The sequence below is a fragment of the Harmonia axyridis genome, chromosome 2 (assembly GCF_914767665.1).
Source record: "Harmonia axyridis chromosome 2, icHarAxyr1.1, whole genome shotgun sequence".
NCBI classification, from domain to species: domain Eukaryota; kingdom Metazoa; phylum Arthropoda; class Insecta; order Coleoptera; family Coccinellidae; genus Harmonia; species Harmonia axyridis.
The window spans coordinates 19,991,226-20,113,383 of NC_059502.1; the positions used below are offsets into that span (position 1 = coordinate 19,991,226).

A 122,158-nucleotide genomic window follows, 5' to 3' on the forward strand; every position below is an offset into this window, starting at 1 on the left:
GTGTTTTTTTAGAGCTATAGAACTTTAAATTGCAATAAAACAACGATGGATTATTCGATCGACATGAATTTTATTTATCCGCAAGATAATCTTGTGGCATTACATTTTAAATATGATTTCTGGCATATGACCGCCACGGTTGGCTCGGATGTGGTCCAACCTGGACGTCCAATTTTCGATGACTTTTTCCAACATTTGTGGCCGTATATAGGCAATAACACGGCGAATGTTGTCTTCCAAATGGTCAGGGGTTTGTGGCTTATCTGAATAGACCAATGACTTTACATAGCCCCACAGAAAGTAGTCTAGCGGTGTTAAATCACAAGATCTTGGATGCCAATTCACAGGTCCCAAACGTGAAATTAGGCGGTCATCAAACGAGTCTTTCAATAAATCGATTGTGGCACGAGCTGTGTGACATGTTGCGCCGTCTTGTTGGAACCACAGCTCCTGGACATCATGGTTGTTCAATTCAGGAATGAAAAAGTTAGTTATCATGGCTCTATATTGCCACCATTGACTGTAACGTTCTGGTCATCATCGTTTTTGAAGAAGTACGGACCAATGATTCCACCAGCTTATAAACAGTCAGTTTTTCTGACTGTAACGGTGTTTCGACATACACTTGAGGATTAGCTTCACTCCAAATGCGGCAGTTTGTTTGTTGACGTAGCCATTCAACCAGAAGTGCGCTTCATCGCTAAACAAAATAAAATGGACCTAGCTTCATCGCTAATGGACCTAGTGCGCGATACGTATTCCGCACAGAACCATTATTTTCGAAATAAAATTGCACTATTTGCAAGAGTTGTTCAGGCGTGAGTGTCTATCCATGATAAATTGCCAAACCAAGCTGAGAATAAATCACTTGACAGCTATTAAATCGGTTGCCATCTTGAACAGTAATGCAAGCTTGAAGTTATATACCTCGAAAAAAACACCCGTAATAAATGGCAAATTCCAAAACATTCTAACATCCATAGCTATAGTCCAAGAGCCCGTGAGTGCCAGACCTTCGGATTTTCATAAAAGCTGAAAATTTTTCTATGTGTGTCCCTAGTACAGGTAAGAATGATCCCCACCCATGAAGCTGAGGCAGCGGTGGCTTTGGCAGGTAACAGGTAACAAAGGTGTATAAAATTCCATCTCAAATTTATCATAAAATAAAACTTAATTTTTTTATATTTGATTCATAATAATATCAAAACTCGCGTTGCTCATTGCCAGACAGTTAGTATGGTTGCAACCCTCTGCCGGACACCCTTAAACTATTATAATTTATAATTATACTTACGTTATATTATAAAATCTCAATTTTATATATAATTTTTTGGGGGCCTATTAATCTATGTTTACATGATAGCCGGACAGTTTCGACGGTTCTATCATCTTGCTAGACGCATTCAAAGTGAGCAGTAGTTCGGGGAGCAAGGAACGTATACAGTAACTAGTGCGAGTGAGACAGAGTGCTTGGTCTATTGCGGTCCTTCACTGCGCATCCACTGTTATCAAGTTCAAATTGTGCAGCTTATTTTTTTCTTAGTCAAGAAATTTCATTAAATAAATTTTTACAGTTTGAATAACAAATATTTAAAACAGTACTCAGTAAAATTGTTCTAATACAACTCCAATCATATCGAAACTCTAATAATTTTATTTATATTATTTTTCATTTTTACGAAGTTTATTATTTTCAATTCTATCAAAATTGTAAAGCCAATGAATTAAATGAATGAAATTAAATAAAGTAAATCAAATTTTATTGTTTATTATATCAAAGGGCAAATTTTTTTTAAAATAAAAAAGTTACAGAAAAATATATTTATTTTAATAAAATCTTTAAACATTTTCATCATTTTCATCGTCGTCGTCAATACATCCATATTCCTCGTCACTATTATTCCATTCTGTGGATTGATCGTCTTCAATATCGCCTTCTTCATTGTTTTCTGCAATAGTAAAAAAACCAAGTTAATTTAATTACAAATAGTCCAAAATTAATGTATAATAATTTAACATAATTATCAAATACCTGGAACTGTTTTTAGAGATTCGCTGACATAAGTCGGTAATTGATCTCCTTCAAACCATTTAAAATAGTAGTGGTCATTTTCCAGTATCCAACCATTATTTACTGGTTTATATGCTGTTGGCTTTTGTAAGTGAGCGTTGTTCCATATGCTACATATGTAATTCGCTCGCAAAAATTGCTGCCATAGCTCACTTTTGCAAGGTGGTAAACAGCTAGCATCGAAATTTTGCAACTTTTTTCGATTAAAAGCTTCGTTCACATCAGATACTGTATACGAATTAATAAACATTTGTAGCCTAGCAGCATCAACATCATTGATATCATTCATATTGTATAGATAGCATACAAAACTTTGAATTATATCGAAGATTAATACTTGTTCATTGTTATTTTCGATGATTTTGCTGATGATTTTGATTACGCTACAAGAACCAGAGATGATTATGTCCCTCTGAGGCACCACCTAGAAATACCAAAAATATATATCCTTCACTGGATACAAAAATGTATAATTAGTAATCATTTACCAGCTGAGGTTGAATTACTACCACTAAACAGGTTCTAGAAGAAAATAAAAACCTAGCCGAATCACAATGTGTTTTACAGTTTGGAAGAATTTTGGCTTACAATTATACTCAGTTGTTATATATTATATTTTGTTTGTAAATAGTATTGTAGAAGACTATGCATAGTATTATACAAACTACATAATATATTGGAAAACTAAGTATAATTGTAAGCCAAAATTAGTTTCTTCTTCCATGGGCGCCCGCAGGGGGGGGGCCAGGGGGGGCCATGGCCCCCCCTGAGATTTTGATTGCCTCATTTTTCAGCACAACACCCTCAATATTCTTTCTCAATCCAAAGGGCAAGGAAAAAAGGAAAGTAATAGATTAACAACTATTTTCCGGTTTTCAATGGAATTACATACTATACATATAATCCATAATCGGCAGAGGTATTTTTCAAATTGAAAACTTTTTTAGGTGCGTTGAGCACATCTTGGGTGAAGAAAAATCATGGAACCGAAAGCACTCCATGCGTGTCAATTTGTTTATAAATTCATCTTATACACTGTGTCCGTATCCGTAAAGTATGGAACAAATTCATTTTCAGCTAAACAGACTATTTTAAGAAATTATCTTGAAACACGTCGATTTTTTATTTTAATTTACCTTATTTTAAAATAATAATCTAATATAAAGGGTGAATTACTTCCGAGTATCATTACTCGGAAGTAAAAATTGAAATTGAATTGAATTGAAAAAAATGACGCTGACGTCATCGTCAGCGTCATTTTTTTCAATGGAACACCCCCATTTTGTCTCAATTTTTCGATTACTCTGGCTGAGCAGATTCCAAAAATGTATCACATGTTGATTCCAGGGGGGGCGAAATGAAAATTATTGTAAAACGATAAGGCGTCCATGATTGTCGTAGGCGACATCAGTATTCCGCTTCTTTCTATTTCTGTATTTATATTTATCACCAGCGTCTACTCTGAATTTCAAAATATCACTAAAAGTGGTACAGGGTGGACAAAAATAAAATAGTTTTGTGTGTCTCATAAAGTAACACGTAACATTCTTTATTAGTTAAGTTAACAATATTATCAAAAATATGGCAATTGGTTTGAATATAACACCCTGTAGTTCATTACATTTTTAGATTAACAAAAATGTATAAAAATAAGATATAATTTCTTTCATATTCTGTCTGCTAGACCACAAGTACCAAACATGTTTGGAAACAGCTCATTTTTATTAATCTAAAAATGTAACAAATTACAGGGTGTTACATTCAAACCAATTAGCGCTAGACAATAAGTATTTTTGATAATATTGTTAATTTAACTGATGAAGAATGTTATGCGTTATTTTATGAGCACACACGAAACTATTGTATTTTTGTCCACCTTGTACCCCTTTTAGTGATCTTTTGAAATTCAGAGTAGACGCTGGTGATAAATATAAATGAATACAAATAAATATAAATGATAAATACAGAAATAGAAAGAAACGGAATACTGATGTCGCCTACGACAATCATGGACGCCTTATCGTTTTTCAATAATTTTCATTTTGCCCCCCCTGAGAAAAATTTCTGCGGGCGCCCATGTCTTCTTCCCTTCACTTTAGTACTAAGATCCTGTGTTTGCATCAATGGTTTTCCAGGCGCAGTTTGGATGATGAAGACCATCTTTCATACCATCTTATAGGTATGATAGGTCCAGGTGATTTAGGAGTATTGGGCCTTTTTCTGTTGCTATCTTAGCCAACCTGTCATCTGGCATTCTTTCTACATGGTCTCTCCATTCTCTTCTTCGGTTTCTTGACTATCTTACCACGTCCTGAATTTCACACATTCCTGTATTTCCTCGCTTCTCTTCTGGTCAAATAGCGTATGTCCTGTTATTGACCTAAGTGTTCGCATTTCAGTTGACCTCAAAAGTCTCTTAGTTACTTTGTTCTCGGCTCTGGTTTCTATGGCATAGATCATAAACGCACGTCTTATACATTTATTCTTACTTTGCTCCTTATACTTATTTGTTTATTACGCGGATTACGCCAAACTCTATCTCTTAAGTTAAGTAGCCTGATATTAATGATGCCTTTGTTCTTTGGGCTTTGACTTCCACTTTCAGATTCCTGTTGCTTGTAATATTCGCCCCTAGATATTTGAATAACATCACTTGTTCTACACTTTGGTCGTAAATACCGAGTTTACATTTCCGTGGTTCTCTAGCAACAATTATTGGTTTTGTTGTTTTCAGGGATATTTTATTGTTCAGCGCTTTTACTATTTGTTGAAACTTATACAGAGGCCTTTTCAAGATATCTTCGTCTTCTTAGCATATTTTTAACTCTTTATCTCCCATTCGGTAACCTCTTCCAGCTTGCTTTACTTCGTTGATAATTTCATCCATTATGATGTTGAACAGGATTGGGCTTAGGCTGTCTCCTTGTCTGATACCGCTTATCATAGGTATGTTCTTACTTAATTTATCTGACGTTCTCACACATGAGTAGTTTTCGGTGTTCAGCTTTTCGATGGTTTTTATTATGTTGGGGTGCATGTTTCTTTTGTTAGGATAGTTATAACATCAATTAGTCTTACTTTATCGAATGTCTGAGTAACATCAATAAAGCACATGAAGGCTGTCTTGTTAAACTCAATGGCTTTTTCAGTTATTTGACGAATTATAAATATCGCATCTATAGCAGACCTATTATGTCTGAAACCTCGTTGTTCTTCACTGATTCCTGATGATATTATTATTATTATTTCTTCTGCTAGGATAAATTGATTAGTTAAGATAAGATTTGTTCAATATCAATATACCATAAACTTATTTACCTTATAAACATTATAATGTTTATAATGTTGATATATTGATGTTGATATAGTTTGTAGCCAGATTTATTGATCATTTTCTACCTTTTAATATTCAAATTCAATGAAGAATTCTGATATCTAAACTTTTTTGGATCAGCTCGACAAGTGCCAATTTTTGAGCAGATTGAAATATTAATAGTTATATAATGGAAAAGTTATTGTTATAGGAGCGAAGCATTTCTCTTACATTCCGCTTTCCGCAATGGCTATTAAAATTACTATTTTCAGTTGTGTGTATGGAAGTTGCACCATTCAAATGTCCAACTTCCTTTTTTCACCACGCTGTATAGTAACCACAAATATTTATATTCTCTCCATCACGAAAATGCATTCGATCTCAAACTGGTTTTGTGTATTCTAGCTAAATTATTCAAATACATGCACTCTCTGAAATCTCGAACACCCTCTAGAAGCCGCGTTCAATAGAACTGAATACATACAGTTCAGCTCGCTGGTCCAAGTCAAGACCAATATTTATCTAAGGGCGACACATCGCCGTAGAGTTTCGTTCATTTAACCCTCGATGCAATATTCCCGTTGCCTCTGGAGATACACGTGACATCTTGCTCTAAGCTCGGGAAATTTCATGTTATTTCCGATAGAACGAGAATGATATTTTTCGGAGTTTGCCCTGCTTGGGAAAATATTTGGGTTGGTTCCAACGAGTCCTGATTGAAAAATGGCAGTTGCAGAAGGGAACGAGGGGGGATTTCTGGTTTTTCGATTTATTATTGCCAATAATGGAGAAATAGATATTTTGAACACTCTCTGACATTTTCATGGTGGACAGTCTGAACTGCGTGTAATCTGGAAACCGACTGACATGTACGTCTATTCTTGGAAAGTTAATCAACGCAAAAATTAAATCATCACTTTGAACCTTCTATTAATTAACAATTGAATTCTACGGAGCTGAGAAATTCAACTAGAAAATTGTATGTTAACGCTATTTTGGGATTCTGGAATTCCAGCTAGGTCTTCATCTCAGATGCCTAGAAATTTAAATATCTTTATCATAGAGAAAAAAAATGTCAAAACCTCCGTTACCAAATCGATTTTGTGAATGAAAATGCTATGAAATATCGCTTTTACATCTTCATTTAATATCAATCAAAACAAAAGATGCTGCAGGCAGCATATATTATCTTTTGCATTTTTGCATAACATGCTATGAACAGAAAGCCATGTATTATTATACTGAACTGTTAAAAACCCTGCAGAATAATTTCTCACAGTTCGGACTGTGAAGAGTGTGAAGTATGATTCTAGACAGTATCAATAGACCAATGACATGGGGCCATTGAAAAGTCATTACTACGGAAATGCAGGAAATGAGTATATATTGTCGACGATGGCCATTTTGAAATAAATCAATTCGACTTAAAAGTTTTTCGAAATTGATTCCTCGCTTATCACTTGGTGAAACATAATTTCAATTGTGAACGATCAATTAGATTTTCGCCTGTCTCCGGTTTTAACATCTGTCACGTAGAATTTATATGTACTTGTGTGTATATTTTATATTTAGTTTTGATAATGGGATGAAACCCGAAACGTGCATGTCAACATCATTACATTATTTATTTTTATTAAAATTTGTGGAACGTATAGTCAAGTGTTTTATTTCTTTTATTAATATTAAAAGTTTTTAATATTTTTATTTATACTTTATTTGACTTTCTACAGATTAAAACTAGACCATTACTAAAAATGGAACAATACAAGCTTCAACAACGTAATGAATATGTTAAAATTCACTACAAAATTTCGCAAAAATAAAGCACTCTTGGGTCGTGAAGAACCATCTCTGGTAGTAAAAATGAAGCTGGTGGAAAAGTTTGATCTGAAAGGACCAGTTAGTAATATGAAGAATCAAAACATGTGCTTCGCTCAAGAATAAATGAGAATTTGCTGGTTGTAGCCTGTAGTGTATAAAAACCGAAGTTTGTCAATTCCTCGTCTTGGGAATTGGGCATTCCACAAATGACCTATTACACCATATTTTGCACATAGATAGAATTAATACAAAAACTCAAGCTGGTCGATCACCAGCAACGTAGTATCTCTGCTGATTGGGTTTTTGTAATGAATCATTTTCATAAAAAAATCATCTTCAGGGATGAGGCTACCCCAATAAGCAGAATTGTCGCATTTAGGGCTCAGAAAATATAAGAATGTTGTTGAAAAGCCTCTCCATCCATTTGGTGGAGTTATTTTGCTGGTGATGTGAGTGGACCTTACTTATTCGAAAATGCAACTATAACGGTGAATGGATTGCGCTACCAAGCTATGATTAATGATTTTTATGACCAAAATTGGAAAATATCGATGTGGATGACGTTTATTTTTAATAAAACGGTGCTACGTGCCACACTAGCAACGAAACAATTCGCTAATTGCAGGATAAGTTTCCTAGCCGTGTTATTTCTCGAAGAGGTGATCGTAATTGGCCACCGAGATGTTATGATTTGAAACCTTCAGACTTTTTTCATTGAGATTACTTAAATTCATCAAAACTCAAGAATTTCGAATAAGACCCTATATTTTTTATTATTTAAATCGATTCTACGTTCAAATATAGAGGGGGTTACTCAAGCAAACCCTATACCTGAAATGAATACTTCAAGAGTTATCGAGAAAGAATATTAAATGAGGAAAAACCGCAATTTATAACTGTCGTCTGACTACTGACGGAAAGCACAGAAAGAAACTAAAATTCAGTTATATAACTCAATTTAGTTTCTTTCCTCAAAAGTAAGGAATTGTGTTCTTTCCCCATTTGAAGTTCTTCCTTGATAACTCCTCAAGTATTCATGTAAGGTGTAGGGTTTGCTTAAGTAACCCCCACTATTTTTGTACGTAGAATCGACTGAAATAATAAAAATATATAGGTCCTAATTTGAAGAAAATCTTGAATTTTGATGAATTTGAGTTGTCTAAGTTAATGATCTTCTTTTAAACACCCTGTACATTTTTGGTCCAAACCACAAACAGTCTTACAATACTACGTATTCGCAGAATCGAAAAAGAAAACATTTTTTCGAAAAAAGATTTTCCTGCCGAAAAATTCTGAAAAATGTGAGTCCTCATCGCGACCATTTTTTTCAAAAGAATCCCATGAACTCATGAACCGTTGAGGTATGGCATATTGCCGAAATCGTCGTCAAAAAAGCTATCTAATGACACAATATTATACTGGGTGTGCTATTCGAAATAAGGAAGTAGTCGTCTGCTTCCGGTGTAACCGGGAGTACTAGAACTACTACTACCTGAAAATATTTCAAGGGGAAAGACCATTGTCTCAAACCCCAATAAGCAAATTTTCAGCTGAAAATTATCATAAGTTTTCCATAAACATCTAATAGGCCATCCCGGTGAATCACTCTGTATAAATCCTGATGAGTATTTCCAAAAAATCTACCTTAAGCTGATGATAATTGAATTAATATTATTATTAGAACTCTTTATTGCATAAAAGGTAGTACAACAGTTCGTTAAAAAGTGCAAAAGGCGAGCATATCGCTAAGCGATATCTTCCTGCCAACCTTTACAGAATAGTCTTCAACTTAATATTGTAACAATTTGAGTTTTTCAAGTTCTATATACATAAAAGTAATCTTGATAGAATCGAAAACAATGTAATAAACGCATACAATCAAATTGAATACATCAGCGACATATCAAAGGGTTGACAATACCAACTTTGAAAATCTCCCGATTTTGTGTGTTTTCAAGGTTGATTGGCCATCCATGACGTATTGGCATTGTCAAATAAATATGTTACAGATTAAATGGAATATGCACCACTGTTTCTCCCAAATATTTTAAAGGAACAAGCCCAAAATCATCGTCTCAAATAATCGAACAATCTTAACCAACACACCCTCTCATCGACAAAATGGACCACGCGCCCAAAATCGAAGTCGACGAAAATTGATGACTGAAATCTTCAAAACAAAGTTTCTTGTTTGCAGTCCGTACCACCTGCGAGACATATTCATCAATCTTCTGATGCTGCGGCTGCACTAAGTAGACAGACCGAACGACAAGGCTGTTAGAATACATTTAGGAGTTTTGGGGGTGTTAATCCAGCACGTAATTCCTTTGTTACCCATTTTAACTCTTTAATCACAATTTCATGCTATGTCATACTTATTAACGTTCAGCCAGCCATTGCCGGACCCCAGTCTGGAGCACGAACAATGCCAAGATGAACAAGTGTTCGACCTTCTCTGCGTCGGAGTCAGGTCTCCCCTATTAATATTTGCGCGATTTAAATTCACTGGAACACATTAATCTCGGATAGATTTGACAAGTGGAGTCGGCTACTGGGTTGACTGAAGGGATGGAGGATATAACCTGCTCCAGTTTGATGGTGAGGTAATGGCTCTGGCTTGGTGCAAGACTAAGTCCAATAGGGATGTTGGCTATATTTTAAAATTGCTTTTAATTTGTAGATAAGCCCTATATAAACATGAAAAAAATATTTTCATGAAAAAATTAAGAAAGTAACTATAAAAAATACGTAAATAGAAAAAGTTTTCAAAATTCCCGCTGAAACGCTCCATTCTGTGACGGTATTATGGTGACGTCACTGAATAAAAGAATCACCACCATAGACAGACTAACTAGTTTATCTATGATCACCATGTGCTTACGGTCAGTCAAACTGAGCTAATATCAGCTGAAATTGACAGTCAAGTCGATTTTATTATATCATCTGACGTTCTAAACCATAGGTAAACTAGTTCTGGACAAGATTAGTTTGTCTATGTTCTAAACGTTTCAGTGCTATGACGTCAAATTGCCCTGATTGGCGTTCGCAGTCACGTGTTAGTCGATAAGAATTAATACAATTTAAATCAATTTTATTGAATTGAATTCGAGAAATAAGATAATGAAAATGCTATTTTAGTATTTTAAAAATAGTCTTTAATGTGGAAAACCTAAATTCATTTGATGACGCAACATCCCTATTCTTGCTGAAATTGAGATACTCAGGGAACACAATCGTAAGACGATCTTTTCACAGTAAAATAATCCTGTCTATAATATTGTTTATCACTGGCCACTACCTTCTCCCATTTCTAGGGCAGCGTACGAACCACGCGTTGAAAAAACTGGTCATTTTTTGAAGAGATCCACGAATCGATTTTTTACTTCTTCATTAGATCGGAAGTGCTGGTCAGCCTGGCCGTGTGCCTTTGATCGAAAATAGTCCAAGGGAGCAACGTCTGGTTAATACGGCGGGTGGGATAGGACTTCCCATTCCAACCTTTCCAAGTATGTCTTGGCCACTTTCGCAACATGGAGTCGAGCATTGTCATGCTGTAAATCACTTTATCATTTCTCCCGTGGTATTGTGACCCTTTATCTTCCAATTCTCGGCTCAAACGCATTGATTGCGTTCGATAACGATCGCCTGTGTTTGACCGTTGACGTGTAAGCATGGCTGGAATATCCCAATGATTTTCAGCGCTTGGGATTATTGTAATGAATCCATTTTTCTTCCCCAATCACAATGCGATGCAGAAATCCCTTCCGTCTTCGCCATGCAAGCTGTTCACAAGCAAACAAACGCCGTTCAACATATCTCGGCTTCAACTCGTACGGCACCCAATTTCCTTGTTTCTGAATCATTTCCATGAAATGCAGGCGTTTTGAAATGGCTTGATGCGTCACTCCCAATGATTCTGTCAATTCTTGTTGCGTTTAAAATTAGTCTTGATCAAGTAATGTCTCCAATTCTGCATCTTCGAAAACCTTCCCTCTTTCACCGTCATGCTGGTCTTCGACGTAAAAATCACCGTTCTTGAAGCGTTGAAACCACTCTCGGCACATTCTTTCACTAATAGTAGCCACGCCATAGGTATTTGAGAGTATTCGAAGAGCCTCAGCCGCAGATTCCTTCATATTAAAGCAGAAAATTAAAACCTCCCGCAAATGACGAGAATTTGGCTAGTAAGTTGAATGTAATGTTTAATCGAGAATAACTTTCTGATATATATATATATATATATATATTCTTTTGAGAAAGAGCAATATAAATTATTAATTTCAAACAATCAAGCATATCTGTCGATGAATCTCAGTATTAGCAGAGGAAATGTAACGGGGCATCATACATTTCAACGTATGATACAAGAGAACAGATAAAAACCTCAGCAAAAACTCTGTCTCCCCTTATCGGTGTAGTGACTGGTTTGTGTAAACGTTTACAGAATAAGCTGACATAATTTATATTGAAGGACTTCCTCTTCAACCAAAAACAAAATTTTCGTCATCGGTTGACGACTCTATAATTTCCAATTGGATCCTAAAACAAAAAAAAGAAGCAGAAAGGAGTACTAAATATTAATTTTCATTATATCGATTTGAAGTTAACTACCCATTCTAAAAAAGAATCTGAAACTGAATGGATAGCTTGGAAACCACCATTAAATTCATAAATCGGGCAATTATTCACCAAGTGGTCAATAGTTTCTTCTACACCACACTCACATAGTGGGCTATCAATAGAATGCCATTTGAAGAGGGTACTATTACAACGACCATGACCAGTTCTAAGTCGATTTAAAATACACCAAATTTTCCTAGGAAGATTGAAACCTAGAACTTTTTCTGAAAGATCACAAATCGACTAATATTTTGATGGCGTTATATTCCCAAATACCTAAGCTTATTATATGAGATTTACGATCTATTTATTTCGACTACCACTTGCAAAATGGAGGAAGCAAAGCTGTATACCATAATAGAGCGAGTTGTTCAGGAACAAGATCTTAAAAATCGATCCCGAACCATATACTCATTCCACACCAAGACTCCTCGAGCACATTTCATTCCAACGACGACCCTGATCCTCTTTTCATGGCCACCATTACATAGCAGCATTCTTTCTTGGCCATCGCAACTGCAGCAACGAGAAACTCATAATGCGATTTCGTGGCACTCTTTCGCCTCCACTCATAATTCGGTAGAAGGAATGCAGGCTGAAGTATCACACAAACATATTCGGCATACTTCTGTATCCCCAACCCCGCTCAATGTCGAGCTGGGGGGAGTCATTTCTAATAGGCAAAGAGCCGTATAATCGGATCCTAGGGGGCTTATTGGGATTAGTTGAAGCGTGATTAATTGATTCATATAACACTGAGCTATGTTATCATGGATCGGAACTTTGAGGTGAAAAATGTGCGGATATATTATTATCTGGTTGGTTTTGTTGCCTACTCCACCTGCATAGGAGGTGAATTTCATGTCGAAATAAAGTTTAGGTGGTTTTTTTATTCAAAGCGAAAGGCCACCGGACGCTTCATCCTGTCAAATGGACTAGTTTAGTGATGTTGATAATACTATATTTGACACGATAGAACTAAAATATAGAGCAAAACTGATAAATCAGTTAAAACATTTTGAAAATCCATCAATAAATGACTGAGAAATAAATGTTTGATTTTATGTCACCATAATGGAAGAAGGCTTCGTGAAAGGACAAAGTGACAATTTGCCTAAAATAGATATATTTGCAGTGATGGAGTTTTTTCTTCAAATCCTTCTTGTGTCAGTGCAGAAATAAAAGGAGTTAAACTTTTCAAGTAAGTATCTACTTTTGAGTTGGCTTCATCATGGTTCAACTTATAACGATGATTTATTTGAAAAACGTTTCATAAACAGTTTGTAGTTGAGTACTGGTTGTTGAAGTCTATCAATGGCAAAACATATTTATGTGAGGAGTAAAAAGTAAAAAGAGAAAAAAGTAATTTATTTGTATGTATATAGTAAGTTATTTCAGCCATCGTGTAACGAACAAAACACGACACGAACGGCACAAGAGATTGTACACCAATGAATTCGTAAGCACTCTGCGAATACCAGTCGTCTAGTGTGTGACGTCACGACACTTACACGTACTATGAAATTATTCTTCGAAGCCCAACTTCAAAGTCCCATAACTTTTTTATTTCTAGAGATATTTCAATGATTCTTCCAAATTTTTGTTTCATTTTACTTAAATTTTAAGAGAATTAATCCTTAACAAAAAAATGAAAACTAGTCCATTGGCTGAATTTTTGATATGTAATAGTCCAAGTCATTCCAAACCGAAAATTTAATAGGCAAATATTTTTCTATTGGCTAGTTTTGACGCTAGAGGCCCCTGAAAACTCTCATTTGTTCTCCAATGTTCAACAATACATAACGTTATCCTGGATAATCGTCATTATTCTGAGAAAATAATATGCGAGCAGTCATTAATATGGGATACTATTAAAAGCATTTTTCTTTGGTGTTGTTACATTTGGTGAATTATATCCCAGCTGCTTAAATTTTTTTAAGTTCAATTATTCGAAAATGGATACAAATGGCCTTAGCGATCTACAATAAAACATGTTGTTTATGAATCATTTTCTACTCCTTCCCCTACATCACTTTTGAAGAGCAGTATATTTTCCAATACGGAACTTTCGTTTTTTTTGAAGGAACATTCCTTATATAGAATTAGGTATAGAATAAGGTATAGATTAGGATTCGTAAACATTTTTGATTATAGAACGCTAAGGCGATTTGTAACCATTTTCAAAAAACAAGGATAATGGGAAGTAGGACAGCCAGTGAAACCCGATTTTTTAAATGAGTACATTTCGTCTATATCTTCAGACATCCTCACAGCCTTAGTTAATTGTTGTCGGCTAACGATATGATACACAAAACATTTTGTATAAATAAAAAAATTGGCCATTTGACATGTAAATGTGATGTCTGTTCTAATTTATTATTTTTAGTGTAAAAACTTGACAAACATTTTATTTATACACTGTGTGTTCAATGTTTTGTGTATCACATCGTAAGTAGGGTTGCCAGATGTCCGGTTTTCGACCGGACAGTCCGTTTTTTTTCATGTTTGTCCGTTCGAAAAAATCTGGGTAAACCGGACAGAAGATTGTCCGACGTAAACACTGTAAAATATGAATTGTGTGTTTATGTCAATATAAATGCTAGTTGCACGGAATTTAAGGATGCCATATCAAGCAATAAATCTTTGTTGAACGCAGTCTCGTCAAATGCTAAGTATATAAAGAAGTAGACTGTAAGCTTTTCGTAATTTTTTGTTATTTGTAATATGAACTAATAAAAAATAAAAATTTGTCCGGTTTTTTCCTCATATACATCTGGTAACCCTAATCGTAAGCCGCGACAATTAACTAAGGCTGTGAAGAAGTCTGAATATACAAACGAAACTTCGCTCAGTTAAGCAGTTGTGTTTCACTGGCTGCCCTACTTCCCATTATCCTTGTTTATTAAAAATTGTAAGTAGCTGGGATACCCTGTATAATTGACCAAATGTAACAACACCAAAGACCAATGCTTTTATTAGTATGTCATATTAAGGACTTCACATCTTGATTACTCAGAATAGAGATGATTATCCAGGATAATATTTTGTATTGCTTAACAATGTAGAAACGTGAGTTTTCAGGGGCCTCTCAAGTCGAAACGATATAAACTATATATAGAAAAACTTCTGCCTATTAAACTTTTTGTTTAGAATGACATGAAATGTTTCCTTCGAACTCGGTATTAGATACGACAGAACTACAAGAAACCAAAAAGTGTAGTACTGGACCAAAGTTTGATTTTAAATTTTTCTTAACTACCATTGGCCCACAATAAAAAAGTTCTGCAGGAAAGAAGCGGGCACTGTTCCATAAAAATATGACCCTGTAGATTTGCATTCAAAATTAGCATGATGAAAATTTAAATTGGAATATACATATATGCCAAATTTGAGTTCAATATCTTGTAAAGGAAGGTGCTATGAGAAAATAAAAACTTTAAAATAAAAAAAGAAAGCGTTTGCTTTATCCAATTCAGGAACACCCTGTATACATATAAGGCGGTTTTTTTCGTGTTTAGTAAGGAGAGCTTATTTTACCAAACGAGAAGGAAAGACGATTATAAGCAACCAAAATCTAAATTATTGTCGAATACCTATCTGAAAAAATTTGAAATACCATCAATCATAACAATGTACAGGGTGTTTAGTAATTTGATGTGATCCATTGAAGGGGACATACTAGAGGTCACTTGTAACAATTGCAACAAGTCAAGTCCAATCAATTAGTGGATGATTACCGAGCTCTAGAAGTTTTTCGATTTTTCAGAAAATATCTCAGTTGTTTCGGAAAAAAGTTAATTATGTAAAAATTATTATACTTTGAACATTCAACTCATGCTTTCTTGAAATCAAAAGAATGAGGGGACACTTTAGAAAGCATATTGGTCGCCTAAAACTAATGTCGGCAATAGCTGGAGTGGTCACAATTTTTTTTTTAATTTCTTAGAATCAGCTGTGTATTACTCGAAAAAACTTCAGTGAACTTAACTTAGCGTACAAATGAGGAAGGCAGTGGCGTACCCCAGGATGATTATCCATTATAAGTCACAACGCTCAATAATTTAATTGTGTGAAAATTTAATCAACGAATTCATCAACCAGTGGTTATATCAAAAGGCTCGATCTGATCTGACTGTCGTCGGCATAATCATCATTTACTTATGGGCTAAATATTCCAAATTGATGATGATAAAAATAAACAATCGGGTTTAAATCAATGAGATTCTAAAGTGGAAGCTCCGAACTACTCTATTTGAAAATCAATCTCAAAAAGTGTCTGTAAATTCAAAGGACATCAGAAACGAATACTCCTTTTTTTATCCCCCCCAAGGGGATACGAACTTCTTCACGGGATTAGACAAAAATCAAATGAAAAAAGAAAATGAAGTTATTCCACGTTTTTGTAACCCTAACTTTAATTCATAATCATTGATACAGATGTTATTAAGTTATACAAGTGATTAGTGCCAAAAACAAACTTGTTTTTAAAAAAAAATTATTTTTCAATTTCCATGGTTTTGAAAACGAATGTGGATATTTCACTGGCATATTTGAATTCTAGGTCAGATTCGTCATCCGAATCTTTTCATTTGAGAGATTCTCGTCATAATCCTAAAATTACAGATACTGTGATGAAATGTTAGAGCGTCTCACCAGAACCATAGAAAATTCAATCAAAATAACGAAAAAAATGCCCAATGCAACTCATCTCCAATAGGTGCATGAATGACGAGAGCTCAAAAGCTCAAATTTTTGTCATTTATCTTCATATATTCATCTCAAATATTCCCCCGAGTGGTTCCTTCTCTAGCTGATCTAACATTAGAACAGAGGGATCAGAAGCTTCCTGCTAACATATTTCCGTCAACATTTCATTCTTGTACCATTTGTTTTCCTGAATGTTGTCGGGGAAATGTGTCGATATATTTCTGTCTATGGCGACTGACTCATTTACGACTGTTTAAATACAAGAAATATCTCCACCTTTATCATAATGACTTCGTTCACGAACAGGGTGATCGAAATTTTGAAAATCTATTTATTTGAATTGATTTTTCTGTTCCCTTTTCATGAGATGTAGATATATAAATTATTCGTTTCAAAGCACATTTTTAATAACATATGTATTGATTCTTTATGATTAGCGAAAACCGGGAACAAGATCATTTATGATTATATTTAATGTAGGTACCTAATCATTTGTTTTTGTTTTGTAATAAAATTGTATCACAAATTCAAATATTGTGCAATATTCGAAACGCGAAAACGCTCAAATTTTTGTTGTGTATTTATGGTATGTGTTGGAAAATCAACCTAATCTACTGGATGCTTGTTCACTTTTATTAAATCACGAGTGAAGGTTCAACAATTGAGTAATGTACAATTTCCAAACGAGTAATATCATCGTATGATATTAATTATTTATCTGGTTATCTGGTTATAATTAATATCATACGATGATATTACTCGTTTGGAAATTGTACTAAATATTGTACTCATTGTTATTTTCATCAATTATATCCAAATATCAGCCGTTTTATTTTGTTATTTTTCAATTGAGTAATGCACAATTCAAAGCAGTCATAACAAAACTCCAAGGCAACACTAGGTAGGTTTATATCATAGACATAAAATAGAATGTTATACTGAATATGTCTATGGGTCACACTTAAAAGTGGAGTCATTCGCTCTGATACTGGTATTTCAGATGACATGGCTGATTGCTTTCACATTTTTATTCTCATTAATAAGTACCAAAGTTTTAATATAAACAGAGTCATTTTTTATAACATATCAACATATATTATTTCCCTAGACCATTAATTATTGGATTCTTCAAGTCATCGAAACTCTTACATAATTGCTGTGATGCAGAATAGAATAATAAAATGGACTAACTGTGAACAAGATTGAAGGCAACAGTATGAAATATCTGAATGTGAAGGTTGCCTAATGGAAAAGCTCCCATTTTTTTTAATTCATAAGAATAACTAATTTTATAAGCGACTTCACAAGCTAGAGGAATTTAAAATTCAACACTCGTTGAGCAATAAAATTTCGAAAGAGAAATTTTCAATTTCAATGAGCTAAATAAAAATTCTGTGCTATGTGGTATTCAAGGCCTCAATCAGCGCTTGAAAGAACCAGCGCTCAAAAAGCCCCTGGCTTAGTGTCAGCTCCCCAATATTCTTGAATTGATTGAAGTGAAAGCTCTATAGGTGCATCATCGACGATGTCAACGAAAAGTTCTATTTCACCTACGACCTTCCCTGGTAATGGTTGTGCTCGACAACAAAATAAAAACACCCACGGGAGTTGAAAGGAATATATTTGACCCCATGCTTGCCCCTCATTTGCTTTCTTTGTAAAATAAATATTTATTTACCTCGAAATGATGTGATCTCACAGTCTTCGTAATTTATTGTTATGTCTCTGATTTTATATCTTTTATTTGTCGAGATTTCTTTATATTCGTCTTAATGTGAATAAATATTTACTTGGAGCATGTTGGCATTGTATTACAATTTGGTATGATTTGATCTAAGGCATGCACATTACACTTCTAATAACTAACTTTTCACCTGATAATGGGCAATATTAAACTAGTGAATCCTTATAGATGTTTATGTATTAGTTTTTTCAGCTATTTTAGTTGAAACAAATTAATTCATTTATTTTATCTTTTCAGCATTGACTGCTAAAGTCATTAAGTAGTAGCCAATAAGTATCCTCTTCAAACTTTTGCTTGAATTAATAATAAAACTAGAAAATTTATAGGGCAATAAATGGCAGGTTCATAAAGAAATAGAATTTGAAACAGGATCTCTTTCGGGTCTACTGGAGTGAAATCAGTTGTCATCAAGCATTGATCCTCCTTAATCTTGATCCTTGAATCTGAAAATCGAGAGATCAAATTAAAGAAGAAAGTGATTGCGGAAAAATTGTACATCCAAATTGTTTATTCCTTTTGACTTTTTTAGAGGAGAGTTTTAGAGGACCTTCAACTAGGTGAGGCTACCTTCTTTAAATTTTTTTAAACGCAAAAAAGTATAATTTGTAATTTGTAGTATTTTGAGTTCAAGTCAAATATAATCTGTGATCATAAGCATGTTTCTACAGTCTGGAAAACTTTGTTTTTTTTTATTAAAAGTTAAAATGGCTGGAAGAAGAAAACTTTGAAATAGTTATACCGAAGCTCGAGTTGTCAGAAAAAATTTTCTTAGTTTCTATATTGTCTGTATTTTAGTACCCTTCATTTCTGGAGAAAAAGCAAGATGCATAGTTCACTATGTTCTATACATCTTGGCAATCGTTTATAATTTCTCAGATATTTTTCAAGAGGAATCAAGTATCTTAGATACTTACCTTACTTACCTGCTATTCAATATGTCATATAGAGTCGCTTTCAATTTTCAAAGTATTTGAAAAGAAAACTTATTGAGCATCTAAAGAAGAAACTTCATTTTTCAAGTTCGATAAAAGCTTATAAAATGACGAAAATCTGACCGTCGTGGGCTCTTGGTGAGCAATAAAATTAAATTATTATTCTAACAGTAAAAAAAAAATTAAGAACTGTTCAAATGAACATTTCATACTACTTCAATCAGGCTTTTTTCCAGATCGAATTTTTCAGCAAAGTACAAACCAGAGAAAATCCAACTCATCGAATTCAGATGATGTCGAAGCGTTTTCCACAGACATCACCGTCCACAATAATATAGATCGACCAGATCGTCGGAGGAAAGTAAACAGTTCCATGCGGACCTCTAGCGGAGTTTCCACCAACTAAGCCCGTAGTAACACTACGCCAAGAGTTGGGCGTAATCCTCGGGAGGCCCCGCCCAGGGATAATAGGGGATCTGCATCTTGGAAGTTCCACAAGGGTAGGTCATCCCCATAAAACTAATTTGGAGACGGTAAAGGGAAAGAAAGGAGGGGGAGGAAGATTATTTTGAGAGCAGAGACTGATTTCAGACGGTCTTGTAGCCACCTCTGCAGACCTGTTACAGATAAATGGTTAGATTCATCAATGTTGAACTTTGGAAGAAGTTCCTTCTGACTAACTTGAGCTGTCGCCGTTTGTTTATTCAACCCTATAGCTAATTCTATTCATTATGGCAGAGGAGAGGGGGAAACAGGTAATGAAATGAAACAAATGTTTTATTGAGCAAGTACAGAGAAATGAACATTGATGTCATATGTATATATGTATTTTTCGTTACCTTTTGATTTTTAATAAATTTCCTATTTGACTTTTAGCCAATTTCTAGTCAGCACGTCTTTCAAAAAATCAAATTATCTCTGAAAGAGAAACTTGAAATTTGGTTCTGTAAAAACAAATTTCACTCAAAATAAAACCAGCAGTTCGAAATTGCCTTAGTTATTCCTAAGAAATAACAAACTTTTTTCTTTGAAATAATTGAGATGTGACCAAATTGCACGCCACTGGTGTTCCCCCAAAATCGAAAATACCTTCATAAAATGGCCCTTAGGGAGTAGGGTAGGCATGCAAAATCTCGTTTGAATCCAAGCTTTTTTATGGAAGCTATTGCATACAAATGTATTTTTCTTGTGAACATCAACACCCTGTATCTCTCTTAGGGGTCGAGAGAGCAGGACCGTCGCTAGCCAAATTGCCGCCCTAGGCAAATACCCAATTTGCCGCCCTAACAGTCAACTCTGCAGAATGCAAAAAAATTATTTTGGGTTATCGGGGTCTTCTACCGAAATATGAAAAAGTTGAAGGCGACAGTTTGTTAAATTTTAATTATAATAACATAGAAAAAATATAAACAAAACCAACAAGTTCAAACTTGTACAAAAAATGAAAATCATTTTAGGATTGGTAAGGAACAATAATAGGAATACATAATATGAATGACTAGAACAAAAAATATCTTTCCGGAAAGAATATTCAACGAATTATTCAAAAATTAACTTTTCGATCATTTGAATAAATGATCGAAAAGTTAATTAATTAAATGTCAAAATTGGCATTTAAGGATTGGTAAAAACGAATAATATACATGACGAGTATAAATAAACAAATGTAAAGATAGAAATACATAATATAAATGACTAGAATACATATAATGAGATAAGTTGATTAGTGATACAATACAAATCTAGAAATATTACTCAGAAAATTCAAAGAACTCTTTAGAAATTAACTTTTCGAGCTTTCATTTTTGCAAATTTGCTCACAAGTTCTTTGATATCTAATGATTCTGCCATTTCAGATTCAATGGATAGATAAGCTACATTATTTCAAATTCGAATGCGCCCACCCCCAAAACTAATTAATTTGATAAAAAATCATGTGTGAAATTCTTTGAAATTAAAAAAAAAGTATTCAACACTTTCTTCTTGGAATTCGGATTTCTGAAAAAAATTGAAAATGCCGCCCTCCAATATTTGCCGCCCCGGCAAAATGCCAATTAGCCAGCCTCCAGAGCAGGCCCTGATTCAGTATTTAATTAAGAAAAAGTTCTTCAAGGGGCAATTGAAAGTTCCGGGCGAGGGAAGTATGAGAACGTTTTAGAAAAATATTATCTTGAAATTTTTGTTTTCTCTTTCGGCACCTTACATTTTGAAAATGTGAATTTTTGTTCATAAAGTAGAATATCGTAACTGAATCTAAGCGCCCCAATTTTTCTCCAGGGGGCGCCTGGACAGTTTTGGGGCGCACTACTACCACCCCGGAAACGTACCTGAAAGAAACACGGATCATATTTCTTTGGGAACATTATACCTATTTTGAAATAAATGAATATGATTTTTTCTATTAAGTCTATCTCATCATCCGACGCTTCGAACGTAGGTACTTCCCAGTGCCGAAAAATGATAATAATAAGGAAATGATGAAAATAAAAAATTATAGAACTTACCTTCAGTAATCTACTTTGAAATCCTTAAATCCAAAGGCAAATCGAAAAATTCAGAATATAACACTCACTTTGCACATACAGTACGATCAAAAAAATATTGTTATATAATGGAACGTGGTATAGAATAAAATAAACTTCTCAGATATGTATTTCTTAGGAAGGATGAGATGGAAATGATGAAATGGAAACGTTTCTCGTATATTTTGCATTCATCTGGGAATAGGCATTCTGGTTGAAGAATTGTAGAGAAAATTATCCTCCACCCGCTACCCTAATAAAGCAATAAAATTGAGCATTGTAGCAAAGAGAAGCCCGACACGCCTGATTAGTACATGTGTTTTTTAGCATCAATATCTCGTAAACAGTAAACAGCTGTGAGAGGGTTTACACGACATCTGGATATTTATGAGTTGTTTTGTATAATGCGGCACCTCTGATAGTTTAAAATGTTGATTAAATTGTCTGTATATTTTCGTGTTGTTTCTAACCGATTTAAATCTCATTTCTTACTTTGAATTTCTACACATATGATTTTTGTTGATCAAGATTGAAATGCCGCCCCAGAATTTTGCCGCCCTAGGCGGTCGCCTCCCCTGCCTACCCCCTAGCGAGGGCCCTGCGAGAGAGAGGTATATAATATACATTTTTCCGAATCAGGACAATGAGGAGAATATCCCATCGAATTTTCAACGATTAAAACTGATACACCCTGTATAATAATCTCAAATTATTCATAAAGAGAACGAAACGTTTCGTGTTTTTGCTCATTTTCGGGTTGCTCTTTGTTAGAAAAGTCTCGGGAAAAGTATAAATAAATGGGAAAAGATAATGAAAAAATTGCAAAAATGGAAAAAAAAAGTTAGTATTGAATGTGTTAAAAATATCAGGCAAGTGTTTATCAAATTCATGTGAAGATTTTCATTGCCTTTTGAAAATGTCAGGAACAAGCCTTTGTAAACAAAAATATTTCACTGTATATTTTCTGTTTTTTGGAAAAAATAAATTGAATGAAAATAATGTCGGCCATATCCAAATCTATTAAAACGGGTAGATCCGTTTTCGAGATAAATGAGGCGTTCAAACTTAAAGCTAACCGTAAAGTAAAGAAATAAAAAACCATTGTTTATTTTTGTTATTTTCATCGGATTTAGAATGGATAATACCATTAAAAATTTCTTTGATTTTGATTAATTACTTTCATTAATAAACCAAAAAATCAGCGAAAACAAATTTCAATTTTTTTGAAATTTTCGCTGCTTTAAGCTAGAAAAGACGATCCCTGATAATTCGAAACAATATATCAAGGGATCGAAATTCAGAAATTTCATTTCTCGTAAACTTAATAACGCATAATCATGAAATTGAAAAAAAAGTTTTACTACGATGAAAATTATTATATTTTTTACTGCTAAATCGTAAAATTTACAATTTCAGATTTTTAAATTTTTTATCATAATTACACGTGAACTGCGTATTTCTGAAGATTTATGATTCAGTCAATAGCGCTCGACCTATTGTTAACCACAGTTCTCAATGAATTGAGATAGATATTCTACCTGAACATAATAAACCATAGTACTTTTTCAATGAGTTGTGATATTTCTTGAGAAATAGAGAACGATGAACCATAATTCAAATTTCGCAAAATTTCTTGTAACATTTCATTGGAAAAAGGAACTAATGAACCTTTGTGCTGTTTACGGTTCGAGTTTTGCGGTATTTACACATAAATGGTATTTTATGTGTATTTTTAGTTTTAAGGCGTATACAGAGTGATTCACCGCGATGGCCTATCAGACGTTTATGGAAAACTAATCATAATTTGGAGCTGAAAATTTGCATATTGGGGTTTGAGGCAATGATTTTTCTGCCTAAAATTTTCAGATCTCTACTTCTTCTGGTTGTACCGGAAACAGACTACTACTTCTTTATTTCAAATGGCACGCACAGTATATTATTGCATCATTAGATAGCTTTTTTGACGACAATTCCGGCAATGTGATGGCGATGATGACTCATATTTTTTTGAATTTTTCGATTCTGCAAATACCCAGTATTATATTTGGTCTGGACCCAAAAATGTACAGGGTGTCCATAAGAAAATCATGGACATGGACAACTCAAATTCATCAAAATTCAAGATTTTCAAATTAGAACCTATATTTTTTATTATTTCAGTGGATTCTACGTACCTACAAAAATTGTAGGGATTACTTGAGCAAACCCTATTCCTAAAATGAATACTTACCTCAAGAGTTTTCGGGGAAGAACCTTAAATGACGAAAAACCACAATTCCTCTCTGTGTGGAGTAGCCTGTGACTCCCAGAAAACACAGAAAGAAACTAAAATTCGATATTTGGATAACTGAATTTCATGAAGTATAATGCATTTTTCGTTGGGATTGTTGAGAAATCCATAAACCAATACAATTTTCAATAATGAATTACAATTCTTGAAATGTTATGGAATAGTTATTTATAATACAAGTGCAGAAGGCATTGATATTCTTCCACGAGTTCAAAATTCAAAAACGAGCCACGAAGTGGCGAGTTTTGGAATGAACGAGTGGTAGAATGAGCCTTCTGTACGAGTATTATACATTATTTTCTCTAATTCATTGCATTTTCGTTGAAATTAATGAAATATTTCCATAAATATAATTTAATGATTTTTGCATTGAAAAATGTTGGTTGGCAGAACTGATTTCTTTAAGGTAAATTGATGAATTGACAGATGAAGCCGTGGCGGAAAGTTCGGAGCACCAACATAGAATAATAAAATATAACTATGAAAACTGTGCGTTTCTGATATATTCTCGCACGATTTTGTTCTACAAGATGTGGAAGAATGAACGGAATAACCACAGAATTAGAGAAAATCATATTTTAGTTTCTTTCTGTGTTTTCCGAAAGTCACAGACTACTCCACACACTTGTAAATTGCGGTTTTTCCTCATTGAAAGTTCTTCCTCGATAACTCTTGAAGTATTCATTTTAGGTGCCTCAAACAAGGTGCCTATGCATCTTCGAGGTAAAGAATAGTTTATTGGTTTACCTTAGTATCCATATTTAGATTTAATTGTACTCAAATATGTTTGGTGTAAGAAAGTGTACTCTGAAGAATGTTTTAATTTTGGTCAATAAACTTATAATAATAATGATAATAATAAGGTATAAGGTTTGCTTAAGTAACCCCAACAATTTTTGTACGCAGAATCGACTGAAATAATCAAAAATATAGTTTCTAATTTGAAAATCTTGAGTTTTGATTGATTTGAGTTGTCCAAGTTCGTGATCTTCTTATAAACATCCAGTACATTTTTAGTTCAAACCGCAAACGGTTTTTTAATACTATGTATTTGCAGAATCTAAAAAAAAAATTTTAAAAAAGCTTTTTCAGCCGAAAAATTCAGAAAAATGTGATTCCTCATCGCCACCGTTTTTTTTTCAAAAATCCCATGAATCCCATGGACCGTTGAGTTTTCACCCAAGATATGGCATATTGCCAAAATTGTCTTCGAAAAGCTATCTAATGATGCAATAATATTCTGGGTGTGCCATTTAAAATAAGGAAGTGGTAGTCAGTTTCCGGTATAACCGGAAGTTGTAAAGATCTGAAAATTTTTTTGAGAGAAAGATCATTGTCTCAAACGCCAATATGGAAATTTTAGCTCAAAATTATGATTAGTTTTCCATCGTCGAATAGGCCATCGCGGTGAATCACCATGTATAGTAGGAACTCATTTCTATCGCGAATATAACGAGTAAACTCAATTTCTACCTGATTTTTTGAATGATCTATTAGTACGCGCCTTAACCGTCAATTATAAAATTATCTCGACTGAAAGAGATATCTAGACCACCACTTTCTCCCATTTCATACGCTATAGGAAAATCCGCGATGTTCAGTTGAAATCCTGATCAAGATGCGAAGAGTATGTAACTACTTCAGTTTTCTGCTACTCAATTATTGTGCATTCCCAGACAACGATCGTGTCATCGTCGGCAGAACGCACGCGAAGAACGAGTTCGAAGTGATCCACCAGTGGCATTTCCTGAATTACACATGGCCGACCTCCTTGACCTACAACTATGCTTTCAACAACATCCACTACATACCGGAAAATAACGCACCGACTGGCATCAAAATCTATGGAGGAAAAATATTCCTTTCCATACCGAGATTTCGACCTGGTATACCTGCCACACTAGCTTACGTTTCTATGATTGATGGAGGCACAAGAACCAACGAACTGCTCCAACCTTACCCCAACTGGGAGCTGAACATCAACAGGAACTGTGAGGCACTGCAAAGCGTGCAGAGTATGGAAATTGACAGACAAGGATACATGTGGGTTATAGATGGTGTGAGGATTAATGAAGAAACCCAATGTCCTGCTAAACTTCTCATCCTGGATTTGAAGAACCATGGAAGGATGGTACACAGACATATATTCCCCAATGAGATCGCTCTTGCCAAAGGAGGATTCTTGAACGATTTAGTTTTGGACGATGTTGGAGGTGGATACGCTTATATAACTGACAACAGTGCTATAGATCCAGGATTGATAGTGTATTCCCTCAAAAAGGATAGATCTTGGAAGCTGAGAGATCCAAGAATGTTCGCAGAACCACAAGCAGCAGATTTTATAGTAAACGGTATACCAACCACAAATTTATCCCCAATTGATGGTATTGCCTTATCACCTTCTCGCCACAACAAAGAAAAAGAACTATTTTTCTGTGCTCTCACTGGGCTGAATCTTTATTCTATAGATACAAGCGTCTTGAGGAATGAATCCATGTCAAGAAGTGACCAGTGGCGTAAGAGAATTAATTTAATTGGACAAAAAGAATCTCAAAGTGATGGTTTGATTATTGATAGCAGTGGGAATCTTTACTACACCCTTCTGCCTTTGAACGGTATAGGACGTTGGAACATCAAAACGCCTATAGCTACATCTGAAATAATTTTCAAGAACGATAAAACTATGATTTGGCCTGATACGTTCGCTATGGACGAAAAGGGTTATCTATATGTGATTTCAAACAATATTAATCAGTTTATTAATCCTAATTTTAAAGTGGTAATAACTGATGAAGTTAAGTTTAGGATTTTCAGATATTTCACTGGGACCAAGAGCTATATGTATTGATGAAAAATGATAATATTTTAGTTGATAGTAAAGGTGGAGAATTCTGTCATCATTTTGCACTAGTTGTGATAATGAAGATTCTTCAAGAATACTAATAAGCATCTACAAATAATTATAGTGATGCTGTTATAGCAGGTTTCACAAAACTTTTCTTGTAGGGATTGTTACGATTGAAGCAATTCTATGATTAGATCCTTCATAAACACAATCAACGAGTCGATCGGTCGATGAAATTTTGAGAAACCTGCTATCTATAGGTATATGTTTCTTTCTATGATATGAATAAATATAGTACATTGTTCCATTTGAGTGAGAACACATGAGTATTATCAAAAATACATATTTGATACTTCATTTCTCACGAAAAAAATAATTTTCGTAGTGTTAATTTTGATTATTACTTTCGATTCATTCAAGAATAAAGAACAATATTCCAAACTTTATACAATGATTCTTTCTGTCTATCTCAAGAAATATATTTAGTATTTCTTTCAAATAATGAGGTGAAATATTTACTAATCTTTTTATACTTGGGTATTTCAAAATACTTGATATTTATTCTGGTTTCGTAAATGACCTCCCAAGTAGTAGATATGAGTTATTATCATCAAGTCAGTGATAGGTTTCTCAGTATTCCACCACATACATTTTCTTTATCGAATTCAAACTGATTCTTCATTCATGGATATCACGAAAAATGAAAAATACTGCAATAACTTTACAATATCGTTCATTATTTATTTTCTTTCGAAAATTCTTGTAATTGTTAATTTATCTAACACCCAAAATCTCAAGTTTTTTCGTGGTCAGTGATATTAGTAGATACATTATTTTCGATATCCATCTTACATTATTCTCTTGAAAAATTTTTGCAAAAAGCTCGCAATCACATCTAATTGCAGCATTTGTAGTTTTGAAAGGAAAACAATTTATATTTATGGAACCCCTAGTCAGTTTTTACCTTTTTACAAACTTAATCACGGTTTGAAAATCCGAACATTCCGAACCTACCCTGAAAATAAGAAGTTTCCAGGTCTTTCCGTTCTAGGGTTATCGTGTTTAAGAACGGACAGACAAAATAGAATTTGAGGACAGATTCATCATCAGTGAGTCGAAACCTTATCGTTTAAAATCATTCCTGACTCAGAATTCGAAAATTACAGACCTTGTAACGAAATGATAAGGCAATCGAACCGATCAATCAGTTCGGGGAACAATCGCTCAAATACTTCCACTTCAATTGAAAATTTTAGTAAAATAACAAACTCGAAATTGCTGTAGAATCTTCAGATAAAAATATCATTTACATTTTCCAATAATTCACTGACGTGAATGATAATAAAAGCATTCGAAATATTTGTTACTAAATAAAACAGCACATTATGTAAATTTCATATTTTGAATATTCCAAGAACGAAAAGTTAAATGTGGACGATTCACTGCATTCATTTGTTCTGTTGTTATCAGAATGATACCTTCGGCAATTTTTCTGTTATGTCTATCGTTTTCCAATATTTTAGGTGTTAAGAATGAAACTTTCATTTTGAAATATAAATGGCAAAATATAAACTTCACCTGGCCAAGTAAAGAAGTTTACGAAGAAGCATTGAAAACTAGAAGATTCATTCCAGAAAATCCGGAAATAAAGGGACTAAGAATCTTCAAAGATGATATGTATTTTGCTATACCATTGTACAAACCTGGAATACCTATAACATTAGCAAAGGCAAATAAGGATAACTGGGAAAATGCTACTGTTCGACCCTTTCCTAATTGGCAGGAAAATGTAGATCCAAAAAATTGTTCGACCCTTCAAAGTGTACAGCAGGTTGAAATTGATAATCGAGGTATTCTTTGGGCCATTGATGGAGAAAGGCAAAGGAATTTCACAGATTGTCCATGTAAACTCGTATTGTACGATTTGAATCGAGGAGGTCAGTAAGAAGAATTTTTTTACATTCCAATTTCATAATGGCGATTTCAAACAATTTCATAATGGCGATTTCAAACAATAGTTTATTAAGTATCGAGAACGGTAAGGACATTTTACCGATCGAGGACAATATTTTTGAAGAGGAGCGCAGCGACGACAATCATTGTCTGAGATAGAAAGTCCTCAACGTTCGAGATACATAAAGCGTTTTTGCACGATAGAAACACTTTTTACTACAAAATAATTATTCGAAATTTAATGTTCATTTACTATACAAATGGGATGAAAGCATCATTACTATACGAGTGTATAAGTTGCACTCGAGTGCGTAGCAAGAGTTATGTAAGCACACGAATATAATAATGATGCATTATCACACATGTATAGTACAACGTTTTTTCTACGACTGCATATAATGAACAAAAAATGAACACAACATTGTAATTAACTTCGAGGAACCTAACTGAAAATATCATCGTTGATATCAATTGCTTTGAGACCAATGAAATTTTCCACGATCAATGGGCAAATTTGCGACTGTATGTCCTCGAAAACTTCAATCTTTAAGGTCTTGAATCGATTGTGGAGCATTGGCATAGACCTTATCTTTCACGTGGCTTCAAAAAAGTCAAAAGTCAAAAGTTGTTAAATCATAAGATCTCGGTGGCCACCTCTTCGAGAAATAATACGGTCAGGGAGCAACAGCTCAAAATTTTCAACTATTTTCACTCCGAGAAGGTGCTTCACGGCGACCCAAAAGGGCTTGTCACCATTGTTGCAGTGAATTTCAACAATTCCAATGAGTTTCGAAGCGTGTAGCATTGTATTTTTAGCAATGGCGTAGCTTTTACTTGTCAAATGTCAAAAGATGACAGTTCCAGAAGTGACAGCTGCCCAGAGAGCGGGCTATTCAAAATGAAACCTCTTATTGAAAAATCCTACATTACAAGTAACTCAAAAGTATTTCAAAATCAAGGTATTAAATTTTTTTTCGTCAGCTTTCTAAAGTAGCTTTCAGAAGCTGTAGGTAAGACCGATTTATATGCCGGACGCTGATGCTGGGCTCATATATCTTGATCACCTATCCTGCTTTTTCTTTAGATGATATCAACTCAAACTGAAGAAAACAAACTATAACAGGTTTGTATGTTTCAGGAAGAAGAGTGTACACGCATATTTTTCCAAATGAAGTTTGTCTTCCCGAAGGAGCATTCCTGAACGATATAGTCATAGATGAAACTGATGGAACCTATGCCTACATATCAGATGCTAGTGTTATTGATCCAGGATTGATAGTTTTCAGTAAAAAATTGCTTAAGTCTTGGAAAATAAGGGATAAAACAATGTATTCTGACTTGGAAGCATCAAATTGGCTACTGAATGGTGTTCTTATGACCAAACTGGAACCTATCGATGGGATATCTTTATCACCAAAAATTCATCCTCGAAGGTACTTGAAACAAATTGAAAAGGATTAGGTATAATCCAGAGCTCGAAAATTCGGTTTCATTTTTAGGTTATTATGATACGAAAGTTATAATGATATTTAAACTTGAATATGAACAATATTTGTAGATGAACAACACCATAGCCAACAACCATAAAGAGCAAAACAATACGTACAGTTTCTTGTAACAGGTTACTGTAACAATCATAGACATATAATAACATATAATATTATTATTATAGGTCTATGGTGATAATATACTTGGTGTCGCCATCTGTATTGCGTTCATGATGATAATTTTATTAAAGTAAGATTTCTTCTCAGGGTAACTACATAATATATTCAGTTCGCAACAGTTTTCGATTATGGTTGTATAACTTCATCAAATAGAGATTTAAGAGTCGTTTTTGGGAAAAAAAATTCTGTTCCTTCCCATGCTTCATACGTCACACACCTAACCGACAAAGAATCCTTCTTCAAAGTCGATTTCTCCATTCCTAAACACGATAACTCTGAATTGGAAAGACCTAGAATCTTTAAATTTTCAGGGTAGTTTCAGATCTCGAATCAAGAGCGTAGACCTTTTTTTCTTGAGTACTCATCTTGAAAGCGATAATAAACTCATAAAACGTAAAAGGTTCTGATTTCTCACTCCCATGTCGATTTCAAAGGAAAGTGAAATGATAATTGGTTCATTTAATGTGAAAATTTCTGTTTTTCGTCTTTGCGCGAATTCTGGAATTTTATTTTTTGAAAATCTTGGGGAGGGGATGGTAATTTGCCTCAATACTCCCTTGTTCTACGTCCTTGTCTCGAATGCTGCCTGTTGGGCAAAATCCGACTAGGGGTTTCTTAATCATAGTAGTTCGTATTTTGTTTTCCTGTTAATTTCAAAACAACAAATTTGTATTTAGATGTAGAATAACAATTTCAAGCTTCATGCAAAATTTCATGTTGATAACCTTATCAATAATTAATAATTTAGTGACGGATCCGAGAGAATCGAGATTGTGCTTGCTGGTATGAAATTACAGTTTTCAACAAAATTTCATATGAATCTGGTAAGCTGAACCATAGGAAAATTTAAGAAGAATATTGAGATTTTGAGTTTAAATTAAATAACAATTTCAAGCTCTGTGCAAAATTTAAAGAAGAATTTTCAGGGCTATCCCAAAAAATTAAGATATACTTGATTTCTGAAGAACAACGGCATTTATCATGCTGCCTTTATCAAAGGACCCCCTACGTTTTATATGGGAAATGGCTTTCCGTGAATTTGGCTGAATTTTTGATATGTTGTAGTTCTTGATAAACTGATCAGAAGTGTCTATAGCCACAAAGCTCAAAAATGGACAGTTTTCGAGATATGGAGCTTTGAAAATAGATTTTTTGCTATTTTCGGGGTTTTTGCTCATCAATCGGGGAGCTCTCATTTCTGGTTGGGATGGAATTTGGATGTTCGGCGGCCAGAACCCAACTGAGAAATGATCTTCCTTGGTTATATTAGGCACCGCCATCGATAATTTTTTATACACTGCTCCACATTGGCTATGAAATGAGATACAAAATCCAAGATCTTCCATACATCTTTTCATGCCACACAGAATAATTCACATGACCGAGAAACGACATATTGTGAGATTTTTTTAAGAGAGACCATAATGACTGAATCCTCATACATCTGATGACCAATAATATCAAATATGTTAGCCAAAATGTTCATATATAACCAGGCATCGCGAGCTGTAATGGGGGAAAAATGGGAAAATCATAATCATATATCCTCAGGGATAACAATTGTGATCACTATTGATGTCATTTACATATGATATGTGATTTGTTTCTCACAAATCTCGATAATCTGACAATGGGGTGCCAAGAGATTTTCCTCAGAATGTCTCGAAATTGATGATAGCATCTCACAGACAAACGAATCCGTGAAAATGTCTGCAGTTTAGATACAATATAGTACTATCCGGGGAGAATATAGAAGTCCAAGTGTTGAAAGCTAACTATGAATGGAACTTCCGAAATTAACCCACGAATTCTTGAAAATTCATTTTTTTTATGAACTTTTTGAACTTCACACATACGAATGAATACTATCTAATAATATGATCGTTGGCAAAATGAATGAGTAGATCAATCAAAAACAATATAATAATGAGAGTAAGATCCATAATAATAATAACAATAATGATAATAAACAAAAAACAATTTGAAATTATATTAGCAATCGCAAGAAATCATTTAGAATATTATGATCGAGTAGTTAGATAGGAGTTTACATGGCGTGAAAGGCTTGATTTTTCTTCTTATTTTTGAGATGATTTGTGATTGTGTTACGTTCGTTGATATAGTTTTACGTTACCAAATCATTAATTTTGCCCTCGATTCGATTCATAATATTCTAAATGATTTCTTGCGATAGCTAATATAATTTTAAATTGTTTTTTGTTTATTATAATTATTGTTATTATTATTATGGATCTTACTCTCATTATTATATTGTTTTTGATTGATCTACGCAGTCCATCAAGAACTACAACATATCAAAAATTCAGCCAAATTCACGGAAAGCCATTTCCCATATAAAACGTGTAGAATAACAATTTCAAGCTTCATGCAAAATTTCATGTTGATAACGTTATCAATGATTAATAATTTAGTGACGGATCCGACAGAATCGAGATTGTGCTTGCTGGTATGAAATAACAGTTTTTAACAAAATTTAATATGAATCTGGTAACCTGAACCATAGGAAAATTTAAGAAGAATATTGAGATTTTGAGTTTAAATTAAATAACAATTTCAAGCTCTGTGCAAAATTTAAAAAAGAATTTTCAGGGCTATCCCAAAAAATTAGGATATACTTGATTTCTGAAGAACAACGGCATTTATCATGCTGTCTTTATCAAAGGACCCCGCACGTTTTATATGGGAAATGGCTTTCCGTGAATTTGGCTGAATTTTTTATATGTTGTAGTTCTTGATAAACTGATCAGAAGTGTCTATAGCCACAAAGCTCAAAAATGGACAGTTTTCGAGATATGGAGCTTTGAAAATAGATTTTTTTCAATTTTCGGGGTTTTTGCTCATCAATCGGGGAGCTCTCATTTCTGGTTGGGATGGAATTTGGATGTTCGGCGGCCAGAACCCAACTGAGAAATGATCTTCCTTGGTTATATTAGGTTATTAGGCACCGCCATCGATAATTTTTTATACACTGCTCCATATTGGCTATGAAATGAGATACAAAATCCAAGATCTTCCATACATCTTTTCATGCCACACAGAATAATTCCCATTACCGAGAAACGACATATTGTGAGATTTTTTTAAGAGAGACCATAATAACTGAATTCTCATACATCTGATGTCCAATAATATCAAATATGTTAGCCAAAATGTTCATATATAACCAGGCATCGCGAGCTGTAATGGGGGAAAATGGGAAAATCATAATCATATATCCTCAGGGATAAGAATTGTGATCACTATTGATGTCATTTACATATGATATGTGATTTGTTTCTCACAAATCTCGATAATCTGACAATGGGGTGCCAAGAGATTTTCATATGAATGTCTCGAAATTGATGATAGCATCTCACAGACAAACGAATCCGTGAAAATGTCTGCAGTTTTGATACAATATAGTACTATCCGGGTAGAATATAGAAGTCCAAGTGTTGAAAGCTAACTATGAATGGAACTTCCGAAGTTAACCCACGAATTCTTGAAAATTCAATTTTTTTTATGAACTTTTTGAACTTCACACATACGAATGAATACTATCTAATAATATGATCGTTGGCAAAATGAATGAGTATATCAATCAAAAACAATATAATAATGAGAGTAACTTTCATAAAAACGTGCGGGGTCCTTTGGATATACCTAGTGAATTTCATGTTGGAATTTCATTACAGCAACGAAAAAATGGTTTTCTACTCTGCAGTAGCTTCCTTCAAGTTGTACGGGATCAGTACGAATATCCTAAAAAACGAGGAGACGTGCAGAGGGGACCAATGGCGTAAAAATGTTACCCTGCTAGGGAGGAGACAATCGCAGAGTGATGGAATGATTTTCAATAAAAACGGCGAACTGTATTATTCACTGGTTCCCCTCAACGCAGTCGGTATATGGAATTTCAGGAAACCGTTGAATTCTTCGAGAATCCTCGACAAGAACAAGACATCGATATACGAACCCAATGGATTTGCATTCGACGGTACCGAGTTATATCTACTGGGTAATAGAGTTATCTCTACACTGAATACGACTTCTGGAAGTTATTTGAGTTGATATTTATTGAACGATTATGTAATACCTAATTGTGCAATAATGATGATTGACTGAGAAGCTTTGATATCATTAAAAATAAATAATTGAAATAATTCATATTACTTATAGATGAGCACATATCTACGTACCTACACTAAAAAGAAAACTATTCAAAACGTCTTTCATTGAATTTGAATAGTTTGGCCCGACTCATAATTTTCAATACCTACTCCTAAAATATTCAGCAAAATAATCCAACCTTATAACATATGTTTTTTTGCAGCAACCTCAGAGTAATGAACATGATAGAGGGAGCATATGTCATTTTCAGTGAGCAAATTTTGATCCCATGATCCCAATATGAACTATCAAATTTGACATGAAGCACGCGGAAATGAGAACATATCAGTGATACGATATTTCACTCAATTCGCGAGTTTCTTCACAAAGAACGCACTTCTTGTATACCATAGTGAATCAATGTTCCATATCAACTCAAACTATATTGAGATGAATACCTAAATACACTGTGCAAAAGAATTAACGCACATTATGGAAATTTCAAATTTATTCTACAACTGAAGGTGTTCTCAATGATAATTATTTTTATCAGAATTATGCATGCATATGTTATCTACTTTCAACGTTTTTCTTTAATGCAGATGTTTTTCCCAGCAGGAATAAAAAAAGATGAGATTATCAGATTATGAGATTTTGGCTCCATTCTGAAATCAGTTCTTCTCGATCAATTCTAATGATCAATAAATTTTCTTTCGTTTGATTTTCTACACTCGATCGCTATGCAACGCGAAACACGCAATTTGACCCAAGAGGAATGTGCCCAAGAGGTAGTTTTGCGAGAAGATGGGTGGACATACACAAGAATTGCAGAAAGGTTTGGAGTTTCCCATACAAGTGTGTATAGAATGTTGCAGCGATTCAGGGAGACAGGTATGAATGTCCGAAGACCAGGACAGGGTAGACCACGGGTAACAACTGCCATTCAAGAACGTTACTTGAAAGTTTCTTCGTTGAGACAACGGTTTGCAACCGCTCGCCTCCTTCAAAATCAGCTTGAGCAAAATCATGGGGTGCAAATTAGCCCTCAGACAATAAGAAATCGCCTCAGAGAATATGATTTAAGGCCTCGTGTCGCGGCAAGAGGCCCAGCTCTTACCCCAGCCCATCGAAGGGCGCGTTTGGATTTTGCGAGAGAGCATATCCATTGGGAAGAGGCTGATTGGAAAAGAGTTCTCTTAACAGATGAGTCTAGATTCTGCCTCTACCATTGTGATCGACGTTTCCTTGTATACAGACGTCCACATGAAAGATATGCTCAGTGCACTCTTTCCCAATCAGCCTCTTCCCAACGGATATGCTCTCTCGCAAAATCCAAACGCGCCCTTCGATGGGCTGGAGTAAGAGCTGGGCCTCTTGCCGCGACACGAGGCCTTAAATCATATTCTCTGAGGCGATTTCTTATTGTCTGAGTGCTAATTTTCACCCTATGAGTTTGCTCAAGCTGATTTTGAAGGAGGTGAGCGGTTGCAAACCGTTGTCTCAACGAATAAACTCTCAAGTAACGTTCTTGAATGGCAGTTGTTACCCGTGGTCTACCCTGTCCTGGTCTTCGGACATTCATACCTGTCTCCCTGAATCGCTGCAACATTCTGGACACACTTGTATGGGAAACTCCAAACCTTTCTGCAATTCTTGTGTATGTCCACCCATCTTCTCGCAAAACTACCGCTTGGGCACACTCCTGTTGGGTCAAATTGAGTGTTTCGCGTTGCATAGCGATCGAGTGTAGAAAATCAAACGAAAGAAAAAGTATTGATCACTAGAATTGATCGAAAACAACTGATTTCAGAATGGAGCCAATACATTCAAAATCTGATAATCTCATCTTTTTTTATTCCTGCAGGGAAAAAACATCTGTATTGAAGAAAAACGTTGAAAGTGGATAACATATGCATGCCTAATTCTGATAAAAATAATTATCATGGAGAACACCTTCAGTTGTAGAATAAATTTGAGATTTCCATAATGTGCGTTAATTCTTTTGCGCAGTGTATATCAGAAATTCAGAAAACAAACTTCAAGCGCGCCAAACGACTCAAAACAACAAATGATACTCAAAGGGGCGCATGTCTATATCTCCACAGACAGCCAGACCACGTTGAGATCCCTGGAATCGTAATGCCAGGGGTCTATGTTGAACTGGAAGTGCCGTATAAAGCAACTGGCCAGAGGCAATAAAGTGACTCTACAATGAGTACCAGGGCACTGTGGTGTTAAAGGAAACGAAAAAGCCGATGAACTACCAAAAAGTGCATCCAGGTTAACACCTGCTGGGCTTGAGCCTTTCTGCGGGCTAGAAAAAGACCAATATAAGACAGCGGTCCAACAATGGGAGTTGAATAACAGGATAACCCACTGGACAAACACTTCGGGACTTACTCAGGCCAAGAAATTCGTGATGATTTCACCTATCTATGCCAGAAGCTCTTGAAGATGTCACGAGCTGAGCTTCGGGTGATGGAGGGACTGCTGATGGGGCACTGTCGGTACAAACATCATTTGTAAAGTCAGCAGATGAGATTTGCAGGCTCTGTGGATCAGAAGCAGAAACAGCTGCTTGTATGCAAGTGTCCAGAGCTGGCTGGCCTACGTATCATTCAGAGGTAATGGCCAAGGCCCTTAAGGCGGTTGTCAGTTTTATCAACGCTATTGACGACCTCCTTGGGTTTCCATGAATGAGTAGGGTAGAGAACAAAAGATCTACATGGTCACAGTTCCCGGAAGGCTTACCGAGCCATAACGACCCCAGTTCAAATAATAATAATAATAATCTGAATTTTAAATGTTAAAGGCAAAATATTGATGATCTGATCCAAATATCCCTACCAAATTTCATCAATATAGAAGCAGCAGAATGCAAAATATAACTTAGGACCAATTATTGGAATATATCTTTACATTTGTGCTTACTCAATGTGCACTCTTTATTCGAACAAGCTTTGGTTTATATGAAACCTCTACGACAAAAAAAAGGAGACGCATGTACATCCCAAATTTCATTCAAATCGTGTAGGAATTGTAGAAACTTAAACTTTAACAAGCATTAGCAGACACACTGGAAACTAACCAAAGTTGTTCAGAATGTTTGCTAATGGATTTTCAAATCGGGGATCAAAATTTCCGAAACCTTAAATAGTGTCGAAATCAACTACTGGAAATTTGAATTAAAAATAAACAATTTGAAGAAGTATTTCTTAGAATAATTTCATTCTGATAATGCTGGATTATAGAACCAATCTCTATTTGTCAATCAACTCGATCCCTTATCTAAATCTTATCATTTGTTTTGTATATCAATTCAGATCTTTTGATCGGATAAAAAGTTCAGTTCAATATGATGACAGTAGTATTTTAAGTTCACGAACAATTACCTCAATCGAAATGATTTGGTGCGTTTTACTCTTGTTTTCATCAATTGTGTACCCAGTTGAAAACGCGAATATTCTTTTCATAACCACCTTTCCTTCATATAGTCACCAAATTGTGTTCCAGCCAGTTTGGAAGGAGCTTTCTCTGAGAGGTCACAATGTGACTGCATTAGCTTTGAATCCTTTAAATGACAAATCTCTTACCAACCTAACGGAGATAGATCTGAGTTATTTATTCAAATTGCGGAAAAGAATCCCTAAAAAAATATTAAAAGTTGTATTCGAAAAACCTTCGTTTACTTCGGTGTTTATCAGAGAGATTCTACAAGTAGATTTTGTCCTGAAGTTCCACGAAAATATTCTCAATCAGCATGCTGTGTTGAAACTAATCAACGAGGATTATAAATTCGATGTTGTGGTGGCAGAGTGGATCTATCCACTGGCAGGAGCATTTGCTACTAGATATAACTGTCCGTTAGTTGGTATGACCTCTCTTGGAGCCCCCTTGACTCTGTTAGATACTGTAGGAAACCCATCTCATCCTATTTATGCACCTGATCATAACCTCCCAGTAGGAAGAGAACTCTCTCTTTATGACAGAATCCTGTCAACTTTATATGCAGTTTTCGCGAGGTCGTTATACTACTGGTATGGAGCCCCTAAGATCGATGCCAGCATGAGAAAATTTTTCGGTGATGGTATGCCTTATATTACTGATATTGCACGAAATGTTAGTATACTACTGTTAAACAGAAACCCAGTTTTCCATAAAATTATGCCTGTTGTTCCTGCTATTGTGGAACTAGGACGAGTTAGATCTTTCCAGAAAGTCAAGCCGTTGAACCCAGTAAGTAGAATTTCTATAATTAGTTCATGTTTTGACAGCTAATTATCATTCAACCTCTTTAGCTTTGGTTGTTATTAAAGAGTGCTCTCTCTAATGAGAAAGATTACAGTAATAAAGCTAAGAACATACATTCTCAATACTTAGTCACAAATAAGTTGTATTATTAGTATACGAAAGATTGAACTGGTCGCATTTTTGAAAGGCTACTTTCTAGACAATTGACCTCTACATACAATATATAGTCGTCTTCATTTTTTGCATACCCTGGACACTTTCGGATAATGAAGCCTATATGACCTTCTACATTTTAATTCATTCATTTACAATCGGGATACAAAACATTAAAACGAAAGTTATTATTAGCTGTGAATTGTTATTTCACATCTACTTAGTGGTCTAAAAGTACTGATGTACCTTACCCTTGAAAAAGTTAAAGATAAAACTGGTGACATTTGAAGGGAAGTGCCTTCTTGAATTTAATGGATATTTCTGATACTTCATTTGGTTTCAGTGACGTACCCAAGGGGGAGGATAAGGGGGATATATACCCCCCCCAGGATAAATATCCATTATATGTGACCTTATATATCACAATTTTATTATGAGTAAGCAAACTTCTTTGGAAAACTCCTTCAAAAGAAGGAAAATTTGAAATAATTTTTTCTTTATCCCCCCCTCAAGGCTTATGTCTGGCTACGCCACTGTTTGGTTTCCGCAACTTTTTCTATCTTGCTCACATCAAATTACAAAACCTAATCAGTGGACGCACCAGTATTTTCCTCGGTATTTTCAGATACCTCAACATCTACTCATAAAATTTTCATTCTGTCAGATTTATCGTTGAAATATCAGGTTTTTTATTGATATATTGTTTGAATTTTTCATGGCTTTAGTGATGTGATCCATACAAATTTGTATTTCATCCCCATACTCAAAATGTCAACTTTTTTTAACTGTTTTAAGATCTAAGAATAAAGCTGAATTTTAGAATTCATTTTCATAGTTGAATATTTTTAGGAGTTGGAAAAATTCCTGAACGAGAGCAAGAATGGTGTTGTGTACTTCAGTTTGGGAACCAACACTTACAGTTGTGAACTTCCAGAAGAAATTAGAGAAGTTTTGATCAAAACTTTTGAGCAGTTACCTTACAATGTTGTATGGAAATGGGAACTAGATGAATTACCAGGAAAGCCGAAAAATGTTTTTGCCCAAAATTGGATATCTCAAGCTGCACTATTAGGTATTACATAAAAGAAATTATATTCGAATTCTGGTTAAACAGCCAATGATTTCAGGATACCTTTTAGTAAAGCATCAATAGATGATTAAAACAATAAGAAATATAGGTTGTAATTTGAAAATCTTGACTTTATGGATGTTGCTGATATTGTCATAAAATATACTACCTAATGATTTCATAATGTAGGTACTGGTTGTGCCATTTAAAATAAGACAATAGTAATCTGTTTCCGGTATAACCAGAAATTGTAGGATCTGCAAATATTTTAGGGAAAAAAATCATCGTCCCAAACACCAAATTTTCAGCACAAAATTATTAGTTCTCCATAAATTTCTAATAGGCCATCCTGTATTAAAGCAATCTGGAATTCAATGAGTTCTCTGATTGTGAATAAAACAACTGAATAAATTTTTTTGATAAATTAAAGTTGCGTAAAAGTGATAGAATTGAAGAGAGATGTAGAATAAAACATAAAATCGATATTTGTTTAATTTCAGCTCATCCAAACGTTAAACTCTTCATCACTCAAGGCGGCCTACAATCTATGGAGGAGACTATAAACCACCACGTACCCATTATTGGAATACCATTCCATTCTGATCAAACTATGAATGTGGACACTGCAGTTAAATACGGTATTGGTCTCGGAATCGAAATGGCTGATATGACCGTTGAGAACCTGAAGTCAGCCATATTTGAGATAATGAAAAATCAAAGGTAATCAAACAAGAACATTGCTGTTCAGCTCAAATACTTAATAATAATAACAACAATAGTGTCTTAATTGTTAAAAAAAATAATACATTATACATATAGGGCGAAGTCTAGCGTAGGCTAAAATAAAAAAACAAGGAAAATAAAAAAAATACATAGACAAGAAACAAGAACCTTGAAGCAGGAATGATAACAGCAGTGAACTCAACTTAAACTAGTCATCTGTTCCCTTAACAACTTTTCTTTCAAAATTATTGTCAAACGCTCTACTTATTTGATGATAAACCTACCTAAAAATTTATTTATTTCCAGTTACGCTCAGAACACTGCTAAAATTGAGGATCTGATGAATGATTCCCCTATGGAGGGACTCGACAAAGCAATTTGGTGGATTGAATACGTAATAAGGCATAAAGGTGCAAGACATCTCCGAAGTCCTTCGTTAGATATACCATGGTATCAATATCTTCTCCTAGATGTTATCGCTTTTGTTGGATTTGTGTTTATTGTTTCTGTATATATCTTAATTAAATCCATCAAAATTGGGATTTACTGTATTAAAAAACTTTATGTTCGTCTAAAAATAAAGAAAGAATGATATTCCTAGTGAAAATAATATTTTTCTGAGTGATTCACAAGTGGAAATATAGACCGAAATAAGAGGTCAGGTTAGAAACATATAATACTTTATCCATAAAATGCAATTGCTATTTGTCCAAACAAGTGTGCAAAGTGGTACTTTTCCATACGCAAATATATTGGGATTCGGAGAAAAAGTGTGTGATCTTATCAAAAGTTCCTTGATTTCCATAAATCAAGATAGTACCTAATATTTGAACTGAACTAACCAAGAAGAAAAGATCGAACCATTCCTACTAATGGTAACAAATATAGGTTAACTGCAGGATCAAGATGTGGAATGCACTCCAAAATAAGTTCTGTCAGATAGAAGTTTATAATTACATGTCAACTCCTATTTCAATCTTTGTATATTCCATAATTTTTTTTCTCTATCTCATGACCATTTCAGAGATCATTCATATTTCTGTAACATTTTCAAACTGTTATTATTAGTAATGTGCTGGTGTTCGTCAAAATTTTGTACTTACATCTATGTAATGATTTTGAATCATTTGAATTTACCTTCTTAACTTGGAACAAGTAGAACACAAGATATGAAAATGTCTGGAATTTCAGGTTTGCGCTTGATCAAGCTGAAAAAGCCGAATTTTGTGTGATAAAACCCATCCCAAATTTCATTAGAATTTTAGAAGTTAAGGTTGGATGAGGATGAGCTGACAGACAGACACGTCAGGATGGCCTGGACTGTCGAAATCAGAGACCAAAGATGTTTAGTTTTCAGTGTTTCAACTACCTTCAGTAGAGTCGGAAGCAATAATCATATTATACAGGGTGTTCCACTATTAACGCCACACTCTATTATGGTAAAACGTTGAAATTTTGGAATTTTTTTCTACACACTATTATTAGGCTCCATTAGAGCTACATTCTCGAATTATTTGGAAATAAACAGGGTGTACCAAAAGAGTGTTAATGACTAAAAATATGTTTTTTCTTGTGGAAAACCCTTTTTCTATTGAATTTTCAGATTTGATGTAATAAATGAATCCGAAGTTTCATTTGCTTATAATTTTGTTTTTGAGATATTTCTATATTTCATGAATTGGAGGGCCTTTGGAAAAACCTTCAATATCTTTGAAATGAATTAATTTGTATGAATGAGATAAATACAAGAAAAACAGAGGTAAATACTGTCTTTTTGATTATCAATGAGAACTCTTCTGGGTGTTTAAAGTAGGACGATTCATTATTGTCTCATTCAAACGTTTATATTGGGCTCACTCCAAATGGAACCCTATAATTTATTTTTCCATTTGGTTGAAAATTTTCCGAAAATAATAAAATTTGCTACCTAATGAAAAATTAAATGCAGGGTGTGCGATCTGGAATAAGCCCGATATTAACGTTCGAATGAGTCAATAATGCCAATAATTAAACAGCTCCTTCTGGGTGTTGCAGTTTCTTTGTCAGTTAGTATACTTACCAATACATTCCAAGTGACAATATGTTTCATTATCACTGAAAAAAAAATCTGGAATCATGAAATTTTTCATGAAAACATCGACCTTTTATAAACGGCAACAGCAGTGAATTATCAATTGATAACTTCTTTTCTTCTAATTCCTTCAAAACAATAAATGAATCAACACATCACATTGAACAATAAGTCTACCTTTTACGATGTTTGCCTAACCAAATAACTTGATCCTTGTTTTCCAGTAATGTCATCATTCGAATAAAGGTAGGTAGCCTTTAGTCCGTTCGGTATGAAGTATGAATTATATATTTTGAATAATTAATTACAATTTGCAAGAATTAAGTTTCCAACGGTACCGTTAGTCAACCTAAAATTTTCAGTGTCCTTACGCGTAGTGTTACCATGATGTTTTTCGCAATCCTGTTGATGTTCGGTGCAATGAAACCATCGGATACTGCAAATATACTTTTCTTTGCACCCATCCCTTCATATAGTCATCAAGTGATCTATCAACCAATTTGGAAGGAACTTTCACTTAGAGGCCACAATGTTACAGCAGTGGCAGTGAATACACTCAACGACAAAACTCTAACCAACTTAACAGAAATCGATTTAGGAATATTATATGAGTACAAGAAGAGGTTTTCAAAAGAATCTATAAATTTCATATTTCACAAGCCCAACTTTTTAGGGGTGTTCCTAAAGGATATGTATATATACCAAATCGTATCAGTGGTTCATGAATTTGCCCTTAGAAACCCTGAAGTGCAGAAATTGATAAGAAGTAACGCAAAATTCGATGTTGTTATTGTTGAGTGGTTATTTCCAACAGCGGCAGCTTTCTCGACTAAGTTCAATTGTCCTCTCATAGGAATATCATCTTTTGGTGTTCCAACTCCTGCTCTTGACGCTATTGGTAATCCAGCCCATCCACTTCTTGCTCCTGATCATACTTTACCAATAAGGAAAGAAGAAATGTCACTCAAAGAGAGATTGCTTTCTACAATTTTCTCTGTCTACTCGAGATTATACTACAATTTCGTTGTTCTTCCGAAAGAAGACCGTATAGTGAAAGATATTTTTGGTCCAGATATGCCTTTTATTGGAGACATTGAACGAAATATAAGCTTATTGTTATTGAACAGGAATCCAGTGTTTCATAAGATCATGCCTGTTTTACCAAATGTACAGGAGCTTGGTGGACTTATAGAAAGGGGAAAATATATTGAATTGAATTCTGTAAGTATGAGTAGCTTAGTATGAAATAATTCTCTGTTATTGATTCTATAAATTTTTAAAATAATAATAAAAATAAAGCTAGCCCCTTTTCGTATAATACCTATACAGGGTTATTCTAGGTTAGGCTAGGTTAGGTTCAAAGAAAGAATCGAGATAAACACCAGAGATGAATTCTGTGAAAAAACTCTTGATTCGTTCGACTTCCGGTTTCACAGGATACCAACTTTCGTATTTCAAATGGAACGCCCTGTCGTTTCTTTTTTATTCATAATCAGATTACTCATTGAATTAAACATTGTTTTAATGTACCTTTCATTTGCATATTTTCCAGAAAATTTGTCTGATATCCGAAAAAATCTTCAGATTTTCTCGAATTTTATTTATTTATTTTATTTATTTTGAAAGTATGGGTAGCTGGTCATAAAGCCCAATTACAGGTGTATAGAGGGTGATCCACCGAGATGGCTTATTAAGAGTTTATGGAAAACTGATCACAATATTGTGCTGAAAATTTGCATGTTGGAGTTTGAGACAATAATCTCTCTCCCCGAAATATTTTGAGACATTTACAACTTCCGGTTATACCGGAAACAGATATTTTCGAATGAAAACCTATATTTTTATTATTTCAGTCGATTCTTCGTAAAAAAATGGTGAGGGTTAAATAAGCAAACCCTATAGTTAAAATGAATACTTTAAGAGTTATCGAGGAACATGTGACACGAGGAACATACAAATATATCGACGAAAGAAGAATTGTCGAATCGATCCGTCTCTCAAAAAAGCTTTACTAAAAATTCAAGTGTTTATCTCGAGTCTTTCTTTGAAATATTCTAGCCTCAATAATTTCAGAATTAATGATTAAGGTATTAATATCCCTAAATGTAAGCAATGTCTCAGCTTCTGAAGCCCAGGTTATGAGGCATGGCATCCTGCTTAGTCTGATTCCGTGCATAGAATCCAAGAACTATCAGGTTCGAACTTGATTTTTTAAGCACCCTATTCTAAAACGTTAAGTATGAAATTTTCGTTGCAAATGAATCTAAGGGATGTATCATCGACAAAAATTAATCGAAAGAATCGGAAAGTTGGATTAAGTTAATTTTATCCCACGAAATTTTCACTAGAAAACTTTGAATCCATCACGATGTAGAATATTTCAAGACGACCTCGATCATTTCATTCAAACCTGAAAGAGAATCGACTTGCATAAAAATGCATTTTTATCTTATCTAGACCAAATAATTATATTAATTCATTATAAATGTGCATCAGAACGTTTCTTTGCTGTTAGTGCATTCAACAATTCAAGATGTTGTGGTTAATGTTTTTATATTTCCAAGTGAGACCAGTGCAAAACGCGAACATCTTATTCGTGTCAACAATTCCTTCTGTCAGTCATCAAGTGATATTCCAGCCGATATGGAAAGAACTGTCAATGAGAGGTCATAAAGTCACCGCTGTATCTCCAAATCCATTGAAAGATAAAACTCTCACCAATCTCACTGAAATTGACCTTGGGTATTTGTACGAGATGGCCAAAAAAATTCCCAAAGAATCCACCAAATTCATGCTCCATAAACCGAATTTTTTGAACGTATTTCGAAAGGATATCTACATCTATAAAATGTTCTCAAAATTACATGCGTATTTCTTCGAGATTCCTCAAATTCGGAATTTGCTGAAGGGAAATGAAAAGTTTGACCTGGTGATTTCGGAATGGTTGTTTCCGACATCTGGAGCTTTTGCTGCAAAGTTCAATTGTCCTCTTATTGGCGTTTCGTCACTTGGAGCTCCCATCCCAGCTTTAGATACTGTTGGAAATCCTTCCCATCCAATATACTCACCAGACCATAACCTTCCTATAGGGAGGGATCTATCATTTCGGGATAGGATATTATCCACATTATTTTTGCTGTATGTAAGGTTTTTCTACCACTGGATTGTCCTTCCTAGGGAGGATAAAACTGTAAAGAAATATTTCGGTAGGAATATGCCTTACATCGGGGACATTGAAAGAAATATCAGCATGTTGTTATTGAACAGAAATCCAGTATTTCACAGAATAATGCCTGTTGTGCCGACAATCATAGAAATCGGAGTAGTCAGGTCCATAAATGCGGACAATCCTTTGAATGATGTAAGTTAAAAATCAATAATTGATAAAATTTTCAAATTCGGTCAAACATCCAAATAACTGATAGATAACCAGTCAATGCAGGTCATCCAAGTCTTTCATAAAAGCAGCTTGTTATGTAGCCTAGGGCTGTTATTTCCGAGATACAGGGTGATGACTGGATGATGGCCTTAATTTCCGATATACGAACTTGAGAATCATTGATCTGATTTTGATTGAATCATGTGGTCTTGTTCAATCTCAACATCCTTCGAAAAGTTTAATGTAATTTCAATATTAGGTATACAACTTTGCTTCCGCCTTTTTGTAATAGATGGCTGTAGCGGTAAGTGGTAGTCGAAATAAATAGATCGTAGATCTCATAAAATATGCTTAGGTATTTGTTAACATAACGCCATCGAAATATTAGCTAATTTTTGCCTTCATCGTAAAGTTATTCTCGATTAAACATATCGGCTTACGAGCCAAATTCTCGTCATTGGCGCGAGGTTTTAATTTTCTGCTTCAATATGAAGAAATCGAATGCTCTCAAATACTTACATATGATGAGGCCGCTATTAGTGAAAGAACGTGCCGAGAGCGGTTTCAACACTTCAAGAATAGCGATTTTGACGTCGAAGACCAGAATGGCGGTGGAAGAGAGAAGGTTCTCGAAGATGCAGAAACGGAAGCATTACTTGATCAAGACTTGTATCAAACGCAACAAGAATTGGCAGGATCATTGGAGTGACGCAACAAGCCATTTCAAACGCCTGAAAGTCATGGGAATGATTCAGAAAGAAGGAAATTGGGTGCCGTACGAATTGAAGCCGAGAAATGTTGAACGGCGTTTGTTTGCTTGTGAACAGCTGCTTGCAAGGCAAAGACCGGAGGGATTTCTGCATCGCACTGTAACTGGAGACGAAAAATTGGTCCATTACGATAATACCAAGCGCAGAAAATCATGGGGATATTCCGGCCATGCATCCACATCGACGACCGAACCGAATATTAAAGGTTCCAAGGTCATGCTCAGTGACCAGCTCGGCGTAGTGAATTATGAATTACAGCATGGCAATGCTCGACCTCATGTTGCGAAAGTGGTCAAGGCATACTTGGAAAGGTTGAAATAGGAAGTCCTTCCCAACCCGCTGTATTCTCCAGGCGTTGCTTTCTGGGACTATCACTTGTTTCGATCAATGGCACACTGCCTGGCTGACCAGTCTTAAGAAGAAGTGAAAAATTGGATCGATTCGTGAAATGCTTCAAAAGATGGACAATATTTTCAACGCGTTTTTAGATTTTTCGTGATGATAAAATGTCTATAATGTCTTCTGCAGATATTTTGGATTTTAAAGCTTTTCTGACCAACTTTTCATTTTAGACTCTCAGCATCCACGTAATGTTGTAACATGCTACGTAATATAGCAATAGAGACATTCCTTCAAATGATATGAAAATATAAAGATTTAGAAGTTTGAAAGAAGAATCTCAATATTCTGAGTACTGTCCTTAAAGCACTTGAATTCCATGACTTTTTTGAAAGGGTTTCTAAATTTCAATTCGACCGTATAGGTATTTTTCCAATTTTGACCTCGATTTCTTCTTCGTTGATTAGTGCCAAATAAGCATTTAAGACCATTCAAAATAATTAAAATCTTATTCAGAAATCCGTCTTTATAATATGGAGAATCTAAATATTTTGTGAAAACCAGATAGAGAAAATGAACTTTGTTTGAAACTCGCATTATTCTTTTTATTGATTAAAAAAAAAAACAAGATACTTAGTACATTTTATTCAACATATTAAAAAAAAATGAGTCATTATTAGTCTCATTGTCTGTATCAAGTAGTCTATGAGATATGTTTATGTTAGAGTGTATATTAGCTATACACATGAAGGATATAAATATTTTCCCACTCCTTGAAACATTTCCGAGGTCAATGAACATTAAAACGATCTCTATCCAGTTATTCAACATGAGAAGAAGCAATTTATTACAGATCATATTCTATTATTTCTATTCCTTATCGCGGTAGTCAATATTTAAGTCTATTGCGCAATAATATTTTTCTTTTGAATACCGAGAATATTAATTTCAAGTATCTTAATATCTAATAGTGATTCGTCAAAATTGTCAGATAAACTATCTTCATAGAATTGTGTTTATCGTTTTATCATCTTATCGTAAAAATCATTATTACAGGTGCACTGAGTTCAATTTTCTATATAAATTCTTCAATTTATACGAAGTTATTCCGCTGTGATTCGATTATTGTGTAGTTATATGTGTAGTAAAAACGATGTTCAAAATGATTTTCTTCGGTTTGTTTATTTTACTGGCTATGAGACCAGTAGAAAACGCGAACATCCTCTTTGTGACGACATTTCCATCGGTGAGCCACCAATCAGCCTTTCAGCCCATCTGGAAAGAGCTATCCTTACGAGGACACAAAGTAACTGTTATTTGCTCCCATCCACTAAAGGATAAATCGTTAACAAATCTGACCGAAATAGACGTGAGTGGAATTCGTAAGGATTTAATGAAAGAACTTCCAAAAGATGTGATGAGATATATGGTTCAGAAGCCCAGCTTCCTCATGACATTCCTTAAGGATTCAGTAGCTACCCAACTCTTCTCGAGGACGCATAAAGCTGTTATGATGCATGAGGAAGTCCAGAAGATCATAAAGGGAAATCAGAAATTCGATGTGGTGATAGCTGAATGGCTGTTTCCGACTTCCGCTGCTTTTTCCGTCAGATTCAATTGTCCGTTGATTGGTGCCACTTCTTTGGGTGCACCAATAGTTGCCCTGGATACTGTTGGAAATCCATCGCATCCAATTTTATCACCAGATCATAACTTGCCTATCGGAAGGGAACTTTCCTTCAAAGACAGGATATTATCCACATTATATTCCGTATACGTACGAGTGTATTATCATTGGGTGGTTCTTCCTAGAGAAGACAGAACAGTCAAGGAAGCCTTCGGAGAGAACATGCCCTATCTTGGAGATATCGAACGCAATGTCAGCTTGATATTACTCAACAGAAATACAGTATTTCATAAGGTTATGCCCTTACTTCCGAGTGTCATAGAGCTTGGTAGTGTTAGGAAAGTCACTGTTAAAAAGCCAATTGAGGATGTAAGTACAAAACAAACATAATAATTATTAAATAAGAGCAAAGATCTCCAAATGAAAAAATAACATAAAAGGACATGATATTTCAAAACAATATCATGATCCAGGTACTTATTTTTTGAAACAATTTTGTTGAGGAAAAAATTGAAGACCAAATGATAAGTTATTTTCAACCTTGTAACACAATTATCTTTCGAGAAGTACCATAATCAAGCTCTCTCATGCTCAACGCACACCATATATGATTGGACTGGTATAAGGCAAAATATTTAAAATTAAAAAAAATATCTAGGTACAAATCTACCTACAAATTTTCATTACCATCGTAGAAGTAGAACACGTGTTATGGAAATCCCACAACAAGTACCCTTCATTTAGAACAATTGAACTTTGTATCTACCCGCATCATAATAGAGCAGTGACGTCACAGAATATCTACTAGGTACTGATTAATTCTATATAGTTCTAATCAGTGGAAGGGTTATAACTTATAAAGGCTATAAGGCACTCAGTCCTACCAGAACTACTGATCACGGGCGCAGCCAGAGGGACGGTTTAGGGGGTTCAAACCACCCCCCACCCGAAAATGTGACACAGCCATCGTCGATAATCTGAATCTTGAAATCCCCCCGAAAATCAAACCTGGCTACGCTCGTGCTATTGACAAATCAGTAGATCTACTGATTTGACCCTTGGTCTACCGATATACTGATTCGCACACTTAATCCTAAATCGCTAAATCTACTGATTTTTGACAGATTAGCAAATTGATATAATTTTAATAGTATTGAATAACAATAACGTTACTAATATGTGATGAAGTCTTTTATTTTAGAACTTGTTTAAAAGCGCCCATTTTTGAGAAGCACATATTTAATTCAAACTCACTTTTCGTTAATCTCAATAAGGAAACGCAGTCTGAGCGGCCAAAAATACAAGAACTTTTTGTTCCATTTCAGCAACATACCGATGAACACTTTTAGAGTTTGAAAACCAAAATATTAATTTCAAAAATCCACAAAACTTTTAGCCCTTGGAAGAATTATATTTGTAGTTGCCAAAATTTCATACTAGAACCTAATTAACGATATGGATAATATGGAGGTACATTGAGTTTAAGAAGTAGCTGGGAGGTACATTGAGTTTAAGAAGTAGCTGGTTTAGAGCAAAGTCAATTGCAGCAAAAATATAATGAATATAATTGTTTTTTTACGGAACACAATAAAAAACTATTTTAAAATTGATGTAGACAAGGAAGAATTTTTTAATAAAATGAGCAAAATGCGCTTCAGCCAGGGCCGTCGCTAGGGGGTAGGCGGTCGCCTAGGGCGGCAAAATTCAAGAGCGGTGTTTCAAGCTTGATTAACAAAAATTAGATATATAGAAATTCAAACTACCAAATCAGATTGAATTCAGTCAGCAACAACAGGAAGGATTTGTATTTTTGCCGGGGCGGTAGAAACGCTTGAGCAGGCGGTGGACCCCGATTATCTAATATTAATTTTTAGCATTCTGCAGAGTGTGCTTCTGTTAGGGCGGCAAAATGGGTATCTAGGCCTAGAGCGGCAGTTTGGCTAGCGATGGCCCTGACTACAGCGACTATCACCAAATGTTCTCCCTACTTCCTAATTTTGCCTTTATTATGATGTGTTCCCACATTAATCTACAAATGAAAAAGATTTCTTTCTCTATTTTTCTGATCGAACATTAAGAATCATAAACAGGATTTCCTCAAACTACTTGTCAACATTAAATTAAGGTTTCTGGAATAATTATTTGAAAAAATATGTAAATTTCATTCAATATTATATTAGAAGTATTAATATGATGCATTTACATATACATATGTAGTGTCTCTTTGCTATCCTGAGAGATGGCGTCGAAGTCTATACAATTCTCAGAAGAACGGCACCGCTTGGGACAGAGTTGCCAATCAGTGTATAGTTATATTATATTCGTATATTTTTGTCTTCGGCGAGAATAATTTTCAAACCCTCAAGATCATATAATTCCGTGTAGAATTAAGCACGACTAATGATCGATTTCCACTCTAGACAGCTGTGGCACAAAACCGTACAATCTGATTAAAGCTAGCGTGTAATTCGACAATTTGCTGTTGGCAACACTGCTTGGCATAAACTCAACCGTTCTACGGCAAAGCTACTACTCTCCACTATGGATATGAAGTGTATAAGGCAGGAACCACTGAGTTACTATACCGATGATCCCATCAGTGGTCTCGGGATGAAACACCGCAATCTTCTGAAACAGGGCGCCCTTGAAATTGGCTGTGAACGCCTCGCCAAACCTACAAATGTTTTCTTTCTATAATATGATTTTCACATTTGATTGTCTCCGAGTAATGAATAACCTAGGTATTTTGTTGATCCAAAATTTTTGACAGGTTGTCACTCCGTATACTCTATAACAACAACTTCGGTCATTTCCAATAAAATCTATTACATAACTGATAAATTTAGATAACGAATAAAAAACTTATATCATAACTTCAAATAACAATTATGTAGTAGAGGCTATCAAATCTCATTGATGATGAAAATTTGATTGTAAAATTTCGTGTCTGAAGTTTGTTAATAATTGCAGTATTATTTTTAAAACAATCTTGGAAATGAAAATAACAGAAGGTTGAAGATTTTCACAAGATTTTGAAGAAACCTGTTAATTGTTATATGAATTTTTCAGCCCAGAAAAACTGTCTTACTGTCTTTTTTGTTATCAACACTATATAACATTACAAAAACAAATATATTGTATAAAAAGTCATTTTGAATTTGTGTACGTTTGTTTTCAGGAACTGAAGAAATTTTTGGACGATTCCAAAAATGGTGTAATATACTTTAGTTTAGGGTCTAATGTTCTAAGTTCCAATTTGCCAGAAGATTTGATAGAAAAATACATCAAAGTATTTGAGCAAATACCTTATAACGTTTTATGGAAATGGGAAACAGACAAGCTTCCTAGACAGCCAAAGAATGTTTACATACACAAATGGGTACCCCAAACAACAGTTTTAGGTATGACAGTTTTCATACATAATATTATTTTTACCATAAGGAATTCGCTGCTAATCCACAGGCTGTTCCAAACCATTTCGAGAATAACTTTGCCTAAAATTTCATGACTTGATAACTGTTTACACATTTGATGCTTGTGGCAGTCTTCACAAAATATCAACCAACAATGAAAATTTTACTTGGATCAGCTTATTCCTACAAAAGAAGTATTTGAATATATTCAAAGATATTACTACTAACTTTACAGCTCACCCAAATGTGAAGTTGTTTATGACACAAGGTGGACTCCAATCAATGGAGGAGACGATATCTCATCATGTACCTATTATTGGAATGCCTTCACATTCAGATCAGACAATGAATGTTGACACTGCTGTTAAATATGGATTTGGAATCGGTATAGATTTTGATGAAATAACAGTAGAAAAACTTAAGGCTGCAATCAATGAAATAATGACTGACAAGAGGTAATAAAAATTCTTTGTGAATTTCAATAGTATTATAGGATGAGTGAACTACCAAGATTCATAAAAAAAAACCATAAAATCTTGAAAGAATAATTCAAATCTAATAACTTTTCTTGTTTCAGCTACAAAGAGAATATCATACAAATCGAAAAACTAATGAATGATGTCCCAATGAAAGGTATAGAGAAAGCTGTTTGGTGGATAGAATATGTAATAAGACATAAAGGAGCAAAACATCTTCGAAGTTCTTCGATGGACATACCATGGTACCAATATTTACTTCTTGATGTCATGGCTGTAATATTATCGGTATTGATATTAGCAATATTTATAATCTACCTATTAGTTAAATCAATCCGCAAATTGTTTAGGCTAATTTTCTGTAAAAAAAATAAATCAAAAAAAGAATAATAATAAAATACCCAATTAAAGTTATTTTATTACTTTGTTCCATTTGACTTGTCGATACTTACATATCTGATTTCCAAAAGTTCATCGATCTGAAAATAGTACTACACACGACGGTCAGTCGATTGGCCGAAAGTGGAGTACAAGAGCGGGAATTTATAAAAATTACGAATCATAACAATGCCAACTCAATAAAACCCTACTTGAATATTGACCAAGAAAATCATAATGAAATTAATAGCATGCCTAGTGGAAATACATCTTTATCAGTTATAGAAACTAACATGTCTGGATCTTCATTTAACTTTTCTAATTGTTCTTTTGTTAGTTGCACCTTCAAATAAATTATTTTTTTCTATAATTAGCGAAAAATTTCCTATCCGAATAACACTTGAACATTGATAAATGATCAAAAAATGTTGAACAACTTACTAAAGCTTGTTGCTTCAATTTTAAATTTTCTAAAATAAAAAGGAAATTTTTTGATAGGTTTCAAATTTTCATCTTTAAAAGAAACATTAAATTTTGAAAATAATCCTTTTCAACGACACTTATGTTGATTTCAGATTTTCAGATTTATTCACTCTATCTCAGCACATAATAAATTGAACATATCTCAATTGTGTTGAAATCCATAAATAATATCCACAATATAAAATAATTCTATTTTGTTTTAAATAAAATAAAAGAAACATAACAGATAAAATAATTCAACAAATTCATGGTCACAATAGTCATATTCAAAAAGACTAATAAAATAATACATTTTCATATGTCCCAACCCAAAGATCTTTCAATGGCCATTTTCCATTTGCTATACTTAACGTCTCGTTCATTGTCTGTAAATAATGGATACCAGGTTTTAGAGGGTACATTAATAGTACCCGCTTGCACATTCCAATAACCAACAGCTGCGCCAGCAGCCATAGCAGCCCCTAGTGCAGTGCTCTGTAGAACAGCAGATTTTACCACAGATATTCCAGCAAGGTCTGCCTGAAGTTGCATCAACAGAGAATTCGCAGTCATACCGCCATCAACCTAGGATAAAACCATTGATGGATGACAACTATTCAGCTACATACTTATAAAAGCCTCTTTATAAATTATCGTAAAATTATAGTGACTTTTGAAATATTTTAAATTCAAGGCCGTAAAGTCAATTTTTGGTGATTTTTAGTTTTTTTGCTTGGTAGATTGGTTTGCTAGTTTTCTACCTTTCTTAACTACTCTAAAACTATTTGAAATATATTAATATAACGAATTAGTATTGAAAAAAATTATTTCGAGTAATTTGGTTCGAACTTCGTTATCAAACTTCTTTTTCTAACATTACAGATATAAGTAACAGTTGACGTCAAAAATTTTTTTTTTTCGATTATCCCCCCCCAAGAAAAAAAAGATCTACGCCCTTGGTTCACAAGAGTCCAGAATTGAGAGAAAAGTCAAATGTAAACGATGTATGCGCCATCTGAAACAGACCGCGATCCCTCGAAATCAAGTAGGTATAAATCTGAAAAATCTCCTGTTTTGTCTGAAAGTGTTACAGGTATAAGAAGACACACCAGGTTTTCTATGCATCTCAGGTACATTTAAGATGCATAGAATCCCTGGTGTATGTATTGATTCGATTTTGTTTCAAGTAGGTATAAATCTGAAAAATCTCCTGTTTTGTCTGAAAGTGTTAGACACACCAGATTTTCCATGCATCTTAGGTACATCACTTCAATTATTTAAATTTGTGCAGTTGTAGGAAAAGGATAGTGTGCAACATGTGGAGAAAGTCCTTTTCTCACTTGTGTGATTGTGGCCTCACCTTTCAGACTCGTGCCACAAACTTCCACACTCGTGAGAAAAGTTGGACTTTCCCCACTTGTTGCACAATATACTATTCCAGGAAAAAACTATGTACTTTTTTTAAAGATTTGAAATTCTTCCTACCTTCAACTTTTTCAAAGGTATTTCGCAATCTTTACACATTGCATCCAAAATATCCCGTACTTGAAAGCAAACAGCTTCTAATGTGGCTCTTATGATATGGTGTGAGGTGGTATCTTCAGTAATACCTGCTATAATTCTGAAAAATGAGGGATTTCATTAAATATAAAAGATTTCCACTATAGAATAACAACACACCCTCTTGCATCTGCTTGCCAATATGGTGCATATAAACCACTAAATGCTGGTACAAAATAAACTTCTCCTGACTGAACATTTTCAGCCAATTTGCCAATTCTTTCAGCATCCTTATATTCATCTAGAATATTTAGACCGTCTCTGAGCCAATTCAAGGCAGCACCAGCTATTGCAACTGAACCTTCTAAAGCATAAACTGTAGGCTTATTCGGGCCCAATTTATAACCCACAGTGGTTAGCAAACCATGTGAGCTTTCTACCTTTGTTGATCCTGTATTATATAGTAAGAAGCAGCCTGTTCCATAGGTGGCCTTTGCCTAAATAAATGCAATAGATTAATTATGACTGATTAAAAGAGCAATTATATTGCTTACTTCTCCCCTTCCTAGACACATTTGACCTACTAATGCTGCCTGTTGGTCACCTAAACATCCAGAAATAGGTATTCCTGACAAGGGACCATCTGAAAAATTTCCATAAACTTCAGAACTTGATTTAATTGCTGGCAACATAGATTCAGGCAGGTCAAAGAAGGTCAATAAAACAGGATCCCACTTTAAGGTATCTATATTCATAAGCATTGTTCGAGATGCATTTGTACAGTCTGTTACATGTTTTCCACCATTTATCCCTCCTGTTAGGTTCCATATGAGCCAAGTGTCAATTGTTCCAAACATACAATTGCCTAAAAATTATTTAGGAAATTTGAAAATTTTTACCAATACAATGCTAATGAAAAGGAATTACCTGACTGCAATGCTTTCTTTATAGAGGGGATATTGTCCTTCAACCACCTTGCTTTTACTCCACTAAAATAAGGATTCAACGGCAGCCCGCACAGTATTTTTAAATAGTTCTTATTTCTTGAGTTGTTAGGCACTTGATCTAGTAGGTGTTCAATTGTTGAAGATGTTCTTACATCTAACCATACTATAGAGTTGTGAAAAGGCTTGCCAGTTTTGCTATCCCACATAACTGTCGATTCTCTCTGATTTGTAATTCCTACACCAACAATATCTGTAACCTCTCCTCCTTTAGAGATCAGTTGCTCAACTGTTTTAACGATACATTTCTGCACTATTTCTAAAATAAGCATTGGGTCTTGCTCAACCCATCCTTCTTGAGGATATATAGATGACAATTCTTCTTGATAAGATGCTACTTCTTCTACAGTTCCCGCTTTGAACAAGATAAATCTTGCACTTGATGTACCTTCATCTATAGCCCCTACCAAGGGTCCCAATTTTGAGAAACTCTTTGCTGACATGATACTGTAATACTCGTTTAGGTGATTTGAATGAAACAATAAAAGTTGAATTCACTATGAATATGGAATTATAATAACAGTGGCATGTTTTATGACTACTATTCCGATAAGTTTTTAGATAAAAAGATCGAAGTCTAAGATTGATATTTTAGCACAATAGAGTAAAACTTCCACGTAGGTAGTAATTATAATGAGGAATTCATCATAAATAAGGAAAAAAGATTTATTTTATAGGTTATTTTGGTATTTGTTATTATTTTATTTCTGTGTTACATAATCTGTGAATCCCAGAGATAACAATTTTATAATAATTTTTATCTCTGGGTGAATCCAAAGAAATATCAAAACTTTGGGGAATTACTAGAAGCAACATTCTATAGTAAATTTCGTTTTTGTTTAATAATTTTACTTGCATATTACAAAAAAAGCAATTCCTACCTTTCATTGGATTCAATCTTCCATTTTTTGATATGAAATGAAAATTCTTTCTTTATCTAGATTTGACATCAAATTAAATTATATAATTTTAATAATTATAATCAGCTGACACTGAAAATAGATTAAATGGATCTAGGATACTTTTCAAACAGAGTTGTCTTTTTACTGTATTTTGGGTAATGTATTAATGTAATGGAAACTGAATTCGAAGTTCTTTATAATATTCTAATATTTCCATATAAATTAAATATATAACGATTTCGTTCAAAAATACAGTAGAACTTCGATAAATCGAATTTTTGTTAACTCGAATCAAATTGGTTGCCAACAGCGTCAACATTGAAAATTAGTGAAAATTTTATTCGATAAGTTGAACTTCTATAAATCGAATATCTTGATATCTCGAACGAAATATTTGGCGATACATTCGATAAGTCGAATTTTCTGGGGGAATCCCGTAGATTTTTTCTCAGAGTTCAAGGGCCATATGGCATATGCCGTAAAATCTGGCCAGTTCTTCTGTTTTGTTTTTGTATTGTGAGGTTTCATGAGAGGATAAAATTCCATTTACCTCTATGTGATAAACTTTATCATTTTTATTGCTTACAATAATATCGTCAAAACGTTCTTTGAAAACCTTATCTCTTGGTGAAAAATATAGACTTTTAAAAGAAGTGGAAGGTGGTGCACGAAAGAAAGATGTAGCTTTGAAGTATGGTGTCCCGGCAAGCACCGTGTCTACTATTCTAAAGAAAAAGGATACAATTATCAGTGCAGTTGAAAGTGGTGGTGCGTGTGGGAATTCTAAAAGGCTGAAAAAACCCATGTACGCAAGTGTGGACGAAGCAGTTTTAGCTTGGTTTAAATCAACTAGGTCCCAGAACTTGCCTATATCTGGAGGATTAATTAAAGAGAAGGCGTTAGAATTCAGTCTCCAACTAGGGGAACTAAATTTCAAGGCAAGCACGGGATGGCTGGATAACTGGAAACAGGATAAGCTAAAACGGACCAAATATTTGGACCCGAAGCTCATGAGTTACAGATACTCCCAAAGATCCTAAATGAAAAGTAACTGTCATGCGCGAGAATGACGAGAATTCCCTTCAAATACGATTTTGACGTTGATGTTATTTTGTTCCAAACGACAACAAAATTTACATTTTCTGTTGTTTCCCATTTTAATTGCAGAGTGGGATGAAACAGGTAGGTATATATGTAGAATTTTTCCAAAATTCGTCTTTAATTGAGCTTTTTTTGTAGATGAAATTTGGTATTATTATATCAACAGCTACAAAAATATACAAAATCTTCTGCAGACCAATTTTTAATATAAACACATTATACAGAACTGAACTAGTGCCAATAAGGAAAAGACTGCAAAAATTTCCAAGGAAACTTCTAAAGGCTACACAACATAGAACTAAAGTGACCATTGATGCCAATATGATAGAAGTTGTTTATTATTATTATATTTATTTGTAGGTTGATCAATTAATGTGATTTGATAATATGAAAGAGAAGTTTGTATGATGAGATTGAATTGAAAGTGCCCTTTTGTTACTATGAATAAGTATTCAAATTAAAGCTTCTTATAATTATTTTATGTGAATTGAGAAATTTATTGTTTGTAATAATGGATTGAACTTTAAGAAATTACATTAAAATATCTAGAAATCGATTTTTAAAAGTACTACTAGCTTGTTTCATATTAAGATTAGTTTGACATTTCACCTTGATAATAATTTCAAACTTTAAATCAATGTGTTATGTGAAGGATCAGGGCAAGAAAAAGATTATTTCAGATTGTAGCATCCCTTATACTATTATATATAGATCATTCAGAAACCACTCATGAATCTCAAAAAAGATTTCTCTTGGGGTTTCAATACAGAAGGGTAATATCATTTAGTGATTATGGTTAACACTCGGACAATAATAAGTATATGATTGATAAAAAAATTGGAGGACCAATTTTGTCACTTGTATCATAATAAATATTTCTTTTTTTTAATAAGAAATCCAAATTGTTAATTTTTAGGTTTTCTTGCACTCTATAATAATATACTGAATAATTTAACGATATTACTGGGCAGATGCTCCATTACTAAAAATGCTAATGAGGTAATTTTATTTTCAGATTAGGATATAATGCATATAATGGAAATATAATAAAATCTGTATCAAATTCTTTACAGCATAGAGAATTTTGGCTGTTCAACACAGTTGAGAATACACTTTCATTGAGTTATGGGAAATGAAATCGTATAATCAATACAGGAAGTAGTTTATTGTAAGAAAACTTACAGTTGTTCAAAATTATATATAATTATATTATATTATTATATAATATATTAATTTCATTAATTTATGTAAAGGATGTATGTCATATTTTATTTTGATATTGACTGGTTCTTCTATCCACATTTGAACATTGTACGTCTCTTATATGTGTAACATGCTGGTTCAGTTAGAATTTATTACCTCGATTTTTTTGTCAATCTCATTTCAATGTTCTAAATTATTTGCTATGAAGTTCTAGTAGTCTCTGCTAAAAATGAAAAAAGAATATGAATTGAGAGAAAAGTCATTTTCATGGAAGATGCATACTATTCATTTTTTTTCTTGGGAAATAGATTTGCTTCTCAATTTTCACTTCTTAGATGTTAGTTCTTCTTGCCATTGACCCTATGTTTGGAAAATTTTCCATTGATAGTTGCAAATACTCTCCTCTTTCCTTCTGCATTGAGAGTCTTCAATTGTTTTACACATTTCAGCAAATCCTAAAACAGTTGAAATAATGAATTATACAAAAACTTGAATTGAGCTTGCTTTAAGAGTCCGTTCACGCGGCGCAAATTCAGGCGTTTTCTTAACTAATTCGGTCGTGATTTTCTCAGGAACGGTAAACGCTATCGAGATGATTCAAAACAATATTGGAAGGTCTTAATCCCTTGTATGTTCGTTAGGTAATAATTTCACTTTAAGTTGCAAATTAATTGTTTTATTGAAGTAGAAAGTACGATTTTCAATACCAATTTTGAATGATTTATTGTCGCTTCAGTTGACCTAAATTCGAAAATCTAATACAAATTGGTCATAGCCTATTTCTTCTTCTTTGCAATGATACCAATTAGAAATATATTACATCATAGTTACTCAAAATTCTCTGAGACGTTGTAAATCTGTTTCGAGTGCCAGAATTGTGAACTAAAAATCGTTGCTCCTCCCTGAGGGGCGTGGCTTGTAGCTATCAGGACCGTCTCTTAGGAAATATATTCTTGAAAACCTGAATTATTTGTTACGAACAAAAAAAAATATTTTGTCGCTTAAACCTGCAAGTTCCTATTCCAGCATTGATTATCTTTAAAGCCATATGTCTGATTTTCATGTTACTTTCTCGAATGAAAAAATGTATTCCTCATGGAAGGTTTCGGATTGGATGCAATAGTCAATTAATTATTTCGGACCGAAGGTTCGTAAGTTTGAGAAAAAGTAGATATCTGTTATTGAAAAAATCGATTCGGATGTAATGATGGCTGGCAAATTACCTTGTTTTTAACATATTTCATATAATACAAAATTTGGGTAGTTCAGAACCTATCTAAGATTCGGTATTGTGCTACTGCTTGAGAATAATACTTTAAAAGTTAACAAGAAGTGATTTCGTGTAAATTTATTAGAGTTATTTCAAGATTTCATTGTCACATCAGATAAACATCAGTTGTAAATAAAGGTTATTCGGTACTCTTTTGTGTACCGTATTATTTCATTGCTGGACAATTTGACAGTTTCTAGGTAGGTTCAGCATTGCATAGGTACCTGAAAGAAGGCATTTAGGAGTAAAAATTTAAAATGGTCTATTTTTGTACCTATTCGTATATTTCTACTTACTCATTGATTTTATGTAGAAATGAAGAATATACCCGACATTGAAATAACCATTTTCAAACTGAAATTCCTAGAATGGTATTCTCAATTTCGGGTTGAGGTATTACTAGAAGTTTTCATATCTATTTGTCCTGTGCAGTTCTCCTTATAATTTTGTTTATGTGTATTGAATTGAACCTTTTATGCAGGGAAATATCTTTGGATACATTCCGAATTGTTTGTATTCAGCAATCTAAAATTCTAAAAGAACATTCTAGTCACTCCGTTATTTTTGAATAAAATTGATCTAATATGCGTTTGGTGAAGGAAATAAAAATAGGTTTTCAGTCGAAATTAGTTTTCGTACGCATTATGTGTAGAATTTCGAAATGGTATGAATGTCCCTTGTTTTTCATTTTCACTGTATAAAGAAAGAAAGACAATTTTTTACAATGATTTCAAAATAAAAGAGTACACAATGAAGTATGTAACAACAACAGTGCATACACGCTATGAAAATTGAAATTCATCTTCGACAGCCATAGAAGCTGAAGGATTTTGTTCCAGTTTACCTATGTACAAATTGATACAGCAAAATGATTGCCGATGGGGACAGTAGTTGTTACAAAAAAAAAAAATTCTTGATACTACTCTTGTTATAAGAAGCTCAATTTTTCTGTGTTCATCAACAGTTGAAACCATAGAAATATTGAGACTCTTAGATGGTACAAAACCTTATTATTTTATGGAAAAAAGTATTTGACCATTTTCCATTATTTATATTGATACGATACCATACGATGTTATATATTTTTGAAATCAGGAAAGATTGAGCTTTCAAAAAATAGCATAGAAATCTAGTGTTCCCATTTGAAAAAACATAACTTTGGGTCATAGCTTCATAATTAAAAACCCTTTTGAAAAGACGAGCAGGCCACTGGATTTTACGTAAAGAAGTGCCTCTATGTTGTTTTTATTTCAGAGCTCTATCATCAGTATTCGCGGAGATATCAATGGTTTCCGATATCGCCATTTTTCAAATTTTCGCCTATAACTCGAAAACAAAAAAAGTTAGCCAAAAATGAATACCTACTACTCTTGTTAGTTTCCCAGAAAAAGAGAACTAGAATGGGGTATCAGATTTTGTCTTTATCCTCTGGTTCAAAAGTTGAAGTGCTAGAACATCGAAATTTGCCCACCTTGTATAGTTCAGAAAATAGAATGTACCAATCATTTACTGAGGTACTACTGTAACGAATTACGAGAACTCTCGAAAGCACGTAGTGTTCTAGGGCCGGTGAAGAATGTGATAAACTACAGTTCTCTGCAGGGTCAGATAATTATTGAGAAAATTGTGAAAAACCATACATAGATGAGGGAACATTCCAATAATATAGGGCTGAATTCTTGAGGGGTTTAATCAAAGCAGAAGAAGCTTATAATGAAATTTAGCTGAAAACACAGCTTCAAACTGATTCTGCTGATTGGCATCAGTAGAGGAGCAAATTGTTGACGGCTTCAATATATGTAAAATGCCTCCTATGACAAGTTGTTACTCAACAGTTGAAAGCATTTTACAAAAACATTTTTCTGCAAAAGCTATAGATTCGGGAAAAATAATGAAGATCGTGCGAAGCGTCTATTAGAGAACGAATTGTGCTCGAAGATCACAAACAGTGGAATTTTTATTAATAAAAAATGGCCTTTTCTAGGTGCCTCTTCAGATGGCGTTGTTGAAAAAAATAATCATTCAATTGAAATCAAATGCCTGTTTTCAGCAAAAAATAATATGATGAAGGACGCTATTGAAAGGAAACAAATCACATATTTGGAAAAAATGATGATTAGAAATATCGATTAAAACAAAGTCATAATTATTATTTTCAAGTTCAGGGACAATTAAATATAGCTGAAAGAGAAAAATGCCTTTGTCGTATGGACTTTGAAGGACTTTTTATTTATCGAAGTCAACATCGATGAAGAGTTTTTAGAAAAAAAATTCTATTAGGAATCCCCAATTCAAACTAGATCTTCAGGATAAGCAAAATTGAAGAAAAAAAAGGCAATTTGAAATATCATTATGAACCAAGCTGATTTTTTTTATTATTATAACAAAGTACTATTCCTCAAAACTGTAGATATTTATGAAATGAGTTCATCAACATTCTCAATGAAATTTTGAATTAGATATTTCAAAATTCACGCCATTTAATTCATAAGGATTTTTACAATTCAAGAAATGAGGATAATGGTATATCAAAGCGTATTTGGATTCTCAATTCGATATCAAGTAATTATGGAAAGTAGAGAGTCTTTCTCGAAACCTAAAAAAGAGTTCGTATTTCTCAACTCTTAGCTCTTATTATAAAGAAACCGTCTTTACAACCATAATCATAGGTGACCTTTTGACAATCATTTCATTTCATCAAAATGTCAAAAATGCGGCCGCAAATTCCGACACGCACTAGTAGAACACGAGAAAGAAACGAGATCATCCCAATGCGTTACAAATTCATTCTCTCTGGGCTGAGGGGCTAATACGTTCACGATATATTCACCACAATAGTCAACGCCCACCCGCTCTAGCCCCTGCACGTCGCGACCCCTCTGCTACCCAAGCAGTGTGGTGTAAACAGACTCTTAACTTACATTTTCTGTGTCATTGCTTATAGATGTGAAATTTTGTGAACTAGAAATGGTTTCGTCTATAAAATGTCCCACATCTTCATTATAGTTAACTTGTTTATGGCTCATTAATTTTTAAATTGTTGTCGTCATCTTAAACAGAATTCATTCTTTGTCCGAACATAGTAACAGCATGCAAATGCTTGCACAATATAACTTTGATGCTATTAGTGGAACACTCACATTTATATTTGTGCAAGCATATTTAACAATGACTACAATATCCTTAACCACAATCTGGATCACATGATGATATAAATTGTGTATTATAATATTTATCATCATATACAGACCTCCTCTATTAAGTCTTTCATTGTTTCTGCTTTTTTATGAGATTCTACAGAAATTTTTTGTTGATAGTTGTTGGAGTTAGGTCTTTCATTTCTCATAATTTTCATCCACGTCTTCTCATCAACTATTTCTTCCAACAAATCTGATAGCTTGTCAACTCTAAAACAATGAATACTCGTAAATTGATAATTGCAAGAATAGAATTATGTATAATACCTTATTTTCTTTTGCTTCTATTTTATTAGATTTCGGATATTTATTCAAGCTCTCTATCGCCATATTTGTATGAATACCTGCTCATATTCTTTTACAATAGGCCACATCATTATTCTCTGTTGGTTTTGAAAGTAATGATTATTATATCCATGATTAGTTTCGTTAGAAACAATCTGCCAAATTCTGCTCACTTTTTCAGATGATTTAGGAATTTGGGTAAATTTGTTCTTCCTCATTAACCAATATATTTGTATGAATTAAGCAATAAAAATTGCTCTTCTACACTTTTTCACTTGAAAAATTCGAATTTACCCAAATAGAGGCAAATGTATTGTCACTGTGTCTATTCATGATAGTTGACAAGTGTCAAGTAATGATTTTAGTTGCAGATGCAGATCCTCGGGAACTCGAGGATGTACGACACAGCCGATTCACGAAGAAACCCGAATCATCGATCGGGTCGAAATATTTGGTCCGTTTTAGCTTATCCTACTGGAAACGAAGGTATGTAAAGGGTATCATGATAATAAAAATAAAGCAGTTTTATTTCTAATAAAGGAATACATGATTTTTGTCCAGCCTCAACTTTCAATTTTTGAGTGCATCATCAGCAAAAAAGCTGATCGTTTTGGACATACCTAGTTGTCACTTTTTGTAAGGAACATATTTTATTGAACTCAGAGTTAAATAACTCCCAGAAAAGTATTTCCACTGTAAATTGACCTCATCCTCATCAAATTCATAAACAGAGTTCCAACTCATCACTTTCAAATTTTGCTTCAATTCATCCAATCTATGAGTCTGCAGCATTCTTTCACAAGATAAATTTTTGCTAGACAGCTTATTTGAAATAATTATGCTCCTCTATCACAAAATGTGAAGATACATGGGTATATATGATCTTTTGTTTCATACCTAACTACAGAGAAACCAAACGTAAGGCTCATATTTTTAGAAGTCTAAGTTTGTATTTATGGATTTAAACTTCTTATTTTTGCATGTTATGGTCGGTACGGGTGAAATTTGCTACTTTATGCATTTTTCAGAGTAAAACCATACGATTAATAATTGGTGTACATGGGTTATATAATTTATCATCTCATTTTTTTTATTTGTAGTTATCACAGTTCTTAAACTTTTTTTCAATTTTCAGATCTGGAATATGTCAGGTTTGTGGAGATATCAATAAGGTGAGCGACGAGGGCTGCACTGAATGGCAAAGGGTTACTTTACCTAATTTATTGAAAAATTACCAAGCAGAGGACATTTTCAATGCAGATGAGACGGGTTTATTTTTCAATTGTCTTCCAGATAACACATTAACTTTCAAAAACCAAAAATACCATGGAGGAAAGATTAGTAAACAGAGGGTTACATTGATGATTGGTACGAACATGAATGGCTCAGAAAAACTTAAATTGCTCTTGATAGGTAGAAGTAGTGAACCTCACTGTTTTCGAGGTATTAAATGGTTGCCTCTGGACTATCGAGCAAATAAAAATGCATGAATGACGGGAAAATTATTTGAAGAATGGCTATTGAAATTAGACAGACAGTTTGCAAGCGCCAAAAGAAATATCATTCTTTTCATTGACAATTGCCCAGCCCATTCTAAAGATCTCCAATTAAAACTAGAATTCATAAAACTTGCTTTTTTCCCTCCAAATATGTCATCAAAACTACAACCACTGAATCAGGGTGTCATACAAACTATGAAGTGCCATTATCGCCGAAGAATATTAAAGAAAACTCTTAATTGCTTAACAAAAAACAAAAAAATAAACATTTCACTAATGGACTGCGTTGATGAAATATCCAATGCGTGGAATATGGATGTTAAATCTGAGACTATTGCTAATTGTTTCCGAAAAGCTGGCTTTGATCAGTATTCGGAATGTCTAGAAGAGGGTGAAATTCCTTTACATTTCCTAAGTGAAAGATTGGAAGAAACAAGTGAGGCAGAAATTCAACTGCAGCAACAATATGAAGCATGGAAAAATGTGCAAGATTCACAAGGTGTTACCCTTCATGATTATCTGCATGTGGATGACGATGTTGTTACTTCAGAGTTTTCCACAGATAAAGAAATTGTCCAATATTACAGTTCTGAGTCAGAAGTCGTACAGAACAATGAAAATGAAATGACGGATGATGACTTGGAAGATGATATGCAACAACCTCCTTCTAATGAATCAATTGCAAATTCATTGAGCATTTTGCGTTCATTTTTTAAAACAAACGAACATACCACCGACTCGCTTTATAACGGTTTGAACAACATTGAAGCTTTTTTCGAAAACCAAAATAAAAAATCCTCTTGAGAGTAACAATAACGAATGAAGAATTTTACCTGAATCAATAACCGAAATTTTCACATTGAAATAAACGCTGAAAATGGGGATAAGTACATAAAAAAGAAGGCTGCAGAAAAAGAATAATTAAATAGGAGAAGGTTCTATTGACTACAAATATTTCTAATTGCTATCTCATTAGAAGAATTCATTATATTTGTAGAAATTTTGTTGATGATGTGAGAATACGAAATATGTATCTACACCAAACTTATTTCATTCAAAGGTCAATAAACTTATTTTATATGTTTGAGATTGAATTCTGAAAAGACGTTTCTGCTTTCTTCAGCAGGTTGTAATTCCATAGAAGTGCAGAATTCAGAAGCTTGTAAAGCTTCTGAAATCAGGAAGATGCTTGATTGCAGAGGGTTGTAAATTCACAATTTGCTGAAATAAGCGAATTTGGCATGACAAATGTTCTAGAAATTGCGTAAGAAAATGCGGTCATACAGTCCTAGTTAATTTTCTTTAGTTTTCCATTCAATTTCTACCAAATATTTCAATATGTTTAATATGATTTGAACATTTGTGTATTATTTCAATAAATTTCTCTTTTAATTGAAAATCAATAATTAAAAGTCAAATATTCCTTATTTCCCTTGAAAATATAAATATAATATAAATGAAGTCATTTAATTTTCATTGAAGGCTTTGGAATCATTTTGCCAAATGATTTCAGGCAATTTCTAGTTCATAAAAATTTTTAAATCGACAACATAATGATGAAACAGCATCACACCAAAATTCATATTTCTTTTGACATTTAAGATTTTATGACCACCACTGTATAAAGACGGTCATAATGAACCATGCTCAACAGACACTATTGGGTATTATAGATTTCCAAGAAATGATTTATTGTTGGAAATTCCTAATTCCTTTGTTGAATTTTGTAGCTAAGTCCAATAAAATTTATAATAATTTCAAAGATACTAAGATTCGGTACCCCTGAACTAATATATAATGAATAAAAATAGGAGTAAATGTTTTTTTTTAGAAGTGCATATTGGTTATATTAGTAAATACGATTTGTCATATTATTATCTATTTTGTATATTCACCATTTATTAAAATTAAATTATTATTATTAGTATTAAAAGAAAATAAGGAAGAGCTATAACAGGTAAGTTTAAACAAATTTTGTTACAATTTAAAAAAGCTATTTATTCGTAATAAATAAATCATGACTATCATTTTTAGCCTCAATCAAATTATAGAAATCGAAAGAGAGTATATCAAAAAATTATAAATCATAATTTTAAGTAATTTCAAATACCAATAGGAAATATGATCACATTCCAGCTAATAAATAATAATTTGTAGATAGTTTGAATTAAATAGACAATATCTCTGAATATTGAATCACAATTCTCTAATATGTATATACTAATACCATGTTACTGGAAAGATCATAGTTTACGATCCTCAACAGTCATATATATGCCCTCTTCTTCGTAGGCACTCTCATGCTTGGCAAGAATACGAAGCAAAGGTCTCAAACTCAACCACCATTGTTCCTTCGGTAACCTCAGCCTATGACAAAAAGATTTTCAAAAGGAAAATATAACAAAGACATTATAATAATTTCAAATTGAAGAATTTGAACTGAAAAATTACCTGTTCCATAACAATTTATGAATTTCAATAGTTATTAAATCTTCAATAAGATATAAGCATAAAAATGAGAATTTTTTTAGTATTTTGTACAATATACATCAAGATAAATGACAAGTCATATTCCGAATGTGTGACAATTTCTTAATCGTGGTGGCCCCAATCTGTTAGTCGATCTTCAATTGTCAATTCTATAGCTTCATCTCCATGTACGCCGCTTGGTTTACTTAAAATTCTCAGGAGAGGTCGCAGTTTCAACCACCAATTTACAAGAGGGATTTTTTTCCTATAAAAATATTCCATTTGATTTAATCAAGTGATATTTCAGTTAACAGCCCCTCAGAGTCTATGAAAATGAGCAATATCATTAGAAATAATGATTTGTTCCAAAAATGAAAGCTAAATAATAAAAAGCAAAAAGTTCATCGATGATAATATCACTTGAAGCTGAATTCTGCAGTTTTTTTAAATTAATTCAGTATTTTTTCACCTAAAAAATCGACGGCGTGAAAATTAGAACTTGAGTAAAATCGATAAAATTTTCATATATTTTTCTGGAAATCACAGAATTCTATACAAGTTTTGAGCTATCCGTAAAGATTTTAGCAAATACTAAAACATAAGACATTACTATCTTATAAGGTGTAGTAAAAGGAAATCCATTATTTTCACATGAAAAACAAGGCTTTAATTACCATAGAGTGATTCGATGACTTTTCATCACCAGTCACCAACCGCTTAAAAAATGGGTCGATTTTGTTGCGATTCAGCAGCGTAGTGGAAATTCGGGCCATAGGGTTTTTTTGCGTTCACTCGTGTGGTACCTATACATCGAGCATCTTCTTCGAGCCAGCCTTATGGAAATGGTTCCAAATAGTTTTTTGTGCAATCTTGATCACTTGCGCTATCGAAACAGTACTTATATGACGGTCGAACGTTCATGATTTTATAGACATTTTCGACAATTGGCCTTTCAGTGCATGGTCCATCTTTGACATCATCGAAATTCCCGGAACGGAATCGACGAAACCAAAATTGCGAGTGATTGGCTGTTACAGTATCAGGAGCATATATGCTATTTACATTATCAACCGCCTGGCTTGCATTTTTGCCTTTATCGAAGAAAAACTGTAAAATATAGCAAATTTTTTCTTTGCTGGTATCCATCTTTGAAGCACTCCAAACTAAACTTAGTTAACTAATCACGAAAAAAATTTCTGTAGTACGAAATCTCATTTTTCTAAAACCATCTTGTGGAACCCGATCAGACTTATACGAGAGATACAGATAACTAGTCATCTATTGGAAAAATAATGGATTTCTTTATACTACACCTTATAGTAATATAAAAAGTAGATTCTTTTGGGATTAGAAGTAACGAATTTTATGTCAAAATTTTTCAAATTGGACTAGCAAATTGCTGAAGTATAACAAACATTTTACCAATGTTAGAAGGGCAATGAATTTAAAGCCTTTATATAATCACTTGTACTTCAATAAGAAACCCAGTAAAAGAAAGAATTGAAAAAAATACATACTCGAAGTTGCTCTGACTCTTCAGCTCAATGATTGGTGAAAATTGATATTGCCGTTTCAACATTCCCAAAAGACAGGCGGTATGTGGTTGAAAGTTAGCCTTATTACTGGCACATGTGCTAGGATTGTTGATATGCTTTAAGAGGAAATCTGATGCTTTAGCAGCCATTTTTGTTGCAAAAGTCCTGTCAAATGGTGTTGGGGTGCTGCCTTGTTGCATATGGCCTGGAAAAATAAATGGAAGATTTGTGATAAGTGGATGAAATGTATGATTTCGTAGTAAAATATAACCTAACCAAAGCTGTAACTCCTCTATTAATAAAATAACATCTAGAGTAATTTACTATAATTTCCAGAATGTTAATCTTACCCAAAACATTCATCCTAGTGCTGAATACTCCTTTGCCTTCCTCTGAGTAGAGACGATGAATGAAATCAGTAGAATAGTTTGACGATGCCTTTTCATTACGCAAAACTAAACCTCTTTGTACTCCTTCCGCCATTTTTACAGCTAACTGATAACAGTCCTGCTGTAAATCCTGAACATTAAATGTTTCCTCATGAATGTAGGTAGCATCAGCACCACCAGCAAGTCCTAAAATATACAAAATTAAAAATATTTAATGGATTTGGTCCTTACTCGCTGAAAGTTAATTATATCAGGTGTAGTAAAAAGATCATTATTAGTTTAGTTTGAGCTCGTGTCAAAGGTGGACACTAGCAAAGAGAAAATACTCTTTATTTTACAGTTTTTCTTGGATAAGGGCGAAAATGCAATCCAGGCGGCTGAAAATGTAAATTGTCAAGTCCGACTGTAATGTAAGCACGGTTTCGATTGCCCAAGAACTGAATTGCAACAAAATCGACCCATTTTTGAACCGGTTGGTGACGAGTGATAAAAAGTGGATCATTTACGACAACGTCAAGAAAACGATCGTGGTAGAAACGCGGTGATCCGGCGGAAACAGTGGCCAAGCTAAGATTGACGGCCAGGAAGGTTTTGCTGTGTGTTTGGTGGGATTGGCAGGGAATTATCTACTAGAGCTGCTCCCCTGTTAACTCGGAACTGTACTGTCAACAACTGCAACGTCTGAAGGAAGCAATCGCCCAGAAGCAGCCAGCTTTAGCCAATAGGAGAGGACAACACCAGGCAACACACATCGACAGTGACTCGCCAGCAGCTCCAGGAGCTTGGTAATAAGGTTCTTATGCATCCACCTTATAGTCCAGATCTAGCAGCAAGTGATTACAATCTGTACCATGGCGAAAAATTTTGATGGTAAAGAAATCGCTTCAATAGAGCCTTGTGAAAATTGATTGTCTCAATTTTTTGCCTTTTTTTCCATGCAAAAATAATTTACTTCGTTTTACTACACCTTATAGATAAAATAAAACAAAGTAATTTCCTGCCACAGATTGGCCAAACAATTGACGCAAATATTGAATGATCAGTGGAAATAACTTCGTTATAATTATAAAGAGAACAAATTTCTATGTATCCATAAGGTCCCACTGAACACAACTCCTCACCTGCTAGTGTTGCTAGATAACCGCAATGTCCACCCATTACTTCAACAATGAATACTCTTCTCTTAGTGCCCTGCGCTGATAATCTTATTCTGTCACAAATTTCTGTTATTTCATTCAATGCAGTGTCACAACCAATTGAGAGCTCTGTTCCAGGTACATTGTTACTTATGGTACTTGGAATAACAACCATTGGTATCATAAGTTCGGGATGCTTAGGTCTTCCTTCAAAAAGCTGCAGGCATGTTTGAAACGCCTATAAAAACAAATTGACAAAATCAATTTCATATCAATATTTTATATCCATTTCAAGTATGCTATTTGGCTTAATGAGAAAATAAATAATTCAATTTTTTAGGCCCAATGCACATGAAGTGTAAAGTAGTAATCGGAATGTTCCGATAGTTTTCCATCCAGATAGGCAGAAATACATTGGAATTAATGGAGCAATATACATGAGACGCAGATAGCTATCGTTGACTTATATGTTCTTTTACTCTAATCAGTATTCAGAACAAGGAATGAGTCGGTGGATTTTTTCAGCATATCATTTCAGTCATTGGGAGAAACTTGGCCCATTTCAATAAGAGTTTTTTGTTGGGATTTATATATTTACCTCGAAACCTCCTATAATTAAAAGTCCTTGAATATTTAACTCTTTTATTTTTGCTGAAATTTCAGGTAATTGGTCTCCAGGTAAAGTTCTTTTTGTTCCTAAGAAACAACCACCTACAGAAACCCAACCAGTCACGTCTCTCCAAGCTGAAAAAATTATTATGTATAACATATTTCTATTGATGTTTATCTATGAAGCATGAAATAACAAATATTACGTAACCATTATGAAGTAAGAAACAGCTAAGATGTTGGCATTTTTGCAGACCCAATATCGTCTACTGACTTTAGGTATGAAATGAGGTCAAACCTAGTGAGATTTTGGTACCAACCAAAAACATGTAACTGCTTGAGGCATTTAAAAATCTGCAGATATTTGCTTGCCTACTATTGCCATCAATGTGCGATGTTGCCGATGTGTCACTCTGTTTGTGATTCAAATTTGACGTTCTCATTTCATTTGTTCAAAATTGGTTTAGTAGCTAAATCATTATTGAAAAATAAAACATCAAACTAATACTTGTTAATTGTTACATGATATTTGTTATGTACTTGTTATTGAATGTTGCATAAATGCATTCTAAGAAAATCTTTCTCATAATACAACTGAATAATAATAAAGGGAACAGAGTTGGAAAGTAGTTACTCACAAAGTTTCTTATAGTTTCCCTCTATGAGACCTTCAATTCCATTTTGAATGCCTAGAACATTACCCGAATACCAAGCAACATTTCGAACAAATGATCTCACTGCAGCATTCATGCCACATGCTGGGGCTCCTACATGCATAACAGCCACAGTTACTGGTTTCTGTAAAAATTTTTAATTTATTCTTTGCAAAACATAACCAAAATTTAATAATAAACCATAAATATATCAAACAATCTCCAAACAAATAGCAAACAATAATAATTTCCCTTACCATATTAGGATCCACCACTGGCTTTAAACGAGTCAACATCTTATATGTCTCCAAATTCCTTGAAAATGATCTACCTCTAAGTTCTATTGCTTTGTCCCATTCTTTAGCTTTCATAGCCTTTTAAGAAGAAATATAGTATATAATGAAATCGAAATTCGAATAATAAAATGCAAAATTACTTGAGCAACTGCTTTTGTTTGTTTGACACATTCCATGAGTGGCAGCCTTATTGCTTGATTGCCTTCCAAAGATATCAAACAAGGAGTCGCCCCTTCTTCAGCTTCCATTAGAGCCATCACAGCCTCAGCACCCATTCGAGATCCCTGTATTTGAAAGAATTAACTATTGGATTTTAATTATTGAATAATGCCACTCACCAAAACTCTATCGAAAGCTACAGAGTTTCCACCTCTCTGTACATGACCTAAAATAGTGATTCTAGTATCTTGATGTAAGTTATCTACCACAACTTTTTTGATTTGCTCAGCAGTAATAGGTTGACCTTCTACATCAATAGCACCTTCTGCCAAAATTATGATATTCAAACGTTTGCCCATTTCTCTCTCCTAAAAGTTTATAAAAAAATTATAGCATGAAAACACATAGAATCGTGAACATTGAAAATCAAAAAATCTTAATAGGAAATAATTGATGATGTACAAGATGATATTTTTAAAGCTTCAATGGCAATCCGCATAACTTTAATTCTTTCAAAAATTATTGAATTTCTAAGTCAGAGCCGTTTATAAGCTTTCTCATAAATACAAATCATTATAATATGAAATAAATACAAATTATTGTATTATGAAATATTTATATTTTTATGAGTGGTTCTGGACTTAAAATATCAATTGGCGATTTAATTTTTTTAATTTTAGTGTCAATGCTTCAGATGCTACACACTGTTTACACAAAAATTGACTGAAATCATAATCTCAGTTAAAATTCATGCATTCATTTTTCATTGGATCAGTCCTTAGCTGATTCCTATAGAGCACATATATTCATTGCAAATGATTTTAGGAAGTAACGACTCAGAAGCTAAATAAAATCTATTGTTATAGAAACTTGATTTTGAAATTTTGATTGAGAAATAAAACCAAACACAATGTCTAGGTTATATCTCTTCAATCAATTTATTTTAATCAAATGAATCCAATTATAGAGTGCTTTCTAGTCACCGGCTGATGCTCCACATGAATATGAAGGGCTTCATGCATTGACAGCTGTGAAATGCCAGACTTATTCAGGCAGGTTTGTTCAAGTTCAATTTGATAGTTTAGTTTTGGCGTGTTGCCGTAATAAGCTTCAGTGCTGAAGATCAGCACCTGTAGTGAATAATGAAGAAGTTTATCCACAATGAAGCATCTACTTTAAGAATTAGAGTTCGCATTTACTAAAAGAATAAAACCAACATTTTTTTAAAGCTTTTTCCTATTATTTTATAATTTCAAACAATACAAATATATTTCGAATCTGCGAAAAATGGGGTGTAGAAAAACAAATAAGCTAAATGACAATATCGTTGACTAGATGGCAATAAAATGGATTGATGAATGAAAAAGCAAAAACATACATGCAACTTAGAAATCCATTAGTATATTAGCTAAACACAAATACATAAAAAACTCTTCTAACCCACTCCAATTTTTTAATTTTTGTATAATTTCTCAAATATCTTGTATTGTATCAAGAAAGAATGCTTATAGAATATCTCAAAAAGTAAAAAAAAGGCTTCAAATTAAAAAAGATGTGGATTCGAATCCCAGACTTTGGGATAACATATAAGATTGATTAAATAGCTAGACAGTAAAAAAAAATCTCTATCTGATAAGTGAATCCAAGAAATTCTCACTGAACTATCCTAGCAATTAGGCATAATGAAAGAAATTATTAGTATGACTTTCATTATTTCGGTCGATAATTCTCATTGAGAAAACTTTCATGATTTGGTATCATTAATTTCAAAGTTAGATGATTGAATATTAATGCAAAGCAATATGTTACTGGTTCATGTAGCAATAGTTAAAATCTGAATTATTTAGACATACACAGCATCCCAACTATTAATCTAATGTTATTGGAAGCAGTCCATTTCACAAAATCATGAAATACCTGTTTCAATTTCTTACACATTTTTTCGGGCCAGTTTGCGTTTGGTGGATCTTCAGGAATAAACACGTAATCTGCTTCGGATGCCATAGCAGATAATAAGGCTAAATAGCTGCAAATGCAGGATTTTCAAGATTTTTCATTGATGGACCTAACATTGATACATAATTTTTTCAAGAAAGAAAAGCATTTATTTTGGTCTTTTGAAGCATATAATGAAAACATAATCAGATCTCTGTTAGTTCTAAAGATAACAGACAGCAAGTCATTTCTTTATGAATTATTTGCCATAAAAAGACATTGAATGTTTCTTTAATAAATATTTATCTGAAAGAAAAGTTATTTTGAAAATTGACAGAGTAGTTGAGTTATTTTTTATTCTTGAAGGACATCTTAAAATTTGGAGAATGTAGAATATAATGAAATGAAGATGATTTTCAACTTCAATTTTGTATTCATTGGGCTCATTCAGGAGACCAAAACATAAGTAAATAACTATTTTTTCAACATCAACAAATCAGATTAACTATTTTTTTGATATACCTGGAGATTCTTGATCGATATATTTATGCTTCAAAATGAAAAATAGTGTTCTGGAGCTTGTCATATATATCCAAAATCAAAAATATTTCTAAGAAAAAATGTTAAACTGTTAATCATATACCTCATTGAGTTTTTTACAAAGTATTTCAGGCCAGTGTAAGGGAGGGGGATGTTCAGGAATGAATATGAAGTCAGCCTCTGAGGACAACCCAGAAACAATTGCTAAATACCTGCAAAATTTATAATATACATGAACATATGTTCTGGTAAAAATAATCATTCTCAAGTTTTCTGCAGGATTTTAAGAATCTTAAGTTCAATTAATATTTTGTTTTTTAAATAAGTACCAATAATAAAAAAAGTGTACTGAAACATAAATTTTCAAAGTTGGAGAATTATTTTGATGCTATCAATATCAGTATTCAATGAATTCTTGACTCATACTTCTGCGTAATGGAATGAAATTCAATGAGAAAAAAAATCAACACATAATGAAATTATTGATCTATCAGTCAAAATAATTCCACATTATCTAAATGTCTAGAGTAACAAAGGGCCAAACTAGACTTATTTTGCAGTTCAAAGGTAATAAATTCTAGGAAAAAATAGGAATGACCTTTATACAAAAAACCATTCATAAACAATAAGTGAGAAAAAGGTAGGAGAGGATATTTTAGTTACTACTGATGTATCAGAACAATTTTTCATTCAATTTTTCATGATTATAAAAATGGATACAGGTAACGTTTTTTTCATCAAGTAAACACATAAAACAGGTTTCTTGTTAATTCTAAATAATTGATAAAGTATAAAAATTTGATAACATCCTTACCCACAATTTCTTCCCATAACTTCCATAATAAATGTTCTTTGATGAGAGTATGCAGTGCTTGAAATTGCATCTAGGGCTTCAATAATTCTACAAAACAAATTTCCAAATGAACCAAATTGAATAAAATCAATACCATTAGGCTTAGAATGAAGAATAGATAACAACTTACCTACGAAGTGCACTAGCAGTGCCAATTGTCATATCCGTGCCACAAAAATCATTATCTATGGATCCCACTAAACCGCAAACATTGAGAAATTTATATTTTTCCCTTTCTTCTTTTGTTATTCTTCCTAAAAAAATGAAATATTGAAAAAATTACCTTTTATGCATAATGAACTTACCAGTAGATTCCAGTTCATTCAAGAGATCAGTATACTCAGCTCTAAAAGTATCAGCACCAGTTAATGTACCATCTCCACCTATAGCAACTATATTGGTAATACCTCTCTTTACCAAGTTTTCTGCTGCTTGCAAACGACCCCAACGTTCCCTATAAAGAATCAAGATTATATTTTGTTACTGGCTTTTAAAATACGGCCAATATTATTGAATTATTATATTCAGTCTTTGAAGATGAAAATAAACTTTCTCTTTTACAATTTCTTCCATAACTTTTTCAACATGAAATCTACTCAATTCTAATCAGAATTTAATACAAACTACTAAATGTTTTGCAAGCTTTACATACACAACAGGATTATTTCAACCACAAATAATGATAGCATTCTTCAAACCAATCTATGTCATCTATCTAATTGAGCCGAATTGATATGTCACCGTTCTTTCGTTTTCTGTAGTTTGAGATTAGTTCTCCCACTTCCATTTCAACAACTCATCTTTCTCATACAAACAAACCTAACTTGCGAGAAAGTTGAGTTAGATTAGTTTGTATTAGATGAGTTGAAGTAATGTCAGATTACTTTGAAGTGTTAGATTAGTTCGAAAGAGGCTACTAAATTCCTCATTGAAAAAATGTCTAATCTTATAGTAAGTGTCCACTCTTGGGCTATATGACTCCATTCTGGAGACTATTTATTGTTTGTTACTATCACTGTTGTGCTATTAAATGATTTTTTTCTATTACAAACATAGATATATACAAATAGAAGATGAACCTTCGCTCGATCATCATGGGTTTAAAGAGAAGCTTCTAAATAGTGTGGGAACCATTTTCTCGGTAGCTAATCTATGTATGAGCCAATGATTATTAATATTTTTTTAATAAATATGATAAGGAAGTATTTAAAATCACTTTCATAATTTTCAAATTCACAATTCTTCCTTATGAACACATAAAACTGAATTGTTTACCCTACCAAAAATATGGAATTAAAGGCTTCACTTTTAAAATAGAGTTCTTCATCTAGTTTGTTCATATATCTAATGCAGCAAGAAGTAGAACTTACTTGAAGTCCATGCATCTTGCAGAACCAATTACTGTACCTCCCATATGTATAATACTACTGACAGCAGACCAGTCTGCTTCAATAATGTTATCTCCTCCATCAACCATTCCTAAAAGAATGATGATATAATTATATTGAATATAAAGAATTGACCCGCAATATTGTTGTAACAAAATCAGGCCTATTTAAAGCTATCAAATATTTCTAAACAAATAGTCATATTGTGAAATATTTTGTCAAAACCTTTTACACATAAAAAAAGGAGACGTCTGTAAATAATCACAACAAAGTTAGGTTTACACAATAATTGAATAAAAATTAGCATTTTCTTTCATTGTAGAGACAAACATCTTAAAACGTAAACAATGAAGTTCCAATATGGTAAGGTGCCAAATTTAAATTGTTCCCACAGAATAACATCAAATCAGAGATCAATGACATGTAAACACACATCAACAAAAGTAAGTTTATTTTAGATGTTGTCCTAGATTAGTCCTTGAATTATATTGTATAATACATTTTTCCCTTTATTTCAGCAACAACTCATTATTAATGAAGAATAATTTATAAGTGTTCAAATCATACAAACCTTGATATCCTTCCCGTATGAAAAATACTTTACATCCTAAATAAATTCCTGTTCTGACTACTGCTCGAACAGCAGCATTCATACCCTATAATAAATATTTAAATTTAGGAAAATTTTATTAACACACAATGATGGGAAAATGATGTATGTAACAATTACTCACCTGGGAATCACCTCCACTAGTAAAAACAGCAATACCTTTTCCTTTATAGGCCCCTCTCTGAATAAATTTGTGTCCTGTCATTTTTGCACAATTCGAGAAACCCCGTTTTAAAAAGGAAATGAAGCTTCAATATGTCACATGAATTTAAATTTCCTTGAATGTAAACAAATTCATCTATTTACCGATAAGTTTCATAAGTGTTATTGAATCAAATCAAATTGTTCAAGTCAAGGTGACTTTCAAGCAGTACACTGATTTTGATACTGAGTTAATTCTCTGTGTGGTTCTTTTTCTATATGTTTGGCCCGCTCGGTGCGTGACAAAACTCACGCAACATGTATGACCTAAAGAAAGAGAAGGGTAGGGGCAAATTCAAGAAATATTAATACATCCGGAGTTTATGAATACCCGTTAAGTAAATACAAAATGAATATAGTATTTCTCTGTTTGATTTAATTCGAATATGGTGATGATACGTCAATTTAATGATTTGTATTTGATATCACATTTAGTAGGCCTACTATTATTAGGGGTATTTACTATATAGCCGTTTTATAACTATTATGTAATCCATATTGGAGATATGATTAGAAAGGATTCTCCGACATTTCAATAAATTCACCAAGGGCACTTTTTCTTCTCAATGTTCCAATTATTTTACCTGTCATTTCGTTATCCTTGGAAATTTTGAAGAGAAATTTCAGGGTCAGATAGTACTACTCGATAAGATTTTCAAAATGTAGTATCCCAACACCCCTCATCCTTATTGAAAATCAAGGGGTTGTGCTCATCCGGGTCAGGGGGTTGCAGTTACGGGGATGCGAAAAGCAGAAAAGTTGTTTCCTCTCGAGTCAGAAATCGAAGGTGTTAAGTTTTTGTTGGACACATATAAAAAAGAGGATCTATGCATATTATGTAAAGACATCACGTTCAAACAACTGCACCAAATTGAATATTTTTGTTGTTGTTGTGTTCATTACTGTCATGAGAAGGTTGATACAACAAAATATTTTCGAAAAAATCGCACGAAAAAAGGCTTTCCTTTTTCCTCCGAGCGAACAATCATAGAGTATAATTTGACATTTCGAAGGATGTATTTTGGGTTGCCTGACAGAACGTGCGAAGCCGCCGCCATATTAGTTCTGCTGTCAGTGTTTGGAATCCAAACAAACAAATTGACATTCAAATTATTACGTTTAGTCGAAGAAATTGGCTTATTTTGATAAATAAGATCATTTAAGGAATGATTTTACTATTAATTGATAGACAGAAGGCACGGGATTAATGCCAGTAAGTTGGAACTTAAAGTTCTACTAATAAACACGCCTTTTTACAAAATCTGGGGAATGATACAGGATTCAAACTAACTGGTATTAACCTCGTTCCTTCCGTCTATCAATTTATACTGAAATCGTTCCTCAAATACCCTTATTTATGAAAATAAGCCAATTCCTTCAACGACACCGTACTAATTTGAATGACAATTTATTTGTTTAGATTCTGAACACTGACAGGAGAACCAAAAATGGCGGTGTGTGACGTCACACTAATAGAGCGTATAGCTTAGAACATTAATTATATCTATATTCTAAGGGCAATAGTATAATTTGACACTTCGAAGAATGTATTTTGGGTTGCCTGACAGAATGTGCGAAGCCAGGGTGGGCAGTCAAGTCAATTATTTATTTATCTAGTACTTGAATCATATCAAGCTAATTGATTTTCAGCAGTTTTATTGTGCAGTGTGACATCAATAAAAAATGATAAAATGAGAAGAAACCTAGCAAAAACACTTTTATTTATTGAACTTATTGTATAAAAGAACCGAAAATATCAACTCTTTGAAATAGAAACATAAATTAAATCATTATAAATCATATATGTGAAACGTGTAGCCATTTTTCTAATCCATTCTTTAGGAAGGCGGGATTCCGATTTGTTGGAAAAAGTAGAAAATGCTACCTTCCAAAATTTGCCGCTCCTCTAGAGCGGGCTCTGCAGTTTCAAGTTCTTCTGATGAGTTTTGACTTGAACATTATGTTTTTTTCGTTAAAATGACTGAGTAAAACAATCGGATGAACCATTATTTCAAATTCGAATGCGCCCACTCCCAACCTAGTTAATTTTATATAAAAGATCATCTGTGAAATTAAATAAATTTATTCAATACATAGGTACTTCTAGCAATTCTGATATTTGCCGCTTCGGTGAAATTCGTTTTGTTTTTTCCTCAGAAAAATTCCATTCTTTCAATTTTTTTATATAAAAACATATATGTAAGGTGTAATAATTTTTTGAATAAACTCTATGTATTTTTCTTGTTTCTAATATTCTCGTTTTAAGAGTCTTTTTCATATTGAATAAAAACATTATTTAATTTCAATGGTTTTTCAAACCGATATTTTCAACGTGGCTTTTAGATTTCTGAAACTACCAAAATCTACCAATAAATTTCATAGAAATGTGAGAAAACTACTAATTAAGTTTCACTGGCGAATGCTTCAGTCTCTCGGCGCTCGAGGAATCCCCTCAAGTAATATATAGTAGCTTGATATCAAGGCAAGCAATAAATATCTAAAATCAAGTCAAGTCAACCTCAAGTATGTAATCATTCATGAGCTTGATTTTCAAGTCAAGTATAGAATCCCTACGTATGTCCGTCTTTGTAGGTAAATGTCTACATTTTTATCCCACAACATATATGATCTTGCTTCAACCAAATAAATTATAATAATTTTGAACTTTTAATCGAGGCGATGAAAATCAGTAGAATCGATCTGTGTTGCCACCTTAGACTACTTATATAGTCTAAGGTTGCCACCTAGACCTAGATCTGCATCTTCTGCGATGCCATTCCTGGCTGTGCTGTAGCTTGTAGCCATTATTCCTCCACTTCTTCTGCGTGAGATCAGAGAGAGTATCCATAGATTAACGAAGAATAGAGAGACTCAAACCAGCAGACACCACTATGGATTTCAAACTACAAGTAACTAAAGTATAGTAGTTATATAAAATGTAAGTCTTGGCTATATAAGTATTATAATATTTGAAAATGAACAAATAAACATTTTATTTATTTTTGAACAACCATAGATATGAATAACTTTCAAGATTATGTATTCTTCTTAGTAGAACTTTTAATGAAGGATTCCAAGCCTTCTTCAGCCGCATCCGATATTGCGTCTTCATAACAATCAATTAGATCCTGGGCCCTATTTTTGATGAAATCCTACCACAGCAATTGAAATTATATTACAATTAATATATTATAATAAATGAAAATTAATCGAGATAATCGCTCGAAACAGTTACTCACTTCTATTTTCTTTTTTCTTATTAATTTCTTCGTTGCTGCTCTTGCTGAAAGCGGAATATTTTTGAACAATTGGCAGAACGCCTCACTTTTGATGAAAGCTTCTTCTCTATTTTCAGCAATATCATCTATCAGACCAATATCTAGGGCTTCATCAGTTGAAAACATTTTTCCAGTTGTTAGTGCTATCTCGCTTTTTCTTGGCCCTATAATATCTTCCATAGATTCAATGAACCATGGTGGTGCACTATAACCCATTTGAGTTTCATTGAGACCAATGGTTCCATTTTTAACCATCACTCTGTACTCACAACCTAATGCTAAAATGCAAGCTCCAGCCGGAGTAGTTCCCTGAAAAAAATTAAATTTGGTTCTCAATTGGGCAATTTTGAAATTAGTGTTTTGTGCATTCGTCATCTTACATGCATACAAGCTACAGTTGGAGCACTGTGTCCATAAAGTTTAATCCAAATGTCTTGGAAAGTTATCCAAAATGTTTTCAGCCTGTCTTCTTTTGGTTTATACAGCTCTTTGAAGTCTAGACCTGCTGAAAAGATTTTTTCTAAAGACTGAAAAAGTGAAAGTGTTATCAAATATTTTTCCAAATTTGTTGGTTCAATTCTTTTTGCAATTGATGGTAACTTAAATGAAGGAAATATTTGCAGATGTCATTACACCCCGTCCGAACTTCAATGATGATTTCGAAGAAATTTGGTTTAAGCAGGATGAATGAATGCCCTGCTCAAAATCCACGTCTACTTCTAGAATTTTTGAACAGAACTTTTCCAGGACGGCTCATTTGCATTACCTTTCAAAGTTTGTATATCAGATTGTTCACGAACATGATTTTAACAGATTCAAGCCTAGTGACAACTTTGAGGGATGATCGTTTACCGAAGAGTTGCCACTGCTGCCTTTGTTTGTATTTATTACTTTGAACAACTATAAGCGATTTCATGTGAATAACCAGTAATAACCACGGTTAATATTTCTCGGTAGCTCGGTATTTATACACTCATCAGCGGTCACGCCACGTCCACTTCAATCGTAATAAGAAACAATGATAATAGTAATATCTTCATTTCTCAAAGTATGCGTCCAAATGATAAACTTTGAGAGACTAAGTTCATCTTCATGAAACTACCTCTATTTCTAAATTTCAATATAAGTGAGAATTCAAACGCTTGTCTCGTAATGATGCTCGAAAATCGCCTTTTAATTTTCTATATCTATTACATATTTTCATACAAAATGCCAAATTGTGACTTGTGAAAAATCGATATATGGTGTCGCAGACTTTTCTGTAGATCTACTCAAAACTATAATTTTTGTAAAACATTGTACTTATTTATAATCAACTAAAACTCTAGTCGATAGACCTTTTTCACCTACTTATTCCAGATAAACTCACGTATGTCCCGACCATGTGGGAATATCGGTATAAAACTTGGGCTATGTTACACAGCGATAGTGTACCTTTAGACAGGTGGAAGAATTTTCGGAATTGATTCAGTAGTTGTTGAGCTATCCAAAAGAAACATATAAACAAACATACAAACAAAAGTAATCTCTATAAATAGTATAGATTAATGAGCAAAAGTTTAACGCAGTTCTTGAATGTGGTTATGTTTGGTTATCTGCATTCCAAATCGGTGACGTAGAAGTAGAAGGGTTAGTTAATATAACAAAAAGCGCTTGAATGCCATTGGTTATTTTCTGTATTTACCAATGATAACCAGGTTATTTGTTTGAAATCGCTTTATGTTGTGACTCCAGATGCAAGCTATACGTCTCACTCTTATGTTAGAGCCGATTCCTCTCTCTCTTTACGTGCTATCTAGGAGCACATATATTTTAGGCTATTGACTTTAGATATGAATGAAATGATCACATAAAACTTTTTCAGCATCGTTGCTAGACTGTTGTTCTTCAAAAGTTTAACCAAACAATGAATATCAACAGTTGGTTTTCGAAATATTCTCATGCTTTGAATTTTTTAATGTTGTGTTCGATTCCGAAAAACTGTGGAATTTGCATTGTATTTCAACTGTTATATTGTTATATTATTCGAGCTACCAAATAAATTTGGAAAGAATAAAATGAAATCGTCAAAATTGATATACAAACAGAATAATTTATCGGCAATAGTAGAGCGAGCATCAAAGCAAATATCTTCAAGCAATAACAAGTAGCTTTTGGTTGGTTCTAAATCTCACTTAAGTGAATACTCTATATAGCTCATAGGTCAGAACAATCCATCACCTCTACTCACCTTCCCTTGCCCACAAATGAAAACAACAAAGATAGACTAGATCAGTGGTCGCCAAACCATTTTACCCATGGCTCAAGAGAGCTCACTGACGCTATTTTGGTAGTTTGGGAGTAATTACCCAACCCCATTGTATAAATTGAGGTTCAGTTCTTTTTGTAATGAGCAATTCTTGATTGTTCTGGAGTGGTCTATACATTTCTGAAAATTACTTACCGATCTAAGGATTACTCCTTTACATTTTTTATTCTCCAAATCACCTAGCGCAGCAGACAATTCTGTTAGAAGCTCCAAATTCATACTATTAACTGGCGGTCTTTGTAAAATAACTGATGCTATACCACTTTGGCGATCAACATCAACGTCAATCAGTCTTCCACTATCCGTTGAAAATTTTCTCCAAAGTTTTCCCAGATGGGCGCTTCTTCTTAGGAGCAACATATTTTCGAATCGATTTAAACAGTTTTCTACTATCAAACAAGGATCAGAATTTCTTTGAATATGGCTTACTAATTATGAATCATATTTAAAACAATCGAAAGGTCGAAATTATTCGAATGCACTGAATAAGATAACTGTAATCATTGATTGCACTTTACGAAATTATGTTGTAGAAAACCAGAGGCGTAGCTTGAATTCATAATCCCCGGATGTTGATGCCTTTGGAAATAAATAGTGTAATATGTACCGGGTTTTTCACCATAATTTGACCCCCCCTTTAACTTTGTTACTAAAAGAGGTACAAAAAAATGTTTTCAACAAAAGTTTCACGAAATCGACTAGTGTTTTTTAAAATGATTTCACAAAACGAAATATATACAGAGTGGGCCACATATTGATTGCAAATTCATTTTTTCAAATGGAACACCCTGTATATTTTTCTATATTTGACTAGCTCTTTTTCCCCTGATTTCGAATATATAACATATGTTTGGCCTATCTCTCTTATTCTGAGTACCACAGAGTTTCAAATTTTAAAAACCACCTGGCATGCTCAGTAATCAGTTTTCAAGTGGTAGGCTCATAGGCTGCGATAACTCAAAATGCCCTTTTTTGAGTTATCTTGTTGGCAATTTGACTATATGTCATATCGTTGCCAACGAGATAACTCAAAAAAGGGCATTTTGAGTTATCGCAGCCTACCACTTGAAAACTGTTTACTGAGCATGCCAGGTGGTTCTTGAAATGCCCTTTTTTGAGTTATCTTGTTGGCAATTTGACTATATGTCATATCGTTGCCAACAAGATAACTCAAAAAAGGGCATTTTGAGTTATCGCAGCCTACCACCTGAAAACTGATTACTGAGCATGCTAGGTGGTTCCTAAAATTTGAAACTCTGTGGTACTCAGAATAAGAGCTAGTTTGAATTCTTTCAAATCCATCAAAGATATGAGATGCTGAATAATTATAAAGGATAATAATTTCAAGCTTAACTATAACAAAGTATTTATAGCGTGGGTTTCAAACGTTTATTATAATACAGTAAGTTTTTTTCTTATATCATGCAGAAGGTCTTGTTTTCAATGTAAATGTAAGTATATAAAGGAGATATTTCACAGCAATTGAAGATTATATTATAAGGTGAATACCAAAAAAAAACACAACTGTAAAAATCAATTCTATATTTTTATACACGATATAATTTAATATATACATTATAGGATGGTCGAAGAAATGAAGTATTTCATAAGAAGCTGATGTCATGAAGATATTGACTATGATTTCACACATATTAATAACTAAAACTTTCGAATAAAAATTTCAATTTATTTTGCTTATAATTTTAAGCTTCACTCTGGATATGTAGTTTTTTTAAACAGAATAATATGTATTATTACAGATATCGCTTAATTTATTGAATGAATGTTATCAAACATAGGTACATAAAAATCAAACATATCACATAATAAAATAAATATTCTATAATATCCATGAAACTTTTTTGGTTGAACAAAATAATTCACGGTGAGAATATACCTAATTATTTCAAGGTGTACATAAAACGATCAATTCATCGGAAGATACAATTAAACAAATGAATCCTAATTGAAGAAAATACCTATAATTAAATTTTAGGATTCACCGAAGCAACATGCGTTTCATTATACTATCACAATCCAGTAAAAAGAGTTAAAAATAAAAACCATAAACATATGATTTCCGTTAATCATTCGGAACAACGATTGGCTATTTATCTCATGAAGAAATAATTATTTTTGAACACTTCTACTATTCCAGACTACGTATTTTCTTCTATTGAAATAATTGGTTTGCATTCAGCACATAAAGGATGAAAAATAAAAATTTGTTCCTTGTATTCACAGCTTGAAGTTTCCATTATTTAATCAATCAATGATATTTTTTTCAGAAAAAATTCCCAAAATTAAAATATTGATATTTTGGTAGAGATCTTAAAGTGAAAATCTACTATTTGAATCATGAAATATCGATATTTCGTAAAATTTGAAACTAATAGGTATTTTGAATGTTGTTCACGATTCAACAATTTTGCAATTTCATTATTATATTCATTCGATATTTCATATTTCCAATTATGTATGATATTTTCAAGAAGAATTATAAATATCTTAATATTACTGAAATTGTTATCACAAACCAATTCATTTTTTGTAATCACAAAATTGAAAAGCTCATTTAATCTAATTTCACTTACTTTTTTTTCTTTTATCCTAACCCCAGAACGTATTTGGGCAGTTGTATAGTATATCGTGGAATAGACCATAGGACAGACATCCTAAAATATTTTCAACCAGTTGAATATTTGATTAAGGGCAATTTTTTTCTCTTTAGCAACAAAATTCTAACAGACATGTCAGCTCAGTTTTCAAAAAATATACAAAAATCAATCAGAGGCAATTAACAAATCGCATTGAATTAATCCATACGATTATGAAATATTAATATTCGACCAATTTCAATATTTTCTTCATTTATCATTCATTGGTAGATATAATAGTATATTCATGGAATTATTTAGTATAAAATTAATTATCAGTTTTCCAAATAGATTTGTAAAATTCTAAAAACGAAAATCGTCCCAATAGAAAATAATTGAAATTAATCTTTATTAAATATCACATTAAGAATAGAAAATCCCAATTAGAATAAAATAAGCACATTATTAAAAACAGGAAGCTTATGTATATACAAAAATATGTTTTCTTATATTTACAATATGATACATATTACTCTGATTATTATTACATTCATATGGATATATGTCCAATAGTTCGTGTATTGTTATTATTAAAATTACAACCATAGTTAAATAAATGAAAAAAAATTCTTCTGACATCCACAAGATTCATTTTCCCGAAAAAACTCTCTTGAGAGAATTAGGTATGAATCGGCTGAAAAATTTTTATTGGTTAGGTATTAAATTAATATCTGTTAATTTTTATGAAATCCTTTCAATTATGATAATATCTGGACTATTTTCAATATATTCTTTTTTATGCGGATAACATTGAGTTAAATGGGTTTTTTTCGAATTTTATTAATATTTTCACGGAATATCAATACTGTATATTTTGAAACATATTCTCATAAAAGTAATCTCAGTTTTATTGAAAAATGATATAGATTTTATTCATTGTTTATCAAATAAGGTCATATTTGTGAGTTATACGCGTCCTACATTATGGAAGGTTATTAGCACTTCTGATTCATTATTTATAATGACAAATCTTTGTAATCGTTCCAGGAAAAAATTTGAAAGTCAGATATTCCTTTAGAAATCACTCTACATTTCCAACAAGAGTCCAAATATTAACGAAGCGAATCCCACAAGAAATATATTTATACTAATATTTATATAAATGTTTCTATGAATTCAGATAATATTTCGTAATATTTCAAGATGAATTTTTAGAACAATATCTTATTGATATGAAATATAGTTCCATTACCTACTTTGAATATCCTTATTCAAACTGGCCTATTTTAACACTTATTTTATACCTTCAACCAAATGAAATTATGTACACATGAGTCAGTTTTTAATTTTATCGTTTACCTATTATAATCGACAATAAAAAATATTTTCATCTTGTGAAAGTGTTTTTATTTATTTACATTATTGGTTTAGAGAAACATAGCAATAGATGTTTTGATAATATGTACCATGAAATGTGTGTATAATATGTTTGCACCAGCCCAAACATTGAAAAAAGCTTATGTTATGACAAATGAAAAAAGCTCATAGAAAAAGTTAGTTCCATTCACCTTACCTAAGAATTTGCAGATTTGCAGTACATTAAAGTCCTCACACCACGCTGGAGAAAAACAAATGTATTATTTTGATAATTGCTGAAATATTATCACTCGTAAAGAATATGTTTGAGAAAAAAGATGTTTATGGTTTCGGCTTCGAATCTTATGTCGATTCAATGTCTCTCAAAATTTCGAATTTATTGTCTGGTGAAGAAAGAAAGATTGAAAATGATATTGAACTGGCAGAATATGTTCAGTAAAGTGATGAGTGAATCATAGGAATCACCGCATTAGAAAGGTCCAAAAGAAGTTGAAAGTTTTCTTTCACATTGAAGAACACCATAAAGATCTTTTTCTCCTTTGTTATTTATGATAATCATATCCTCAACCGATGATTTCAAGATTAATTAAATTGAAACTTACGAAACGGATATCGTATTATAAATCCATTCTTTCCAGCCTACATTTGAGGTAGCATCTATTCTTGATTCTATACCTTCGCATAAATTCTTTTTATCGTGTGATCTGCCGGATTTCAAATCACACAAAATTTTCTTCTTACAAGACGTGTCACAAGTGGGTCTCACAGGACTAGCTTTGTAATAGTATCTAGATGATAATCAAGCAAAAAATAAGTATCAGTTGAAAGTATCGAATGCATAGGAGACAAACAATCGAATACAATAAAAATGATAACATTAGGGTTTCAAGATTTATAGGCCGTATATTGATTATATTATATTATCATTATATTTTGCAGGCAACGCAATAAATTTGTATGAATGCCTAATTTGAAATGATATTTTTTATTCAAGTACACAATTAATTCTTCGTGAAAATTTGAGTCATGACTTCTCTAATACTCACTTGTAGAAAAGTTCGAAAAGCTTAGGATCGTTACTCATTTTCATAACCAATTCATCCCAATCTGAGGGCCTCAAACTCTCCATTCCAAAAGCTTGTCTGGCACTATACAACTTGAACCATATGGGATAGCCATATAAGTTTGCTTCTCTCAAATTCATTGTCCATGTTTCGTGGTCAATAACTCCCTTGAAATTAAGCCAAGTTACTTAAACACATCTTAATATTGATGAAGGTGATAATAATCTAGATATTCCGACATACAGGCATCTTAGATGCCTGCTATTTCGTTTGTTTGTCATCTTGGGTAGGGTTATGCGGTACTGATGATCCCTAATAAGGGTGAAACCGGTATATCGCTATCCTCCCTTGATGACAATCATTCTCCTTGGGTTACTTTCGATTATGAATCCTACGTAATGGCGTGGAGACCTTCTGTCTGACAACGGTCGTGTGGATGGCATTTTCTTATTGCTGATACATTGACCGGATAAATAGTTAATATCGTATGATATGATTACTGCATTGGAAATTTCACCTATTTTCATTAAGTGTATACTAGTAATTCTTCTCTGACAGTATTGCGCTTGAACGTTTCAGTCGTGGGCCATCGTACATCAAGTATGAAGGTCTCAAAGGACAAAATATTATCTAACATTTTCACTATCTGAAAGTGAAAAATGTGTCGAAAGAAATAAATAAAGTTGAGGGCCAATATTATTTTGGGTTCATTATGCACAACAGTGGTTTGAGTAGTTGAGGTGAATGTTGCACCACGCTCTAGCAGGCCTGATTTCGAAAATGTCGATAAAATCACGGTAAATATCCATATTCACCATCATGTTGGTAGTAGTAGCATCGCCAAGGAGTTGAATATCGATTATAAAACCGTTTTGAACCATTGGCAGAAGGCTGAATTAAAAAAGTTCGATATTTGAGTGCTACACCTCATGCACCATCTGCGAATCGCTTACCTATTTCTCACTTACGACAATGTCAAGTGACAGAGAAAGTGACCGCAAGTCAACGAGGGGTACCAAACCGTGAGCAAGCCAGTCTTGACGGCCAAGAAGATATTGCTTGTTTGGTGGGATTGGCAGAAGCTATTCCTCTATGGCTAAACGTTCATTCTACCTTCTACTCTACCGTTTGAAGCTGGTGATAGGAACATATATGGCTAGCATTGTTGAATAGAAGAAGAATCAGGTTTCATCAGGAAAATACCAGGCTGTACAAATCTTTTATGAGGCTCCAGAAGCTCCATGAGCTCGGATGTGAAGTTCTTATGAATTTATCCAGTAGTCCAAAGCGGGCATCAAGTGACTACCACCTTTTCCTCTCTATAGCCAATGCGCTTGGGTTAATAAATTTGGCCTTATTAGAGGCATGTGAACATTGGTTGTCAGAGTTTTTTGTCAGTAAGGACAAGGGCTTCTACAACAAGTTATCGAACAGAATATTCGACTTAAACTGAATGATTCTTACACTTTCTGTAAAGCTATGAAACACAAAAAAATACGAAATTATTTTTTCTTCAACCTGATATGTTCTTATTGCTAAACTCATTTATGATTAACACTGACTTACAGATGATAAGTATCGGGTAATGAACCCGATAGATCAATGAATTGATCATGATTTATTTCATGGCTATTTTCATAGCTCTTGGAGAGTAGTGTATTGAAGACTTTAACACTGACTTAAATGATGCTTCGCGAATAAAATATTCTCAAAGAGAAGCGTCATTTTCGAATTGGTTGAAACAAGTCATGGAAAGATTTTCAAACGAGAATTCTATAGATCAAAATAAAAAATTATATTCATATTTACCCTAGTTGTATGGTCATGGTCTCCATCGACGTAATATACCCTGTATCCTGGATTCAAGTCATAATATGGCGACACCGAAGGCCCAACATAAGCAATGCTGTTGGCTCTACCTGTAATCAATATCTACATTATACAAATCAATACATAAGACTTGAAGAAAACGCTATTCAAACTGAACAAAAGTATGAACGTAAGTAGGTAATTTTTATTAACTGATTGATTTAAAGTAGCTTTCTTAAGAAAAAATGAATTTTTACCGGCGAGGCCTTGAACTTATCGAGTGACTTGTTATATGTAGGTAATACAAAGATACTCACTTAAATCTTTATGATCGTAAAACACTTCGAACTCGTCGTAGTGTGTATGACCAAAAAACTGGGCAGTAATAGTGGATTCATATCTGCTTATTATGTCATAGTAATTTCTCGACCACACCTTCAAGCAATCGGAATGACCTGGTGGAATGTGTCCAATAACATGGACTTTTTCTCCGTTGAATTCAGCAGATTGGAGCTCATAGACGAACCATTGGAGTTCATTTGCTGGGTCGGTACTATTTAGTAGAAGCCACCTTCAATGGAAATCGAAAGATTAGAGATGCGCCTTTGAATTCATATTTGACCATATACGTGAAAAGGTCATTGCAGTTAATTGAAGCCCAAAAAAAACTTTCGATTTATTTTTTCTACCAATGAAATATTGGAATTATTGGGGAAAAAAAATTTTACAATTTCCAGAAATTAAAATTTTGAGAAATAATCTTCCAAATTCATATACATATCGAATAATCAAGTTAAAAAATGAATTCGGTAAAACTGAGAAGTTTTATGTTTATTTCACGTGAATCACTCTTATTCTTTATGAGACTCTGTAGAAACCGTTCGATTTTTCGAATAAATTTTTGGATTCTAAATATTCAGAATTAAAAGTGATTAAATAAATGTATGTCTGTTCGTTTTGCATTACTACATGACTCATCTGATAACCATCAAACTTTAAGAAGTTATTAAGTATGATAGTACGAAGCACATAGTACAATAAAGACTTCTTGTAAATTTACTTGGAAAAAATTCGAAACCTGCTCTTTCACCATTTTGTTACTTTTAACGTTTGTCTTAGGACACTTTAAAGGTCGATTCATATTATCCGACACGTATCGCTTCAGACACCAAGCGAATCGTTTACGACAATTATCATTTGATGCGTTTCATATGAAGTAATTCACATTGTCCGTCATCGATCTTCGCCATCCGGTCCGTTCAATATTCCTTGAGAGAATATTTTGTCTGATGTCGTATGGGCGGAGTCTGTATGAACATGTCGGAACGTGTCTGAACGAATAATGAGAATTAGCAGACATCTGCGCTTAGTTCTGGAACCCGTAATTTTCGTTGGTAATGGATTCCGAAAAATTAATATATTTAGTGCGTGAGCAGGAAACTCTATATAGGTAATACAAATTATAAATCACAGATTGTGTCATGATACTAATGAAAAGGAAAAAATTTGGACAAATTGAAACAAGATGGTTCTGTGTTTGAATATTGGGTGTACACTAAATCTTCTTACTGACTTTTCTCTTGTTTCATCTTCATCCAGTAATAATGCAATAGCACATAGTTTTTTACGTGGAAGTTTTAACATTTTTTCGCACCTCAATTTATCCACTGCGTGAATCTAACTGAAACGCTCCTTGAATGAGTATATGAACCCCGTTCCGACATCCAATTCGCTTGGTGTCTGAAACGATATGTGTCGGATAATATGAATCGAACTGAAATTATATTCATATGAAAATAAATCAGTTTCAACAGAAATTGAAATTAAACATTACAAATTTCACACTTAAGTTGAAAGATATGCTCATTTGTTTTGGTTTATTATTCCTTCTTTTCAACACAAACCTCCTTGACAAGTGTGAAAAAATGTAATAGAAACATTAATTCACGTCAATACTTTCATCATTTTTTTCCAATATTACAATGCATACATCTAACTAGATATTTTTGAGCTCCTATATTTTCCAACCGATTTCAGAATTCAAGTTACATAAATTGCACTATTACGGAAGAGAAATACTTACCAATCTTTGTTATTGCAATAATTCATATTCAAAGAAATTAGTCTGAATCCAGGTCTTACTAACACTGAATAAAATGCTCCTCTCCTGACTGTGTTACTAACCGAACTAGGTAACCATTTACGCCACTGCACATCCAATTCATCGTATAGCCATGCTATTGAAATGTTTGGGGCATCTAGGAATGGAGGAGGAAAACTTGAAAAAAGTAAAAAATATTATGAAAAGAAATTTAAAATTCGAAAAAATAATTATTGTTATTGTATATTCTTTTGACAAATCCTTTTCAATGTACAGGTGGAAAAAACGTAGGTAGAAAAAACGCAACAAGTTGATATACATATACTTAGTATAATTTGAAGTCTCATACTTTTCATATTTTGCTCAATTTTCAAAATTTTTTCAGTAAACTCTAATTAATTTTTTTTTTCAATTTGCATATTCAATATTTTGTTGTGTGCTGGCTTATCAGTCACTATACAGTGTTAATCAGAAGTTTGTTGCTAAAGCCTATTAAAGTTTAATTTTGAAACATCGAATTGAAGAAATAATGACAAATTGAAAAAATGATAAATTGACAAAATTACCTGTTTACTGGGGCAGATTCGTGATTTCCAAGTGCCGGGAAGATAGGAATATTTGGGAACATCGCATACATTTGTTTGACTGTTTCCTTTATAATTTTCAAATTCTCTTCTTTCGTTTGATTCCATATATCGTGAGGAGGTAAATCCCCAGTCCATAGTATGTAATCGATATCCTATGATCAAAAGAAACAATAAAGAGTATATAAATTGACTGGAATAATCTCGTTTGGCATATAAGATCAATATTAATTTGAGAAAAAAGTAATAATGGCACTTACTGGATGAGTTTCTTGAATATGTTGTAACATATTATCAACCGTTATTTTTGGTGTATCACATTTTCTATAATCACCCCATCTGGAATACAAAAAGTTTCGTGAGAGTGGAATAGAGAAGTATATATCATATTATTAAATGTGTGAAAATATCACAAAATAAATTTGTCAATAATGATTTAATTTTTATTTTTTTATTCAGTTTCCATATTATTTTCAAACTGATTTTCATAATAAAATATCCCTAAATGAAGTACTAATTTAGTGATATATGATATATTATATGTAGATTCAATTCAAATTGAATGCTGATCCTACTTACTGTTTCAATCAATTTTCAGAATCGAGTTGTAAAAAAAAAATATATCGAATATCGGAAGATCATTAGGAATAATAAACAATCTCTCTGTTTTCAATTGCATGATTTTTATCGAGTACTAATGTGAAGTTCATGTACCGATTGCACCCTTGGGGACCAAATTTATACAGTTGAGGTCTAAGGGTTCAGTTTGCGAATGAAAGAGCGAGCTCTCAAGACATCCTGATTCTCTCGATATTTTGGTTCAATTTTTTATGGTTCTGATGCAATCAACGCAATCAACAATAAATTTTGTATAAATCTTAACATGGTTATTCTATATACACATACATGCAAAATCTCATGCAATTGCATTCAAGGAAATATTGGTTAGATGTTTCCTAATATTTTTCTTGAATTTGTATGACCTATTTTTTATGGTTCTGATGTTATGATCATCTTGAAATGTTGCAAGGAGTTTCAAATTGTTGTTCCATATCAAAACAGAAAAGGGGAAGTGGAAAATATTGGATGATATTTTTCAACATTCTTGTTGATTATGTTATCGTTTTTGTTACGCGATTAATGAAATCTTGTACGGGGCATTAAATTGTTATTCTACATCCAAATGCAAATTTTCATTTCCATCATTTCCCCTCTGGCACTCCTGCGATGACCAAACTTTGTACGGTGTTCGAAGTTGCACATTCATTTCATCTTCTTTCTTTTTTCGAATCAAATAAGTAGAAGGCAGGCGGCAGCACTGTACGACGACTTTCACGAAATTGTAATTTTACCTCTTTTGTAATGAATTTGGTAGGTTTTTTTTTACGAATATTTCAAGAATATACCAGTGCTTTGAACAAGTAGATATCATCAAAGTTACCATTTTTTTCAATTTTTTTTTCATTCGCAAATAAAAAATATTCACTTTCTTCCATGTAGATTATTGCTCAAGGAAATTATGTGAAAACCCCATAAAAATGGGTGTGTTTGCAAGAAGAAATATGTTTAATTTCGTTGTGAACTGAGCAACCATGTGGTGGTATGTTTTCTTAACGAACTCAAACACTACTAGATGGAAACCTGTCTTGAAAATTTCAAGTTTTTAGCTTGTTTCGTTCTGAAGTTACAAACGGACAGAATCGAATTTGAGGAAGGATTCGTCATCAAAAAGTCAAACCTCAACTCCTGTCCCAAAATTCGAAAATTACAGGCATTGTAAAGAAATCATAGAGCTATGTCTGGAGAACGGTTAGAACTGGCGCTCAAAAACCACATTTATGATAAAATGTAAAATATTTTGATATATACTCACTTTCCTGCTGCCTCTTCTTTCGAAGGCGCTAAACCATTGGTAAATCTACAACATAATGGTTCTGCGCAATTTGCATTACTACCTTCCATGTAGTAAGGATCAAAATGAGTATCGGAAAGATGTAGAACCTTGAAGGAAGGAGCGTTCGCCTTAAAATAAAAGAGAATGATTTCAAATACAATTTACTATTGGAAGCATAAAATAAAGCAAACATTGAATAAAAAATTAACATTAATCATATATCATATCATATACAGGGTGTATCTGAATAACACCGAAAAAATGTGAAAGGTCATTCTGTGATGGAAATTAAGGTGTGTATTTGGTATGAAATTTTTTGAAAAACTCTTACTAACCTCTGGTATTTTAGGTTCAACAACTTCTGGTTTAGGAACTGGAGGAAACATCACGTTCCATTCATGTAGAGGATTGTAAACATCCCCACATGCATCTCCAATTACGAAACTGCATATTTCGTCAGGTCCTAATAATGAAAATGTAGTCTAAATATAAACATAAATTTGAGGGAATTGGAGGCGTAATAAAAAAAAATTTGGAATATTTGAACAGTTACCAGGACTTCGAAGTGAAATGAATTTAGTTGAAACATTTAATAAGCCAGCAGATCTGGCTTTTTGATAGACCAACTTACTACTTTGTCACCAGATCTAACATAATATGTACAGGGTGGCAAATAAGCGAGGTAAGCGGCTATATCTCAGGATCTACTCATCGTAGAGACTTGCATTAAAAATTTTAACATCAAAGTGTACAAGAAAACACACTGGAAATTGTTTTGAAGTTTATACCTCTACCGCTAGGGGGCTTAATAGCTATCGTCGAGTAGAAAAATGAATTTCACTCGAAAATGTTTCATATAAAGTTGAAGAAAAAATATCATCACTGATGGAAAATTCTCTATCTTTTTGAATTGTTACTTTCGATTTTACGGCATCAAATAAGGGTAGGGGAAAGGAAGAATTCTGACTGATTGAAATACCTGTAACTTCAGTTTGGCTCAACATTCTTGAGCAAATTAGATCTCGTCCGAGAGATAGCATCTTGTTGATGGAGGACAAAATATATTCATGATAAATTTGTTTTTGCTGCTTTCGATAGGGGGCGCTAAGTCAGAAGTTCATTGTTTTGTTCAATTTACTCCAAAATTTCAAATGTAATGATAGGATTTTCTTTACAGAAAGTTCCATCAAATTTGCATGAAAAAACCTGAAGGTCACAAAACGATAGTTTCAGGCGTTCTGGAGTTATGGCCGAAAGAAGATATTCTTTAACTGATGCACTGCGAAAAACCAAATTGTGTCTTTAGGTTCTGACAAAAAGAGAAATCCCATCGAATTTCTATGAAAAAACCAGAAGGTCGCAAAGCGATGGCGTTCTGGAGTTATGGCCGAAAGAAGACACAATTTAGTTTTTCAGTGCATCAGTTGAAGAACATTTTTTTCGGCCATAACTTCAGAACGCCTGAAACTATCGTTTTGTGACCTTCAGGTTTTTTCTTGCAAATTTGATGGAACTTCTGTTGTTGTTAAGAAAATCCTATTATTACATTTGAAATTTCTGAATAAAATGAACAAAACAATGAACTTCCGACTTAGCGGCCCCTATCGAAAGCAGCAAAAATAAATTTATCATGAGTATATTTTCTCTTCAATAAACAAAATATTATCTCTCAGACGAGATCTAATTTGCTCAAAAATGTTGAGCCAAACTGAAGTTACAGGCATTTCAATCAGTCAAATTTCTCCCTTTCCTCTACCTTATTTGATGTCTTAGAATCGAAATTGACAGTTCAAAAAGATACAGAATTTTCCAAGGATTACAGTGATGATATTTTTTCTTTAACTTTATATGAAACATTTTCGAGTAAAATTCATTTTTTACTCGACGATAGCTATTACGCCCCCTAGCGTTAGAGGTATGAACTTCAAAACAATTTCCACTGTATTTTCTTGTACACTTCAGTGGTAAAAATTTTTACCACAAGTCTCTACGATGAGTGGATCCTGAGATATAGCCGCTTACCTCGCTTATTTGCCCACCCTGTACGTAACGTACTTCCAACATACGAATTCGAATATTGAAGATGAAGCCTTTGATGGTTAAAACTCATATTTGAGAATAGTTGTTTATATTTATAATACAAGTATAGGGGCGAATGAAGAAGAACACCACATAATGAAAATGAACAAAAACAAGTGCCTGAACCATGAAAGAAGCAGACCTATCCTTCTCATCAAAAGTTAGCTTTAAAATTGGAAACTTCAGGTCGTATACGTATGAAGCTGACATATATTATTTCATTTTTTCTGAGAGTTGAGAAATAACTACTACTTACGATGAATTTTTGTTCAATTGGACGTAAGCATGTTTTGAAAAATATATAATAAATGATCTTACCTATGGTAACTCTGCCAAGCACGTATAACACTTCTCCAGCGAAAAGTTCTGTGATGCCTTCACAAACTCTTGGAGTTTGAATTTTTAGGTTAACACAAAATTGGTAGATTGTTTTCTTGATTTCCTTTTCTGATTTACCGGTTCTTGTATAATGCTGTAACAATCCAGCACCTATAAAAAAACTTATTTTTCACAACATCCTTAAAATCAATAATTATTATATAAAATGCATATACAAATGTAAAGTACTTTTCATTAAAAGGACCAGGAATAAATGCAGTTCTAAAAATTTGGAAAATATACAAAAGAGAGATGTCCTCTGAATCGAAGTATGTATCAATATTCGCGATGAATCTTCCTTGTTTTTTTAAATTGAGTCGAATTTGATATAAATATTTATAATATGTACGTGAATGGAAGATTTAATTACGCGAGCTGAATAAATTTAGATTTTTCTTGGTTTATAATTTCAACGAAGGTTAGATAAATAAGTGTAACCTTCGACAGAAAATAATCTGTAGATGATCTGTTCGTATTCAATTCATATGAAAATGCTCTTACCTGCTTTACATGCTGAACAGGATACTCGGGATAATACAGAATTTTCTATCTCAAAAGCCACCTGCTTCAAATTGAGTAGTTTCAAGGCTTTGTCCACAAACAGCGGCAAATTAGTTTTTTTGTCATTTTCGAGTTCCCATAGAAGCCTGCTCTAAATTAATAATGGATTAATATCATTTAAAATTTTTCAATTTCGAATATAAGATGATATAAGAAAGTTCTTCAACATCAAATCAGAAATGTTCAAATATTTGAATCTTCCAAAATTTGTCCTCAATTTGTACTAAATTTAGTTGATGCAGATAGTCTTCAATCTACTTGTTGAAATATCAAACATAAAAATAGCTACCTCGATCAAAAAGTGAAATATTTACCATTTCATATCTATAATATATTTTGAAAAAATTCATTTTTGAATTGAATGAATTTATGTAGGAAATATAAGTGTAGATTTTGGATAAGAATTTTTTTTTTAATTTAATTCGTTTCATTATTTCCTCTCATTTCGAAGAATTTTCTAAATCAAATAATTTTTGAATAAATAGCGAATGATAAAATTGAAGAGGCATTCATTTATTATTAGAAAAAATAAACCAGAATAATTTTAAGAGCCATCTTATGTGAGAATACATGTGTAGGTAATTGCAGTAATTGAATAATATCGAGTGGTTATTCACTTTGCAACAACTTCGTTCACTTATATAATCTCATTAAACTGTTTCGATGTAAACCCTTACTTACAGTGTCGTATACTTTAGGTGGTATTTTATGAATTTTCCCAGTGTTATTCAAGACAGGTACATTGTTCTGCTTCACTCTGTAATCCCAATTATCTGTATACTTGTCCTTTCCATGATCTTTGTAACTGACTACTACTGGTCCACCTGAAAAAGATTTGATCCAAAATTAATCATGACGTCTCAACAATAAAGTGTTTTTCTCTACAATTTGACGACCGATCCAAAGTGAAGGTGGATAAATTAACATTTATAGGAAACAATAAAACAAAATCAAATTCGTTTAAATCTTCAGAGAGTATTAATTCCTGATCGGAAGGATGGTCTTATTAACAGAAACTTTTTTCATATTTAGACTTTTCTTGGATTCACTTTTCCTTTTCATTACGATTATCTCAACTCTAATGAAAATATATTTTGAAATTAAAGCAAAAAATTTTATAACAAATAACATTCATAAATCCGCAAATATTGGTTCTGAGACTATGAAATAAAAAAATTGAGGAAATCACTCATAATTGAAGACCACATAATTGTTGTAAAATATTTTACTTATGGGATATTATTATAATGCTTATTATTATTTCAATGTTGCCGGTTAATTCAATTTAATTAATGGTTCTGATAAAATTCGGTATGAACATTCGCGTGAGTATTTCACATAAATAAATTTCACATACTAAATTTCAACCTAGTCGTTTTTTTTGTTATGTATTATGTAGAAAACAAAAGATCTAGATGGCCGCAGTTCCCAGAAGGCTTACCGAGCCACGACGGCCCCAGTTCAAATAATAATGTGTATTATTATGTACAGAGTGTTTCACGTAAGCGGGTCACTTGATTTTATGGCTTATCACAAATGGTTTTTCCTTTATAACTTTCCATGCTTTCCATTATGATGGGCCACTTTTCAATATTGCTCAAAGGATAAGACACAAAATCTAGTGACCCGCTTACGTGAAACACCCTGTACATGAAATGTATATTGTATGTATATATTATTATACAGGGTGGCCATTTGAAAACGAAACAGACGAGATTACAGACGAAATAAAGTTTTTCGATAGAAATGCTCGGACAGGTCGATTTCTGTTTCGAGGGGGACAACTTAAGATGTAGGTTACGGACGCATAGCGCTTCAACCCTTGCTACTACAACCCTCACCCCCAAATTTTGAATAGGGAAGATGGGGTGAGTGATACCTCATTTGAAAGGTATTTTTATACTGATTTCAGCACAGTGATTGTTTTTTCATTTTATGCATTAGTTCTCGAAATATTCTTAACTAAGTATTTGAAAATGAAGTAGTGTTTTCATGGCACTTGTAGTGTTTTGTGAAAAATCGACATTTTGAGCTTCAAAACAACCTTCCTAACTAACTAACACATGAATATTTCGAGAACTAATGCATAAAATGAAAAAACAATTACTGTGCTGAAATCAGTATAAAAATACCTTTAAATTGAGGTATCATTCACCCCATCTTCCCTATTCAAAAATTAGGGGTGGGGGTTGTAGCAGCAAGGGTTGAAGCGCTATGCGTCCGTAACCTACATCTTAAGTTGTCCCCTTCGAAACAGAAATCGACCTGTCCGAGCATTTCTATCGAAAAACTTTATTTCGTCTGTAATCTCGTCTGTTTCGTTTTCAAATGGCCACCCTGTATATTGATTTTTCTTACGATATTCTTTTTGAGATTCTGGCACGCATCTAAAAATTCTTATAATATATCTACAAGCTTCATCTCCACACGGTTGAATCTGTTATTATTGAGATACTGATGATTTTTCCGGTATTATTATTCCATTTTCTTTGGTTCTGATGATGCAATCAACATCAAATTTTGCTAGGAGTTCTTAATAATTTTTTTTTTGATCAGCAAGATTTTTTTCGAAATATAGTTTTGAAAAGATGAGAAAGTCAAAGTTTGAACGGACTTATTCGCGGAACCCTTGGTAGAATTTTGCCCATTCATCAATTCAATCGAGCCATTCGATTCGAGATAGCCGAAAATTTCATGTTTCTAGGATCTTTACACAAAACCGGAACTGAATTTGAGTCAGATTTATCATCAATGAGTGGAACCTTATCATATGAGACCATCCCTGGCTCAAAATTCGAAAAATACATGGTGATTAGGTAACATTATAGTACTCTTACATTTCTGATGTTTTATCCAACAGGTATTTCAAATAAACCGCTTCGGTTTACAATAATTGTGGAAATTATTCATGGAAAAATCTTGACATTTCAAGAGCAGCCTTTGCAACCAACAGGATAAAGAAAAAATGACTTTCATTAATTTAAAGTTCAACATGAATAATCGAAAAACATATACCACGAAATGCATAAATGAGTGTTTGTATTATTACATTATTTATTCATAATACTTTGTGGTTGGAAACATTGATTCATCATTCAGTTGAATTACTATTGAATATATGTGAGATAGTTATATTTAGTGTGGGAGCTGCAAACAGGAAAACCAAAAATTAGATAATCGTATCATAAATCAAACATGAGATTAAGGGACTTCTAGGATCATTTTTAGGAATTAAAAACACCAACAGAGAAATGCATTCTGTCAAGAATGTATTTATCATTTGAAGAATAACGATTGAAGCAAACTATTAAAAAAACTATTTATGTAACTAAGTTGGAATTAACGCAGAGTTTATGTATTATATGTTATAGAGTTAGCGCTCGACCATTCATAGACGTTTTAGGAGGTGAACAAGGAAACGGTGTCTACGGAAAACCAACTCACACAAAAAGATAGCTGCACAAGAATTTTAACAACCAACCATAACAACAGCTAGGAGTGATCAAGTAGGGGAAATGCGGACAAAATGACATACTGTTTTGTTTTTCAATTATATATTTTTAGTTATTGCAATAATACTCTCATTTTAATGCTAAATACTAATTTTGGTTAATTGTTTTCAAGTATTATAAGCTGAAACTTGAATGAAACTACAAAAATAAAATATATAGGAAATTAATTTGACTTCTAACTGCTCCCCACTTTTGAAAAAATTTAAAAGTTCATTTTATCCGCATATGTCGTTTTGTCCGCATTTCCTCTATATGTAGGCAAAAAAAGTCAATTAAGACAAGCCTTCTTATCCAGAGATTATAGATCGCACGAAATTGAACGAACAGTAAGGCCATGGCGGTAATCACAGGAGAATAGAACTGCAGAAATAATTTCCAACGAAAAAGCATATTTTTTTATTTATTTCATTTACATGCATACAACTTTGCTTTGGCCGTTTGTTTTCGAAATTCGAGGCTTTATTGTAAAAAACTGGTTAAACATTTACGATTGAAAATATTGTCCATCGCGGCCACTACTTTCTCCCATCTTTCGGGCAGCGTACGAATCCCGCGTTGAAAAAATTGGTCATCTTTTGTAGCGATCCACGAATCGATCCAATTTGTTACTTTTTCATGAGACCAGAAGTGCTGGTCAGCCAGACCATGTGCTATTGATCGAAACAAGTGATAGTCCGAGGGAGCAACGTCTGGAGAACACGGCGGGTGGGGTAGGACTTCCCATTTCAACGTTTCCAAGTATGTTTTGACCACTTTCGCAACATGGGGTTGAGAATTGTCATGCTGTAGAATCACTTTATCATGTCTCTCGTTGTATTGCGGCCGTTTGTCTTTCAATGTTTGGCTCAAACACATTAATTGCGTTCGATAATGATCGCTTGTGATTGTTTCAGTCGGTTTTAACAACTCATAATACATTACGCCGAACTGGTCCCATCAAATACTGAGCATGACCTTGGAACCGTGAATATTCGGTTTGACTGTCGACGTGGTAGCATGGACGGGATATTCCCATGATTTTCTGCGCTTGGGATTATTATAATGAACCCATTTTTCGTTTCTAGTAACAATGCGATGCAGAAATCCCTTACGTCTTTGCTGTTTACGAGCAAACAAACGCCGTTCAACATCTCTCAGCTTCAACTCGTACGGCACCCAATTTACTTGTTTCTGAATCATTTCCATGACTTTCATGCGTTTTGAAATGGCTTGTTGCGTCACTCTTAATGATCCTGCCAATTCTTGTTGCGTTTGACACAAGTCTTGATCAATTAATGCCTCCAATTCTTCATCTTTGAAAACCTTCTCTCTTCCACCGCCATGCTGGTCGTCAAAATAGCCGTTCTTGAAGCGTTGAAATCACTCTCGGCACGTTCTCTCACTATAATAGCGACCTCAACATAGGTAAATGAAAGTATTCGATGAGCCTCAGTCGCAGATTTCTTCATAAACGGGGGAAGCAAAGTTGTACACCTATAATATAGTTTTATATCCGAAAGTAGGAAAACTTCTTTGAAGACATAAAATAGGAACAATTTACAAACCCACACATAGGCTAGGACAAGCCTTGGGAAGTACAAAAATTCAGCGGAGAAATCCGGCTTACAGTTACAATCTACTTAAAACCTCTGAAGATGCCTACCGCAGCAGTAAGCGACAAGTCAAGTAAAAAACCGACTAGTCCACAGAACAAAGCCTGGAATTTTCCAATTATGTTGAACAATCCGAGAGTGAAAGCCTCAATTAAGGCTTTCACTCTCATTTGGAAATTAATTTTCGAATATAGCTTAGTTTTCAAAATATTGAATTGTTTCCAACAAACTTCAATAGGTAATGAATTGCTTTTATCATAATTCGATTATATGTTTTTGTACAATCGATTTCTTCAAAAACTATGCCATCTCAAACTATGTCTTTCCTATAGTAATGCTTTGTCCGGTGAAGTTAATAAACACGAGCAGACAAAAATGTTATCCTTTAACCTTGAACTTGATTGTCTGGTGTAGGAGAAATCATTTTTTCCATGTGATATAAGACCATTCAAAACAAAGGAATAAACAAGATAACAAGAATATCTGAAAAAATTGAATCACAAATCCGGGTCCCATGTTTTCATCTGTCCTGAAGATAATTTTTTATGTACATTTTAAGTATAAAGGTTTTCCAAAGAGAAGTTTCATTTCGAATAGTCCGCTTTATGGGAAGCTGTCACACTTGAAGCTACCATCTTTTGACATTTGGCAATTACGTCATCAATGAAAATGACACGATACACGCTTCAATAGACCATTGAAATTGTTAAAATTCAATACAAAAATGGTGAAAGTTTTGCAGTGACAGTTCGCAAAAATAAAGCCCTTTTGGGTCGTCTTGAAGTACCTCCTCGGCCGGCAATAGTGAAACAACTGGAAAAATTTGAGTTATTGGGATAAATTCGTGAAGTGAAAAATCGAAACCGTATGCGTTTCTCAAGAACAACTTAGAATATTGCCACTGTAGCCCGTAGTGTTGATGATAACCTAGGTTTGTCGATTACACGTCGATCTTGGGAATAAGGCTATGATAAACGAGTTTTTATGACCGGAATTTGAATATATTGACTTTTTTCTTTGATGGCACGTGAAAGATTAGGTGAAATTTTCAGAGAGATTTAATTTTTTTTCCTTGATCGATTCCGAATGTTTATCATTTGCAGTAATTTGTAATTTGTAAATTGTATTTTAAGGTAAATTCTAATTTCAGTTATTAATTCAAATTTTTAATTTGTTCTTATTCTGACTTGTCTTATGTCATTTGATATTATGAGACCAATAAATTCTATCTATCTAATAAACCAATGTGAGAAATACCCTGAAGTGAAGCTAGGAGCTTCTGAGTGCTCGTTATTAATTTTTTTTCGATATTATGCACGAATTTTCTATTTTTATTTTCTGATGACGCGATCATAACGAAATTTCACATCAACCTAAAAATTGTTTTTTTATATTTACTTGCAAAATCTCGAATAAATCGAATCTGTTGTAACAGCATCATTGGAAAATGTTTTCGAATATTCTGCTCAATTTTCTATGTTCAGTTTGTCGTACAAGTTATATTATTAGAGTTAGGTAACTATTGAATATTTTGACTATAAAAAAAAACTTCAACTTACCGTGAATAGATGAGATAAATCCCAATGTTATGAGTAACACAGAATAAGTTGCCTTCGCCATGGTAACCTAGAAATAAAGAAACACTATAAACAACACGTATTAAAAAGTCATATATCGATATATCCGCAAAACCAAAGGTTATTGGAAAATCCAGAAAATATTATCTTGCAACTATCTTTTTCGGCATAAGTACATATAATATATTTCAAGTTTCTTAATTGACTTATGCAGTTTAAGATAATCAAATATTAGATTATGATATATGAAGAAATAAAACACTAAATATTACCTACATTGAATTATCAACATTCAGTACCATAAGTATAGATTTTATTTTATGAGGAAAGATTGAAATGAATATTCTATAAGCAAGCTTTCTCAATAGGCATAGTTGCCATTTCAGGAAAAATTTGAAAGTATCCACCGCAAATGACGATATGAAAACGGGGATAATCGTTGTACAGGAAATTAATATTTTCCAAACAGTAGTAAGGTGAAATAAAGTCCCAGAATTCACACCAAAGGGAATAATAAAATTTAATTCAAATCTTGAAAACAAGACAAAGTATGTATTGTCTATTATACAGAATTTACCTGAATAATGTTCTCCTTGACTAAATCGAATGAATTTTTAGTTCCAATAAAGCAATACCGGTTATTAATGATATTTATTTTTACTTCTTATATGCAATTTTTAAAGGGTCATTGGCTTAATCATTAGTAATGCTTCAAAAGGAGGAAGAGGAGCATCTATTCACTCAAGGTAGGTAATTCCGAACAATGGAAAAGGCTCATAAAATTTCTTCAGTTTAATTCCTGAGCCTATCAAAAATAAGGTTTGGCTTGACCTATTTTATTCAGATATATGTGAGGTATAGCTTGTCATTTAGGGACTATGGCAGTTTTGGATAATTTGTAGTTGAATACTCATACAAGGCAGGCAAATTCTTGTCTAGCGAGAATATCGCAATAACTATCGCAGCAAGAATAAAACAGAGAGCATATTTACAATCTCTTTTTCATTAATATAAATTGTTCAAACAATTATATCTGATGGGTGGTATGACTTGAATATAAGAGCAAGATATCGATTTGAATTGTTGAAATCAATATTTAAAGAACAAAACTACGGAATGAATGAGAATTTTATTTTTAAGATAATGAAACATACTTGTAAAAGTTCCAAGGCAAGAAATACATCAAACAGTAAGGTTTCATCAAGCACCTAGGTATTCTAAAAATTTTGTCAGACCATAGCATGTAATGTAATTCTACACTGTCGTCAGAAAGATGAACTGCTTATATGTTCTATAATTTTTGACACACAATTATGGAAACAACTTTTTCAAACACTCAATCAATTCTGAATTCAAATCAGTTCTACAAGCTATCGGTTGAATGCATTTAGTCTTTCCTTCACCACCAAACATAAGTTATGAAGAGTGATTCGTTCATTTAGGTTCTGAATAAATATATTTTTCAGAGTTCCTGCAAATTTAATTTTGTACAGAATATATAAATTATAACACAAAGTTTAATTCTTTCTTAGTTTCAGAGTTCCAATTTCAAAGTTAATCAACTAAAACATTCCGAAAATTTAAGCTCTATAAAAACAGGCATCTTGACGAAATTACACTAGTATCTGTGAATATCACGAAACTGTTGTTATATAAAGTTTTTTGGATTGCCCGAAACTATTCAACAGATTTTCTACGGTAATACCCCGTTGCAAAACATTCCTGGGCACTTCAACGTACACATTTTGGCCTCCACTTCTTGCTCTAGTGTTCTTCTCACTTGAAGTTTTCGATGAATATCCAGACTCGGAAGTAGATTTAGAGCTTCCAACTGCTCTGCTTGATGTTTTTGACGAAGATACCGGTCTTGAAGGTGGAGGTGGTTTATTCAGACCTTCCCTGAATTCCTTGAATCCAACCCGATGTTTTCTGTCCGATATTTTCTTCAACCAATCGCAGAACACTTGCTCGTTGACTTCTTCCCTTTTTTTCTCATATTCTTTGATCAATTCTTGTCTTTTTTCTTCCCTCGAACGAATCATTTCTTTAATCTTCTGTCTTCTGGTTATCTGCTCTATGCTAAGTCCATATTCCGATCGTAAACCTTGATATTTAGGTAAACTTGTAGGATTCCTTTTATGATTCCTTGTACAACATTTACGATCTATCAATTTTAGTGGAGGACATACCGGAGGTTTTTCGTACAATGATAATTTTCTGATTGCATCAGATAACTCTGTTTCTATTCGTTCGATGCAATGGTACTTACAGTTTATGAATTTTGGTGATTTTTTTCTACATTTATTCTTCGTTTTGAACTCTCCTGACGTATTCGAGTCTGGTGTTTCGTTCTCTCGAATTTGCTTGTCTTCGTGAGGAATTACCTTAGTTTCGGGTTCTGCAATTCCCTTATTTGAGTCTTTTTCTTTCACACCCTCCAGTTCACACTCGATATCCTCAATGATCTCGTCTTCGCAGTCTTCATCTATACTGAACATATTGGTGTTGTTGGTTTTGTATTCGAAAACAATGGTTTGATCCATTTTTTGTTGTTCCATAAAAGGAAGTTCTGCATGATCGCTTTCAATACTAACCACATCATCGTCTGTTAACTGAGCATCGAAACTGACTAAATCTTCTTTGAAGCGGACTCTAGCAGATTTTTCTGAGTTTAGAGATGCGTTGTGAAGGGCAACATTGGCTTCCTCAACCTTCTCAGCGATGTTGTAGGGACAAGATGCCGGTTGAAGGAAAAAAGTTGAATAATCTTCAGATTCATCTTGATCTTGGCTGAGAAGTTCGGTAGTTTCTGGTATTTCTTCACCTTCGCTATCCATGGAGTAAAATAACGTTCTCAATTATTTCAGTATGCAGTAAGCTGGTGGTGGCCCGAAGATTTTGAATATTGATCATTTTGTTTACAAGTTGCTATGTAAACGTTTCTTTGCGGATGTTTTGAACGGCGAAACGAGGTTACTATGCTGGTTTTGGGATCCGAAACAGATTCGAATGACACTTTAATGACCTCCGCAAATTGTTTTCGAAGTGTAATCGAAGGAATGAAAGATTGAAAAGTAACTGCAGTTTCACGATTCCTCTCGTAAAATACATTCTGTAAATTTCTTTTTCATCGAATGAATTGTACTTTAATCATTTGCAGTGGCGGATCCATGATACTGTTTAGGGAGAGGTAATGGATATGAAAATTTTCATATAAACAAAAGTAAAAGATGAATTGTAATTCCAATAAATATACGAAATAATAAAAATAAATTATATTGTTTGGTAGGTATGTCACTGAAATAATATGAAAATATATTTCCAGTCAACAAAATCAGCTGAAATTTTTTTTTCAATTGTCATATTATTAATAAATCAAAATGTCATGTCAATAAATCAAAATGTCATGACTTGTTTCATATATTCTTTGTAATGTCGAAGGGATCAATAAAGATTTTGAAACAAACATCCTTCTGCATAAACTAAAAGCATTTACTCTTGGTTGAAATCTGATTCTGCTCTAAAACTATAAATATTTCGACCATGATTCGTCAGTAAATACCCCCTTTACCCCCCCTGAATCCGCCACTGATCATAGGTTATGATAATTTCGAAGCTTCAACGGATATTATTGGCAGGCTTTGTTGTGTAATTCTGTTCTTTTTACATCATAATAAAACATTCTGGTAACCAAAGGACCCCGCACGTTTAGTATGGGAAATGGCTTTCCGTGAATTTGGCTGAATTTTTGATATGTTGTAGTTCTTGATGAACTGATCAGAAAAGTCCTTAGCAACAAAGCTCAAAAATGGACAGTTTTCGAGATATAGAGCTTTGAAAATGGATTTTTTGCAATTTTTGGGGTTTTTGCTCATCAATCGGGGAGCTCTCATTTCTGGTTTTGATGGAATTTGGATGTTCGGCGGCCAGAACTCGACTGAGAAATGATCTTCCTTGGTTATATTAGGCACCGCCATCGATAATTTTTTATACACTGCTCCACATTGGCTATGAAATGAGATACAAAATCCAAGATCTTCCATACATCTTTTCATGCCACAAGATGACGCCAGAATAATTCACATGACCGAGAAACGACATATTTTGAGATTTTTTTAAGAGAGACCATAATAACTGAATCCTCATATATCTGATGTCCAATAATATCAAATATGTTAGCCGAAATGTTCATAACAGGCATCGCGAGCTGTAATGGGGGAAATGGGAAAATCATAATCATATATCCTCAGGGATAACAATTGTGATCACTATTGATGTCATTTACATATGATATGTGATTTGTTTCTCACAAATCTCGATAATCTGACAATGGGGTGCCAAGACATATTCCTCAGAATGTCTCGAAATTGATGATAGCATCTCACAGACAAACGAATCCGTGAAAATGTCTGCAGTTTTGATGCAATATAGTACTATACGGGTAGAATATAGAAGTCCAAGTGTTGGAAGCTAACTATGAATGGAACTTCCGAAATTAACCCACGAATTCTTGAAAATTCAATTTTTTTTATGAACTTTTTGAACTTCACACATACGAATGAATACTATCTAATAATATGATCGTTGGCAAAATGAATGAGTATATCAATCAAAAGCAATATAATAATGAGAGTAACATTCATAAAAACGTGCTGGGTCCTTTGGATATAGCTAGTGAATTTCATGTTGGTATTTCATTACAGCAACGAAAAAATGGTTTTCTACTCTGCAGTAGCTTCTTTCAAGACCAGAATGCGATCAATTTCAAAGATTTCCATAATAAATATATTGAAAAGTTGTATTTGCTAAGATTTCTTCTACCGATTCCGAAAGTTATTGTAAATAATAATAAATAAAAGAGAGAAAACGCATAAAATAAATGAAATTGATGTATTTCTCCATCAGCGTGTACATATAATCTAATACAAAATGAAGAAAACACACTGGATATATGAATTATATTTATTCAGCTATCGATTTCGGCTAAAACTTAAACCATCATCAGGCTGTCCTGAAATGACACTCATGTTTAAAAGGAAAGATATATATATATACAAAACAAAATCTTACTGTCATCAAACACAGCAAGAAGCTACAAAACACAAAAAGTATAACAAACATACAAGGATTCCTATTCAATAAATCTAAGTTTTTCCTAGTCAAAGATGTGAAGTGTATTAAATCAGGTTATATATTCTTTATCTGACGTACGTATAAATAACATAGGCATGTGTCAAGTCTGAAACGTATAGAAACATACACAAACATAAAAATAACAATAACAATAACAACAACAGAAAAAGAAGAATGTTATTTTTATGTTTGTGTATGTTTCTATACGTTTCAGACTTGACACATGCCTATGTTATTTATACGTACGTCAGATAAAGAATATATAACCTGATTTAATACACTTTGACTAGGAAAAACTTAGATTTATTGAATAGGAATCCTTGTATGTTTGTTATACTTTTTGTGTTTTGTAGCTTCTTGCTGTGTTTGATGACAGTAAGATTTTGTTTTGTATATATATATCTTTCCTTTTAAACATGAGTGTCATTTCAGGACAGCCTGATGATGGTTTAAGTTTTAGCCGAAATCGATAGCTGAATAAATATAATTCATATATCCAGTGTGTTTTCTTCATTTTGTATTAGAGCATAAAATAAATGTTCAAATTATTATATCTTCAAAAACCTTAAACTTGACATGACTAACTGATGCTCTATGACCTTAATACGGGCGCCTATGAAATATACCTACATGAGTTTTTCGAACGGAAGCGACCTTCTGAAGTTTTGATTTAGTAATAACGGTTTAATGAAAGAAATTATTATGGCATATGACTGACTTGGCTCACTAATTAATTGACCTGATTCCTACGTCTGCAGAAAGATATCACATTCTCATTATCTGTTTCTCCTATCATGGCAAACCAGATATGATTAAATATCTACCACCAATTGGAGAAAATAATATATTGATTCCTGGGATTTTCGAACGCACAGTTCTAAAATTATCATTCATGATATTTATTTATCGTTTCAATATTACTCATATTTGATATGATTACAGTTAGAGTCGATTGAATGAAAATATTGTGAATTCAACAGAAAATGAATCTTATTCACACCAATTCGTCGAACTTCAAAATATTTAATACTAATTAATTTAATCAAGATGATATTTATTATTTATTTCTTTGTGTCAAGTATCATGGTTGAACAGGAGGTTGAACACGTCCTACAAAAATACCTAAAACCGACGAAGAAGCAGAGGGATGCTGGGATTGTTTTGGCATAAAAAAATATGCAATTATGCTACTCTGAAAAGGCAATAAAAAAGCAATAGAAAAATCTGGCTTCAAAATTTCTGATTGAGTAACAGATTTCTCAATCTATTTGTGTTATCATCATTGACGTGTTTGATCGGAGTGACTCTACGCAAAATATTTTAGTATAGGATCCCGATATAAAACGACCTTCACCGAGATGCTTATTTGATAAAACGTATTATATATTTAATTTAACATGTCAATAAATATATCACATATGGGTTGCCTAACAAATTTTAGTCCAGAGTAGGTTTAATTAATAATTAAAAAAAATTTTTTTTTCGAACATTTCACCGGTTTGCTTATTAGATAAATTCTATACCAATCGAAAGTATGAAGCCTATAGAATGTGCAAACGTTAGGTTGCCTATTTTTTTCCGGTCACAACTCTCGGGTTGCCAGGTATAAACAGGTCAATCTATACTAGCATTTTGCAACGGTCTGACTATTTAATCAAAATCAATAAAATTAAAGATTATTTTATTATGAATACGGTGGTATAGGGTTGCCTGCGAAAAATCAGTCCAGAATCCCGGTTGTCGAATTTTAAAAAGTTAAATATTGCTGCGAGTGAATGTGTGCGACTGAGAGCCTTATACGAGTCTATCGCTATCCTTTTCATTTCCAAGAACAAATAGCATGCGCACTCTTTTCTTTCACTGGACGGACTTCAAACAGCTGCTATGCTGTGTCCTCTTCTATCGCATGAGATGGTTGATTGGGACCTCTCAGTCGCACACATTCACTCGCAGCAATATTTAACTTTTTAAAATTCGACAACCGGGATTCTGGACTGATTTTTCGCAGGCAACCCTATACCACCGTGTTCATAATGAAATAATCTTTAATTTTATTGATTTTGATTAAATAGTCAGACCGTTGCAAAATGCTAGTATAGATTGACCTGTTTATACCTGGCAACCCGAGAGTTGTGACCGGAAAAAAATAGGCAACCTAACGTTTGCACATTCTATAGGCTTCATACTTTCGATTGGTATAGAATTTATCTAATAAGCAAACCGGTGAAATGTTCGAAAAAAAAATTTTTTTTAATTATTGATTGAACCTACTCTGGACTAAAATTTGTTAGGCAACCCATATGTGATATATTTATTGACATGTTAAATTAAATATAAAATACGTTTTATCAAATAAGCATCTCGGTGAAGGTCGTTTTATATCGGGATCTTAGACTATTTTGTACGTTGCCAGTATCGACGGCCGCGCGGGAAAGAACTTATACCAGCAAGAGACTGAAAAAGCATTTCGGAAGTACAATGGTCAATGAGAGTTTGACTGGACTCGATCTGTTTACTTTTAATATTTTTCATGATTTTGAATTCGATATTGAGAATGATTTAGAAATCCTAGGAACATCCGAAAGAAAACTAAAAATTAAAAGGATTTATTTTTATTATATTCAGTCTTTACTTCGACCTTCAGTTCAATCTCCGAATTATAGAATGAATTCATCATATTAAATTTTTTTATACAATTGACAAACTACAGCCAACACATCAATCTAGATATTTCTGTGACAGCAGATTCGGCAGAGTTACGTATACTCATTTAATGGTAATTCTAAGAATTGTGCAAAATTTCGTATCAATAGCGGCATCGAAACCACAGAACATACAAGTAGAATATCGAAAAGAACGAGAAAAACACTGAAGTGGTCCGCTTTACTCCTTTGTGCTGGCTCGACCGTGGTGAGGTCACATATCGACTACAGCTCCAGTTTCGGCCGAAATATACCAATACAAAATTTGAACCATGATAGTTAAAGAGTTCATTCTTTCTGAAATGTTGTGTTGATTAATTAAGAAAATGGGAGAAATAAAACGAGATGACCGACGGGTGTAGGTTCATCTAGAATGTCAGCTTATTCAGATGCAGCTGATTTTTTGAAAATATATTTATGAAGGAATTGGAGAAAAGTGGGGAAGCACTGACTTGAAGTCAGTAATCTTTGGGCGCGCATTTATCCATGCGCCGTTGGAGACCGCAAAATAGTATGTAGGTAGGTAATATGAGGTTTTCAAGAGAGCAATTGGCGCATGAAGAAGCACCGAAAGCTCCTGAGTTGACGTTAGTGGTTTACTAGTTTTTATTTGATTTTTTATTCTATACATTTCAATACGTAAATTATGAAAATTATATGGGGTGTCAATTTTTTTCGTTAATTTTCAAAGGTTGTTTTTTGTTTAATTTAGATGAATTGATTATTATAAAAATTTACCTATTCAAAATTGAATCACCCTGTATTGATGTCGTTCTGATCTGACCATAACACGACTAGACAACATGTTTGCATAACTTTTCTTTTAATTTAGTATGAGAAATTTATATGAGAAAAAAAAATGTCTTTCTTTCCAAATTATGTTTAACATATATTAGGAAAGACTTCTGGATATCTACATCCACCGAGGACTAAAGTGGAATATACAAGCCCTAGGCTTAAATTAAGAAGAAGAAGAAGATATATTAAGAGACTTATTCAGTTTAACATCAACATAGTTTGTTCAAAAAAAGAATTCTTCGTTCAAAGCAATTTAATCTCAAATCAACAATTCTGTGAATATTTTACAAAACGATCTTCCAAATATACCAGACGACATTGAATAGAGAACACCCATAAATAGTTGAAATATTCCAATGTAGTGCGGTTTCACAGGTTGAGAGAAATAATCGATCAAAAATGGAACAGATAGAAGCTAGTATTTGTCCAAAAAAGTCAATAATGTGTTTGACTTCCTAGATGATTTATAGCTTCATTCATATTTCATACGGCTGACGTACTTCTGATGAGGTGATCGATTTTTTCAAAGTGAATAATTCTTCTTAGAATGTCTATATCTAAACATTATACAAGATAGAAAAAAATTAGCAAGCGTCTACTCATAATTTCCCAAAGTTTCCAATAGGATATAAATACATAAATCGGGATGGCTGCAGTTTCAAATTGACAACAACAACCACTCTTCAATACAAAAGCCTAAGAAGTGAGTTTCTCATAACCAAAAGTCGATGACAGTAATTTCGGTGCAGGTTCTCTATTTGATGGTCTTCATCAGTCTATGCATAATGGATAGTTCAAACAAATCTTCTAACAAAGCACCTTGTGATAACCGTCGGTGCTCTGCAGATAAATTGTTATAGTTTCACCAGATGTGATTGTTTTACAATAAGCGGAATAATAAAATAATCAATGTACTGATATGCCACAGAAACGGATCGTTCACTTATCTGTGCATATGAAACATATATACCAAAAATGATAAAAATATCTTAATTATATTACTCATTCCCTTTTTTAACATGAATAATAATGCTCGTTATAATGTTAGTAATAATGGCACTGAATAAATACCTACAAAATATAGCTTTGACAATTAGGTACTACTAAGAATTTTGGAAGCACAAAATCAAGGAAACAATATTTAAGAAAACCATTTTCGAAAAACTAGCAACACGTTAACATACCGCCAAAGACCTAGTACTCATAGTTTATAATTTTATAAATTAAGAGTTTCTATGAATTTAAGAGGGATAACTTATGTGAAAACTTCATGAAAATCAGTGATTTGTAAGAAGAAATATCTCTTATTTCATTTTGAACTCGATACTGAAATGTTCTGAACTGATAGTGGTTGTGAGGATACTATATCTTTTGAATAATCTGCTGTGAAAGCGGTCAGCTTCACATAAGATTGATATTTGGCTAAGAAGATGTCCACTTGGCCAACATACTATTGAATAACTAATTCATAAATTAGGTATAATTGAAATTTGAAAAAAAAACCTCGAATATAAACACTCTCGATATATTTCGAATAAACATTCTATCTACAAAATATGATTTTGAATCTGAATGAAAACATTTTCTTATTTTTCGACTCAAAAAGTAACGATTATATTTATTCAATGTCACTGGCTGTGAAACTTGGATAATTCCAAACCAAATGTTCAAAAATATAACCTCTGGTTGACTCTGAGGTGAGAAATATTGATATGTTAATCTAGAGAGTATTTTGATTTTTATGTTACTCTTTTTTGTATGTTATAAATTCATCGTCGACTCTGATTTGATTTTGGACAATGACAGTATTCTTATCCCTCGTCTTTTCTATATATATAATGTTTCAATTCTACACATTTTTAAATATAAACCTTGAAAACTTCAGAAGGGAGATTGCAAAATAAAATGGTACCTATGTATGTTATTGAAAATAGGCAACCGTGGAATTTGAAGCATTTTCACTCAATTCCTATATTCTTCGAAATATTAATAAGCCTCTTGATTGGAATCCAATCACCGCTGTCCACAAAGCGGTATTTAAGTTTCAACCATTGTTACATACAACCTTATCATACAAAATCGATAGACAAAATAATGAATGAGCTCCCAAACAAACAGCGCGTAAAATTAATCCAATTTTATGGCCGCCCACTCTATCCACCAGGAACTATATTTTTTTCGACTATTTTCCATAGTTAGTTATAATATGAAAAAACAGTTCTTCCAAGAATTTTTTCTGAGAATTACTATATGGTAGTAGTGTCAAGAATGTGATCATTGGAGAAAGTAACATTCTTGCATGTGTAGTACAATAAGACCTGATTTGAATTCGCAGAAAAAAAATTGGGAAGCATGTCATCCCAATAAAAAGTTTGAAAAGAGTGATGGTACGTTTCTAAAAGTAACAAGTATTTTATTTGGGTTAAACGAAAACAATCAATCTAAACAGTTAGTCGCCCACTAAAGAAATTGTGATCAGAATATTTTATTGTGGGAATTTATGAAACTTCGAAAGTTTTCGTTCTTGGTCTGAATCGCAAATTCGTTACATTTCAAAATGTGGAAACACAATATTCGGTGCTGCGAATCACTTGAATTCGACATTATCTTCAGATTAGCCAATACAGCCGATAAAGGCACGGAATCAGCGCGCTGATTTCACTTCATTGTCGAAATAAAACAGTTATTCGCACCACTTAGGCAGAATACTTAATGACACTCACCTAATATTTGAAATTCCCAAACAATTCGTTGGGTTATTTCTGAAAAATCCAATTCCGAAGAGAAACTCACTTGAAGAACATTTGAATCACTTCACCCGCCAATTTTTGTGCGTAAAGGAGAGGAAACGTCAGAAAAAGTGTGAATGCGTGAAGAAAGAGTTAACAGCGATGGTCAGTCACCTACATAGGCACGCTGTACCGTCAGTGGTGGACTTACGACTGGCTGGCTGTGCTCGGACTTGATCAACCACAATTCTACAAATACGACGTTGTGTGGTGTGTTGGTCGACTTCCATTTCACTCGGAACTCTCGTCAAGACATATTTAAATTAGGTCATGATGGGTCGCGCACTCAGATATGTCGGCAAAGATGATACAACCGGTATATCAGTTCCGGATGACCCTGGACCATACAGAAGAACAGCTAATTGTAAAACTCGTAACAATCGAGGTTTCGAAGATAAGATCTAATCCCATCAACGTTTTTCACACCACTGGAAAGGCATAAAGAACGGATGTGACTATGGAATATACAAGAAGATCACATTTTGATGGCGAAAAATAGACTAGATAAGCATAAGCAAATATTCCGTTAATTTTTGTATTCTAGTTAGTTTAAGGAAGAGAGATTTTGCCTAACTGTAGAGTTTTGGAGTTTGAGTCTGAATATGGTCAGACACAATTATTTTAACCAACTACTTGACTTGAAAATCAAGCTCGTGAAAAATTACATACTTGAGCTTGACTTGACTTGATTTTGGATATTTATTGCTTTACTTGATATCAAATCAAGCTACTTGATATAACTTGAACTTGATATGCACGCGTCGCACGGCATATATTTCTGCAATCTCGTGCTCGCTTAGACTAAATAAGGGGATTCCTCGAGAGCCGAGAGACTGAAGCATTCGCCAGTGTGACTTTATTAGTAGTTTTCTCACATTTCTATGAAATCTATTGGTAGATTTCGGTAGTTTCAGAAATCTAAAATCTGGAGCTACATTGAAAATAAAGGTTTGAAAAGCCATTGAAATCAATTAATGTTTTCATCCAATATGAAAAAGACTCGGAAAAAGAGAATATTAGAAACAATAAAACTATATAGAATTTATTCAATAAAAATAACACACTCACATATATATGTATTTATATAAAAAACTAAAAATTTGAAATAATTCGAATTTAAAATAATTGTTCATTCGCATCATCCGATTGTTTTGTTTGTTTATCATCTTAAAGAAAAAAAAAACAAAATGTTCAAGCGTTTTATGAAATCGAAACTCAGCAAAAGAACTTAAAGCCGCAGGGCCCGCTCTAGAGAGGCGGCAAATAGGCATTTTGCCGGGGCGGCAAATATTTGAGAGTGGCTTTTTCCCCTTTTTTCTAGAAATCCGAATTCCTTGAAGAATGTAGTAAACATTTTTTTTTTTATTTCAAGAATTTCACACATGATTTTCCATATCAAATTAACTACATTCAAATTTAAAATAATGGTTCATCCGATTGTTTTTGTTTTAATTAAAGAAAAAAAAACAAAACGTTCAAGCGTGTTAAATTCAGTTCCGCCTGTCCGGCCGGGTAGTCACAAGCAGCACCATAACTCTCGAACCAAAAATTTCAATTTTTTCCAATTTATTCATCATCACAATAATTAAAAAAAAACCTACAAACTTGAATTTTTAGGGTTATGCGCAAAATCGAATGATGAATTCCGTAACTATGTTTGTCCCTGATAATTCCAAAACTACGAATTGGAAAGAAATGAAATTTTCTATTTAGAAATATAGCACCGTTAGCAAAACCATAAGAAATTAAAGTCGAATATTGAAAAAAAAACTAATATTTCAGCGATATCAGATTGGTTTGAGTTAAAATGTAGCGTTAAATCTATAATAACAATTTCAAGCTTGATGTGAAATTCCATATTTATTACGTTACCAGAAACATAGAAAATTCAAGCAGATTATCGAAAAAATTACCACATATTACCATAATATTTCTCTGAAAACAGATATGACTGTTTTATGACAAATTTTAAGGGGATCTCATCATCAGAAAACCTCATCTTCATAAACAGACAACAATAACGGAAACTCAAAGTAAATCACAATTTATGCGCTCACACACGCACACGGGGCAACCGCCAGACATTTTGGCGCTCCAGCAAAATAAAATTTTGCCGTCCTGCTCTGCCTTATTTATTTCAATTGTTTTTTTAGAAACCTCTGTTATTCCCTTCAGGTGTTTTCAATTTCTTATAAAATCGTATTTTTTAACTTGAAATCACCTTGTCAAATATATCAAAGAACGTTTTGTCAATTTCATCACAAAACGTCCTGCATTGTTTAAAAGTACGACCCTCTAGATATAAGTCTATAGTGAAAAGACGACGTAGTTCTTAAAGGTGCATTTTAGTACCTATTTGTATTTATAAAACTTTAGTTCAGAGAGCCTATTCGATTTGAAAAAAATTGGTTCTAGGTTATTTTATTATTTAACAACAAAGAGTGGTAATTTCACTAAGACAATATTTTCGTATCAAAATATATGTCTTGCTTTATTAACTGACTGCGCCCCTAAAAAATTTGGCGCCCCGGCAAAATTTTCGGTTTGCCGGTCCTGGCGGAGGCCCTGCAAGCACAAATAAACAGTTTCGTGGACTGGACAGTGATCTACAAGGACATAAATGAACGTAGACTGAAATCTCCAGACGTCAGTAATTTTTTCGATTTTTTTTTTTAAGAGTTCGTTCCATACCGGTTGCTCGAGTATTTTATGTCCTTTTAATAGTGGAAGTTGTATTATGCTCGCAGGACGCTGGACCCAGTGAAACGTCTTTCTGCATTCAAGTGATTCTATTGGAAGGTAGATTTCATTCGCGAAATTTCTTGAAGCCTTTATCAAAAAAATATTTTCCTGATTTTCGTATTTTGAACCCACTTCAAGAAAGAAAATAAGGAGGTACCCAGTCTAAGAATAAATATATTATTATTTTTTCATTTTATTAAAAAAATTAAAATCGGAAAATATGTTATAGATAACAATATCGGAAATATTCAGAATTAAAATATTCTTGAAATAAATTGAAATATGTGTATACATATGAACTTTATCGCGCATAGATTATTTATCTTAAATATTGATATCAAATTAAGAAACAGAATTAAACATTTGTGCAACAATACAATAATTGCTTAATAGGGTATAAGTATTTCAACTTGATAGACACTTGAATTCTTTCACAAGAAAACAAAGGCAATTGAACATCTGGTGGTCCCTATTAATTTACTTGGTTTAGTTGGAAACAAGGAAATGAAATAATTGACGAAACTTAAATGTTTCAATTGCAGAATAATCCTTGATATTTCGTATTTAATGGATTCGGTCCTTACTTGGCGGAAATTCATTATAAATAAAATAAAACGAAGTAATTTCCACTATGTTATTTAATTGTTAGCAACAATTGTTTCGCCACACTGTGGCTTCATCAGGCTACATTTCTGGACTGTCCAGAAATGTAGCCTGATGAAGCCACAGTGTGGCGAAACAATTGTTGCTAACAATTAAATAACATAGTGGAAATTACTTCGTTTTATTTTACTTGATATTTCGCCTTAGATTCATAAACATGAAGGCAATATTAAACTAACAATTAAAAGCCATCTTATGATATGTGTAGACATATAATATCATGTATAATGTGTTTTATAGCATGAGCAGATGGTTACCAAAATATTTTAGTTACAACCAGCTTTAATTGTGTTTGAATTAATTTCAGCTCAGAAAAGATACTCTTCCGAGTGATCATTAGTTGTTCTAGTCTGAAATTCGGCCCATGTAACTTTGTGAGAGTGAGATCCCCACAGTTTAATATCTTGAAATATGGCAATTTCAATTTACTATCATATAAAAAAAGTGATAAATTGAAACTAAAATGTGAAAAGCGCTTACGAGAACTAAAAACCTTTGGAGCGCATGTTAAAATTTTTAATTATCTCACGATAGTTAGTAAAAGCCTTATTTGAATTATTTGAGACAAAGCTGAGAATACAGTCAACTCTATTATCTTCAAGTGCCATATCATAAAAATAGTATCTCAGAGGATTGCGCTGTTTCTTCTCGGGACTTCTGATGAAATCGTCAGTGAAGCAACTCAGTGGTCCCTGCCATATACACCAACCATATCGATATTGAAGTGGGGTAAATTTGCCCTAGAACGGTTGGGTTTATGGCGATATAATTTTTTTTCGATATCGCCATTTTTCCAATTTTCTCTTATAATTCAAAAACAAAAGAAAGTAGCCAAAAATAAATAAAACACTTGTTAGTTTCTCAGAAAAAGAGAATTTAGAATGGGGTATCAGATTTTGTGTATCTCCTATGATTTCAAAGTTGTAATGCTAAAACATCGAAATTTGCTCCATCTTTGCTGCAAGAGGCTCCAGTGTTAGTTACAATCTTCTCCAACGATTAATCAAATAAATTTCCCTCAAAAACCTGCTACATAGTAATTATTCTTTCTATGCACACGTGTTACATTATAAATGTTTGTTAATGATTATATAATTTGTAGGTCGATGTCTTCTACAACGGATACCTAGTTGTCGTAAAATATTCATTTAGAATTGATAATTTTAATCGCAGATTCCATTATTTAGATATTTTTATTCCATATCTGACAGTCGAAGTATTCTTTTGTGTGCGCATGTATCATATCAACAATTATAAATTTTTCAGATTTCACTTAGACTGACAAAAATTGTCGTTTGAAGTAGGTACCTAATGACTGAAATTTTTCAAATCACTTTCTTGGTATTTTATGAAGCTGCTTTGAACTTGAAATAAGTAATAATATTTTCGAGATGAACTGGAAATCTTTATTGATATAAATTTATTAATAATAAATATAATAATAATAAATTTATTTCTGTGGCGATTGACGAAAAAACCTTAATCTAGCTATTCATGATTTCAAACAATTGCTGCGATAATTTTTATGAAGAACAATTATCAATGTTCTATACTCATTTAATTCACCGTAAAAAAATGCAAAGCACTGTCTTACGAAAATCATATATGGGCTTTTCTAGCAGTATTTGAAATTTTTGGAAATCCGTACAGATACTTTTAATTTTTCTCTAGAAATCATCATTATTTCGTCCCCACACCGAACATCCATACTTAGACGACCTCAAGTAAGGAGTATATCGACTATCACTAGGGGAATTAGTCATATGTGAAAGAAAACAAACTTGAAAAATATTTTCTTCATGTCATCTACGATAATTTGGACCAGGATGTTGCAACTGAATGCGAAGGTCTTGCATGACTGTTGAACTCCAGATGAAATGTTTTAATCACTAAGGAATAGAAAGTTCTGAACCATGGTACCTCACGAATTACCAACAATAACATTTCAAATCAACAGAATAAAAGAAAAAGTGAAAATAATCCGTCAATAGGAGGTCGTTTCTATATGCTAGTTCATTGTCCGAAAAGACATTCTGATTGTTAATTTCATAGGCGTAGAAAAGACCGGACATTATAATTTTTCAAGTATCTTATTTCAAAGGAAAAAATAAAAATTCATTATAATAAAAAAACATTGTTAATTAAGCACATTTAATATTCAACCCGGTATAGTTCGTTCC

At 33.2% G+C, this 122,158-nt stretch overlaps 11 protein-coding genes and 3 long non-coding RNA genes across 27 annotated transcripts; 6 read left to right on the forward strand and 8 right to left on the reverse strand.

Annotated features, from left to right (window-relative positions):
* Positions 1-1,806: 1,806 nt before the first annotated feature.
* LOC123672863 lies at positions 1,807-2,431 on the reverse strand. Its single transcript, XM_045607184.1, has 2 exons — positions 2,033-2,431; positions 1,807-1,949 (listed from the first exon to the last, which is right to left on the reverse strand). The coding sequence occupies exons 1-2, from the start codon at positions 2,358-2,360 to the stop codon at positions 1,840-1,842; spliced, it is 438 nt and encodes a 145-aa protein (XP_045463140.1). The 5' UTR covers positions 2,361-2,431; the 3' UTR covers positions 1,807-1,839.
* Positions 2,432-25,592: 23,161 nt separating this feature from the next.
* On the forward strand, positions 25,593-27,308 carry LOC123672864 (protein yellow-like). The gene has a single exon (XM_045607185.1). It carries the CDS (start codon positions 25,639-25,641, stop codon positions 26,866-26,868), a length of 1,230 nt encoding a protein of 409 aa, XP_045463141.1. The 5' UTR covers positions 25,593-25,638; the 3' UTR covers positions 26,869-27,308.
* Positions 27,309-28,283: 975 nt separating this feature from the next.
* LOC123672872 (protein yellow-like) lies at positions 28,284-34,648 on the forward strand. The gene is made up of 3 exons (XM_045607201.1): positions 28,284-28,802; positions 29,957-30,251; positions 34,181-34,648. Exons 1-3 carry the CDS (start codon positions 28,337-28,339, stop codon positions 34,554-34,556), a joined length of 1,137 nt encoding a protein of 378 aa, XP_045463157.1. The 5' UTR covers positions 28,284-28,336; the 3' UTR covers positions 34,557-34,648.
* A 3,289-nt stretch (positions 34,649-37,937) lies between these two features.
* Positions 37,938-41,401, forward strand: LOC123672869 (UDP-glycosyltransferase UGT5-like). Its single transcript, XM_045607198.1, has 4 exons — positions 37,938-38,831; positions 39,849-40,071; positions 40,569-40,788; positions 41,098-41,401. Exons 1-4 carry the CDS (start codon positions 37,998-38,000, stop codon positions 41,381-41,383), a joined length of 1,563 nt encoding a protein of 520 aa, XP_045463154.1. The 5' UTR covers positions 37,938-37,997; the 3' UTR covers positions 41,384-41,401.
* Positions 41,402-42,942: 1,541 nt separating this feature from the next.
* On the forward strand, positions 42,943-53,280 carry LOC123672867 (UDP-glycosyltransferase UGT5-like). 4 transcript variants are annotated; one of them, XM_045607196.1, is made up of 5 exons: positions 42,966-43,108; positions 43,225-44,083; positions 52,156-52,378; positions 52,626-52,845; positions 52,968-53,280. In XM_045607196.1, exons 2-5 carry the CDS (start codon positions 43,247-43,249, stop codon positions 53,254-53,256), a joined length of 1,569 nt encoding a protein of 522 aa, XP_045463152.1. In that variant the 5' UTR covers positions 42,966-43,108; positions 43,225-43,246; the 3' UTR covers positions 53,257-53,280. The 4 variants fall into 4 exon arrangements, with proteins under 4 accessions (XP_045463151.1, XP_045463152.1, XP_045463153.1 ...); XM_045607195.1 differs by having other exon boundaries at positions 42,943-44,083; XM_045607197.1 differs by lacking the exons at positions 42,966-43,108; positions 43,225-44,083 and adding an exon at positions 45,381-46,223.
* Positions 53,281-53,899: 619 nt separating this feature from the next.
* Positions 53,900-57,245, reverse strand: LOC123672870 (glycerol kinase-like). The gene is made up of 6 exons (XM_045607199.1): positions 57,092-57,245; positions 56,134-56,657; positions 55,761-56,071; positions 55,387-55,703; positions 55,192-55,327; positions 53,900-54,291 (listed from the first exon to the last, which is right to left on the reverse strand). The coding sequence occupies exons 2-6, from the start codon at positions 56,651-56,653 to the stop codon at positions 54,022-54,024; spliced, it is 1,554 nt and encodes a 517-aa protein (XP_045463155.1). The 5' UTR covers positions 56,654-56,657; positions 57,092-57,245; the 3' UTR covers positions 53,900-54,021.
* Positions 57,246-58,092: 847 nt separating this feature from the next.
* LOC123672877 lies at positions 58,093-59,370 on the forward strand. 2 transcript variants are annotated; one of them, XR_006746380.1, is made up of 3 exons: positions 58,093-58,294; positions 58,352-58,986; positions 59,229-59,370. It is a non-coding gene; the product is annotated as an uncharacterized LOC123672877 (long non-coding RNA). The 2 variants fall into 2 exon arrangements; XR_006746379.1 differs by lacking the exon at positions 59,229-59,370 and having other exon boundaries at positions 58,352-58,516; positions 58,574-58,689.
* Positions 59,360-64,505, reverse strand: LOC123672874. Of its 4 annotated transcripts, none has more exons than XR_006746376.1 (5): positions 64,342-64,505; positions 64,151-64,266; positions 63,608-64,093; positions 59,699-59,871; positions 59,360-59,639 (listed from the first exon to the last, which is right to left on the reverse strand). It is a non-coding gene; the product is annotated as an uncharacterized LOC123672874 (long non-coding RNA). The 4 variants fall into 4 exon arrangements; XR_006746375.1 differs by having other exon boundaries at positions 63,608-63,736; positions 63,827-64,093; positions 64,151-64,505; XR_006746377.1 differs by having other exon boundaries at positions 63,608-63,753; positions 63,827-64,093; positions 64,151-64,505.
* Positions 60,490-61,673, reverse strand: LOC123672876. The gene is made up of 2 exons (XR_006746378.1): positions 60,983-61,673; positions 60,490-60,910 (listed from the first exon to the last, which is right to left on the reverse strand). It is a non-coding gene; the product is annotated as an uncharacterized LOC123672876 (long non-coding RNA).
* Positions 64,506-64,523: 18 nt separating the features above from the next.
* On the forward strand, positions 64,524-66,750 carry LOC123672193 (tigger transposable element-derived protein 4-like). Its single transcript, XM_045606206.1, has 2 exons — positions 64,524-64,654; positions 65,304-66,750. The coding sequence occupies exons 1-2, from the start codon at positions 64,524-64,526 to the stop codon at positions 65,656-65,658; spliced, it is 486 nt and encodes a 161-aa protein (XP_045462162.1). The 3' UTR covers positions 65,659-66,750.
* An 894-nt stretch (positions 66,751-67,644) lies between these two features.
* On the reverse strand, positions 67,645-78,627 carry LOC123672865 (ATP-dependent 6-phosphofructokinase). Of its 4 annotated transcripts, none has more exons than XM_045607189.1 (16): positions 78,364-78,625; positions 78,201-78,285; positions 77,612-77,720; positions 76,547-76,695; positions 76,372-76,495; positions 76,203-76,289; positions 75,492-75,600; positions 73,093-73,281; positions 72,895-73,038; positions 72,716-72,832; positions 72,444-72,603; positions 71,795-71,940; positions 71,182-71,434; positions 70,022-70,246; positions 69,654-69,876; positions 67,645-68,034 (listed from the first exon to the last, which is right to left on the reverse strand). In XM_045607189.1, the coding sequence occupies exons 1-16, from the start codon at positions 78,442-78,444 to the stop codon at positions 67,911-67,913; spliced, it is 2,325 nt and encodes a 774-aa protein (XP_045463145.1). In that variant the 5' UTR covers positions 78,445-78,625; the 3' UTR covers positions 67,645-67,910. The 4 variants fall into 4 exon arrangements, with proteins under 4 accessions (XP_045463145.1, XP_045463144.1, XP_045463143.1 ...); XM_045607188.1 differs by lacking the exon at positions 75,492-75,600 and adding an exon at positions 74,831-74,939 and having other exon boundaries at positions 78,364-78,624; XM_045607187.1 differs by lacking the exon at positions 67,645-68,034 and adding an exon at positions 68,178-68,401 and having other exon boundaries at positions 78,364-78,627.
* A 2,789-nt stretch (positions 78,628-81,416) lies between these two features.
* On the reverse strand, positions 81,417-84,520 carry LOC123672873 (enoyl-CoA delta isomerase 1, mitochondrial-like). Its single transcript, XM_045607202.1, has 4 exons — positions 84,162-84,520; positions 82,099-82,245; positions 81,680-82,027; positions 81,417-81,592 (listed from the first exon to the last, which is right to left on the reverse strand). The coding sequence occupies exons 1-4, from the start codon at positions 84,384-84,386 to the stop codon at positions 81,476-81,478; spliced, it is 837 nt and encodes a 278-aa protein (XP_045463158.1). The 5' UTR covers positions 84,387-84,520; the 3' UTR covers positions 81,417-81,475.
* A 1,033-nt stretch (positions 84,521-85,553) lies between these two features.
* On the reverse strand, positions 85,554-116,842 carry LOC123672866 (sphingomyelin phosphodiesterase-like). Of its 4 annotated transcripts, none has more exons than XM_045607193.1 (16): positions 116,508-116,837; positions 105,134-105,200; positions 99,152-99,294; positions 98,411-98,561; positions 97,850-98,020; positions 95,788-95,915; positions 95,432-95,580; positions 93,819-93,897; positions 93,541-93,713; positions 92,957-93,151; positions 91,191-91,444; positions 90,874-90,983; positions 89,047-89,231; positions 88,603-88,788; positions 88,197-88,241; positions 85,554-86,701 (listed from the first exon to the last, which is right to left on the reverse strand). In XM_045607193.1, exons 2-15 carry the CDS (start codon positions 105,192-105,194, stop codon positions 88,232-88,234), a joined length of 1,995 nt encoding a protein of 664 aa, XP_045463149.1. In that variant the 5' UTR covers positions 105,195-105,200; positions 116,508-116,837; the 3' UTR covers positions 85,554-86,701; positions 88,197-88,231. The 4 variants fall into 4 exon arrangements, with proteins under 4 accessions (XP_045463149.1, XP_045463148.1, XP_045463146.1 ...); XM_045607192.1 differs by having other exon boundaries at positions 85,554-87,317; XM_045607190.1 differs by lacking the exon at positions 88,197-88,241 and having other exon boundaries at positions 116,508-116,842.
* Positions 106,610-108,176, reverse strand: LOC123672871. The gene has a single exon (XM_045607200.1). The coding sequence runs from the start codon at positions 107,986-107,988 to the stop codon at positions 106,786-106,788; it is 1,203 nt and encodes a 400-aa protein (XP_045463156.1). The 5' UTR covers positions 107,989-108,176; the 3' UTR covers positions 106,610-106,785.
* Positions 116,843-122,158: the final 5,316 nt, after the last annotated feature.

What these genes read in the sequence shown, in the direction of transcription:
- LOC123672865 (XM_045607187.1), bottom strand. Translation starts at nt 78,444, where the DNA reads ATGACAGGACACAAATTTATTCAGAGAGGGGCCTATAAAGGAAAAGGT. An exon ending in GAATGAACTGGAATCTACTG is followed by an intron (nt 76,496 to 76,546) that starts GTAAGTTCATTA and finishes TCATTTTTTTAG; the next exon opens with GAAGAATAACAAAAGAAGAA. An exon ending in ACTGCTAGTGCACTTCGTAG is followed by an intron (nt 76,290 to 76,371) that starts GTAAGTTGTTAT and finishes TTTGTTTTGTAG; the next exon opens with AATTATTGAAGCCCTAGATG.
- LOC123672869 (XM_045607198.1), top strand. Translation starts at nt 37,998, where the DNA reads ATGATTTGGTGCGTTTTACTCTTGTTTTCATCAATTGTGTACCCAGTT. An exon ending in AAGTCAAGCCGTTGAACCCA is followed by an intron (nt 38,832 to 39,848) that starts GTAAGTAGAATT and finishes GAATATTTTTAG; the next exon opens with GAGTTGGAAAAATTCCTGAA. An exon ending in ATCTCAAGCTGCACTATTAG is followed by an intron (nt 40,072 to 40,568) that starts GTATTACATAAA and finishes GTTTAATTTCAG; the next exon opens with CTCATCCAAACGTTAAACTC.
- LOC123672870 (XM_045607199.1), bottom strand. Translation starts at nt 56,653, where the DNA reads ATGTCAGCAAAGAGTTTCTCAAAATTGGGACCCTTGGTAGGGGCTATA. An exon ending in AAAGAAAGCATTGCAGTCAG is followed by an intron (nt 56,072 to 56,133) that starts GTAATTCCTTTT and finishes AATAATTTTTAG; the next exon opens with GCAATTGTATGTTTGGAACA. An exon ending in TGTGTCTAGGAAGGGGAGAA is followed by an intron (nt 55,704 to 55,760) that starts GTAAGCAATATA and finishes GCATTTATTTAG; the next exon opens with GCAAAGGCCACCTATGGAAC.
- LOC123672867 (XM_045607194.1), top strand. Translation starts at nt 48,504, where the DNA reads ATGTTCAAAATGATTTTCTTCGGTTTGTTTATTTTACTGGCTATGAGA. An exon ending in ACCCCAAACAACAGTTTTAG is followed by an intron (nt 52,379 to 52,625) that starts GTATGACAGTTT and finishes CTAACTTTACAG; the next exon opens with CTCACCCAAATGTGAAGTTG. An exon ending in GAAATAATGACTGACAAGAG is followed by an intron (nt 52,846 to 52,967) that starts GTAATAAAAATT and finishes TTCTTGTTTCAG; the next exon opens with CTACAAAGAGAATATCATAC.
- LOC123672872 (XM_045607201.1), top strand. Translation starts at nt 28,337, where the DNA reads ATGATACCTTCGGCAATTTTTCTGTTATGTCTATCGTTTTCCAATATT. An exon ending in GTACGATTTGAATCGAGGAG is followed by an intron (nt 28,803 to 29,956) that starts GTCAGTAAGAAG and finishes TGTATGTTTCAG; the next exon opens with GAAGAAGAGTGTACACGCAT. An exon ending in CCAAAAATTCATCCTCGAAG is followed by an intron (nt 30,252 to 34,180) that starts GTACTTGAAACA and finishes ATTTCATTACAG; the next exon opens with CAACGAAAAAATGGTTTTCT.
- LOC123672873 (XM_045607202.1), bottom strand. Translation starts at nt 84,386, where the DNA reads ATGTTGCTCCTAAGAAGAAGCGCCCATCTGGGAAAACTTTGGAGAAAA. An exon ending in AAGGAGTAATCCTTAGATCG is followed by an intron (nt 82,246 to 84,161) that starts GTAAGTAATTTT and finishes TCACTTTTTCAG; the next exon opens with TCTTTAGAAAAAATCTTTTC. An exon ending in TAAGAAAAAAGAAAATAGAA is followed by an intron (nt 81,593 to 81,679) that starts GTGAGTAACTGT and finishes TTGCTGTGGTAG; the next exon opens with GATTTCATCAAAAATAGGGC.
- LOC123672864 (XM_045607185.1), top strand. Translation starts at nt 25,639, where the DNA reads ATGCGAAGAGTATGTAACTACTTCAGTTTTCTGCTACTCAATTATTGT.
- LOC123672193 (XM_045606206.1), top strand. Translation starts at nt 64,524, where the DNA reads ATGATTTTAGTTGCAGATGCAGATCCTCGGGAACTCGAGGATGTACGA. An exon ending in TTATCCTACTGGAAACGAAG is followed by an intron (nt 64,655 to 65,303) that starts GTATGTAAAGGG and finishes TTCAATTTTCAG; the next exon opens with ATCTGGAATATGTCAGGTTT.
- LOC123672871 (XM_045607200.1), bottom strand. Translation starts at nt 107,988, where the DNA reads ATGGATAGCGAAGGTGAAGAAATACCAGAAACTACCGAACTTCTCAGC.
- LOC123672866 (XM_045607190.1), bottom strand. Translation starts at nt 105,194, where the DNA reads ATGGCGAAGGCAACTTATTCTGTGTTACTCATAACATTGGGATTTATC. An exon ending in TATTGCAATAACAAAGATTG is followed by an intron (nt 91,445 to 92,956) that starts GTAAGTATTTCT and finishes TTTCCATTGAAG; the next exon opens with GTGGCTTCTACTAAATAGTA. An exon ending in ACCATGACCATACAACTAGG is followed by an intron (nt 89,232 to 90,873) that starts GTAAATATGAAT and finishes CTTAATTTCAAG; the next exon opens with GGAGTTATTGACCACGAAAC.
- LOC123672863 (XM_045607184.1), bottom strand. Translation starts at nt 2,360, where the DNA reads ATGAATGATATCAATGATGTTGATGCTGCTAGGCTACAAATGTTTATT. An exon ending in ATCTCTAAAAACAGTTCCAG is followed by an intron (nt 1,950 to 2,032) that starts GTATTTGATAAT and finishes TTACTATTGCAG; the next exon opens with AAAACAATGAAGAAGGCGAT.